Source organism: Ovis aries, chromosome 12, assembly GCF_016772045.2.
Source record: "Ovis aries strain OAR_USU_Benz2616 breed Rambouillet chromosome 12, ARS-UI_Ramb_v3.0, whole genome shotgun sequence".
NCBI lineage: Eukaryota > Metazoa > Chordata > Mammalia > Artiodactyla > Bovidae > Ovis > Ovis aries.
Window position 1 is genome coordinate 2194803 of NC_056065.1, and position 142983 is coordinate 2337785.

General features: G+C 50.8%; 1 protein-coding gene and 1 non-coding gene across 3 annotated transcripts; one reads left to right on the top strand and one right to left on the bottom strand.

The window, feature by feature from the left end:
- Positions 1–2797: 2797 nt before the first annotated feature.
- LRRN2 (leucine rich repeat neuronal 2) lies at positions 2798–73223 on the bottom strand. Of its 2 annotated transcripts, none has more exons than XM_015099126.4 (2): positions 73153–73223; positions 2798–12472 (listed from the first exon to the last, which is right to left on the bottom strand). In XM_015099126.4, exon 2 carries the CDS (start codon positions 12261–12263, stop codon positions 10125–10127), a length of 2139 nt encoding a protein of 712 aa, XP_014954612.2. In that variant the 5' UTR covers positions 12264–12472; positions 73153–73223; the 3' UTR covers positions 2798–10124. The 2 variants fall into 2 exon arrangements, with proteins under 2 accessions (XP_014954612.2, XP_060252254.1); XM_060396271.1 differs by lacking the exon at positions 73153–73223 and adding an exon at positions 21191–21238.
- Positions 73224–90321: 17098 nt separating this feature from the next.
- On the top strand, positions 90322–90426 carry LOC114117380 (small nucleolar RNA U13). The gene has a single exon (XR_003591083.2). It is a non-coding gene; the product is annotated as a small nucleolar RNA U13 (small nucleolar RNA).
- Positions 90427–142983: the final 52557 nt, after the last annotated feature.

Sequence of the window (142983 nt, forward strand, 5' to 3'; positions counted from 1 at the left end):
CGGCCCCCTGGACTGTTGCCCGCCAGGCTCCTCTGTCCATGGGATTCTCCAGGCAAGAACACTGGAGTGGGTTGCCATTTCATTTTCCAGGGGGTCTTCCCGACCCAGGAACCGACCTGGAGTCTCCTGCATCGCAGGCAGATGCTTTACCAACTGAGCTATGAGGGAAGCCTAGCAACTTGGTTGATGGTTAGTAAATGAATGACTGTCTGACCGGGTGCATTGAATGAATGAACCAGTTCTCATCTTCCAAATGGTCCTCAGCACCTGGCCCTTCCAGCAGTCAGTTCAAGGTTATGTTTCCCCACCGTCTTTCCCATGGACACCAGAGTGGGTGATGGGGCCCTGAGGAAAGACTAGAGGTCGTGAAACAGCGGCAGCTGGGCGGCTTGTACAGGGTGTTTTAAATGTGCTGAGCTCCTGCTACAGTGGCTCTCGACCTTGACTGTACATGTAAGTCACCCGGGAACTTTTTTGAAAAAGTAGTAACGTCTGTATCTCACCTCTAGAGACTCTGATTTAATTGGTCTGTGATGCTGGGCACCACTTTTCAAAGCTCCCTAGGTGGTTCTAATGCACAGTCAAGGTGGAGAACCACTACCATACTAAGTGCCGGGGGATTTACATCTATTTTCTCATTTAATCCTCACAAGAACTCGCAAGTTAGGTCACTGCTTCTCAGAGAGTGGTCCTGGAGCAGCAGCACCCTCCTGAGAGCTTGTGTTAGAAATGCAAACTCTCAAGCTTCACTCCAGATGTGAGGGTGTGCCGTGCAGTCTGTGCTTCAGGTGCCCTCCAGGTGACTGATGTGCGCTCAGGCTGAGGACCGTGGAGGTGCTCGCAGCCCTCCTTCTCAGATGAGCCAGACAGGTGGTCTCCCAGGGATGGCAGTGATCCCCACGAGGATCTATTTTTATTTATCTGGCTGCACCGGATCTTGGATGACGCACGTAGGCCGTCCCTTCAGTGCGCAGGCTTCTCTCTAATTGTGGCAAACGAGCTCAGTTGCCACATGGCACGTGGGATCTGAGTTCCTTGACTAGAGATACCACCTGCATCCCCTACATTGGAAGGTGGATTCTTAAGCATTGGACCACCAGGGAAGTCCTCACGGCAGAGATGTAAATCCAGGTGTATGGCTGTGTAGACACCACACTGCTGTGGGGAGGTGACTGGGTTCTCTTGCGGGCCCTGGGTTGATGATTCTTTCTCTTTCTCTTTGCTTGATGCCAACACATAGCTCCATCTGGAGCCCAACTGCTATTGTCCTGGGGAAGCAAAGGGCAGAACATCCCAGGATTCATTCTAAAACAGTTTTATTAGGTGCTTAAAATAGCTTCTGGCAGATGGTGTGTAGAATGGGGACTGGAACAGAGCTGCAAATGACATTTACAAAGTTGTGTGTGTTTGTGCAAACACATGGATGTGCACGTGTGCACACAGCTTGTGTGTGTGTGCACAGGGGGTCAGAGAAGTTGAGGCATTGGGGAAGGGGTCTAAAGGAGAAATAGGACAGAATGGATGACTCTCGTCTACTCAGGATTAAAGAGAGGGGCTTCAGCCTGGGTTTCCCAGGGAACTTAGGTGAATCCTGTGCCTTCCCTGGGCACATGCTTGTCAGATGGGTGCTGCTCAGTGGCTGAGTGAGCTCTCCTGGGGCTCTCAGGGCTGGGGGACCCATGGAGCTGAAGTAGGGGGTGCTGTGGTGTTCCAGGGAGCTTATAGGTTTTGATGAGTTGAAAGCTTGATGCTTTGATTGGTTAGGGGCAGACAATGTTTGCAAATGAAAATGCTGAGAATTCACTTCCTCTTCCTCATTTTAAAGGAAATGTCTATATGAGGAAATCTGAATCCATTTCATTTAAGAATCCACCTTCCAGTGCAGGGGATGCAGGTCCGATCTCCAGTCAAGGAACTAAGATCCCACACGGTACATGGCAACTGAGCTCGCTTGTTACAGCGAAAGAGAAGCCCGCACACCGAAGGGTGGGGGATGTCCATCAATCTAATCCTCCTGGACGGACCCACAAATTGTGGGTGGCCCTGTTTCCTGTGGCAACACCCAGCAAAGGGCCTACCGCTGTGAGTGGGACTCTGGGACCCTCTAATGCAGTAATCCTTGGTCTTTCTGGATTTGGGGCCCATTTCAGTCTTACTAAATCCAAGTTGCCCTTTCTCCAGAAAATGTCATATATGCATGTGCACAGAAAAATTTGCCAGCCTTTCACAGTGGCCCATGGACTCTCCAAGTCCATCTGTGAATGACTGACTCTGACGGAGGGCTCTGAGGAGAGTGCCCATCCGTCTCCCAATGACTAAGTCCAGCCCTGAGTGGAGAGATCCGGTCCCTCTCCTCCTCTCACTGTGAAACGCACAGAGATATAATGATATTGAGGCCATTAGAAGGCAGGGGTCTAGGCCAGGGGACTCTGGGAGGCTGGCTTCAGCTGAAGGAGGTGGACTTCGCCACGCCTTGGCCTCTGAGCCCCGTAGCTGGGCACTGCCCCCGTGTGGCCCTCTCGGCCGTGGCTCCGCTGCCTGGGTCAGCCCACCCCGTGGTCCTGGAGCCCGTCTGTGGGCTGTTGCTCCTGCGCACCCCTCACCAGCTCCTGTGAGCCGTCAGTACAAGGGACTCCACCTCCTCTCTCCTCTGCAGTCAGTACCTGGTGATGTCCACCCAGCTTCACCCCCCGCCCCCATCTGGAGAGGCACACACATCACTCACTCTGTATTTGGGGTGTAGAGCATGGTGTGGGTAGGTGAACAGAGCGTGGGGATTCAGAATTAGAAGACCGGGTTCAAATTTCCATTCTACCTTTATTGGCTGAGTGGCCTTGGGTAAGCTTAAATTGTCCAAGTCTCAGTCTCCTTACCTGCATACTGGGAATAATAGTCACCTCTGTACAGCACAGCTCACTGTGGCTAAGAGCACGAGAGAAAGCGCGCATCAGTGAGCTTAGCAACAGGCCACCACACGCTGCGCCTTGTTCTGGCCACACAGGAGAGCCTGGGCTCTTTCTTCCCTCAGAGGCTGACAGCCTGATGCTTTTTGAGTCCTGAGGGTGGCAATGAAGGAACGAGGGATCGCTCCTTCGTGTTTCCTCAGCCAACTGGTGTTTTCTTGTTGCCAAGGGAGCTGCCATTTCCAGCACTGGCTCTTCTGCTCTAAGACGTTCACAAGCAAGACAAGCGGGTCTCTTTCTGTGCACAGTAGTGGTGGGGCTACGGCAGAGGGGACTCTGGGTTCCCCGGCTGGGGACTGTAGGAAAGGAAACCGGAGGGGCACAGGGGCTTGGAGTGTGTGGTGGAGACGGGCGGTGGGGACACTGGTCGACGGCTGTGGCGGGCAATGCAAGGTCTCCAGGACAGAGCCAGCTTTTGGATGAAGGTGAAAGGAGAATGGCTCAAGAGGACACTGTGGTACGAGAATGACGTGGGCCACTGGGTCAGAAGAGGGCCACGGGGACCGTGTTTTCTAACGGATGCTATAAAACGGGCACAGAGGCCAGAGGAAGCAGTAAGAGGACTCTTGCCACCTAGGTATCTGCTTGGTGCGTTGCTTGGCTCCAAGGGGAGCCTGTGATGCATTCCTGACTTGGCCAGCCGATGTCTGAGCTCAGACGAAAAGGAAGCTCGTGGGCAAAGGCTGCTCTGGATGTGACTCTGATCAACAGAGGACTGACTGGTGAGAGACAACAGAACGTCCAGGGAAAGCCACGGTGGAATTTTAGAGTTCCCAGTGTCTAAGGACACAGAGGGAGAGGGGCAAGATCAGACACCCGGGCTTCTAAAAGGCACGCTCCAAAAATTTTCCAGAAAAGAGTTAGAAGCTGTGGCTGATTCTCAAGAGAATATAGTTCAAGAGGTTTTAAAACTGAAGGCCTGACAATAAAGCCACAAATTATCCTGAGTTAAAAAAAAAAAAAAAAGAGGGCAGCATCTAAAAATAGATGTGGCTGCACAGAGAGTTCTCTAAAATCTGCACACAGATTTGAGAAGTTTCCGTGTTCTGGAAATCTATTGACATACTTTAAAAGTACATATATTTGAATATAGTAGAGCAGTAGTTAAGACAGAGTTTTTTTGGAATTAGCATTTGAATTCTGACTTTGCCACCTACTAGCTGTGTGACCTTGGATAAGTCCTTTAGTTTTTCTGAGCTCTGGTTTCTAAATTTGTAAAATGGGGATAGTTGCACCCACTTTATTTACTTAACTGTTTACCTGTTCATCTTTGGCTGCTGGGTCTTGGCTGCTGCACGAGGGCCTTCTCTAGCTGTGGAGCGCGGGCTTCTCACGGCGGCGGCGTCTCTCGTTGAGGGGCATGGGCTCTACAGCGTGTAGGCTCTCTTGGTGTGGCTCACAGGCTCGGCAGCCTGGGCCTCAGTAGCTGTGGTGCAGGGTTAGTTGCCCCAAAGCATGTGGAATGTTCTTGGACCAGGGATTGAAACCATGTCCCCTGCATTGGCAGGCGGATTCCTAACCACTGGACTACCAGGGAAGCCCTGTGCCCACTTCATAAGGTAGCTGTGACTGAAATGAAGTGGTCCGTCGAAATCCCTACTAAAGTGGCTGCTGCTGCTGCTGCTGCTGCTGCTAAGTCGCTTCAGTCGTGTCCGACTCTGTGCGACCCCGTGGACTGCAGCCCACCAGGCTCCTCTGTCCATGGGGTTTTCCAGGCAAGAGTGCTGGAGTGGGGTGCCATTGCCTTCTCCACTAGAGTGGCTAGCATATGGTAAACGCTCAACGTTAGCCATGATTACCATTCTATAAAAAAATGCAAAACACTGTCAATCAAAGGGCATCTGTAAAAGGATGGCCCAAATGGGTAACAGTTGTACTAGGAGGCTAGGGATGTGTGTGGAACCTATGAGGAACACACAGGGTTCCTTTGGTAAAGCCATCCAGAAGGCAGGTGGACTTCAGGCCCGGAACAGCCAGTGGGTTGCCGTCGCATTGCTTCTGCTCGTGCAGCACCCCACGGCAATGCGCTGTCGGGGAGCGGGCAGGATAAGGCCTCCCGCCTCTGCTGTTTCTCCCTTGGAATGACTAACGTGCTTGAATGGTAAGCATAATTAAGACGGAATTAGGGGCCGGTGAAGATCATCCGTCACCGCCTTGTGTAAATTCCAGCCTCTGTTCTGAGGCAGGCACTGGCGGAACTAGCAGACGTGGTGGTGGAGTCCTGACCTAGGTGAGCTGCCGTGAAGAGTCGCAGGGAGAATGAGAGCGGTCAGCTCGGCTCAGTCGTGTCTGACTCTTTGCGACCCCATGAATCGCAGCACGCCAGGCCTCCCTGTCCATCACCAACTCCCGGAGTTCACCCAGACTCACGTCCATCGAGTCCGTGATGCCATCCAGCCCTCTCATCCTCTGTCATCCCCTCTCCTCCTGCCCCCAATCCCTCCCAGCATCAGAATCTTTTCCAATGAGAGGGGTCAGGAGCCTGCAAAAGCGTAAATGAGGCTTTGATTTTCAAAAATGAGGGAAAGGATAGACTTAGGAAATGGGCATATTAGTGTGCGTCTCTGCCAAAGTTCTAGAAGCGATGGTTAAGCTGAGGCCATCGCTGCTGTGGCCTCCCGAGTGGCCTCTCTGCGCTGCCCTTGGCCTCCCCACACGACTGTGATCTGAGGAATCCCATGAGTCAAATCCAGCCACTTCTGCTCAGCTCCCTCCTGTGTCTCCCCTCTCACTGGAAGGAAAACTTTGAGTCCTCACAGGAGCTTATGAGGCCTAGCCCCACCGCCAGGCTATTCCCTCCCCTCCGGGCTCAGTTCCTCTCCCTCCGCCCTCCTCCTTGCTCTGGGCTTCCTGCTTGCCTTCTCCGTTGGGACCACTCTTCCTCCAAGATAACTGGTTGGTTCCCTCCCCCAAGGCGTTGCTCAAATGTCAGCTTCTCAGCGAGGCCTTTCCTGAGCCCTCCAATGTAACCTCCCCACCCCAATTCATCCTCTTCCCTGACGCAAGCTTTTTTCCATGGCTATACATATTCTTATCTATCTTGTTCATTAACTTCCTTCACTCACTGAAATGCAAGGTTTATGGGCTCCGAGAGTTTATCTGCCTCCCCAGTTGCTCGAACCGTGTCAACTGCATAGTGATGTTCATTAAATGTTTGTTGATGGGAAGGCAGAGAGGAGAACAGCAGGAAAGAAGGTGGCTGGTACGCTGGGAAAGAGGTCACTAGACCAGCATGACCAACCATCCCAGTTTTCCCAGGACAGAGAGTTTCTGAAACAAGGGACTTTCAGTGCTGAGGCCAGGAAAGACCCAGTCAGCCATGCTACGCTAGATCAGCCCAGCTCACTGCCTCCTGAACATGGAGACTAGTCTGACAGCTCGCAGCCCTGCCTTACACTCACTCTCTCCTTGTGTTGGCAGAGCCTCCCATGAAGTTGGTCTCATGGGAGAATGCAGGGACATGGGCTGCAAAAGGGTGTGTTTAAGTGGTTTGTAGTTGGCTGAGCATCTCAGATGTGTTGGTGGATGGGTCCATGCTGTGGGAAGGCCGCTGTGGTGAGCCACAGAACCATATCCTGGCCTGCATCTTCACCATCTGGGCCGCGGGTGAGGACAGAAACAGGGTCGGATCCTGCAGAGGCGTGTCCTAGCCAGGGACAACCCACACGGTCAGCAAGTCTGAGCTGGCCTTGGAAATCATCTCAATAGATGGAAATGATAGGCCCAGTGTAACAGCCTGAAGTTCAAACAGCGACAAATACTGCTTTCTAGTTAGCATTTTTTAAAAAGCAGTCTTAAATACCCAGAAGAGACCAGGCTAAACAGCCGCTTTGTTTGTCTTAACCCAGCATGCTTAGTTGCCCACACACCCAGTCTACTGGGAAAGCTAAGACTTTGAACGGCACTCAGGTTGCATCAATTGACATACAGGGCGTGAGTCCCACTGTCCTCCCACTCGGTCGCAACACACCTGAGCCGTGTGCCCAGCTCTGTACCAGGGTAGAGGCTCTCATTTGACCAGTTTCTAGCTATTCCAGGACACGGCAACCCCAAAGTGTCTATCCCTCCCCTTCCCAGCTGGCTTCAGCCTGGCAGCATCAGCTCTCTTTCCAGGAGAAAAGAGGCCACTCATCCCCATCCTTCCCCAGCTCACCTAACTTCTCTGGGGGCAGCCACATGCTCAGGGCCAGGGAATTCAGTTGAGACTGGGGTTAAATCACCATAATGCCTTTCCCCCCAGGAGAAGGGAATCACTTTCAAGGACTCAGTGCAGGGAACTCCCGAGGGCATGGAGCCGGAGCAGCACCCCTTTCCCTCAGGGCTCCCTGCCTGTAACTCAGGAGTCTTTGGGAAAGGAAGGTAGCAAAGATATTTTTTATCTTCCAGCCTTTCCACCCTCCAACCCCAGGCATGTCTACAAGCATTTGCTCTTGCAGGATCTGAGGTATGCTGGGGTCACTTTTGGGGTTGCTATGACTGAGCCTGAGCTCTTGGAGGCATTCTGGGTGGGAGTTCTGAGGTGGCAAAGGAGGTGTTGCTGGGAAAGGGCTGCAGGGCTCACAGGGCTCTGGGTGCTTATATGAAGGACCAGCACCTGGATTCTCCTTGCCATATGGGCCCGTCTGGAAGGTAGCACCTGCCCTTCATCCTAGACAGAGGAGGTGTTGACTCCTGACTTCAGTTTTCCGAGATCAATGCAGGTCCTGCCCTGCCTCATCCCCACAGAGCTTCTGGATCATGGAAGATAAACCCTAACCAGCAATGAATAGCCTGCCCCGAACTTGGCTATGATGGTCCTAAAGCTTTTCCAGCTCCCTCTCCTAAAGAGGGCTTCCATTGTGGCTCAGCTGGTAAAGAATCTGCCTGCAAAACAGGAAACCTGGGTTCGATCCCTGGGTTGGGAAGATCTGCTGAAGAAGGGAAAGGCTACCCACTCCAGTATTCTGGCCTGGAGAAGTCCACAGACTGTATAGTCCATGGGGTCGCAAAGAGTCGGACACGACTGAGTGACTTTCCTTTTCACTTTCCCCTAAGAACACGTAAGTTGTGCATGGGTAAGAACACATGTGGGTGGAGCCTGCTGACTCAGGGCAATGGGCTGTCCTTTTGAAACCAGGCTGAGTAGCCCCGCAGTAGAGGGGAGAAGAGCCAATGGACCAGCACCCCGTACCCCTGCAACCCTCTCACAGGGCCATAACCTATACCACTGTCTAGGAAAACAACAAACAAACCGGGACCTAGAGGAAGCAAAACATTGCAGCCACGCCAGGTTGGAGCTCCGTGGTTCTCCAAGTGTGGTCCCTAGACCAGCAGTATCAGTATCGCCTGAAAGCCTGTTAAACACGCCCACTCTCAGGTCCCGCCCAGACCTGGATCAGAAACTCTGGGGGTGGGACCAGCCTCCGTGCTGACCCGGCCCTCAGGTGACTCTGATGCAGGCTGGTGTGTGAGAACCCTTCTGTCCAACAGGAAGAAGTCTTCTAAACTGGCTTTTTGCTGAAGGTCTTCAGAGAACCCTACTGTCTTTGTGTTCATTGGGAGAAGGGCATCACCCCCTGACTTGGGTGAGGGCTCTTTCTTGTGTCCATGGGGTCAGAAGCTCTGGCTACTGGTCTGCCTTCCACTTGCATCTACATTTGCAGCCTTGAAGGGGACTTAAAGCCCACTTCCTTCATGTCTGCTAACTGTGTCTGTAACATTGGAGTCCTCAGGTTCACATGTGGCTTCTCTTCCGCCTCAAGAGACCTGTCTCAGAAACAAGAGCTGTTGCCCGGCAGCCTCTTGCTCTGGAACCCCCACTGGCTGGCCACAGCAGCCCCCTCCCCTCGGCTCTTCTGCTTTTCCAACAGATGTTTCTCTTCACATTTGGTCCTAAGAAGTTGATCCATTAAAAAAAAATAATACTGCAAAAGCAAACCTGGCTCCTTGCAAATTATACTGAAATGGACTGGAAAGATAGATGCTGCCGTCTCCCACAGCCCTCTCCGCTCAGACCCTCCATCACCCCCACAGACCCCTCCTGCCCCAGTGAGCCAAAGTCCTTGCTGTCTTGACGATTTGAAATTCTCTGCGTGACTCTGCCTCTTGGGTTTGTTTAATTAGAAATAGGCTGGGAAGTGCTCCCTATGTACTGGCATGTTAATTGCTTATCACAGAAAAGGAAGGGGAGACAGGGTGTGGTGATGGAAATTTCCACTGTCGCCATCTCCAGACTCTTCTCCATTTTTCTCTCCCTCTCACTCCATGCCTCCTCTTCTTTCCTCTCCTGTCAGCCTCTCTTGCGCACCGTCCCCAGATCTCCTGCTCAGGTACAGGGCTCTCTGGGGAGCAGTCCGGAGGCGCCTGCAGGTCAGACTCCAAACCTGCGGGGCAAACCGCGCCCCTAGCTCCAAGCTCCCCGGACTCCCTCATCCCCCCCAGCCCTCCTGTCACCCTCAGGCTCCAAAGGGATTCAGAACTGAGAGTTCTGTAGTTACACTCAGTATTTGAATGATCGCTTCTCTTCTGTTCCCTCCCCCCCCCTTATTATTGTTATTCTTATTTATTTTTATTTTTTACAAAACAGGAGCAAAACTGAGTTGAGGGGAAGTGACACGTTTCTCCACGAAGATACAAAATTGCCTACAGAAAGTCACTGTCAGTGCAAGCCAGCTGCCGGGCAGAGCTGTTCCTGGGCATCCGTCTTCCACACGTCCTTTCAATCCAGAGAGGCCTGGGGGGCCCACGTGGCACGCAGCTCCCCCCCCACCCAGGTGGGGAGGAGAAGCCTTCAGCCTTTGCCCAGGGTGGGGGAAGGAGCAAGCAACTGAGACTGCACAGAGACAGGGAAGAGGAGGGGGTGCCTCCTGTGGGCCTGGGGCCTGGGGACGCAGGCAGGGGACAGAGCCGACTGGGGAGGTAGGCGGCTCCAGCCAGAGTCCTTCTTGCTCCTTGGAGCTGCTCCTCAGAACGGCAGCAGAGGTGCCCCCAGAAGGTAAGGGTGGTTTCTGGAGGCTGCAGGGGCAACCCCTGGGGCTCGAAGCTGGTTGTCTCGTTTCAGCTGCCAGGCCTCAAGCACGTGGGTCCAGGTCAATTTCCTGGCAGGGCGTCTGGCCCAGATTGCTTCCCTTTTGGTAAAAAGTAGTCCGAGTTATTTCTCTACTGCCGAGAACAGGCTGAGCTTCAGGAATTCTGTGACGATGGCGGGGACCAAGTCTCCCCTTCGGAGGACCTGGGCCACTCCCTCCCTGGATTCCAGCGCAGGACGAGGGGTGCCGACACCACCCGGGCGGAAGGGGTGCTCCAGCCCCAGAAAGCCCAGACTGGGAGCAGAGGCCGCCCACCCACGCCCTGCCTGGGCTGGCCGGCGCCAAGGTGGGCTGCCAGCCCAGCTGCCAGCAGGAGGACAGCGAGAGCCAGGATGGCTATGAGCCCGGGCCGGTCCCCTAAGCCTCTGCGGCAAGAGGCGGCCTCTGTAGTCCTGGCCCACACACAGGCCAACTGGGTGTGGGCGTCCGCGAAGGCCACCTGCAGACAGGCCCAGTACTCCGTGGCCTGAAGGAGGCGCGTGATATTGTAGCTGTGGGTGCCCCGTGGCAGGCGGGCCAGCGCGGTGGCCCTGCGGCCCTGGAGGGTGGAGGCGCTGGCCCAGGTGAGGTTGGTGGAGACTGTGTTGGGTGGGGAGACCCAAGACAGCAGGATGTGGTAGGGGTGGGTCTCCTGAACCCGGAGCTCCAGCCCCCACCCCTTGTCTCTGCCGTGTTGCAGGGGGGCCCGGCCGACCACCACACTGATCGTCTTCGTGTCGGCCCCGACCAGGTTCTGGGCCACGCAGGTGTACAGCCCTGCTTCTTGCGCTGTCACCCGCCGCAGCTCCAGCGTCCCCTCGGGGTACACCCGGTACTTGCGGCCCGCCCAGGCAGCCGTCAGCCTAACCCCCGCGGGAGTCACCCAGTAGATCTCGGGCTCAGGCTCGGCCAGCGCCCGGCAGTGCAGCAGCAGGCTGTCTCCGCTGGCCACCTGGAGGCGCGGGGGGAAGCTGCGGGGGGAGATGAGGGGCAGGCAGTGGTCCGTCATCTCCCGGAAGGCCACCTCCCGCACTGGGAGGCGCTGAAGGTCCGGGGGCTCGGCACACAGCGTGGACTGGGGCTCGATGAAGCGGACGCGGGTGCTGGTGGCGTTAGCCCAGCGGATGACACAGTCGCAGCGGATGGGGTTGCCATGGAGACCCACCTCCTGCAGGTTGGGCAGGGACTCCACGGTCTGCTGGTGCAAGGCACTGAGAGCATTGTTGTTGAGCATGAGGGTCTCCATCTGGGGCAGGTGGCGGAAGGCTCGGGGGTGGATGAAGGAGAGCCGAGGGTTGTTGGTGATGTCCAGCTTGGTCAGCTCGGGCAGGTTGACCAGGGCAAATTTGTCGATAGAGACTAGCTCCTCCATGTTGTTCAGCCCCAGCTCCTTGAGGTGCAGCATGTTGGCAAAGTCCCCGGGCCCCACCCGCTGGAGTGGGTTCTTGTTCAGGTCTAGGAACTTGAGCCCCGGCACCTGCTCCAGCGCCCGCCGGGGCACACGGGCCAGCCGGTTGTCATAGAAGGAGAGGCTCTCTAGGCTTTGCAGCCCCTCCAGGGCATAGTCAGAGATCTCCTGCAGGTTCATGCCCGCCAGCACCAGGCTGCGCAGGTTGGCCAGGGGCCGGAAGTTCATGTCCAAGATGGCATCCACCTTGTTGCCGCCGATCATGAGGATCTCTAGGCTGGGCAGCATCTCGAACCAACGGCTGTCCACGGCCCGCAGCAGGTTGGAGTTGAGGTGTAGCCGTAGGAGGTTGCTGAGCCCTGCGAAGGCCCTGGGGGCGATGCGGTAGAGCTGGTTGTGGTTGAGATAGAGTTCCTGCAGGCTGGCCAGCCCCGCGAAGCTGTGGTCCTCCAGCCGGGTCAGCTGGTTCTCCTCCAGGTGCAGGCTCAGCAGCTGGGGCAGGGCACGGAGATCACAGTCTCGGGGGTCTGAAAAGCTGTTCTGGGACAGGTCCAGCTCCGTGAGATTGGCCAGGTAGCCCAGTTCACCCTGGTCCACACGGACGATGCTGTTGCTCTGCAGAAGCAGGGTCTGCGTGCCTGCAGGCAGGGCTGGGGGGACAGCCGTCAGGAATAGGTCATTGCAGTCCACGGTGGTGGCCTCGCGGTAGGACGATCGGGGGGTATACCAGGGCCGGATCTGGCAGGCACACCCAGGGGGGCAGGGCACGTGCCAAGCTACCACGGGCACAGTGGCAGTGGCACCAGCCACCCATGCTAGCAAAAGGGGGGCCACGAGGAGCCTCATGGTGGAGCTGCAGGGCAGGGGACCATCCACAAGAAGAGTCTGGCGTCCCAGTGCTCTTGGCGGCTCAGCAGCCCGGCCAGGACCCAGGGAACCGCCCCCCCAGGGCAGTCATTCTATGCAGGGACCGGAGGGCACCATTTCCTGCCCTCCTGGGAACAGCGCTCCATCCTGGTCTGCAGGTGCCGGGTCTGCTCACTCTTCAGGGCAGCCTGGAAGGGGAGGACACAGAGTTAAGGAGGGTTCAAAGGATCCGAATCTACCCCCTCCTCCTGTGTCTCCCCGGCTAGACTCAAGAGGCCGAAGGACAAGACGAGCAGGGCTCCTGAGTTCCATCTTACAACACTTCAGCTTTGTTGTCCTTTTCTCCCATCTGCTGGGGGAGGGGCTGGGAGTCTTCAGGGAAGGAGCAAGAGATTGAGCCTTGGAAGCTTCCGGGATAACTTGGGGAAGGTGTGTGTGTGTGGAGGAGAGGGGGTGGCTGGAATTGCTGTCATCTTCAGAGTCCTTCTGAGCCCAGAGAGACGAGAAGTCGATTTTCCAGCCTGCCTCTCTTCTCTCCTCACTCCCTCCCCGGCTCACTGAGTAAATGGAAATAAGTGATAGTTTTCAGACATCTCTCTGAACAGTGTGGGTAGAGGGTCGCAGAGCCAATTCCAGGGTAAGCTCCTAAGATTTTGAAAGTTGAAAGGCAGTGGGCCCCAACCCTGTGCCCAGACCAGCTAGGGCAGTGGGGTGGTCGTCTGGGTTCTGCTTAGGCTGTCCTGGGATGGAGGCCGGCTTTGTTTTTCGCAACTTCCCTACCTGGAAGTAGAGGTTTTCCCTTCCCCAGCAGCCTGGCCAAGCTGCTAGGAGGAGGAGGTGGGTTTGAGCCTGGGTCTGAACTCTTCAGTCCTGCAGGTAAGGCCTTAGGTGATCTGGCCTCCGCACATTCTCCTAGCTATGGCCACCATACTGATTCACTGCAGCCAATATTCTGGGCCAAAGTCACCCTCGACATTCACCCGTCTCCTCCTCACGGTCTCCCAGACAACTTCCACTTGGTCTTGAAAACTCAACCTAAGGCCAGTCACCACCTACAGAAAGCTGCTTCTCAGCCTCTGCACACCTGGAAGGCTAAGGGCCTGGCTCCTGCCCTCCCAGTGCCCTCTGCTTTCTTCCGTCACAGCCCTGATCACACCGTGTGGAAATGTCTCTCCAGCTGGGGACCTGTCTCACTCATCATCATGCTTACGGCCCAGAGCAGGGGCCCAGGGAGGGTTTATTATATAAATCAGTCTCTGTAGCCCCAGGGCTCCTTTCCGCAGGAAGCTGGGTCCTTACCCCTACCCCCATCTAGAACCCCAGCCACTGCTGTTCCTCCTTTGCAGGTATGGACAATCCAGTGTAGATTCTCTGGAACCCAGGGCCCGGCTGCATCACCCTTGATGCAAGTCCAGCCTTGGCCTAGAACCAAGATGGGGAACTAGAGGACTCATCTAACTCCTGAGTGGAGGTCTGACTGGGTAGTTTTCTAGCTGCAGGGGTCAGGGGAGCACACGGTTACTAAACACCTGCAATTTGCCAGACCCCAAGACTGTGCATGCCTTATCTCACTTAACCATCATAAAGAGTCTATAAGATATGCATTAATACTTCCAGTTTCCAGATGAAAAAACTGAGGTTCAGAGATGGTTAAAGAGTTTGGCTCAAGCCACACAGCTGCCAAGTGGGAAGAGCCAGGAATCCAGAGGGTGTGCCTCTTACACTGTCCTTCGCTGCCCCACATCTGGCCCGACCCAATCCTGGACACCCTGAGCTGCCCTGGCCGCTGCAGCAGCAGGCTGGGTGCCCATTTGTGTCCCCCGAGGAGATGACTACTTGCCCGGGAGCTATGGGAAGCTGGGAGCTGTGTCTCCCATCACCTTCCAGGCAGGTGCCTCTCAGTTGGCCAGAGGCGCTCTTTGCCTTCCTCCTCCCACTTCCAGGATGCTGGGGCTGGGAGGGGAGCAGTTGGAGGCCTCCTCCGAGCAGGGGCGCGGCATGCCTGTTTACATCTGACTACTTCCCACCTTCCTCTGCAGCTATTTCTGAAGGTGGGAAAACAGCATGACTTAAAATGCACAGAGGTTTTGCGTGGGGGTGTGTGTGTACACTGACACGTAAAACTCAGGGCAAACAAACACACGTGCACAAAAGCATGCACCCCTCCATCCACGTGCAGAGGGGAGCCAGGGGAACTCAGCAGCCGAGGCCGGCGAGCGGAGGTCAGGAGGAGGGGTGAGGACTCTGCAGTGTGCTGCGTGGGTGCAGAGGAAGCGGGGCTGTTCCTGTCGTGGGGCTAGGACTGATCGTGCCGCACAGGCACACCAGAGGCCTCTGCTTCTTGCCCAGGCCTGACTTGAGAGAGCACTGCTGCTGCTGCTAAGTCGCTTCAGTCGTGTCCGACTCTGTGCGACCCCACAGACGGCAGCCCACCAGGCTTCCCCGTCCCTGGGATTCTCCAGGCAAGAACACTGGAGTGGGTTGCCATTTCCTTCTCCAATGCATGAAAGTGAAAAGTGAAAGGGAAGTTGCTCAGTCATGTCCAACTCTAGCGCCCCCATGGACTGCAGCCTACCAGGCTCCTCTGTCCATGGGATTTTTCCAGGCAAGAGTACTGGAGTGGGGTGCCATTGCCTTCTCCGAGAGAGCACTACCTACCAGCAAACAGATCTTACTGTTACTTACCACTTCCTACCAGAGCACTTTGGGAAAAGCTGTTGACTTCTCTGAGCATCTGTTCCTTAGTGTAGAATGAGCTCATCATTAGGATTGAAGGAGCTGGGTGCAGTGCACACAGAGCTCAGTAAGTCTTAGTTCTCTGCATCCCCCAGGATGGGGAGGCACCCCAGCTCCAGGACTTCTTAGAGGGGATAGAAGTTGGGTCTTAGGACTTAACCAGTCCCTATGAAGCTTGCCCATTGTGGGCCCGGTGTCATCCCCAGGTGGAATGGGGAGCTGGGGGCAGAACTAAATGCCACACCTTTAAGAGTGCCACTCTGGCAGGACCAAAAATGCAAAATGATTAGGAGAGCCCAAGACAGCTCTTGAGGGAAGAGAGGGCTGCAGTGGGTGGAGAGGGCCTGAGGCCCTGACCGAGTCCCAGGCTCCTCCTCCAGCACCCCTGTCCTGGCGCCTCTTTCTGCTGATGCACAATGGTGTGAAGCCACTTAAAAGCTCATTTAAAATGTTCAGAAACATGCCTTTCCCTCCACCCCAGGCTCACCCTCTTCCTTGCCCCTGTGGCTGGGCTGGGGGGTGAGCCGGCATCTAGAGAGGGGCAGCGGCCGGATGCCTCACGTTCACATGCACCTCTGGCCCCAGCGCTTGGCAAAGACAAGTCCTCCCCATCGCTGCTGAGCTCACAGCCCCTTCCAGGATAGAACTCAGAGCTGCCCACTCACCTGCCATCACCACTTAAGGCTGTCTTGCACATGGCCCACTCATGCGGGCTTGATTAGCAGTTTCTGCTGGGAGCTGCAGAGAAAGCTAATTGTCTTTTATCTATAATCTCCCCGGGTGAGCAAGAGTTCAGATTATCACGTGTATGCTTTCCCCAGGAGCTGGATTTCAAGCTCTCGGTGGCAGGGGCCGTGTCATGCATGTTTTTGTGTCCCCATGGTGCCAAGTGTAGGACTGAGTGTGCAGAGGGTACTGGTGAGTGGACACAAAGAGTGAAGTATGTAATTCTATCAATCCTGTGTGGAGGCAGAGAAGGAAGAGATTATTTAGTCTTTGCAGCAGAAGCAACTGAGGCACCTAGAGGTTAAGTGACATGTCGGAGGTTACATGGCTTCTGACGTGGTGGGGTCAGAATTTAAACCCAGGTGTCTGGCTCCATAACCTGCCTCCCTGGCCCACGGCTCACTGCCTGGCAGAACGATGCCAGCTGGACAGGAGCAGAACACAGCCCTGGTGGTCCAGCAAGCCTGCCTCAGTGGCCCACCCCTCAGGGATGACCTGACCCTCTGCCCATCCTCCCTGACGGTGACCTGAGGGGATCCTCGGGCACCATGCCTTGCTTCCTAGCTACAGGGACTCCCCTAGGGCCACACAGAGAAGCCCCTGCTCCTCTGTGTGGTGGCACAGACCTCAGGCTGCCTCTGGACCAGGGGCTGGGGGCTGCCGTGTGCAGACTGCTGCAGCCTGGGCCTTCAGTGAGGGGGGACATGGGGGGGTCAAGCCCAAGAGAAGAGAGGAGCAAAGCTTCTTTTGGAAAAGCTGGCTCTGTGAGCCCTGACGGACCCCCTCTTCCAGGCAGCTGCTCTGGACCTAGCAGAAAGTATGGAATGGACTCCACACACTTCCCACTGAACCCCGATCCTTGGCAAAGCACCGAATGAAGAATTCTGGAGAAGCTGGCGTCAGAGGCAGAGCGGACATTCTCCTGTTTCTCTGGCTCAGCACAGCCAGGGGCTCCTGCCAGCAGACAGCGCCGCTCCTCCAGATGGCCGTGGGTGCAGAGCGGCTCTGTCCCCCACTCCCCGCCCCTCTCCTTGCAGCCCAGCCCCCCTGGGCTGGGAGCTCTCAGGAGGGAGGAGCAGCAGGCAGTGATTGATGGCCTGGCCTTCACTGCAGCTTCAGTGCTGGGGGCTCCCTGAGCTGCGGAGACAGATGGGCAGCATAATTGAGTGTAGCGTTGATAAACTCCGGCCTCCTCACCAGCAGATAAGCTCTGGGTGGGGGGACATGAGGGGCGGGGGGGCAGCGCTCCATCTGTACACCTGGCCCCTGAGAGCTCCCCCTGGGAGGGGAGCATGGCCCTCGCTCCCGCCCCCCATTTAATCACAGACAACCAGGACCTCAGGGCTGCAGGAGGCCTCAGCATTTATCTAGTCTTCCAGAGTGTGAACTCCATAAATAACTTATGCAAAGGAGGAGCGGTGAAGCAGAAGGAAGCCGGCCTCTGCGCTCAGGTTTGAGTCTGGCTCTGTCACTCACTGTGCAACCTTGGGCAAAGTCAGTGACCCGAGCAGGGAGGTGAGGATGAGACCCTCTCACAGAGCTGCTGTGAGGAGCCCAGATCAAGGTCTGGGACATGCCTGTTCGCGGCCCTCACGGCCCCCTCCTCCCATCTTAGCTCCTACTTCTCAACTCTTACCTTTTGTAGTAAACTTTTCCTTTCTCTTATCCAGGTATAATAAGAGAGCACATAAATGGCACAATCCCAAGTGTGCAGCTTGATGAATTTCTACATTAGTAGATACCAATATAACCACCCCCGAACAAGAAACAAATACTTCCAAGCCCTCCTGAGGTTCCTGTGTGACGCTTCCCAGTCAATGTCCAGCTCCCACCTGGAATAGCCGTTGTCCCACCTGACTTTGTCACCATCAGTCAACTTCATCTTTTAAGCACAGAATTCCCCTTCCTTCCCCATCACAACTCAAAACCACGGCTCTGGAAATAGTTGACTCTGGCTCTAGGGAACTCCAGAACCTCAGACGTGAAATTCACTTAATTCACCCTCCTGCTTCACAGGGACTATAGCTTCTCAGGGTCTCATTCTTAATCAGTGATCTGAAGGGAGATTCCTCTATTTCTCTTTCTTGATCTACAGTTTACATCTTAGAGTCCCCTCTCGGGTTGGAACCCTATGGCCTGAACCCATGAGTGCTATGCTGCCTCGAGGCAAAGGCAAGATGAGCTCCTGGCCCCACACATCCCTGGCAGCCCTTCCCCAAAGCCCTGCTGGGTCTGGGCCTGCTCTTGGGGCAGCACTGCTAGCCCCCTTCTGCTGCCAGACCTATAGATATTCTGATGACAGAGTCTGCGGCACCAGGCAAGGGGACAAGCGGGGGAGCGGCCAGAGAGGAGAGACCCAGGCCAGACTCCCTGTCGCTGCCCCGGGCCCCTCCATCTACCCATTTCAGAGGCTGCCCACACTCAACGGGCCCCAAGCCCAACACCTCCCACCAAACCTGCTCAGGCACCCACCAGTCTCCGGGACTGGAAATCTCCGCCACCTCGACCCGCTCCCGCCTCACACGTGCCCGCCACAGTGGACATGCTCACATTCCCTTCTCATCACCTGTCTTGACTCTTTCGGCGTCTCCTTCTCAGCCCTGAGTGACCCTCTTGTTTCCAAACACCTCATGCTCCCCCCAAACTAGACCTGCTATTTCCTTCCCTTCCTCAGGCCTCGCACTCAACCGGCAAAACCTCTCCCCAGCTTCAACTGACAAACTCCTCTCCAGTCATAAAAACCCATCCCAAATGCCACTTCCTTGTGACATGTTCCCAGAGTCCCTCCGAGGAAGGTGGTCATGCCCACCGCAGCCCCTGGAGCCCGGAACAAACCTCCACTGTAACAGCATCTGTCTTACCGCCATTCAGTAGCCTGTTTTCTCAACCAGGATGCAAGTTCCTGGAGGAAGGAAGGGATGGTTTGGTACTGATTTTTGTCTTCTCAGAACCTAGGGCAGTGTAGAGGGTGGGAGGTGTTTACAGCCATCGACTATGAGCGGCAACCCATTAGTGGGTCCTGAAAACAGTCTAAAGTGGATAACAATGTGCATTAAAAAAATGAAGTAGCCAATAGAGTGCGTGGTACGCAGCTAGAGGAAGCAATGTTTTAAGAAACATTTTTCTTTCTGTTTCACACACACACACACACTTGCACACAGTCAGAAATCATACATTTGTATGCAAAATCATACATTTTTGCCCTTGAGTCGCAGCTATAAAAGCTTGGAAATGATGAGTCTGCAGGGCCTCTCTGACTGAGGTGAGCCCCTTCAACTCTCGTTGACACCACAGGAAGGATGATATAAATCAGTGTCAGAGGGAAGATACAACATTCCTGAGTGCTTTGTGTGTGCCGGATTGCTACTTGTTGGCCCATTAGATGCCTCATCCCACCCTTCCAACAGCCCTGTAAGCGGGTACTTCTTAGAAGAGAAACCTCAGCTCAGTGGAGCCCAGGGATCAGACCCAAGTCCCACAGCTCGGATGTGGAAGAGCCCGAGTGGAACCCGGTGGCACCTCACACACCAGCCCTTTCTGCTTCCATGATTCTGGTGCCAGAAGCTGTTCCAAGAGTGGAAGATGCTGGGGAGACTGGAGGAGAGCAGGGATGAAAACGGGGGGCATCTCTTGGGAAAAGGACGAGGTCCTCCTGTCCACCCTTGCCCTCTTTTCCACTTTGCAGTGAGAGGAGTCACTGTTCCAGTAAAAACCTTTTCCTGACTTGGGAGGGAAGGGATTTGTTTCCAGAAAGAAATATCTGCATCTCCAGGTCTCTGGACTGGCCTTGGACTCTCAGGGACCTTAGATTAGGTCAGCCATTCAAAAGAGGGCTTTGGAGTCAGTCAGCACCTGAATCCTGGTGACCTTAAGGATCCCTCCCCAGGCTCCTCCTCGTTAACTGGGGAGAGACCTCCCTCATGGGGGAAATTTGAAAGAGGTGATGCCTGCCAAGCGCCTGGCATTCAGTGGAGCCCTCTTCCACTTCCATCTCCCTGGCTTTGTCTGGGCCACAGTCTCCAGCTTCCAGGCCCCCCACGTACCAGGCCCGCCCCAGACGGCTTGCCCATGGTTGTGTGCTCCCTAGTGCAGGCAGCCCTTCCATCTCAGGCTGACACTCCTTCTTGGCGGAGCTGCCCTCTCCTTGGTCAACTCTAAGCACTCCCTGCGGCTTCCAATCAGGGTTCTATTTCTAGTCTTCAGGACTCTAGAAGGCTCTGGAACTCAGTCCACTTATAGATCACCAATGTCTGACACCCTCACCCAACAAACAGCTCACTCTTCTCGGCTGGGGTGAGCAGCTCCTCCATTGCCCAGGTGCTCCTTGGAAGGGTCGAGAGGCCCTTGCTAGCCGCGCTGCAGATGTCTCAGCGTGACTGCAGCTCACAGACATTCTGCACTGGCCCCCAGCCCAAGGGGCAGCCAAGGCCAAGCGCCGACCTTCAGCCTCTCCCGCTCCCTCCCTGTAATTGCCCCTGGGCAGCATTTCAGCAGTGGGTCCCTGGGAGCCAGGTGCAGGCGGAAGGAAGGGAGGCTTCACAGAGAGGCAAGCAATGCTCTTTCCTGCCCCCTGTTCTGCACATGCAGGGGCCTCGCCCAGAAGTCCCTCTCGCCGCTCGTGTGCCTTGGGAATTCTCTGGGGTCTCAGTTCACACTGTCCTTCTCTGAAGTCTTCCATTACCACCTCCACCCCCAGCTAATTAATCCCTTGCTCTTTTTTCTCGTCGAGGAACCCACATCCAGTACGGTGCTCAGCTCCTGTGTCAGACTGCGAGCCTCTCGAGGGCAACTCCGTGACTCGTGTGCCAAGAACTAAGGGGGAGAGAAGGTGGGCACAGTGGGGGTGCACCGTGAGGGGTGCCTGGGGGGCGGGCTCGGGGCTGCGGGGAAAGATGCAGAGCCAATGGGGAACGGACCAGCTACACAAGGAGAAAGGCCAAAGCTGTTCTAACGGAAAAAGAAAATGAAACCAGAATGGAAATTGATGAGGCGGAGAGAAAAGGAGACTCGTTCCATCAGCAGGTTTGCCAGATGAAGCTCCGAGATAAATGGCGTGTCGGAAGGAGCCTCGGCCCCGGTGGGGCTCACCGCCTCCCCTCCCTGTCAGCTGTCTCGGACAGGCCTGTGAGACAGATGGCTGCAGCTGAGCCCCACGGTGGGCCCCCTGCAACCGACTGCAGTGAGCGCAGCCTGTCCGCGTGGCCTCCTCCAGGCCTGCCCTGCCCAGCCTGGGCCTGCCCCCTCCCGGGGCCCTCCCCGTCCCCTGCTTCCCCGCTCAGTCAGCACCCCCTCGTCCAGCCCCGACTGGAGTCGGCCCGCAGAGAGCCTTTGTCAGAGGCCCCGTGTGACCTGTGCCTGCGTCCACTTCTCTGCAGTCAGGGCGGGAGCAGAGGTCAGAGCCCGGGGCGGGACAAGACTGGGTTCGCAGCCTGGCCTGGACTGACCTGGGGATGCGTCCTCTTACTGCTCCAGACCTCGGGCCCCTCACCTGTGAACTGGGGGCTGGGTTACAGAGTGCTTCTAAAGCTGGGGTCCCTGGACCGGCACCATCGGCATCACCTGGAAAGTTGTTAGCCGTGCAGATTCTCAAGCCCACCACAGACCTCCAGGATTGGAGGGTAGGGCCTAGTTTCACCTGGGTTTGAGCAAACCCTCCAGGTGCCTCCAATGGGCTCCATGTGGGAGAACTGCTGGGCTGGATAATCTCTAAGCCCCCGCCCCCAGCTGAGCCTAGAATTCTGTAAACAAGAACAGTGCCAGCTGGGAATGCTTAATTAAAACTCCGGGTATAATGAGCTGACGGGTATCATGCTGACAGGTAAGGGTTGAGTATTCCAGACCCCTTGCACCTCTGTTCTGGCCACAAGGAAACTCTCTACCCAATGGGCATTAATAGAGTCGCGACTGTATGATAGCACCATGGGCAGCTAGGGGTACAAGGTCATGGGGAGGGCAGGTGTGATCACAGATTAGAAAACGCCCCACTCTACTAAAGCATGATAAGAGTTGTCACAGAAGTACCTACCAAGGGCAACAGGGACATGGTCCAGAGGAGAAAACACAATTCTGCCTCATGGGGGACACGGGCAAAAATTCAGAGGAAATTTCCCAAAGTCATTCAATTATGCACAAAAAATGGGTAGATCTGAAGGTATGAAATGTATAAAGTTGTTTTTGTTTTTTTTTTTAAAAAACAAACCTCTCAAGGAAATGTCTAAATCAACAGGTTAACAGATGAACAGATGAGGAAAGATATTCTTTACATACTGGGGACACCAGGAACAAAGGTCCTGGGACAAAACTGATGAAGAGAACTTCAAGAACTGAGTGGTCCCCCTTAGTTTCCAAGAGCGCAGGTGGTGTGAAGAGACCGGAACAGCAGGCTGGAGCCAGAAGGGACACGGTTCGCAGACAGAGGGCATGGAAGGCCGTGCCTCCCGCAGCCATCAGCAACAATACTCCTTATGACACTCACACCTCGCAGTTTAAATTCTTCCACCTCCATGATCCTGTGAGTCTCACAATAGGCTGGCAAGGTCATAGATGTCATCACTCCCACTTTAATGGAAAGGATATTAAGTGACTTGCCCAAGATCATATTGCAAGCAAGTAAAAGGCACGGCTTTTAGCTAAAAGACACTGTGTGCTTCCAAATCCAGATTTATCATCCCAGAGGGACAGCAATGTTGATAATGGTAGCCATTGACGGAGGACTCTCTCAGCCATTGATGGAGGACTCTTGGGCTGGGCTCTGACATGAGTGCTCACACTCAATGCTCAAAACCACAGCAAGATAAGGGGATTACTAGCCCCATTTCATAGATGTGAGAGGATATGTCCCTCGCCCAAGAACATCCACCTGGTGAAGCTGGGAGTCAAACAAGGTCTGGCGGCTGCCAATGCCCTCGCTCTAAACCCTGATCCTACAGCACCCTCCTGCAGCTGCCCCTGCCCAGCCCTCTTTAGGCCCAGGAAAGAATGGGAGGTTTCCAGCCGATCCAATTCCCCCGAGTGTGGGCCAGCCCGAGAGAGAAACTGGCCCCTGATCTAAGCTGAATAGCCCTTCTGGGAGAGGGAGGCCCTATCCAACCTGGCAGGGCCTTCTTGCCTCCAAGCCCATCAGTGCCTTCTGAGCCCCATAGACCTGCTGGGGGACCACAGCCTTCTAGGGCCCAGGGCCTGGTGGAGGGAAACGCTTCCATCCCATGATCAATATCAGGCATAATTCAGTGACTGCAGCAAGTACCAAGGAGTGTAGGTTAAATCAATATTTAGAAGCTTCGAAATGAAACTAATTAAGAGCAAGCCTTAATGATTTTTACTGTCTGGGAGTAAAAAAGACAAAAAGCCTGCCTCTGTTTCATGATTCCACCTTAGTAGCCTGTAATCGTTTGGGAAGAGCGGAAGGTGAAAAGCGATCCGAGCCAGCCCCGCTTTCTGCATTGCAGGAGAGGGGAGCGACTCTTCCTTGGTGGAGGAAGCCACGGAGGAGAGTATGGGTGGGAAGCACAGGACACAAGCAGCATTGCAGAAGCCACTGGACCCTTATGGATTGAACTGTGCCCCCACAAAAGACACAACGCAGACCTACTCCTGGATCCCGGGGCTATGACCTTAATTTGGAAACAGGGTCTTTGCAGAGGTAAGCAAGTAAAGATGAGGTTATATTAGGTTAGGGTGGGCCCTACTCCAATACTGGTGTCCTTGTAAGAAGAGGTAAACTTGGACTCAGACACGGAGACACAGGGAGAATTCAATGAGGTGATGAAGAATGCAACTGAAGCTCTGCAGCTCTGAGCCGCCGAAGACAGCACCAGGGGCTGGAAGGAACCTCCCTCCAGGCTGCAGAAAGACTACGCCCTGCCGCCCTGCCAACCTACCGATTTCAGATTTCCAGCCTCCAGAACTCGAGGCGGTTAAGTTACTTTTGGTTAAGCTATCCAGAATACTTTGTAGTACTTTGATATGGCAGCCCCAGCAAACTGACGGAGAAGGCAATGGCACCCCACTCCAGTACTCTTGCCTGGAAAATCCCATGAACGGAGGAGCCTGGTGGGCTGCAGTCCATGAGGTCACTAAGAGTCGGACACGACTGAGTGACTTCACTTTCACTTTTCACTTTCATGCATTGGAGAAGGAAATGGCAACCCACTCCAGTGTTCTTGCCTGGAGAATCCCAGGGACGGGGGAGCCTGGTGGGCTACCGTCTATGGGGTCGCACAGAGTTGGACACGACTGAAGCGACTTAGCAGCAGCAGCAGCAGCAGCAAACTGATGCTGGGATCCTAGAATCTGGCTGTCACTCTACCACTTACTAACTGTACACGCTTGGCAAAATGCTTAATCTCCATGAGCCTCAGTTTTCACTTATCACAATGGGGATAAGACTAGTGCCTTCTGTCATTTGTCCAGAGATCTGGTTCAGATCTAATGAAGACACGAGTGTGAAATATGCCATGGGCTGTGCTATACCACCTAGGCTTAACTGCTAGTGGAAAAAATCTGGGAATGACTCAGGAGTCCTCTGTCAAATGGGCAGGAAGGCCCTTGCCAGCTCACAGGGCTGGTTTAAAAATCCAGTCGGATCACAGGTGTGAGGTGTCTTTGCCTCATTAGAAGTATTCTATACATGAAAGGGACTTTTATTGTTGTTCTCAACAGGGATTTTATTTGTTGCCCACTTGGCCCTAGCTTTCTTATCTGTAAAATGAAAGGGTTGGACAACATTAAGATATTTTTTCTAAATCAATTCCTTATACATATATATGTTGATATATATCTGACATATATGAATATATTTAAAGTACTACACCTTAGCATCCTAACTTCGTTCTTACCCCAGCAGCCCAGGACAATGCAGAGGGGGCCAGCTAAGTGCTGTGGTGAGAGACAGGAGTGCTGGGCTTTGCACCCTTTTGCCCCCTATTGCCTCAGGGAGGAACCCAAGCCCTTTTCCTCTGTCCTCACTCAAGCTTACCAGGCATCAAAGGAACAGGAAACCACGCAGGCAGCAAATAAAATCTCTATCGATCATGAGATGGCTGGCATCCCAAGCCCAGCTGGCTCAGAGCTGGTCAACTTAAATAAACGTTCCTAATGATCCGCTCGTACTTAACGCTAGAGCTGTGTCTTGTTAAAGCACAATGAAATGGGGGCTGACCTCAGGGCTGCTCTGTCGGGGCCTCGTCCAGGGCTCCAGAGGGTACAGCTCTCAGGTGACCTCTCAGCATTTTGGAAGGAGCTGCGATTTGCAGCGGTGGGGTTCTCAAATGGCGGGACCAACCTTCCTGCCATATGACGACCAATATTCTTCCCAGATGGGCATCAGTGTGGTGAGTGAGCATCTGTTTGCACGCTCTCACGGGAAGGGAAACATTAGCAGTGCCACATGAGAATCGCCACTAGGAGGCAGTCACCTGGGATTGACGCCACGCTGGCTGTCACCCCACCTGCAGCACACCGTCTCCATCAATATCGCCCCCTGTTGTCGTCCTTGTCCTCGGCTGTGATTCCAGGACCCCCTCACTCACTGTCATCACCACGCTTCACTGTGAGCACCTTTCACTAGCATCATCATCCCTGCATCCGCTGCCTCAGTTAAGCACCCTGATCAGCCTAAGATCTGTTCAGGTTCATCTCTGTGACTTGCACACCATCTTTCGCCATTGGAAAGTACAGATGAGAGCCTATAAGGCTAACGTGAGTGGATTCACATGCACACCCTAAAAGCAGCGTGACTGTGGACGTGTGACGCACACACAGAGTAGCGGGGGAAGGGAAGCGGGGCTGGGAGTACAAACAGGCGACAGGCAACCAGAGCTTCGCATTCTCCTTGGGGGAAATAAAAATGATAACTCTTTGCCTCCTGTTATCTCTGTTTTTCAACTCCGGCTGCACCAGAGATTCATATGAGGATCTTTTAAAATGTACTCATATCTGCATCTCACTCCAGACCAATTAAACCAATCTCTGGGGGTACAGTGCAGGCATGGAAGGAAAACTCCTCAGAATTTATCTGCATGTAAATTTTACATAAAAAACTAATCCGTAAAATAAAGTTGAACTCCATGGTTGTTGAAGCACTTAGGGAAAATGTACTAATACCAGCAATTTACTTAAAAATGCAGGAAAAATAAGATGGATTGATGGATGGGAGGAGATGATAAAGCAGTCTCGTCCAAGGGTAATGGTAGAATCTCGGTAGTGGGTGTACGACTGCTCACTGTTAAATTCCATCAACTTTGCTGTGATACAATATTTAAAATTTTTCATAATAAAGTAGAGGGGAAAAATACCCAACTGGTTTTACTGAGAAACACTGCATCTAAAGGAAAATTCCATAAGCAAGTGAGCGTCTCTTTCCTCCACCCTCCATGTGTGAAAAAACATCCTACCCTTTTCTCTTCAGACTCACGGACTCCCTACCAGCGTTTCCTGGCCCTCCCTGGGTCTCGGCACACACAGACAAGGGTATTTGGGTGGGCACCAGGGGAGATGGAGCGGCTGCCTGTAGGAGCGGCTGGCTGGGGAGATGCTGGGTGCCCAGGCCTCGAGGGCCGAGTGCCAGGGCGGGGCCCAGGACCACTGCCACGCTGGCAGGCCAGCTCTGTTCTGCTCAGTGTCCCCAGGTCTCCCCTTTCTAAAGCCTCGGCCAGCGTTCTTGGCAGGGATTAAACCCTTTCCCAGGGACACCAGGGTATACTGTAGTGTGTGTGTGTGTGAGTGTGGTGGGGCAGACACTGTGGGCAGGGGCCAGGCCTGTGGTGTGTGTGTGTGTATGTCGTGTGTGTATGTCGTGTGTGTATGTCGTGTGTGTGTGTGACTGTGTGTGTCTGGTGTGTGTGTGTGTCTGGTGTGTGTGTGTCTGGTGTGTGTGTGTGTCTGGTGTGTGTGTGTGTGGTGTGGTGGACGCTGCGGGCAAGGGCCAGGCCTCATCTGTATGCTCCTCCAGGCCGGCTGGCCCTGCCGGGGGAGCGCCATGGCAACACCACGCTCTTTAAACACAGGAGTCTGTGCTGCCATCGCAAAGCAGCATTAGGCAATTTAATTAAGGAGCTGGCGGCAGACAAACTTTGTGAGTTAAAGGCATTTTATTAAATCCCATTGTATTATGCAGCTCAGTTCCCCCAGGAGCTGCAGAGCTGGGGGAGGACAGAGGAGAATTTGCTGGCGTTTCTTTCCTCTTCTTTGCTTTTTTCTGGCCCCCCTTCTGCTTCATGAATGCATTCACCGAGCGTAGGGGCCCCTGGCCGTGACTGCCTGTTCCCCCGGGCCCCAGCACCAGGCCCCAGCAGAGAGCCTGCCAGCTGCAGTCTGGGTGGCGGTACCACAGGGCCGGGCCTCCAACCCCAGCCTCGGCACCTACATGGCACCCAGCGCAGGGCTCCCCACACAGGATCTCACAGAATCGCCCCAAACCCTCGGAGTAGGAACTGCTGGCATTCCCACGCTATAGATAAGGAAACCGGGGCTTTAAAAGGTTGCAGAGCTTGCTCAGGATCTGGTAAGTAGTATGCAGCAGAGAAGCAAGCCCAGACAGGCTGCCTGCAGAGGCTCCCGGTTAGCTCCTGAGGCTGGTGGTGAGTTCCTGTTTCAGCCTCCAGAACGGGTTCCAATGCCGGCGCCCAGCTAGGAAAGTAATTCCGGGCTGAAGCCGGGTGGGAACGGGGATCCTCCAGGAGCCTGGCCTTCTGCCCCGCCACGCCAGGAATACGCGGGTGTGCCTCACGCAAGGTCACACCCAGGCGCACACATTCGGGGGTTCAGCCTGCCTTCCTGGCTGCCTCCGGGAAGCTGGCCGGTGGCGCCCGAGGCCAAGCCCATCTCTGTTAGGAACCAAAAGTCAGGAAAGCAGGGGAAAGGCTACAGGATGCTGAGGCTGGATGCGGGGTTAGAACCTCCTGATGAGAGCGGTTGGGGTTAAAAAGGCATGACTTGCCAAGAAACTGCATCTCAGCTCATCTGCCCCAAGTGGGAGCCCACCCAGGCCCCTGGCCCCAGCTGGAGGAGGGTGCTTGGGGCTTGCATGCCCACCAAGGACCCCACCTTGTGGCCACCCTCCCCCCGCCGGCAGCTCCCTCAGCTCCTCACTTGTGAGGGTCCCTCCAGTGTGAGAAGCCGGGCCCCGGCAGCTCTGGGGGCGGGCCTCAGTCCACTGGGGGTCCAGTCGGCTCTGGGGCCACAGGGCTGCCCTCCTCGGCCTCCCAGAGCTGTGCCCCTCCCAGGAAGGGGCGAAACACCTGTCACTCTCTGCAATCAGCACTCCGCCGGCGCCTGCCCCCCAGGCCCGTAGACAGTCCTCTTGGGCTCACTTTCCTCAATCCTAAACGAGGGGCAGCGGCATACCCCTTGTTCAACTAAAGCAGATGCAAACCAATTTCACTGAGGACTTTTTCTCTGCCGGGCACTTGCCCCTCATTACCTCTTTAAGTCCTCAGAACAACCATTATATTATCCCCGTTGTGCAGATGAGAGAACTGAGGCTAAATGAACTTGAGCTTCTTGCCCGAGATCAGACAACTAGGAAGGGGCAAGGCTCAGTGGTCTCAACAGCCCCACTCTGTATATTTATAACCTGAGATATATGCACGTAGAGCTTCCCCAGTGGCTCAGTGGGCAAAGAATCCACCCGCGATGCAGGACACACAGGAGACGTGGGTTCGATTCCTGGGTTGGGAAGATCCCCTGGAGAAGTGCGTGGCAACCCACTCCAGTATTCTTGCCTGGAGAACCCCACGTACAAAGGAGCCTGGAGGGCTACAGTCCAAAGGGTTGCAAAGAGCTGGACATGACTGTGTGATTACAGACACACATGTATGCCAGGATATGCGTATGCCTGTGTATATATGTATATGCAGGATATGGAATTAGTACAGTTACATATACATAATGGTTTTCAGATATAATTCATGTGCCACAAATTCACAATCACATTATATCTGAGAGGTAAATTTAGTGGCCAGATTTGCCACCAAGTTCAAGGATGTTTTATTATTACCAACAGGAAGCTCCTCTTGGAAGGGGCATGCAGCTGTCTGAGCAAATGGAGCCGGAGCTGCAGGCCGGCCATGGGCTACCCTGGAGTCAGTGGGGCCCGCCTTCTCCCAGCCACCGCCTTTCCTCACCGCTGCCCTCTCTCCTTGCCCCCTCCCGCCTTGCAGGTCATCCATCACTCCTCTCCCTGCCCCCACCAGCTCCGGATGCTGCCCTCTGGCTGGGGGTCTCCTCTGTCTCCACACCCTTGCCCCCACCTGGCAGAGACTGGGTGCAGCTGCAGTCCAGGTCAGCCCTTGGAGAAGTTCCCAGAGGGGTGGCCGTGTGTGTGCAGTCCAGGGATGACGGAGCTGGCTGCAGTGGGAGGCCCAGGTCCACTCTGCCCCCACGGAAATCTCCCGAAGAAACAGCAGCCCCACCACTTACCAACTAGGGGAGCTCCTCCCTGAACCCCAGATCACTTGTAAAATGGGATAAGATCATCTGCTCTGAGTTTTAGCAGGTACAATCTATTGGACACTTACTCTGTCCTGGGCCTTTCCCAAGGTTTCTCTCTTCTCTGACCCACATGAATAGCCCTCTGAGAACGGCAGGTATAGGCACCGCAGGGGAAATGGGGGCTCAGAGAAGTGAGGCCACCGCCCAGGCCCCACAGCTGGCGCGCGCAGAAGCCACGACCGTGCCCAGCCCGTGTGATGCTGGGCCCTGACTCCTCACACCATGTGCCGGGCTGCAAGGGAGCCCACCTGTGGATGGCGGCTATGTCCAGTGCCCCTCGACCGAAACCTCCAGAATGACAGAAGCAGGGGTCTTCTCCCCAGCTCTCACACGGCTCTGCTCTGGCCTGGCCAGCTTTCTCCCACTGACGTAAGGACGAGCACTCCAGGGGCTATGCCCCCTCCCTTCTGCTGGAGGAGCTCGGCTGCACACGTGGGGGTGCGTGTGTGTGCATACGTGTGGGGGCGAGGTGCACAGCCGGCCAGGTGAGCCAGCTCGGAAGGGAGCACATACAGAGGCTATTTTGTGTTGTTTTTTTTTTTTTTTTACCACTGCTTGCTCTCCTGGGCTCAAGGCCTGAGTGGTGCCAGCTCATTTTCCCAGGGAATTAACAAGGGAACGTTCTTTTCTGTAATAATGATAAAAATAATAATAATTAACACAGCTGTGGCTTATATTTCTCCAGCGTCTCTCTCCCCAGATCTCAAAACTCTGGGCAAACAGCAAATCTGCTGGCTTTCCAGTCATACCCACTAGCCTGGGAAGCCTCGGGCCCTGCCAGATATCCTGTCTCCTCCAGCCAGGTGGCAAGGCAGGCGCACAGGAGACTGTCTGTTCCAGAAGCTGCCCCCTCAGGTCGCTAGCGGAGCTGGGAAATGACCCCCGGTGCCCTGCCTTCTCACTCCTTCCCATTCTGGGCTCACCCTGTGCCCAGGTGAGCAGGTGAGGAAGGAAGGGGGGTGTCAGCCGTCTTTGCCCAGCCTGGAAAGGGGACCCCCTCTCCGGGCTCCTAACACAGGGGCGCTGCCTTCGGGGGGATGGCCCCCACTCCTCCAGCCAATGGAGCCACGGCCGGCAGGTCTGATCCCTGCAGAGAAAGGCTGATGGCTTTTTCTGGTCCCAGCCAGGAGTCATTACACACCAAATGTCTAGTTTAAACAAGTGATTAGGCAGCTCTATTACAAGCGCACGTGCTTCCCGCCAGGGAGGGACAGGAACTTCCCGAGGTGGCCGAGGGGGAGGAGCAGGTCCTCAGAGCCTTGCGGCAATGGCTGTCTCCTCCAGAGCAGTCTTCAGGGAATTCAGGGCAAGGAGAGTTGCCGAGGTTCTGAGAGCTGGCATCCTGACAGACTTTTAGACACAGAGCCCACTCCCAACTGCCCAGGCAGCCCACCCAGCCCTCACAGACACGAAGGCCTCAGCAATTTAAATACAGAGAAGCCAGAACTCTCAAGCAGCCTGTGGCTTCACCTCCCCAAAGACACTCTTGAAAAGCAATGGCTGGATTTGAGCAACACTTCCTTTGCTTCCTCCAGGAGCCATAGGACGAGGAAAGGGTCAGAAGGGTAAACACAGTCAGCAACTGCGATTATCATGAACACGTCCCCCATCTCCAGAGAGAAAGCCTGCTTAATCTTGAGTCCACAGCTGGACTGAAGAGCCTGGCAAATACCTGAAATTGTGTGTGTGCGCGCGTGAGTGTGGGCATACCGGTATGTTTCTCTGGAGAGAAGGTCCAGAAATCCCTGAGTGGGGTCCATGGCCCCAAATGCTAAGGGCCACTGCTCTATTTCTGGTTGAGTTCTGAAGAGGATGGACTGGCCTCTGTCCATAAAATTCTCTTCATCCTTCAGAAACCAGCAGTGGATTTTGAGGCCTGGATTCCACCAGCTTGAAGAAAGGGCCTAGGACAACTCTGGGGACACAGAAGAACTGCCACGACAGGGACGCTTTGCCCAGGCAGCGCTGCGGCCGCCTCCAATCGAGCAGCGGGGATGGGGTGCCTTCCTCATCACCTTTTTCCTGCTGTGACAGCTCCGTATCTGCTGTTGTCTGTCACCCCAGTGACAGCCTTCTAATGACAAAGGCAGCATCAAAGTCACATAAATCCCTCCAGAACCCCAGGGGCCAGATGGAGAACAGGCTCAGGAAGCTGGGGACCAAACGCGTTACACAGCAGTGTAGAGAGAACACAGCCTTCAGAATAGGGGAGACTTGAGCTCAAATCCTACTTCTGCTTCTTCCTAGCTGCGTGACCTTGAACGAATTACTTATCCTCTCTGAGTGTCAATTCCTGTATCTGTAAAATGGGAATAATGTCTCACAGGGGTACTGAGGATTCGGAGAGATTGTTGTTCAGCCGCTTAGTCATGTCTGACTCTTTGCGACCCCGTGGACTGCAGCATGCCAGGCTTTCCTGTCCTTCACCACCTCCTAGAACTTGCTCAAACTCATGTCCATTGAGTCAGTGTTGCCCTCCAACCATCTAGTCAAAGTCATGGTTTCTCCAGTAGTCATGTATACATGTGAGTCGGACCATAAGGCTGAGTGCAAAAGAACTGATGCTTTTGAACTGCGGTTTGAGAAGCCTCTTGAGAGTCCCTTGGACTGCAAGGAGATCCTACCAGTCCATCCTAAAGGAAATCAAGCACATCCTGAATATCCATTGGAAGGACTGATGCTGAAGCTGAAGCTCCAATACTTTGGCCACCTGATGCGAAGAGCTGACTCCTTGGAAAAGACGCTGATGCTGGGAAAGATTGAAGGCGGGAGGAGCAGGGGACGACAGAGGATGAGATGGTTGGATGGCATCACTGACTTGATGGACATGTGTTTGAGTAAGCTCCAGCAGTTGGTGATGGACAGGGAGGCCTGGCATGCTGCAGTCCATGAGCTCATAAAGAGTCGGACACTACTGAGCAATCGAACTGAACTGAATGAAGTAATACTTACAAAAAATCTGGCACAGTGGGGGCGCACAGTGGGAGCTCAACAAACGAGCTCTACATCCCAGCAGACGTGGCCACGACATGCACACCTACACCCTCCTGCTTCACTAGCGCAGCAGCAGAGAGAAGGCGCCCCAGGGGAGAATGGCTTTTTGCTAACACGCGAATGGGCCAGAAGCTACTGCTGCCCACACTGCCGAAGCTCCCGATCCCTCATGCGTCCCTGGGGTCCCCTTCTCCTCTGGGCGCTCCATCTGTCACTCACTCCCTGCGCCTCAGCTCTCCCCTTGTGATGAGGGAGGCCACCAGCTCTCCTTGACCAAATGCAGACCCCCAGCTGCTTGAGCAGCAGCCCCAGCCCCATCCGTCCCTACCCCCTCTGCAGGGCCTCCCCTCCTCTCACTTCCTGAGCGGAATAGGAACTGGATGTTCCCTTCCGTGCCTGCAGGCCTTTTCACTTGCTCTGGAATGCCCTTCCAATTTCTGCTGGGAAACTCTTAATTACCGTCCACCGTCAGCTCAATCGTCACCTCCTTTGTGACATCCCTGCCCTCCATCCTCTCCCTCCCCCAGCACCAACCCCAGCTGAGCAGCAGCCATGGGGTGGCTGCCTCCTGGGCCTGAGTTTCTCCAGGGCAGGGGCTGGGCCTGCTCCTCCCGGCTTCCCCTTCACCTCACACGGGGGTTGGCACATGATTGGTGCTCAATAAATGTGGGCTGCAGAGAAGGCAATGGCAACCCACTCCAGTACTCTTGCCTGGAAAATCCCACGGACGGAGGAGCCTGGAAGGCTGCAGTCCATGGGGTCACTGAGGGTCGGACACGACTGAGCAACTTCACTTTCACGCACTGGAGAAGGCAATGGCAACCCACTCCAGTGTTCTCACCTGGAGAATCCCAGGGACGGGGGAGCCTGGTGGGCTGCCATCTATGGGACCACACAGAGTCAGACACGACTGAAGCGACTCAGCAGCAGCAGCAGCAAATGTGGGTTGGGGGTAAAAGAACAAGTGGTGTGACTGCCCATGCCTGGCAGTGGGGCTGCCCTTAACAGGAGGCTTCCTGAAAAGGCACAGCCCCCCCATTACAAGGTGACCTGACGGGCGAGGTCTAACCTTGTGTCTAGACTACTCAAGCAGTGGGTGACAATCAGAAGGCGGAGCTGCACGTGCCTATTTCAAGCCATGGGGCCAGGGCACAGGGTTTCTGCCAATCACTGCAGAGCCTTCTCTACCTTGCACCTGCATCAGGAGGAAGCGGATGTGAGGGGGAGGGGAGGGGCATTAACCATCAGGAACACTGGCAGTGTTAGGGCAAGCTCTGAGAGGCTGGCATCCTCTGCTCACTTCACAGCGAGGACAGAGGCTCAGAGGCGACTCCCTGGCCCAGAGCCAGGCAAGAAGCTGCACAGAGCTGAAACCAGAGCCAAGATGGTCCTGCTCTAGAGCCAGAGCTCTTTCCTTCCCAAGATGCTGTCTTCTGCAGAAATCATAACAGAACCAGAGGGAGAGGAATGGGGAAAGGCTCACACTGAAAGACTGTGCGTGCACGTGTGTGCCTGTGTGCTATTTCCCCTTCATCACCCATGAAGAGAGAACAGATGTAGGAAGGTCCGGACCACCTCTCCTCCCACGTCTGGATGCGGGTCAGGGGATTTCACACGGGGTTCGGGGTTACAAGGAGAGCCTCGGAGCAGCTGTCACCATCTCCAAGCACTGGTGGGGAATGGCTCTCTCAGCACAGCGACGAACAACCCAGAGGCTTCAGCCACGCTTGTTTCTATCTCATGTTTGGTTACTTGCACTACCTGGCCAAAGTCTCAGCCCCAAAAGGATGGGGAGGAAGTGTGGGGAGGGGGGAGGGATCCCTTCAGGGTGAGAGGAGAGGGGACTCCAGACACAGGAGTGAAATGAAGGAAGGAGCCGGGGGTCAGCTGCTTGGACGGAACCAGCCCACCTCAGATTTCAGAACCTTTATTTTCTATCAGAAACATGTGATCTGGAAAATCTTGAGACTCCTGTGCTTTTTTTTTTTTGGCATGTGCACTATCTTTTTTTTTTTAATGTTTAATGCTCCTTTTCAAAAATCTACTCTTGTTCCTGTTGAAATTACAGGAAATCAGGACTGTAAGCACCTCGTTAGTGCATGGTTGGGCGAGCAGTCCTGCGGGGACTCTGCAGGAGTTGAGGAAGGGTGGGACGTGGAGAGGGGGAGACGGAGGAGGACCAGCAACCGCACCAGAGTGAAGAGCGACTGGAGGATGCCAGCCTCCCTTGCACACGGGATCTGTTTCAGGCCCAGGCGAACTTCATAGGCAGCCCCGGCGCCTGGATTCAGAGCCAGGGCCCTGCAGCGGCTGGGCAGTTTTCACAGCTCCTGTTCGGGTGCCAGGAGGGCGGCTGGCCTGCCTCCCGCTCAAGTGGAGGTGCCACGGAGCCTGTGGTGACCTCAGGATCCTGACTCCAGGTGGAGAAGGCGCAAGGAGGCAAAAGCGAGGCTGGCAAGTTCAGGAGAAAAGAAGACCTTGAGGGGCCTGGTGTGGCAGGGTTAATCGCTTCTTTCCTTCAAGAGAGATTTCATGCCACGCTGAATAAATAAAATGCTACGCAACTGCAGAAGAGCGGCCCCACAGTGCCCTGGATGCCACCACACGCCTTCCCGTCTGTCGGTCGCCATCACGGTGACTGATGACTTATCAAACACCACACTGACATTTCCAAATGAGATGTTTTGATAGAAGTGCCATTCAACAGGCCCAAAAAAGCCAGATAGAACCTGAATGTAAATGAGGGACACTTGTCACCTCTGTCTCACCCATTTAAAGGTTTCTTGTCTGACAAGTCCTCCAGGAGAGAGCTCAGGAGAGGGCGGTATGAGAGAGGTGGACGGGAGATGGGCAGGTGAGAGGGAAGGAAGACCACAATCCTGTACAGAGCCCAAAGGAAGAGGAGGGCCGCCCCCAGGATCAGCAGGAAGTCAGGGCACAGAGGCCAGGAGACGGCTCTGACCTTCATGCTGAGTCACTGGGCGATGCAGCAGAAATGAGCAGCTGCGAAAACCTCGGCCTGCACCCAACATGGCAGCCCCCATGACCACCCAACACGTGAAATGTGGCCAGTCCAGACTGAGAAGTGCAGTACGCTACCGTCTAGCCAGCTTAGACAGGTTCACTGAGCAGAAAGAACCAAAGTGCTAGTGAATCTTATGCCCATTACATGCTGAAATGATAATCTGGGGGGATACACTGGGTTACACGGCATTAGCATCACCTGTTTCTTTCCACATTTTTAACGTGGCTGTTGCTGTTCAATCACTAAGTCGTGTCCAGCTCTTTTGCAACCCCATGGACTGGCCCTCCAGGCTCCTCTGTCCATGGGATTTCCCAGGCAAGAATACTGGAGTGGGCTGCCATTTGCTTCTCCAGGGGATCTTCCTGACCCAGGGATCAAACCTGTGTCTCCTGCATCGGCAGGCGGGTTCTTAACCACTGAGTCACCTGGGAAGCCCTTCCTGCTGCTGCTAAGTCACTTCAGTCGTGTCCGACTCTGTGTGACCCCAGAGGCGGCAGCCCACCAGGCTCCCTTGTCCCTGGGATTCTCCAGGCAAGAACACTGGAGTGGGTTGCCATTTCCTTCTCCAGGGCATGAAAGTGAAAAGTGAGAGTGAAGTCGCTCAGCCGTGTCCGACTCATGTGGCTACTCCATATATAAAACGTAGTTTGTATTATATTTCTATTGAGGAGCAATAGCACAGACTGCGGTTTAGAAAGATGCAGGTCCAAATCCTACCTCCACCACTCACTCAAGGCTTCCCCTTCCTAGTCCTAGGTAGGAGCCAAGACTGAACACTCCCCAAGTTTCATCACTAACTAGCTGCAGGCTTAACTTTTTCATTGGCCCTCTGTGAGAGTCTGGGAAACTGCTATCCCCTGGGACCTTGGTTTCCTCAGTGTAAAATGAAGGGTGGGGCGATGACTTCTGAGTGTGCCCCAAAGCTCTGTGACCTGTAATGTGAACAACCTAACTTCCGGGCGCCTGTTCCCTCACCTGTCTTTGAGAAGGGCAAGCAGCAGTAGCGGGAGGGAGGTGCAGTGGTGATGCTCCTGACCTCCTAGGGTGGCCTGATGTGCTTGCGCCTTGTGGCAGCTCTGGGCTGGGGTCCGGACGTGGGGCACGGTGCTGAAGCAAGCCCCCACATCACCAGCGTGCGAAGCCTGGGCTGTGACCAGCCTCGTGAGCCTAAGTGGGGAATTCAAAGTGCATCTAAAGAAGGTGGGGGAGCATCAGAGCGTCGCCTAGTCCCTTCCTACAGAGCTGGGCCAGCTCCCAGATGCTGCCCACAGCCAGCCCCTCTTCTCTGCTGAGGCGCCCACCTCCCAGGCCAGTGCAGGAATCAGGATGAAGACCAGGATTACCAGGGGCACCAAGGCAGGAGGAGGGCGCTGACAGCAACCTGAAGGCCTGGGTGAGCCAAAACTCCAGAGCCCTGGCCAAGTCTGTGCAGGGGTTGATGCTTTCTCTCTTTGACCCTGAATCCAAGGCCTTAAGGAGCAGGGGAGAGTTCTTCATGGAGGGTGGGCCACGGTCCTCTTACACCAGAATCAGGCTCAGGGTACTTACTACTCCTGCAGATTCCTATACACACCCAGACTTCACGAACCACATTCTCTGGAGGTGAGACCCAGGAACCTGCATGCTGAACCTACTCTGGAGGTGGTCTTTGACAAGCACTGATGGAGATCCCAGTCAGGGTCAGCCTAAGACTTTCGGGTTGGGCAGTGCCCTCCCTACCCCCAGCCTGGAGCAGGCTGCATCGACCCCATCAGCAGGCGAGTGGGGGAGGTTCAGGCATAGGTGAAGGACCAGGTGTGCATCGCAAGGGGAGGGTCGCTGCACCCTCTTGTCGCAGCCGTGCATGTCACCGGGGAGTGGGCCATGCCGCGGCAGCAGGGCCGCAGTGGGGACGTCCTCCTCAGGGACAACAAACAGGCCGATGGCGATGAGCTCTAAGCAGCCTCAGAGCAGAAGCGGTCCTGACCTTCCCATGCCTTTCCCTCAGGCACGGGTCGGGGCGGGAGGGGAGGGACCGGGCCGTGGCCCAGCCCAGCCAAGAGGGGCAGGAGCAGGAAGTGACCCAGGGCTGGGGCGGGCTGGTCCAAGTGTGGGCAGACCACGGGGAGCACGCAAAGAAGGCAGCAGAGGGGTGGTCGCCTGTGTCTCCCTCAGGAGGGGGCGACGGAGGGGCCAGGGCCTCCCTCAAGGCTGCCCTCACGGGGATATCACGGGGGATAAAGCTCAGCTGCCAATGTGCCTGGCACCATGGAAGCCTGGGAGAGGACGCTCTGAGAGATCCCTCTCTCTCCCGACTCCCAGTTTCCACCTCCCCACGAGTCAGTGCTCCCACCAAACTGAAGGATGGCACTCAGATGTGGGGCTCCCACCAGGGAACACCAGCAATGCCTCTTCCTCTCCTGTGGCGCCAGCAGTCAACTAAGGGGCTGCACGGCTGCCTGCTGCAGCACAGACCTTCACCTGCAGGCCTCCTGGGCTCAGGTCACCCAGGGCCCCCACCAGCCCCACCAGCCCCCATGGTGGCGGGGGGCCCTGCCGAGTCTCGAGAGGCCGCTGTACAGACACCAGAGCCCAGCACTCTTGCTTCAGGAGGGAGGAGAGGGTTTGCGGAAGGCCACAGAGAAAGCCAATGGCAAAGCCTGGATGAGGAATCCACACTCCTGGTTCCACACCTAACTCCCCAGGCAGCAGGGACAGGAGAGCTCAGGGTGGCTCCGCAGCAGAGGTGGGGCCAGGAACCAGGGTCCGCTCCCTCACCTGCGGCCGGTCAGGGTCAGAGTCGGTTCTCACTGAAGACTGACCCATCGGAGGCTGGGGACCCAGGGCCGAACTGCTCCACACACAAGAACCAGGAGGCTGGGAGGTCCGGGAGGGCAGGGAAGGGCCTTGCTGGTTTCTGTGCTCGCGCCTAGCGTGGCTCCCAGCACACACTGGGATGAACGGACGGGTGTGAGTGAATGAATCGACCCGGCCAAGAGGGGTGAGGGCTCGGCGGGCTCAGGACGGCGCACGTGCCTCGTTTCCTGCATCTGTGAGGGTGCCAGCCATCGGGCTGGGGGCAAGCCAGGGGCAAGAGGGCAAGGAAGCGCCCGAGGAGACGAGAGACGGGTAAGCAATAAGCAGCACGGCGGTGCGTGCTCCTTCTGAGGCTAGACCCCTGTGCGACCTTGAGCAAATCCCTGTCTGCTCCAGCCTTGGTGTGCGCAGCAGGAGCAGGGCTGAACTGAATGATGCCAAGTCGCTCACACCAACCCCGTGACTCTCCCGGCTGCGGAGAAGCACAGCTTCAGCACAGGAGAGTGGAGAGGGTGGGCAGGGGCACCTGGCCTGCGGGAGGGAGAGGCTCCCGGACGCTGGGTCCCCAGAGACCGGGCGCCAGAGGTAAGTGGCTGTGACAGAGGAGCGAGCTAGCAGTCAATTCTGTTCAATAAAAGTCTGTTCGTCTAGGAGCTGCGTAAACAGGCGGCTTCCCTGCGGGCCCGAGGCACCCTCTTCCTTGCTCCTTCAGCCAGCCTCTGCTCGGCCCAGCCCCGGCCTGGGCCAGTCACCAAACGGCCCTAAGTCTCTGGCGCAAGGCAGACAGCCAAGGGTTAACTGCCCACCCAGGTGAGGGCCCAGGTTCCGGACAGCGGGAGGAGGAGGGAGCGGGAATCACTTAGCCTCATTAGTCCAAATTAAAGTCAGGAGTGAGATGACAATTACAATTTGCAGTGGGCTAATTGTTTTCCCTCAGAAGCTGATCGTTGTGCAGATGGGGGAAATTAATTGTTGGGAGTCCCAGGTGGATTGGCTTTGAACCCAGCTACCGCAGCAGTCCCTGCCTCCTCCCAGGCCGGCCTGCAGTCTTCACCACCCCTCGGGCCGCCAGCTAGCTTGAGGATTCTGCCCTCTGGGGTCCTCGGGCAGGGAGACACTGAGCATCTGGGGGCTGCGGGAGGAGGAGGGGGACACTGGCAGAGAGGCTGGGCTGGTCAGAAGTCAGTGCCAAGGGCACTGGAGCCGCGGGCATCTCCCTGCCCGACCTCCTGCCATCTGCTCCGTGGCGGGGCAGGCTCTGAGAAGCCTGGCGCGAGGTGCAGAACTTGCCCTTTCCACCGGGCGGCCAGCAATCACTATAACACTCATCGAACAAACTGCGTGCCACGCCTACCGCATGCCGAGCACTGGAAGGGGCCGGGGGCACTGCAGGGCAGGCAATGCAGACGCCGTCTGCTCGTGTGGCACTTGCATGGGGAGGAGGGGACACACGATAAGCGGAGACTAAATGCCTACGCAAGTAAGACGCCTGCTAGTGGCAAGGGCTCTGAAGGAAGGTGGGGATCGGGATGCCCTCTAACACCCCGGAAATCTGCACAGCAAAAGGGACAGTGCGGATGTGACTACGGTTGTGAACTCTAAGGGGCAGTGCCCTGGATTACTACGTGAGGCTCACGTGATCACATGAATCCCTAAATGCAGGAGCTTCGAATAGCTGAAGCGGAGGGGGAGTCCAGGAACGCAGGGACTTAGGGTCCTGTTGCTAGTTCGGAGGCACAGGGGCTACACCCAGGGCTGAAGAGAGGCCTCTGGACGCTGACAGCCAGCACGGAAAAAGGGACGTCAGCCCCACGCCTGCAAGGAGCTGGGCTCCACCTGCCACCCGCCTAAATTCACAGGTGGGTTCTCCCAAGAGCCTCCAGATGAGGCATCCAGCCTGGCTGACAGCTTGATTTCAACCTTTTGAAGCCTGAAGCAGAGAAACCATGAGAACCAACCCAGACGGACTGCTGCCCTACACGCTGTGAGTCAACACATGCACGTTGCTTTAAGCTACTAAATTTGGGGTGGTTTGTTCCAGGAGCAATAGGAAACCAACCCAGGAACAAAACAGAGTGACAGGATCGTGACGTGGTGGTTCCGTATGCTGGGGTCGGGGAAGATCTCTCTGGGGAGGGACTAGTGGACCCAGACCCGAACGAGGAGGGGCAAGCAGAGCACGATGACCAACCTGTCCTCGGTTCCCAGCTTCAGAGTCCAGAATCCCCAAGGCTCCCAGTCCCGAGCAAACCAAACGGTTGGTCACTGGGAGGCAGAGGGGAGAGCAGGCGAAGGCTCTAGGGTGGAGCTTTCCGGTGACCCGGCCCTGAACGCGTCCCAGGGGTAGTCACGGCAAATACCAGAGCAGGTGACGGAGCTGCCGGGCCTCCCATTCAGGACGGGACCGCCCGGGGCGCTGGCGGGCTCCTCCCGGAACCCCGTCCTCCAGGCGGCGGGCCAGCCCAGTCCTCTCCTGGGCAGCTGCCCTCGCCCCTGCTCTGCCGCCTTCCCAGCTGGCCCCGGCCAGGGCCCAAGGGTCTTCTTGTACCAGGGGCCCAGGAGTCTACCGCTGCTTCCCCAGAGGGTGCGGCAGGCGGCCAGAGGCTCACAGCAGGGCAATTCTTTGAGGCATCTTTAATTAGCAAGACAATGAGAGGCTGGGAGAAGCGAAGACAGAGGTCTCGGATGGCTTCACGCCCTGTCAAAACGCGCCTGGGGGCCTGAAGGAAGCCTGAGAAGAGGGAAGAGGACTCGCGGAGGCGGCAGCCCCGCCTTTACACGACCCCATCCTCCGCCGGTGCAGCGGGTCCCCTCCAAACACTGGAGGCACGGGGAGAGCCAGAGCTGCGTAGTAGGACAGCCAAGGACCTCAGCTATAATTCCAGCTCTTTGTCGCATTAGCTGTGCGATGTCTGGCAAGTTAATTGTTCTGGGTCTCACTTTTCTCTTCTGTACAATTAAGAGTAATACCTACTTTGCCGGCTGGTGGTTGTAAAGATGAGAGATGTCAGAAAGTGCCCCACGTGGAGTAGGTACCGGCTAAATGGGAGCTATTTCGATTATGAGCACTGAACCTCCCAACCCTAATCCCAGCCCCCTGAATCCATTTCTCAAATCAGAGTGCACCCAGGAATCAGCTGGAGTGCTTGTTAACATGCAGCTGCTGCTGCTGCTAAGTGACTTCAGTCGTGTCCGACTCTGTGCGACCCCACAGACGGCAGCCCACCAGGCTCCCCCGTCCCTGGGAGTCTTCAGGCAAGAACACTGGAGTGGGTTGCCATTTCCTTCTCCAATGCATGAAAGTGAAAAGTGAGAGTGAAGTCGCTCAGTCGTGTCCGACTCTTAGCAAACTCATGGACTGCAGCCCACCGGGCTCCTCTGTCCACGGGATTTTCCAGGCAAGAGTACTGGAGTGGGGTGCCATTGCCTTCTCCGAACATGCGACTATTAAGTCCCTGATCGTGCAAGCCCGGGGGTGGAGCCCAGAAACCTGCAGACCGAACTCACTTCTAAGCAGGTGATTCTGGTGCAGGCAGCCGGGTGCACACTTGCTATCCCAGGCTAGCGTCTGCCTCCTGGGGAGAAGAGCTGGCCCACGTGGTCCAGCACCACACCTCTCTCAGAAGTTGCCTCCACAGAGGGAAGGAGCTGGCTGGGGGGCGGAGCCTTTACCCACCCCTACCCTCAGGCAGAGGCGTCTGCCTGGGCAGCCTCCACACCTAAGTAAGGTGAGTTGGTGCTCAGCCTCCTGGGACATGTGTGCTGAGAGCCTCGGGTGGTCAGAGTTCACCTCAGGCACCTCATTCTGCTTCCTGGCTTTTCAGTGGAAGAAACCGAGGCCCAGAGCAGGAGGAGACTGAGCAGGGCCCTCACCGGAGCCTGGCTTACTGAATCTGAGCTGTAAGATCAAAGCCAGGTGACCACCGGTCCCTCTCAGCGGTGCAGTTCTGTGTTTGGGGAATTACTACTCCAGGAGTCGCCTCCACTGGCCCCAGGTGGAGGAAGCCAGGGCCGACTACCTTCCTTGACCTCTAGCCCACTTCTCTCACTTCCAGGCCAGCAGATCTGTAAACTCTGACGGCGTCCCTACTCCCAGGTCTCACTCACTGTCCGGTCTACGTTTGGTAGGAATTCTGTTCTTTCCTATTTCTGTTTTCCTCCTCCCTTGCTCACTCCATAGATCCATCCAAGCTCTGGTTCTGCGCCTGCTCTCCGTGGGCACTAGGTGTATACACGATGGACAAGAGCCAGCCCTTCCCTGGGTAAGTTCTAGGCCTAGCAGAGCAGACAGATAGACAGACGCCGGTCTGATACAGCCCCAGAGGCTGCACCGTGTCACGGGGCACTGCGGTGGGAGTAATGGAGGGGAGAGCCACCAGAGGGACTCCTCTGCCCTCTGCGACTCGCTCCTGCCTTCATCTCTCAGCACGAGACGACACGTATGGAGGTGCACGTATGTAGGCACGTAGGTGCGATATAGCATTGTTATTGAAAAGTGAGGAAAACACATGGAGAAGGTTTGAATAATCTCCTTTTCCACCTCCCAATCCTTCTCACTGCCTGTCCCTCCGCCTGGGTTTCCCGTCATCTTTCTTGTTCTGGTGGAGCACACCGGCAAGTTACTTTTTTGAACAAGAAGTGAGTTTCTTGACAACTGGCATGCTTGAAAATGTCTTAATCTCCATAATTAATTGACGGATTGACTGAAAATGTAATTTCAGATTTTAAAAACCTTCCCTCCTGTGTTTGGAGGAATCTTTCCACTATCTGCTGGCTGCCAGGGTTCTGTTGAGAAGTCTGCTGGTATCCTAAAGCCCGTAGCATCTTCACTTCATCACCGATATTTTGAAATTTTAAAATGTGTTTTTGTGAGGGCCTTTTGTCACTAATTATGCTGGCCACCTAATGGATTCTTGTGATCTGGAAAGTAATCATTTTCCTTTAAGAAATATGAAATAAAAAAATAAAGAAATATGAAATATATTTTAAGTTTATGAGTTCATTCTTGTTCTTTACATTTTCACTGTCTGCAAATCACCCGCATGTCCATCAACCGATACATGGATAAATGAAATGTGAAATTTCCACGCATGCAATATTACCCAGCCATGAAAAGGAGTGACATTCTGATAATGCCCAATACGGATGAATCTTGAAAACATTACGCCAAGTGAAAGAAGCCAGACACAAAAGCTGCACGTTGCCTGATTCCACTTATGAAATGTCCAGAATAGGTAAATGGACAGAGTCGATTAGTGGTTGCCAGGGGCAGGGGGAAGAAAGACTGAGGAGTGATTGCTTTCGGATGTGGGGCTTCCTGGGGATGATGAAACATTCCATAATTACATAGTGGTGATCTGACCTTGCGGGTGCCACCAAGACGCATGAAACTTCATTTTTAAAGGACCAATTTTATGGTATGTGAATTCTCTCTCAATTTTTTTTTTTTTAAAGGATGCTTGTTCTTTGGGCACAAAAAATCCTCCCTTATTTCTCTGAGGCTTTCAGTCGTGATGGTGGTGGTGTTTACACTTTCTTTTGCTCCCTGCATATGTTTACTGTCTTCAATTTATGTTTATGTTGGCTAATGCTTTTTACTTTGGATGCCTTCCTTAAAAACCTAGTGGTGCTTGGCCGATGGCTCGTATCTACAAGTGAGGCATCTGGAAGCTGACTGGAAGCTCTGCGTGCATGTGTGGGTTTCACCAAGGGAGGTGTCAGTGGAGCCCCCCAGATGTCACTGTTGGCCCAGTCACTGGCATTCCTAGAGCCAACAGGGAGAACAGGGCAAGGGGGTCCTCCCGTTCAGCCTGCGAACATTCAGCAGATGCCCATTTTTCAATAAACTGCTTCATCTCCACCCATGCTTGTACCCACGTTCCCAAGCCAGCGCTTCTTGGGTTCAGGCTCTCTGCAGAACAGTGCTCTCCAGGATGCTACCTGGTGGTGAAAGGGTGAGGATCACTCTTCTGCTTCTGGCCCTACCCCTTACCCTATTGTCAGATGTCACTGATTTCTGAGCCTCTCTGTGGTCCAATGGCAGGAATCTGTCCATTTCTCACTGGCCTCTCCATCGGGGATCTTTAGCTTCTACTTGCTCCATCAAGCCAAGTCAGTTAGCTCTCGACTTCCAAAGCTGCACAGACATCACCAACTCACTTTGGTCTCCTGTCCCTCGCCCTGTGGGCTTGCACCCCTTCTCCACTCTTGTTTACATGCGGCAGCAGAGAGAAACATGGATGAGTTCAGTCTACCCCGTTCCGTCACAGCCCCTCTGTGCTATCTGCTGTTTGACGAGCAGCAGACACTTGGCATGCTCAAGTTTATCATAAAGTGGCTTACATTGCAACCAGCAGCTGACATCTGACATGAAATAGTGCATGGCGCTGACTTGCAGGCTGTCGAGTCTTGATTCAGGGAAACCTCCTGGCAAGCTGGGAGTTAGGTAACTTTGCCCTCACTAGCTATCCTCGTTACATTTCTCAGCCATACGTTACTATGTTTTACAGGGAAAATTATAGGGTAGTTTTTAATCCATTGGTTCATGATGGGCTATGATGTCTCCCTTGAGAATGTCAAGGGTCTAGTGTATCTCTGTCACTATAGAAACTTGTTCCCTGGGGACAGTCAGGCTTAAAGACATTCACAGTGGCGGGATGCATATTGATTCAGGCTCTGGTAACGGGCAGTCCCTGGAGAACCGGCCATACTCACCCTCATGGCCGGTTTCACCCTTCAGGGTGTCTCCTAGATCTCCCCTCTCCACGAGCACCTCGTCCCGCCCTAGCGAGGGGCCTGGCTTGAAGCACTTCAGCTCAGAGAATGCGGAGGCAGAGGGGGAGGCTGTCTGACCCACCAAGGTCGGACGATTCAAGGCCTCCTGGAACTGCTCCCAAATCCAGCCCCCCAGCGCTTCTGCTTCATGCTAACCCAAGCAAGGGAGAGTTGGCTCAGAGTTCTTCCTGTGGCCACCAGTTCTTAATCCACTTTCAGAGTGAGGAAGAGGGAAGGAAATGGATGGCTTTTAAGTTACATGTTGTTTGGCTTTGAACCGCAGACCCCAGCACATTTGCTATGTGAATGAACTAATAGGGTTAAGTGCTTACAACAGCCTGGCTCCTGGTAAGTGCTTCACAAGTGTCTGCTACTGTTATTCTTATGACAAAAGCTGTTTTTAGCTTGCATCCATAAGAAAACAAATCTGCATTACCCGCCTCTCTGCAACTCCCTCAGCTCTGAAAATGTGTAAGGTCCCTCGACCCAGGGATTGAGAACTCCTGGGTCTTTGACTCCTCTTCACAAACAGCAAGCAAACGATGCTTCACATTTTGCTTGCTGGCGCTCCTCCTCCACTAGATTGGTGCGCGGACTCCGCCACCCCTACTCCTTGACACCTCGCCTGGAACCAATCAGCTGCCGTCTGTAAAGCACCGGTGAGTTCTCCTGGCCGCCCCTTCCGGGGCCGGGGGACAGGCGGGCCGCCCCTCCCAGGCCTCGGCCTGCTTTGTACCTCAGGCTCCAGGACGTCCCGGGTGGCTGTGGCGCTCAGACTGCCCCGTCCCCGCTGTGCGAGCTGACCCCTGCTCCCCTGCCCATCCCGCTTCTTCCTCCCAGTGTCTCCTCGCTCTGCCAGGCATGTCCTCTTGCACTTGCTGTCTCTGACCCCATCATCTCGCTTTCTCTCTTCATGTCCCCTGGGCTGGGAGCCCCACAGGGCTCTCTACCTTCACGGTGTGAACACTTAGCACGGGGCTGGGCACACAGATGATCAAAAATTCTTTTCCCTTCCTTTTTGGAAGCATGAGCTCTTCTTTCTGCATGGTGCTATTCGGCATCTGCTGTGTGTCCCCTCCCTGTACCCCCGCCCCACCACCATCTCACACCCCGCCTGGCTTCCTCTCGAAACCTCTCAGAACGCCCCTCCGCTGGGCTGGGAGCGAAGGAGCCAGTCTTCTCAGCACGGGAGAGCCCTGCAGACCTCGGCGGGAGGGAAGGGCCAGGACAGGCTACACAGCTCTGTGTGTCAGGACTGATGCCTACTGATGAGGACCAGGCTTGTTCTGTGCAATTTCCATCTCATTTGTCTTTTCATTTGTAGCTAAAATTGGCCAATTTCATCTGGAGTGGGCCTGGATTCTGGCAATCTGCACACAGCAAATGCGTGTCCCTAGGAGCTGTGACAGCGAGACGGCAGGGGAACAGGCCTGGGTCCTCTGGCGGCACAGCGCTGGGTCCTGGGCCTCCAGAAACGCCAGAGCTTGAAGGATGGCGACCAAACATGACACCTCCAAGGCCTGGGGTGGGGGACAGGGAGGAAAGTGCAATGAGGCGGGGTTAGGGTTAAGCTCAGAAAAAACCCGGTGGTTTTTTTCCCCCTTTTTCTTTGTTCCTATCTCAAGGGAGAGAGTAAAGTGCAGGCATTCTCCCTGGTTAACCTGGCCTCTGGAGGTCAACACACAACACGTGTGGAGTACTGTGTCCCAGGGTGCTCTGAAGGATCTGGAGTGTTCTGATGGCCGGCTGGGAGGCGGCCTTCACGGACCCTCCATCCTGCTTCTGCGTGCACTTGGGGATTATTCACTGGATGGCTTCTCCCCAGCAATGCTTTGCTTGTTGCTGCCTCTCCTCTAGGCAACGCAACCAGTGCTCTCCAAATCAGAGCTAATTAGCCCAGCAAATCAGCGCACTCGAGTCATCACCGCACTCTCCGAGCACAAGTGGAAATGCTGTTTGGATTAGCCTGCAAGGTGCATGTTGTGTCTGTTGGTGTGTCCTTGGATTATCCACTCTCTGCTTCCCGCCTTCCATCGACTCCCTAATGGAGAGGCAGGATGCAGCCCCCGCAGGCCGGCATTCATCTTCCCCGCCTGACCCTCTCGCAGGCTATTTAGCTGTTGTTGCAAGACCAAGGAGGGGAGAAAAATGAAAGCAGGGCCCAGAGAGCAGTGAGGGCAAGTGGGGCTCTTTTAGAACCGGATCCACTGGTAAGTCAGGCCAAGAAGAAATGACCTCAGCCTTTGAGAGGTGGAAGACTCCTCAGATGGCAAGGCCAGATGGATGCACCACCTGGCTGGGCTGTTCGCAGGAGGAGGCCAGGCTGGGAAAGTCTCTGGAGAAGTCTAGGAGCCCAGGCCCCAGGAAGTAAGGCCAAGATTACTGGTGTCAATGCCACCCCGTCTTAATGAAAAGATTAGCGATTTTCCCTACCCTGCTTTGTTCCTTTCCTCCCAAAGCACTGAGGAAGAAGAGAAGCCAGCAGACCAGCCGTGTAGCAGCCTGCCCGGCCCGCTCCCGGCCGCCCTCTCAGCCCCCGCTCCCTGCCGCCTGGCACACTCTGAGCGCCCTTTCCCGGACCTGCTTCTCCCCGTCCGCTCCCTGTCCTCTGACGGGGCTGACGGGCTGGGCAGGCGCGACCTCCTGTGCCCCCGGGCGCTGGGCCTCCGTCTCCACCTTGCCCAGAGGCCCGTCTTCTCTTCCTTAGCTCCATCTTAAGGAGAGAGGGTTTCTCTCTTTAAACACCAACCTCATCCCTTCCCACCTCCGGCAAACTCAGTCCTTCACTAGCCCTCTCTCCACCTTTAAAACCAACAACAAAAATGCCGTTTTGGCCTGCTCTTCCTCCTAAATAGAGGCTTAGAAAAGTGCCCTGTGAGCTGCTTTCCAGTCTCACCATTCTTCTCAACCTGGCAGCATTTTCTTCGCTCTCAGCCTCCGGGAGCCCTTGACGGAATCAGCCACTCGGCAAGGAGCCCTTTCTCTGGGGACCCCTCTCCCCGTCTTCCGCGCTCCCAGTTCCCACCCCGTCTAGGACCGGCCTCCTGCAGGCTCTTCCCCGCCCTCCTGGGCCCCTCCCCGGTCTCCCCGCTTGTCACACTGGCAGCACCACCCCGATGACCACCAAGCGCTGTGATCTTTTCTCTCCACTCAGTCCCTAAGCTACCAAACTCCAACCTCAGTCCTTCGAACACTGGCCAAATCAGACACGCCACACCCTTTCCCTGGCGTCGGCCAAGCCCCCAGGGAGCCATCCTCCCAAGACCCACGCTGCCTCTCCACCCACCACTCCACGCTCTTGAGGGAGGCAAGCCAACTGCTCCTTCGAAGCGGCCCTGACCACAGAGAGTGGTCACGCTTTCCCAGGGGTCTGAGGACACCGTCCCAAGGGGCCTGCAGAAAGGTCCCAGTGGCTCTGCAGTCTTGGTCGGACTCTCTGTGAACTTCATGGCGGACCCACACTTGCTTTTCTCTAGCGTTTCCTCCCTGAGCCTCTGAGTCAAGGAGGAGCTACCCCCGAGAGGCACACCCACCGGGTTGACCTCTTCCAGGACACTGTCTCCAGTTAGCAGCCTCTCTTTTCCACCAACTGTCACTGGTGTGGGGGCCTGTACCATTTAGTTTGGTGTTTAAGTCATTGCTTTGAGGCTGGGTCAACACCATTAGCAGCTCCTTGAGGACAGGGCTCACCTTTTTTGTTGGACCCTTCAACACGCACCCTTGGTGAGGCCTTGACAGGACTCCTGGAGGAGGGATGGCACAGGGGCTCGAGCAAGCCCATCCCTTGGGTGCCGTGCCCAGCTGGAGACAAGTCCACTTTGCGGGGGCCCTGCCAGTCACTTAATCGCATTTGGCTCCACACCTGAGGTTTCCAACTGCTCCACAAATCCTCCTTAATTAAACCTCCAGATGCCCCTGCTGAGGGACAATAACTCCGGTCCTCTTCGATGGGCAAAAATGCCCTGGTGGCCTTCTTGGCTTCGGGTGCGTACTTTTAGGACCCAACCATGGTCTGTGCAGCCTGCACCAGCCAGCCTGCCTGGAGCAGCTGAGAGGGCGGGGGTGACAAGCAGGAGCTGGAAGGGCCTCTCTCCATTGTGCTAAAAGGAGCCACCTGCAAACTAGACGCAAAATACCACGCAAATATGGCATAAATTAATTTGGAACCAACAGCTTTGGGCATTTTAGGCAATAAAATGCCAGCCCTGTATGTGATCATATTTACTGCCCCAATTTTCCTTTTCTGATATTCCAAGTGAAACTGAAAGTGCAGTTATGTAAGATATCAAATGTCTCTCTTGCAAATGTCTAGGCACAGGGATAAGTTAGACATTACTGCTACCTATATACACACAGATGCAATTGCATCCACATCCTCACGGCAAACAGCACTGAACACCTACTGTGTGTGGGACACCAGGCTGGGAACTAACAGAAGAGCACGAAGCGCCCTCAGCTGAGCTTAGTACAAGAGACTTCTATTTGGTGCCTATTACTAAGCCCTTAGTAAATGCCGGCTACTAGTTATGCGACCCTAGGCAAGTGAGTTTTCTCACCCGAAAATGGAGTAACGCAAATGCACTTCAGAGGGTGAGGAGTTAAACTGTAGCACATCCCTCTCAGGGAACACCATTCAGCAACAAAGCGGAGCCAGCTGATACAGGGAACATCCTGACTGAACCTCAAGGAAACTGGGCTGATGGGAAAGAAGCTAATGGCAAAGGGTAGAGACTGTATGATCCCACTGATGTCACGTCTGTGAAATAACACCGCCATAGAGATGGGGGACATGTTAGAGGTTGGGGGACATGTTAGAGGTTGGGGGACATGTTAGAGGTTGCTGGACGTTAGGGATGGGGGTGTGTAGCTATGAAGGTAGCAGCAGGGAGCCCTGTGACCGTCCAGTTAAGGATCTTGATTGTGGTGGTGGTTACACAAAGCTACACGCACAAATGAAATTTGGATAAACGCTGTGAATTTCATCAGTGTCGGTCTCCTGGTTTTGATAATGGAACTAAAGCTACCTAAGATGTTAATGTTGGGGGAGGCTGGATGAAGCATACTCAGGAATTCCTGGTACACTTCTTTGCACTTCCAGTGAACCCTTACTTATTTCAAGACAAAATGTTTTTCTGAAAATAGGGTATATAGCACCTACAGGATAAGGTTATCTTAAAGTTCAATGAATTAATACAAAGCACTTCACCTAGCATCTAGAACATGGCAAGCCTTCATTACCTGTTGTGACTTCTTCCTGCCAGCTGCTGGGGGAACCACATCAATAAGTCACAGAGACCTCTGTTCTCAAGGAGCTTCCAATCCAACGAGAGAGGAAGACACGGGAAAGAGAGTTTTCATGCGGCATGCTGAGTGCGCTTGTACAAGGGAAGAGGTCTCCAGGCTTCGGGGAAGCTTTCCTGGGAAAGACACCAGAGCTGAGTGCTGAAGCACAGAGAGCGCCAACCAGGTGAGTGCGCATGAGAGGCACCCAGGCAGGAGCAAGAGCAGAGCAAAGCTTAAGGTGTGGAGCGGCAGAGAGCAGTAGGGAGAGACTGCAAAGCAGGCAGGAGCCAGGAAGGGAGGCACAGGCGCCCCGGGAGCCCGGAACCCTCCCTCTGGAGGTGGGCGTGGGAGCCGCTGTCCTGCACCCGCCTCAGCCACCTTGTCCTTTCCTCCAGATTCCCCAGGCACCCCGCTCCAGGGCCTGACCGGTCCCGCTGTCCTGTGCTGAACAAGGGACCCTAAGTGCCTGGGAAAGGTGAGAGGCCCGTGCAGGCTCCACAGAGCCCACTGGGATCGCCCTGAGCCGCTCAGCAGGTAAATCTACGCAAACCAGATTGCACGTCACATTCCAACCCACCTCCTCCTTCCCTACCCATGTAGGTCTGTCTGTTTTTCCTTGGTACCACTCCTTCCACGCCTATTGATAACCCAGAACTTGTCTCTTTTTAGAATACAAGCATGAATGAAGCAGGGCAGAGAGCATAGAAGTGGGGCCACACACACTAGGTTTGAACTTGACTCTTCTCTGACCAGCCCCATGGCTGCAAGTAAGCCCCTAAACCTTTCTGAGCAGTCGTTTCCTCTGCTGTGAAACATGTGATCATAACACACACCACAGCTTCCTCATGGGGTGGCTCAAAGGCCTTTAAAAAACACCATGACGACATATGTGAAAGAGCTTTGTAGGTTGCAAACAACTGTCCAGATGGGGAAGATTATTGCTATTGTTCCTGAAAGAACTATGGTGAAGAGGAGTCTAGCCCTCTGGCTGGAAAATCAGAGTAAATCTTCTCTGCAGCTAGGCAAGGTCTTTAGCTGGGGTAGGAGAGTGAAGGGAAAGGAGACAGGAACATCAACGCTGCTTCCTTTTGCAGTGGAACACAGGTAAGGCAGTGGTCATCTGGTCTACCAACGCTGCATTTGGGGTTGGCTTTTCCCATCATCTTTTCTCATGGGATCCTTTTTGTATTTCAAGATCTTTCACTAAACTCCCCAAATAATTTCTGTATACCTAATCTGTGTCACAAAAGTGAACTTAACGGCCAGTGTCTCTCACGGGGGTCACAGTCCAGTGGCAGAGACAGACATTTGTCCCACAAGCACCCAAGCATACAGGGCACTGTGTTCAACAGGCCTGATGAAATTCTAGAGGTACCCTGGGGAAGTTTTTTTTTAAAGAAGGGTTATTTGAGCTGAGATCTGGAGGCGAACTAGAATCGAGGGAGAAGTACGGAATGGGAAGAGTGACGCAAGGCCAGGGTACAGCATGCGTGAAAACCACGAGTCAAAGCATCTAGCAAGGAATGGAAAGAAGGCAGCGTGCAGCGTGGAGCCTGACACGGGCACCGGGAATCACCGAGGGGTTCCGAGAGTGGAGCCTGATACGGGCACCGGGAATCACTGAGGGGTTCCGAGAGTAGGGAGAGACTGGGATCACATCAGACGTTCGTCCATCAAAGACCATTCTAGCAGCTATTTGGAGACGGGACTGGCAAGGGCAGGTGTAGGCACTAGAATCAGAAGCGGATCCCAGCGTCCTAGGCGAGAGGTGAAGGCAGCATGAAGGAGAGTGTGAGGATGGGGAGTGGGGGGACATGGGCGCTGCTCCAGAGACTGGACAGGACCTGCGGGTGGACTTAGCAAGTCCATCCATAAAGGGGTAAAGGGAAGAGCTCCCAGTACAGAACTGGCTTGAGGTGGTGCCATTCAAAAACCAGGCCACATTGCAGGGGGACCAGGCAGGGGAGAGGAAAGGCAGTGGGGATTTAGGAGGACTGTGACGCTGTCTTTAGATATGCGGCGTCTGAGGGTTCTCGAGACATCCCGCTCAGTCAACCAGGCAGGTGGGCACAGATATGGAACTCAGAGGAAAACACGCAGGCGACACCCGCCTGCACAGGGCTGATCGCAGCAGCTTGTGCCGGGCAGAAAAGAATGCCTTGAGCCAGACTATAAGCAATGCCAACGTTGAGAGGCAGACAAGGGAAGGATGAGTCAGCAAAGAAGACCTGGAATAACCAGGAAAGCCAGGAACAGGGGGTAAGAGGAGCGGAGGGAAAAGAAGTGTCGGAAAGGAGTGAAAAACAGTTCTGTGAACTAAGAACTGTTGCCTGAGCTTAGTGCCATGGCGGCGGCCAGGCAGGGCAAGGGAGGGGCGGGAGGGCAGAAACGGAGAGCCAGCGCAGCCAGCCCTCTCAAGCCGCGCGGCCCCTAAGGAGCACGGGGGCTCGAGCTGGCCCCCAGCGACGCCGGGACGGGAGAGGCGTGAGGATGGCTGGGGGGACGTTCCGAGACCAGAGGACAGGGTGTGCCGCACAGTCGGAGCAGGAGCGGGGCCGCGGGGGCGACACGGCCTCCCGCCTCGGCTCAGACAGGCGGCAGGAGCAGGGCTGGGCCTCGGGGGCCACACCGCCCCCCACCCCTCGGCTCAGACAGGCGGGAGGAGCAAGGCTGGGCCTCGGGGGCGGCGACACGGCCTTGGCTCAGGCAGGAGGGAGGAGCAGGGCTGGGCAGAGGCAGGTGGGCTTCCGGGCTTGATCAAAGAGTTGAGGGTGTTCTCCTGACACTTGTGTGTCTCTAGGAAGCAGGAAGCGAGGTCTTGAGCTGAGAGTGAGGGCGTAGGTAGAGTTTGGGGAACGAAGGTGTGAACTAGTCATCATGGAGAGCTGAGAGGGAGATAACCAGAGGAATGTGGTAGGAACACCGGGCAGTTCTGCAGAGTAAGTTGGGTTGGCGATGGTGAATTTTCACAGGTCCCAATCTGCCTCGTTTTGAGTCTTTTTCTAGCAGGTTTGTTGACGGGATGCAGGCAGAAAGCAGCAGATAGAGTGGTTAATCCAGAACTGGGACTTTGCCAGACTGGGACAGTAAGAAGACAGACAGTCAGGAGGGTTCAGGATTTTGGCAGGAGAGTTCTCAAAGTGATGGAACATGCAATCTCTCTGGATTCGAAGAAGAGTAGGCAGATGAAGGTCACCGATGGCAAGACAGCAGAGGCGCCAGTGGCCCGAAGACTCCAGAACACAGGTCCCAAAGGACCTGCATCCATATGAACCAAAGGTCTTAACGAGGTTAAAAATGGCTGCGTGGGAGTCTGAGATAACAAGCTGGGGGGCTAGGAGGTGGTGGCCAGAAGGCAGGGGACTCCATCAGGTGACCTCCAGGCAAGGGCAAGATCCGGTGTGTGACCTTGGGAGTGGCTGGCTGAGGGGGAGGCCCGTAAAGAGGCTGACGGGCCTTGGGGTAGAACTCACTGCCCATCGAGTCACTGAGCTCACTCTGAACCACGGACAGCCTTGTTCCAGGGGAGGATGCCTAGGGGCAGATACCAAAGGCTTCTACGAACAAGAGGGCGCTTGGTGATGGCAGGGGGAGGTGGAGCTGAAGCCTAATTTTATGAGATTTGGGGAAGAATGGTCTCTTAGGGGAATTACATTCCCTTGCACCTTAAGTACTTTCTCCAGAGTGGAAGGTCAGAAAGGAAAGCAGAAAGAGTCTTGAGAAGAGGCAACGGAGAGCACAGGGCCAGAGGTCAAATGAACACCAGTCCTAATGGCGCTTACACGCTCTGTGGCCTTGGGCGGGTCCTCCCCCCTCCCCAGGCCTCAGATTCCACTTTAGTAAAAACAGGCTGGGGAACTGGCTAAGCTAGCGCTCCCCAGTCCACGGTAGGGAGCCCCAGATGGGCTGCAGGTGTGCTCAGACACGGATGCCCGCAGCCCCGAGCCAGAGCTCCTGAGCCGCCGTCATCACGCCTGTGTGCTGCTCCATGCACGAGAGGGTGGGGAGGCGTGGGCCAGACTCTCCAGGCCCCGCCGTCTCGGCGCTCTGTCTCGGAAGGGGCTGTGGGGAGGCCCACGGGAGAACAGACAGACTCTGGCTGCAGGCAGGAGCCCATCTGCTGGCAGAGACGGAAGCCAAGTCCCCAGCTCCCTCCTGCCCCCCTCGCCCCCCTCCCAGCAACAGCTGCAGGGCTGAGATCTACCCAGCTGCCCAGGTGAGCTGCAGCTGTCTGCTCCTCTTCCGTCCCAGGCCTGGGGGTCGTGGGTGGCCCCCTCAAGCCTCCGCAGCAGCTTCTGGAAGTGGAGGTGCCACCTCCTCCTGGCTCCTGCACAGACTTCCCAGTTCTAAAAACAGGCTCCCCATTTCCAAGGAGTCAGGCAGAATGTCTCAGGGCACCTGACCCAGAAAGAGCCTTCACAGTGCAGACTTGTTCTCCTGGGGCCAGCCTCTCCTCGGAGACCCACAGAAGAGCACTACAAGGCTGACCCTGGGCTCCCCTCTCTCTGCACCAGCCCTCCTCAGCAGCCCCCCACCTCCTGTCTGACACTAATGCTTAGGGACTGCACAGACAACCTACCTATGCCCTAATCATAATATTAGGGAAGACCGGCATCTGGCCCAGGTCTTTGTACACAGTAGGTACTCAGTAAATATTTACTGAATAAATGAAGACTCTTTTTCAAATACTTAAAAAAGAAAACTTTACCAAGCCCACCAGAATTGTTTTAATTATTGATCACATTGCTCCTATTTACTGGCATAGATCAAAGATTATTTCTTAAATTCTTTGATATTTATTGGTGCCAGGGGCTTCCCTGGTAGCTTAGCTGGTAAAGAATCTGCCTGCAATGCAGGAGACCCTGGTTCGATTCCTGGGTCAGGAAGATCCCCTGGAGAAGGGAGAGGCTACTCACTCCAGTATTCTTGGGCTTCCCTGGTGGCTCAGACAGTAAAGAACCTGCCTCCAGTGCGGGAGACCTGGGTTTGATCCCTGGGTTGGGAAGATCCTCTGGGGGAGGGCATGGCAATCCCCTCCAGTATTCTTGCCTGGAGAATCCCAATGGACAGAGGAGCCTGGCAGGCTACAGTCCATGGGGTCACAAAGTCCGACTTAGCACAGCACACTACTATATGCCAATTGTTGACGTGTGAGCTGGCTTCATTTCCAGAACCCTGTGAAATGGGTCTGTTAACCACATTTTATAGATAAGCAAACTGAGGCTCAAAGAGAGGTTATATGTCCAAAGTCATAGAAGTGGTAGACAGTGGCTCTGGGACACTAACCCAGATGCATCCAACTTTAAAGATGGTGTTCTTTTCAACACACCAAGCTACCTCTCACCTAAACAGACCAGAATGAAGACAGAAGCGAAGATGGTGGCAGAGAAGGGCGAAGACTGTGCGGCCCACAGGCGAGGCTCCCCGCTGCCTTGCCCGGGGGAGCGGTTTTGAGGCTGGGTAAGCTTTGCTGAAGAGAGGCGCAGAGGGTCAGGACTGCTCGGCTGCATCGCCCACTGCCTATGCGAGCTGGCATCCCACTTAGCACGGCCTGGCTTGGTTCTCTTGAGTGTGTGAGGCCAAGACGCAGCAAAGAGCTGTCCTGTGGATAAACCAACCCTGTCCTCTCCCCACAAGGTGGAGAGACTCTCTGTCCAAGATGGACCTTGTTCTCAGGGTCCAGGGAGCATGCCAGAGACGTCAGGAAACAGAAGTGGTCTGACCTGCATGGATGGACACGGCTGTCAGCCCAAGCCTGCCCGCCACTGCCTGACAGGTGAGCAGCTGTGCTCCACATCTGTCTGTCCATCTGCATCTCAGGGGCCTGCAGAGAGCTGATGCTCCTCAGAGAGGGGGGCCCTGGACCTGAAGGACCTCCTCTGCTGCAGGTGGTAATTAGCAGAGAACAGGAAGGGTGGGCTGGGAAGGAAAGCATGCCTCCATTACCATCCCAAACCTGAACCCGCTCCCCACTGCCAAACCCCCTTCCGCTCCCCCACAAACGCCCCTAGCTCTGCCTGCCAAGCTCTGCAAATTACCACACATGCCAATAAGTCATTAGGAACCAGAACAGCAAATGTGGGGTTGCCATGGAGACCGGCACCAGGAGCTGGCAGCCCCGGGGACCGGCCTGTGGCCCCGGTGTGTTGCGCGCAGGGCTGGCAAGGCCGAACCGCCCAGCAGAGGGGAGAGGCGGCCCCAGAGGGCGCAGGCTGCGGGGGCAGCAGGCCAAGCCCCCCGCCCTCCCCCAGGCCCTGCATGCTGCCAGAGGGCAGGAGCAGCCGGGCCATCAGGCAGCCCCTCCCTTCAGAGAGCTGCCGCTCTGCCCGGAGGAGGAGGTGACGAAGCTCGGGGACCAGCCCCAGGGAGGAAGGCTGACACCTGAGTCAGCGGCTGGCCTGAGTCTGGAGGAAGAAGCCCCTGAGGGCTGAGGGCAGGACTATGCTCAACCACCCTCTCCCACCTTCCTGAATAAGGAACTCATGCGCTTCGGCCCAGGGCTTAGCACACACACCCACTGGCCACAGACGGATGAGTAGATGGGAATGAACGTGGTCAGCACCCGAGATCTCTGGCAGGACAGGAGCAGGCTCTGGACTGAACACCAGTCTAGGGGACCTCTGACAAAGCCACTTCTCTCCGGGCCTCGATGTCATCATTGGGAAAATAACCAGACTGTGTTCCAGACACAGTATACCCCAAAAAGGCTGCTCTGCTGAGCCTCTAGTTCTAGAGTGACTCCTCCAGGTGTGGATCAGGAGGAGGCTGAACAGTGGGGCCGCGGTTCAGCATTGCTCTAGCTACAGCAGCCGGCATTAATTTCCTGTTGCTGCGGTAACATACTACCACACAGTTAGTGGTTTAAAGTAACATAATTGTCTACAATTCGAAATGCCAGAAGTCCAAAATGGGTCTCGTGCATGTGTGCCAAGTCGCTCTAGTCATGTCTGACTCTGCAACCCCACGGACTGTAGCCCATCAGGCTCCTCTGTCCATGGGATTCTCCAAGCAAGAATCCTGGAGTGGGTTGCCATGCCCTTGTCCAGGGGGTCTACCCAACCCAGGAATCAAACCCACGTCTCTTACTTCTCATTGGCAGGCAAGCTCTTTACCACTAGCACCATCTGGGAAGTCCAAATGGGTCTCACTGGGCAAAAATCAAGATGTCAGCAGGTCTCTTCCTGGAGTCTCAGGGAGAGCCTGTTTCCACACTTTCTCCAGCTTCTTGAGGCTGCAGCATTCCATGGCTGATGGCCCCTTCCACCTTCCAAGCCAGCAACGGCCAGTCTTCCTCACATCTCGTCACTCTGACACTGACTTCTGCCCACTCCTCCCCATTCAAGGGACTTGTGATAATAACACGGGGCCCACCTGGATAATCCTGGATAATCTTTTCATTTTAAGGTCAGCTGATTCACAGCCTTCATTCCCTTTGCCCCGTAACATAACAGATTTAGAGTTCTGCAGATCAGGAGGTGAGCATCTTTCAGTTCAGCTCAGTTCAGTAGCTCAGTCGTGTCCGACTCTTTGTGACCCCATGAATCGCAGCACGCCAGGCCTCCCTGTCCATCACCAACTCCCGGAGTTCACTCAGACTCACATCCACCGAGTCAGTGATGCCATCCAGCCATCTCATCCTCTGTCGTCCCCTTCTCCTCCTGCCCCCAATCCCTCCCAGCATCAGAGTCTTTTCCAATGAGTCAACTCTTCCCATGAGGTGGACAAAGTACTGGAGCTTCAGCTTTAGCATCATTCCTTCCAAAGAAATCCCAGGGTTGATCTCCTTGCAGTCCAAGGGACTCTCAAGAGTCTTCTCCAACACCACAGTTCAAAAGTATCAATTCTTCGGCGCTCAGCCTTCTTCACAGTCCAAGTCTCACATCCATACATGACCACAGGAAAAACCATAGCCTTGACTAGACGGACCTTAGTTGGCAAAGTAATGTCTCTGCTTTTGAATATGCAATCTAGGTTGGTCATAACTTTTCTTCCAAGGATTAAGCGTCTTTTAATTTCATGGCTGCAATCACCATCTGCAGTGATTTTGGAGCCCCCCAAAATAAAGTCTGACACTGTTTCCCCATCTATTTCCCATGAAGTGATGGGACCAGATGCCATGATCTTCGTTTTCTGAATGTTGAGCTTTAAGCCAACTTTTTCGCTCTCCTCTTTCACTCTCATCAAGAGGCTTTTTAGCTCCTCTTCACTTTCTGCCATAAGGGTGGTGTCATCTGCATATCTGAGGTTATTGATATTTCTCCCGGCAATCTTGATTCCAGCTTGTGCTTCTTCCAGTCCAGCGTTTCTCATGATGTACTCTGCATATAAGTTAAATAAGCAGGGCGACAATATATAGCCTTGACGTACTCCTTTTCCTATTTGGAACCAGTCTGTTGTTCCATGTCCAGTTCTAACTGTTGCTTCCTGACCTGCATACAGATTTCTCAAGAGGCAGGTTAAGTGGTCTGGTATTCCCATCTCCTTCAGAATTTTCCACAGTTTATTGTGATCCACACAGTCAAAGGCTTTGGCATAGTCAATAAAGCAGAAATAGATGTTTTCTGGAACTCTCTTGCTTTTTCCATGATCCAGCCTCTGCCTTTTCTAAAACCAGCTTGAACATCAGGGAGTTCACGGTTCACATATTGCTGAAGCCTGGCTTGGAGAATTTTGAGCATTACTTTACTAGCATGTGAGATGAGTGCAATTGTGCGGTAGTTTGAGCATTCTTTGGCATTGCCTTTCTTTGGAACTGGAATGAAAACTGACCTTTCAGTCCTGTGGCCACTGCTGAGTTTTCCAAATTTGCTGGCATATTGAGTGCAGCAGTTTCACAGCATCATCTTTCAGGATTTGAAATAGCTCTACTGGAATTCCATCACCTCCACTAGCTTTGTTCATAGTGATGCTTTCTAAGGCCCACTTGACTTCACGTTCCAAGATGTCTGGCTCTAGATTAGTGATCACATCATCATGATTATCTGGGTCATGAAGATCTTTTTTGTACAGTTCTTCCGTGTATTCTTGCTACCTCTTCTTAATATCTTCTGCTTCTGTTAGGTCCAGACCATTTCTGTCCTTTATCGAGCCCATCTTTGCATGAAATGTTCCCTTGGTATCTCTAATTTTCTTGAAGAGATCTCTAGTCTTTCCCATTCTGTTGTTTTCCTCTATTTCTTTGCATTGATCACTGAAGAAGCCTTTCTTATCTCTTCTTGCTATTCTTTGGAACTCCGCATTCAGATGCTTATATCTTTCCTTTTCTCCTTTGCTTTTCGCCTCTCTTCTTCTCACAGCTATTTGTAAGGCCTCCCCAGACAGCCATTTTGCTTTTTTGCATTTCTTTTCCATGGGGATGGTCTTGATCCCTGTCTCCTGTACAAAGTCACGAACCTCTGTCCATAGTTCATCAGGCACTCTATCAGATCTAGGCCCTTAAACCTATTTCTCATTTCCACATTATTCTACCTACCACACATATAGCTTTGTTTTGAAAAACGGATCAATTTCTAGCAATGTTTGAAAGCCACATGACCAGAAGACTCTCAGTTGCCATCAGTTTTAAATGCCATGACCTGGACACCTCTTTTTCTCCCTGGGGGAGAAATTCAGAGGAACTCTAGGGCCTGCCCATTGAGAGCGAATGTTGGCAGCTTAGGCTGTCCCAGCAGGGCATGCAGAGAGGTAGGTCTCTGTGTCCACCAAAAGAGCCCTGTTTTGGGGAATCCACCAGTCTCAGCTCTTTCCTCTCCCACCCCTCTGTATCCACATATTACCACATTACCCCGCAGTCATCTGTTGTTTTTTCTCCCGGTCAGGTTGGATGGACTTGTGTGTGCCGTGTATCCAGGCATGCAAGTGAATGACCTCCCCCATCAGACCGGGTGACCCCAGAGGCCATGTCCTTGCTCCTTTGCACCCCATTACCCATTCCTATCCCTCGGCACTGCATACTGAGCAAAAGGTGTCCTGATCTGATCGTCAAAATGAAGAGATAACACCCCTTCTTCCCTCACTGTGACCTCAACACTGTCCCCCTCCTAAATCCATCCAGAGGAGCCCCCAAATGATTTGTAATAAACTCAAGAAACAGCACCCAAGTTCAGAAAGCAAAGGTCTTAGAATCTCCCGGCTAGCGCGTCTCTAGGCCCCTTTGGATCAACACTTGCCCTGGGGGAGACGGTGGCCCTCCCATACAGCATAACCTCTGTTCTCACCTCTGCAAGACAGTCTCTGCCAAACTGCCTGGGACCCAGTGGAGCTGAGTCAAATTCTTCTGAGAAAGGTACTCTGGGTATTAGTCACAGCCCAGGTGTTCTTTTATTTTATGAAACTTATTCACCCTCTCTCAGCTTTTCTTCCCCCTTGTATCAGCCGACGGCTCATCCCCATTCCTGCTTTCATCATGCGCCCCAGGGACCCCTGGAGCAGAAACGTGACACAGGAGGGGGAAGTTGCTCTTCGGAGGCGCGGCCCTGCAGAGACTGAGAAGAGGAACTGGCATTTATTGAGCTTCTGCCACGCAGGCACTCGACACAGATGAGCTCATCAGCTCACTTGGTTGAGACCAGGGCTCTGGAGTCAGAGACTGGGGGCTGAATTCCGGTGCTGCCATATGCTGGCTGCGTGTGGCCTCAGGCAAGTTCCTTCATGTTTCCCAGCTTTAGTTTCCTCAACAGCAAAATGGGAGAAAATAACATCTACGTCACAGCATTATGGGGATTAAGTGAGACGAATGCAGCAAAGCTTCTGGCACATCACAAGCACTCAACAGTTCAGCTGTGATCGTTAACAAGCCTATGGAGTGGGTGCTATTAATCCAGATGGAGAGATGAGGAGACTGAGGCTCAGAGAGGTGAAACGCCCAAGGGCATGCGGTCAGGGAAGGGAAGCAGCTCTGGTTACAGCTCCTCTGGACAGCAGGCGGGCCCCAGGCTCAGGCCTGCATCCTGGAGGTGACGGTGCTAGGTCCTTCTTGCTCAGGCTGCCGGGGGCCCCAAGGAGGGAGAGCGGACCACTGGGCAGAAGGCTTCGCCCAAGTGACGCTTGGCTCCTTGGCTCCTGGGCTCCTCGGCCGGCATCCTGGGCAGGGGAGGGCACCACCCATGATCCCACCCCACCCCAGGGCTGTCTCTCTTCATACTCCAGAAGGAAGCCCGACCCCCAGGACCCAGGCAGCCTCTCTCCAGGACAAAGAGAAGGATGAGGGCACATCTGGGCAGAATTTCATTTCCATTTCACGCTCTCTCTAATCGCTCAGTCATGTCCCATTCTTTGTGACCCCATGGACTGTAGCCCACCAGGATCCTCTGTCCATGGGATCCTCCAGGCAATACTGGAATGGGTAGCCACTCTCTTCTCCAGGGGATCTTCCCGACCCAGGGATCGAACCCGGGTTTCCTGCACTGCAGGCGGATTCTTCACTGTCTGAGACACCAGGGAAGACCCCATTTCACTGCACATCAAACTACTGTAATGTTCTAGGAGTAACCCACCAAAGAGAGCCTAGGCAGTGAGAAATGAAGAAGAGAAGTTGGCTGCAGACGGGGCAGAAAAACGGAGCTCAAGGGAATTGCAGAGAACCGAGTCCCGAATGCGAGGAGGCCAGGGGCTCATGGATGGCCCCAGACTGCGAGACGGCGGGTCCATGAAAATGACCAGAGAGCTGGGGCTAGGGCTGAGAAGAGCAAGAGGTTCCAAGGGACAGAGAGCAACTGGCTCTGCAAAGGAGAGGCCAAGAACACTAAATGGCTGCGCTCCTGTTCCCCGAGAGCATAAAGGGGACCCAGAAACCCAGGTGATTGGGAAGGGCCACTCCAGAGACAAACGCCTGCCCTTGCAGCTTCTATACCCGCCACCTTACCCACAGCCATGCACCCTCCCCTGGCCCGGCCACCGTCCCCCCTCCCACCCTACAAGCTCCCCTCCAGAGAGTCCTCCTCTCTGCAGATCCAAACCCTACCCTGTTTTCCAGGCCCAAATCAGCTGTACCTCCTCAGGGAAGTATATACTCCCACACAGAGCTCACAGTTCTTGTAACATTTATAGTCTAAATCACACTGTTTGGCACTTGCTTTTAAATACGGTCTGGTATTATTCCCTCTTTATTTCTTGTGACTGTAAGTTTGCCTTTCCAATGACCGGGAGGTTTCCTTACCAGTAAAGGCCGTGTCTACTGTTTCCTTATCTTCTCTCCTCTCCACCTGCTCTTGCCTGGGAGGCCGTGCCCTTCATGAGACAACTTTTTGGGACAGTGCAGATCGACTAGACCAGCTTCAAGGCCTGGAGAACTTCCTTCCCACCTAGTAAAACACTGAAATGGATGGCCCCAACCTTGGGGTTTCAAAGGATCAGACCATACCACCTCCTGCCCTAAATGCTGCAAAAGCTCCCCTCGCTCTGAGAAAAAAACAAACTTCCCAGCCCAGCTCCACAGCTCGCCAAGATCTGGCCTCCTCAGTCCTGCTAGGCACAGCCCTGCCTCCAAGACCCGGTACCTGCACCTTCCTCTTTCCTAGTGTCACCTTCTCAGCAAGGTCAGCCTGTACAGAGCTACAGCCTCCTCCTCCAAGACTCTTCTATCCCCCTCCCTGGCTTTATTTTTCTTTTTAGCACTTGCCAACTTTCTATTAGGTTGGTGCAAACATAATTGCAGTTTTGGACTGACTTTTAAATCACTATAACTAAGCTCAAATACTCTCTGGGATTGGAATGAAACTGACTTTTTCCACTCTTGTGGCCACTGCTGAGTTTTCCAAATTTGCTGGCATATTGAGTGCAGCACTTTAACAGCATCATTGTTTGTGTGTTAGTCGGTCACTCGTGTCCGACTCTTTGCAATCCCACAAACTGTAGCCTGCCAGGCTTCTCTGTCCATGGAATTCTCCAGGAAAGAATACTGGAGTGGATTGCCATTCCCTTCCCCAGAGGATCTTCCTGACCCAGGGATCTAACCCTGGTCTCCTGCATCGCAGACAGATTCTTTACCATTTGAGCTACAGGAAAGTCAATCATCATTGTTTAGGATTTTAAATAGCTCAGCTGGCATGTCATCACCTCCACTAGCTTTGTTCGTAGTGATGTTTCCTAAGGCCCACGTGATTTCACACTCCAGGATGTCTGGCTCTAGGTGATGATCACACCATCGTGGTTATCTGGGTCATTAAGATCTTTTTTGTACAGTTCTTCTGTGTATTCTTGCCACCTCTTCTCAGTATCTTCTGCTTCTGTTAGGTCCTTGCTGTTTCTGTCCTTTACTGAGCCCATCTTTGCATGAAATGTTCCCTTGGTACCCCCGATCTTCTTGAAGAGATCTCTAGTCTTTTCCATTCTATTGTTTTCCTCTATTTCTTTGCATTGTTCACTTCAGGCTTTCTTATCTCTGCTGTTCTCAGGTACTCTGCATTCAGTTGGGTATATCTTTCCCTTTCTCATTTGCCTTTCACTTCTCTTCTTTTCTCAGCTATTTGTAAGACCTCCTCAGACAACCACTTTGCCTCCTTGCATTTCTTTTTCTTGGGGATGGTTTTGGCCACCGCCTCTTGTACAGTGTTACAAACCTCTGTCCATAGTTCTTCAGGCACTCTGCCTACTAGATCTAATCCCTTGATTATATTTCTCACCTCCACTGCAAAATCATAAAGGGATTTGATTTAGGTCATACCTGAATGGTCTAGTGGTTTTCTCTACTTTCTTCAATTTAAGTCTGAATTTTGCAATAAGGAGTTCATGGTCTGAGACACAGTCAGCTCCAGGTCTTGTTGCTGGCTCAGAGAAAAAGCAAGGGAATTCCAGAAATACATCTACTTCTGCTTCATTGACTATCCTAAAGCCTTGGACTGTGTAGATCACAACAAACTGTGGAAAATTCTAAGAGATGGGAATACCAGACTACCTCCTGCGAAACCTGTATGTAGGTCAAGAAGCAACAGTTAGAACTGGACATGGAACAACAGACTGGTTCCAAATTAGAAAGGAGTATGTCAAGGCTGTACTCTGCTTATTTAACTTATATGCAGAGTACATCATGTGAAATGCTGGGCTGGATGAATCACAAGCTGGAATAAAGATTGCCGGGAGAAATATCAACAACCTCAGACATGCAGATGATACCACTCTAATGGCAGAAAGGAAAGAGGAACTAAAGAACCTCTTGATGAAGGTGAGAGAAGAGAGTAAAAAAGCTGGTTTAAAACTCAACATTCAGAAAACTACGATCATGGCATCTGGTCCCATCACTTCATGACAAATAGGTGAGGAATAAGTGGGAACAGTGACAGATTTTATTTTCTTGGGCTCCAAAATCACTGTGACCAATGCCTGCAGCCATGGAATTAAAAGACGCTTGCTCCTTGGAAGAGAAGCTATGAGAAACCTAGACAGCGTATTGAGAAGCAGAGCAGCACTTTGCTGACAAACGTCCATCTGGTCAAAGCTGGTTTTTCCAGTTGTCGTGTATGGATGTGAGAGCTGGACCATAAAGAAGGCTGGGAGCAAAGAACCGATGCTTTCAAATTGTGGTTTTGGAGAAGACTCTTGAGAGTCCCTTGGACTGCAAGGAGATCCAACCAGTCAATTGTAAAGGAAATCAAACCTGAATATTCATTGGAAGGACTGATGCTAAAGCTGAAGCTCCAATCCTTTGGCCACCTGATGTGGAGAGCTGACTCACTGGAAAAGGCCCTGATGCTGGGAGAGACTGAAGGTAAGAGGAGAAAAGCGTGACAGAGGATGGGGTGGTTGGATGGCATCACCAGCTCAATGGACTTGAGTTTGAGCAAACTCTGGGAGGTAGTGAAGGACAGGGAAGCCTGGCGTGCTGCAGTCCCTGGGGCTGCAAAGAGTCGGACACAACTTAGCGACTGAACAACAACAGGGTCAGACATATCTTTATTAATCAATGTAGGAACCATTATAGTCAACACAGTTTTGCCAGTGAGAGATGTTTGCTTATTCCTATGGCATAAAAATTCATGCTTTGGGATTCAACCAACTCTTGGAAAGCTTTTTCTGCCTCCTGCTGGTCGTGTAAGTGTTTTCCCTGCCAAAAGTTGTCAAGGTGCTTGAAGAAGTGGGCTGGGGAAAGGTCAGGTGAATATGGCAGATGAGGCAGAACTTCGTACCCCAATTCGTTCAACTTTTGAAGCGCTGATTTTGCGACGTGCGATCGGGAGTTGTGGAGACAAACTGGGCCCTTTCTGGTGACCAGTGCCAGCTGTAGGCGTTGCAGTTTACGGAGAATCCCATGGATTAGCAGAGCATACTTCTCAGATGCCCACTGGGATTCAGAAAGCTGCACTGGCCTGGCAGCTGACTACCAAACGATGACTAGGACCTTTGTGGGGGGCAAGTTTGGCTTTGGGAAGTGCTTTGGAGCTTCTTATTCCAACCACTGAGCTGGTTGTTGCCGGTTGTCATATAAAATCCACTTTTTGTCATATGTCACAATACAATTGAGAACTCGTTTGCTGTTATTGTGTAGAATAAGATGACACTTCAAAATGACAATTTTTTTGATTCGAGGTCAGCTCATGAGGCACCCACTTATGGACTGTTTTCACCTTTCCAATTTGATTCAGACGTCGAATAGCCACAGACTGGTCGACACTGAATTCTTCGGCAACTTCTCGTGCAGTTTTAAGAGGACCAGCTTTGATGATCCTCTCAGTTGGTTCTTGCCAACTTCCAACGGCCGGCCACTGTGCTCCTCATCTTCAAGGACCCATCTCCTTTGTAAATCTTTCTGAACCACCACTGCACTGTAGGTCCATTCGCAGTTCCTGGGCCAAACGCACTGTTAATACTGTGAGTTGTCTCCACTGCTTTATGACCCATTTTGAACTCAAGAAAATCACTCATATTTGCTTTGTGTCTAACATCATTTCCCTAGTCTAAAATAAATATAAAACAAACAGCAAGTAATAAGTCATTAGCAAAAGACCATAAAGTGAGAAATGCACGTTAAAATGAAGTATAACATAACCACATTTATTTAAGAATATATTCCAATATCAATAGGCAAAGTTTGACAATGTAAAGTTGCAATTACTTTTGCACCAACCTAATAATACACAGCTGACTACTGAACGATGTGGTGTTGGGGCACTGACCCTCTCTCTGCACAGTTGAAAATCTGAGTTTAATTTATAATCAGCCCTCTATTTTACAGTTCTGTATCCACAGATTCAGCCAAGCATGTTAGGAGTAATGTAGTGCTTCAGTATTTACTATTGGGGAAAAAAAAATGCAGTTGTAACCTGTGTGGTTCAGGGTCAATGTACTATTTATTTACTGTATCCTCAGACAATAAGGGCTTCCCTGGTGGCTTAGAGGTTAAAGCATCCACCTGGAATGCGGGAGACCTGGGTTCGATCCCTGGGTCGGGAAGATCCCCTGGAGAGGGTAATGGCACCCCACTCCAGTACTCTTGCCTGGAGAATCCCACGGAGGGAGGAGCCTGGTGGGCTACAGTCCATGGGGTCGCAAAGAGTCGGACACGACTGAGCGACTTCACTTTATTTCCACTTCAGACAATAAAGTACAAACTCTGTAAGGGTGACGATCTCCGGTTGCTCAGTTATTGTACCCAGTGTCTGACACGGGTGCTTCATAAATGCCGAATGAAGACACCCAGCGCCACCCTGGTCTGAGATGGCCGAGGCACAGCTGTGCTCAGAGCAGGACAATGGACGGGAAATCCTGTGGGTCCCCGTAGATGAAAGTGAAGTGAAAGGCGCTCAGTCGTGTCTGACTCTTTGCGACCCCATGGACTGTACAGTCCATGGAATTCTCCAGGCCAGAATACTGGAGTGGGTAGCCTTTCCCTTCTCCAGGGGATCTTCCCAACCCAGGGATCAAACCCAGGTCTCCCTGGGTTTGCTACCAGCTGAGCCACAAGGGAAGCCGAAGAACACTGGAATGGGTAGCCTATCCCTTCTCCAGCAGATCTTCCCGACCCAGGAATCAAACAAGGGTCTCCTGCATTGCAGGCAGATTCTTTACCAACTATCAGGGAAGCCCATGGGTTCCACAGTTCCAACCCCAGGCCAACTCTGGGCAAGCACCTTCTGTTTGGAGGCCTGGAGCTGTGTGAGCCCCAGTGACCTTCATCTCATTGGGAGGGCTGTCCAAGGAGAAGGAGAAGGTGAAGGGTGAGGACCAGGCAGAGTCAAGCGTCAAGCCCCTCCCGTCTGCACACACAGTGCTTACACTTGCAGCCTGCCCATCAGCTGCCCCTGTGGTCGCTCCATCTCTTGGGCATCACCACCCCTGTCCTCCCAGGCCAGACATTTTCGTCACCTGCCTCCGATGCTCATTCTGAGAATACTGTGTAAAGGAACATGGCCTTCCCTACCTTTCCTCTCTCCTCACCCCTTTTCTTCCCGCTCTGGTAGGGATGAGGGAAGACAGACCTACTTTTCCTGGGGGACCCATGCTGGCTGCCTAACAACCCACTGCCCCTTCTTCCGCACGTTTGCTCCTGGAGGCTCTGCCTTGCAAGATGTTTGCAAAAAGGATGTTTGCTTGTTCTTTTTCTTCCCAACACACAGGAGTCTCCCTTGTAGAGACACCCCACGGGCAACACTAATCACACGCTCTCCCCCTCCCACCGCCGTGTCTGGCCTCTGCACTCTGGTTCCCCAGAGCCACTGGGAGCAGACCTCTCCCAGAAGTCACCTCTGTGCCAGCCCCACTACTGTGTCGGTCCCCAGGGACTGACTCTTAAGGTGCAGCTCCTCTGAGGTCACTGGCTCCATGTGGCCCCTGAGGCACTTAGCTGAAGCAGAAGGAAAAAATGTTGGTTCTCCAGGAGCTGTCATCTGAGGAAAAAAAAGGGAGACCCCCTCCTTAAGGGTCCCCAAAGCGGGGCAGGCAGCCCCTGGCCTGGACAGGACTTGGGGGGCATCTTTTTTTTTTTTTTTAATTTTTTTAAATTGAAGGCTAATTGCTTTGCATAATTTTGTGGTTTTCTGTCATACATCAGTAAGAATCAGCCATAGGTACACCCAGATCCCCTCCCTCCCATCTCCCTCTTCTGGGGAGCAGCTTACTGTCGGAAGGAGTGGGGAGAACGGGCAGGATGCCACCAGGGCACCTCTAGGCCCGGGGAGCACTGGGTTCTGGGGGCGTAAGGAGCAGGAGCCCTGCAGTCAGAAAGAATGTTGAGGCCTCCCTCAGTTTTTTCTAGCGACAAGCAAGTTACTGAACCTGAGTCTCAGTTTCCTGGTGTTTAAACTAGGGATAATAGGATAATGGGGTTATCCTTTTTGAGGGCTTAATGGAAAAATGTAGGTAAAGCACGCGGCACAGTACCTGGCACATAGTTAGTGCTCAATAAATGCCAGCTGCTATAATTAATGCCATCACAACGTGTGAGGTGGAGGCTGAATACCAGTCAGCGCCCCACAAACCCTCTGCCTGCTCTTCATCCGGGAACTTCAAGCCCATCAAACGCTGAGCAGCAGGGAAGGTGTGGGTGGAAGAAATGTACAGACAGAAACTGAAGTCTAAGCCAAGCCTGGTTCAACTCACCTTCTAAGACAGGCCCTCAGGCCAAGGCATCTCTTGGGTCCCCAGGAAGAGCAAGAAGCCAGAGAACAAGGACTGTTCGGGTTTGGAGCAGAGACTGCTTGACGAAGGCTTAGAACAGTTAAGATGCCATGGTGACGAGACCAATCCTAGCAATCCTAGGGGTGCATCAGGCTCCCGGCCCAAAGCCCAACGAGGCTGGCGCATGTCGGGGTGCTCCGGGTGACCTGGCAGCCCCACTGGAAGCCCAGCTCTGAGCACTGGAAGCAGAGGCTGCAGCGCGATGTGTCCAAGGGGCTCCTGCCCTCCATAGCCCTCCTGCACGCACGCAACACGGCCCCCTCCACACACAGTCCCGAGCGCCTGGGCCTTGAGGCCCACAGCCTCTGCCTGGCTGACTCCTTTGCAAACCATGCCCCAGTATCATGGCCTCCAAGGTCCATCGCATAAACTGGAGACAGACACAGTCACCTCTTTATCTGTGATCCCTGTATTACAGCACTGGTTTCCCTACGTAAGACTAGCTGTCGTATGTGCTCAATTGCGCAGTCGTATCCGACTCTCTGTGACTCTATGGACTGTACCCACCAGGCTCCTCTGCCCATGGGATTCCCCAGGCCAGAATACTGGTGTGGGTAGCCATTCCCTTCTCCAGGGCATCTTCCCCACCCAGGGATCGAACCCAGATCACCTACATTTTAGGTGGATTCTTTACCCTGGGTTGGGAAGATCCCCTGGAAAAGGGAATGGCTACCTACTCCAGTATTCTGGTGTGGAGAATTCCATGGACTGTATAGTCCATGGGGTCACAAAGAGTTGGACACTGCTTGAGCAACTTTCACTTTTACCATCTGGACCACCAGGAGAGCCCTGTATTATACACTTGTTTCATTACTGTAAGTACATAACTACTCCACTTAATAATACTAAGAATAATATTTATCTGGTGCTTACTATGCCAGGCACTGTTCTAAACTCAGGACAAGTATTAACTCATTCAATCATCACAATTCTATGAAGTAGGTCCTGTTATTATCCCATTCATACACGAGGAAACCGAGGCACAGAGACGTTAGATAACCTGCCCAAAGTCACTCAGCCAGAAGTGACGGGGCTGGATCAAGCCCCAGTGATGTGGCTTTAGAACTCTGAGAAGGCAGGGGCAACACCTGATGTGCTTCTATCCCTCGCACCTAGCACTGGGCTGAACGCACAGCAGGCACTTAGAAAAGATGGGCTAAGCATGTGCCTGCACATGGCTAACGTGGCAAATGTTCCAGCCTCTGAGCTGCAGGACAGAGAGACCGAGGCCCTCTGGAAAGTATCAGATAAAGGCATCCTTCTTACTCGCCCTCTCTTAGCAAGTGCACCATATACTGCAGTCTGTCCTGCCCGCTGTGTCTTTTCCTGCACGTCGCCTGCCTTTGTCTGTTCCTTGGTCACCCTTCCCCTTTCCTGTCCCATTCAGCCTCCACCCATCGGCCCTGTCCTTCCGTAAAGTTCTTGCAGGCTTGAAAGCCTTCCACCCTCTTTCTCTGCCTTAGAGCTTTTCTAGAATCCAGACTTCCCCGAGGAAACTGAGAACACCAGCGGCACAGATTCATTAGACTGGCCATGGACCAAGCTCCTACACATGGACCCTGAATGAAAACAGCGGTCTCTGCGTACGTGCTGTGTGTGTGTGTGCGCGCCTGCCTGTAGCTTGTCACAGACCTGTGTTGGATCAGGAAGATCCACTGCCCTCCCTGTGTCTTCTCCCAGAGTCCCAGCTCCTCCAGGAAGCCTTCCCTGATCCCTTGAGAAAGCTTATTCATGCAACCATTCAGCAAATCTTTATATATCTTAGTATTCTGAGGAGACAAGGCATGCTTCTGAAAAGTTTGGTTAAAATGTGACCTTCAGAGAACTGCATAAGTTACCAGATGTCACACACACAGGTGCCAAATGAACTGCAAAGATGCAGTGATTTCAAAATGGAGACCTTTGTGACCTGGGACAAGTGCCTTATCCTCTACAGTCCTCAACATCCTCAGTTATAAAGCAGATGATAATCCAAAATTTAGAAGGTTATTAGGAGGATCGAATCAGATAATTTTTGTAAAGTTCCTGACAGATTGATGCTTAGTAGGTACTCAATAATAAATGCTTCTTTCTCCCTTCTCCATCTAAGGCACTGGCTTTCTATTCAGCCATCCCAGATAAACGATGAGACATAACTGATCCATCCTTGAAGGTCAAAAATGTCTTAAGGACAGGATGACCTCGGGTCTGTAAGCTTTGCAGTACCTGGTTTATAGTAAGGAGATGCGCCTGTCACATTGGAGGTAACAGTATGATAAAGGTGACAATTTACTAGGACTGTTCACACCCCTCCCCCAGCAACACAAGTAATGGGTAAAAAGCCCGGTGGGCAGAGACCTGGGAGGTCCAGATACAAATTCAGCCTTGAGATATAAAGGTTTAAAGGCTGTATCCTCAGCTCGTAAGATAGTGCTGAGCACAGTAGGTACTCAATAAATTGCTGAATGAATGCTTTTTTTTTTTTTAAACAATGGATTTTCCTTCCCATTTCAAATTACACAGAGAGAGAGGGTAGGAGGGGCAAATGCCCTGGTACAGGAGTGATACCAGGGGAAGGCAGCTGCCAGGCCGGCCACCCAGGCTCCACCCCTGCAAAGGGGACGCAACAAAGCTACCAGCGCAGGTGTTCCCATTAGAAGGCTCAGAAGCCAGGAGCCCACGCACGGCCAGGCTTGTGGCTGAAGCTGCAGGTTACAGAAGAGAAGGGGAAAAGGTGCAGACAGGCCTGGGAGGGAGGGAGAAATCTGGGGAGAGGAGGAGGGTGAGAGAGGAAGGGGAGCACTGTTGGGGGGGAGGGGGGTGGGAGGAAGAGACTCCTGAAGAAGACAGGAGGAGAGGCACCGGAAATAAGGATGGGGAGTGGGTAGGAACTGTGCAGAGTTCCAGAGGAAATCTGCTGTCTCAGCCTGGGCGGAATTCATCTTAGCGAGACTTCTGAGTTCCCCCTGCCACTCAGCGTCTCCTCTGGGTTGGGCTGTGCAGGGGGGAGGCTGTAGATTTGGGGGTGCCCCTAGATGCCAGGTATCTGCCAGACCCTGGGCAGGTCCCAATCCTGAAGCCTGAGGCGTTTTGCTCCATCCTTTCCAAACAATGAGGTTTCACCGTGGGTCTAGAGGGTGGCCCCTCCCCAGCCACCGCGGGAAGGAGACTCAGTGTGAGCCAGCCCAGGGGAAGGAAAGGCATCCAGAAGGCTCAGACCCCCCGCTGGTCTCTTTCCATCTCCTCCCCACAAGGGCACCTGGCCAGCCAGGAAAGTGGGTCAGGCCGCTCACAGGTGACTTTCTTCTAACAACAACAGGCAAGGGGGCCTCGGCGCCCTGTACACGGCCCTGCCCACCCCATGCCCAGTGCTCTTGCTGGAGAGAGCTTTAATGAGCAGTGGGCAGTGGGGGGGGATCCGTGCCTTCTCATTCAGGAAGAGGACATGGGCCAGAGCCCATCCCAAGCTGTCAGGAAAGGGGGAGCCTGCGGCTATCAGGGCGCATGGAAAGACCCAGCTCGCCCCATGATGATGGCCAAGCTGGCGGGGAGCCACCGCTACCCCCCGACCTGGGGGAGGGGGGTTTGTTTTCTCTACCACCCACCTTCTGGGGTCTTCAAGAAGAGGGCCCAATCGGCCCATCTCTATCAACCGAGCGCTGCGCCCAGCTCACCCCCTCCCGACCCTGCCGGCTGCCCAATTAGAAGCTGCGTTGGCTCCAACAGATGGGAGCTGCGGCAGGCTGAAGAACAGGGCACAAAGCCCAGCTGACATTTTCCTTCCTGTTCCTTTGGTGGGGGAGGAAGGGCAGGGCCAGAAGGGGGCACAGCGACACCGCCGGGCCCCCCCTCCAGGTCCCAGTCTCCCGCACCTCCGGGGATTCTCGGAGCTCAGTTTCCCCCCGCCCGGCGGCGCCCCGCTGGCGGGGCAGCAGGAGCCCGCGCCGCCCTCCGCCCGCAGGACGGACGCGCCACCTGTGGCTGGCCCACCCTCGGTCGGCCGGCGGCCGCGGCGGCCCGGGCCGGCCCCTCCTCCACGCCGCAGGTCCCCGCGCAGAGGCCGCGCACAGACTCCGGCCGCCCGGGAGGAGCCGGGCTCCAGAGACTTCGGACCCACACGAAGGCCACCCTGGACGCCCAAGCTCCAGGGGAGGGCAAGTCCGCAGGCTCCGGAGCCCGCCCTGGCGAGTCGGCCCCCCGTCACGCCCCCCCAACCTCGCGGCCCCAAGACATCTCGGGGCCCCCGCTCTGCCAGCCACAGTTTGGGGATGCTCAGACCTCTCCGGGTGCGTTCAGGCTCGGACGCCCCTTCCTCGGGTCCAGCCCGCGCGACCCGCAACCTTGCCGGTCTCCGGTCCTCCTTCCCTGCCCCCGCGCGGCCGCCCCCCGCCCGAGCCCCCCGCTCCCCAGCGGGCCCCCCGGCCCCCGGGGTCCGCCCGCGAGCCGCACACTCACCCCGGGCGCCGTCTGCTGCCCGCGCGCCGCTCGGCTGCCGCCCGGGCCGGGCTCAGGGAGGCCGCGCGCACAGGCCGGGGCGGGGTCGCGGGCGCCTCCCCGCCGCGGAGTTTTCCTGGGAGTGGTCCCGGGGCAGCGCGGGGGGACGGCGCCGGTGGACGCACGCGCTCCCCGCCCGCGCCGGGCCCGCGCGCCCCGCTGGAGGGCGGCGGCCGAGAGCGGCGCTTCCTCCGCCCGCCGCGCGCTCGCGGGTGCGGCCGGCAGGCCCCCGCGGCGCCCGCGCCCCTCCGCGCGCCCTCCGCCCGGCCTCTCCTCGCCGCCGCGCCGCGCCCCGGCCTCCCCAGCCCGCGCCGGGCGCCTCCTCGCCGTCTGCCTGCCGCGCCGCCCCCTCCCTCCAGGCCCGCGGCCGGTTTAACTCCTGAGTGGCCGGCGGCCCGCTCCCGACACAGCCCGCGGGAGGCGGGGCCGGGGCCGGATGCTACGGCTGGGCCTCCGGGGCCGCGGCGCCCTTGCGCCTTCAGACGCGGCGCTGGTCCGAAGGAAGAAAGGAGACCGGAGAGGGGAAAGGGGCCGTGCTCATATTGCCTCTTACTCCCCCGCAAAGAAAGACTGAGGAGAAATTCAGCAGCTTTTAGAGGACAGGTGCAGCTCACAGGCACAGTATTTTTGCCTTGCGCGGTGCTGTTCCCCCATTTTTCCCCAAGTTAACAGCGGACTAAGGAACGCAAAGAGTGGGTTAGAATTTGTCCACGGGCACAGGCGTCTCTTATCCTAAAGAACAGTGTGGAATACACGCTGCACCCCCGCCAGTTCCATACCCTTCTAGCATGGCCCCTGAGCTCGGCAGCTCTGACCTTCTGGAAGTTTCCATCCTGGCCTTTAGCAAAGTGTCCATCTCCATAGGTGTTAGGAACTGGCAAGCCCACTTAGGGGCTTGGCTTGGGCGGATGCCCCCCTGCGGGCCGAGCGTTGTGAACACTAGGAAAGGAGAGCAGGGCGCTGAAGGTGGTGCTCGGCTGCTATGTGGTGACTTACAAAGGCTGGGTCACCACCCTGTCAGAGCTTAGGAGCGCGTCTCCTGCTGGGGCCAACTGCTTGAGTCCCATGACCAGAGCCTGCAGAAGCAACCACAGAGAAGCAGGTGGGCTGGAGCCCAAGGGATGGGGAGTCCTGCCAGGACTGGCAGCCGGTCTCCCTTCCTCCATCCAGGGCTTGCGCTCAGTGCCTCTTGTGAGCTTCGGAGAGCTTTTCCCCGCTCTGTCTCCTCCAAGGGCACAGCCAGTGCTAACTCCATGCCTGGAGGCTTTTATCAAATCAGCCTGAAGGTCTGTGTGTCCTGTACGCACAGAGGGGTTCTCACCTTCTTGTATTCAGTAAGCACGTAATAAGTTCCCATTGTACCTCCTAAACCACTCCCGTGCCGGGCTCTCCACCCCTGCTGTGGGGCATGATGGCCTCTAGGAGCTTAGAGGGACAAGTTGGAACTACAAGAAACAATTTTAAACATTTCAAGGCAAAGGAAGTGCCACAGAAATACAGAAAGAAAAGGCTGTTGTAGGTTAAGTTTATTCAGGAAAGCTTTTATGGAGGCGGTGAGCTTCAGGCTGAGCCCAGGTGGGGGAACTGACAGAAGACAGGGGCCAGCACATGCAGGCAAGTGGAGGCGTCAGAACAGAGCGGGCTGCTTGCAGGGCGGGGCAAGGGAGGGAGTTAGCGTTTTCACACACCCCTCTCGTTTTATCCTCTGAGTTGACTCTTACACCTCCCTTTAACAGACAGCAGAATAGAGGCTCAGAGAGCTTAAGTTCTATGGGCAGAGTTTGAACCTCTTCTTGGAACCGCAGTGCCCTTGCGGTAACACCATACTGGGTCTGCAGAGCAAAGAGCATGAATTTCTAGGCTGAACAGTTTAGCCTTGGCCCAGTACACAAGTGATTTGGGACAAAAGAAGCTGGAAGATGGGAGGCCAGAGAGATGGCTATTGGTGGAACAAAAGGGAGGGGAGCAGTGAGACTGGAGAGTAAATGCAAGAGGCCTCTGTAAGAAGATTTGCTAGAAGTTTGACACTGACTGATTGAGTGAAAGGGGTCGCAACTTGACTCTAAGCTTTTGAGCAGGAGTGTTGGAGTCCCTTGTCAGTTCACCATCCTGAGGGACAATGTCAGTGTATTCAGGCTACTCCTAAATAGGAGGGAATGTCACCAGCCCTTTACCAGCTGAGCGACGCTCCAGGGCCCCAGCCCCTCAACACCTATCCATGCTGCATGGTGTCTCAGCTCCCAGCCCCGCTGGGGAACTTCTGGAGGCTGAGACTTCCCACGCAGCACTGGGTCAGGACTAGTGCCTTATCGCTGTTTAGTCGCTAAGTCAAGTCCGACTCTTTTGCGACCCCATGTGTTGTAGCCACGCGTTCCGGGAAACAAACTCACTCGGAAGGACAATGCAGATAGTGGAGTGCAGTTTATTACACCGGCGGGCCCAAGGCAGAGTCTCCTCTTAGCCAAGGACCCCGACTAGCATTTGTGAAAATCTTTTATACCCCATGTGTACGTGTCTGAACCCACCACTCCAAATTCCTTGAGACTTACATAGAGCAAGGAAAATACAATCCCAATAACCGCATCATTCACGTGCTCTGTGCTCATGTGCTCAAACAGTCAAACAATTAGCCAATAATCAATAAACCTGAGGTTACACTCCGATAGATACAGAAAAATTTATGGCCTGTCTGGAGGAAGGGGTGATTAGTGTATGTTTTCTCTTAGGCAGTGAGTAACCTAGATACGATCTTCAAGGTTCCCCGGTCTGGAGGGGGTCTTATCCTTCTGTTGTTGTTTCCATAGGCACTAAACACAGAGTTCAGAGCCCATTGGGAAGGTGGCCGAGCATGATCAGCATGAACAGGCCTAAGATGGAGTCCAGGCCCTATGAATCCCTTCTTCACTTGGACTATAGCCCGCCAGGCTCCTCTGTCCATGGGATTTCCTAGGCGAGAATATTGGAGTGGGTTGCCGTTTCATTGGGGAGCGAACCTGAGTCGCCTGCATTAGCAGGCAGATTCTTTAGTTCTGAGCTACCAGGGAAGCAGTGCCTTATAGCAGATGCTCAATAACTGATAATTAAAGAGTAAGTGGAGTGAAAGCAAGCAACATTGCCAATGGGCTGTTTCTAAGTGGCAGACCTGTAAGACGTGTGCTGGGTAAGGGATAGGGAATTATATTGTCTCTGGGCAGAGAATAGGGGAGACTTCTTGAGCTGACTCCAGATTCCTTACAATCCAATGAAGCTGAGCATTGGTTTCAGAGCCTGAGGTTTGAAACTCTTCTCATCACTTTCTCTTTCTTCAGGAAAAGTGCTTTAACTTCTCTGGGTTCCAGTTCTTTTCTATGTAAAAAAAATTCAAGTAATAGCAGTTAATACTTCTTGAACACCTAGTACATGTAAGGCATATTTATGCCTCAGCTCGTTGAAAATTCCATCAACCCTAGGACTCTGGAGATAGGAAGACAAAAGAGGTTTAAAGTTATGTAACCAGTACATAATAGAGCTGAGATCTGAACTCAGGGTATCTGATGATAGAGTTCCAACACTGAACCACTAGCCTGTACCACCTCTTGAAGACGAGGGTAGGACATTCACTCAGACTCATAGGACTGCAGGGAGATGTAACGGGGTACGTGTGTCTGGCAGTGAGCATGGTACCCGGCATATAGCGCATCTCAGTAAATGGTTGTCTCTCTCTCTCAACTCGTCTTCCATGGTTTCCATTCCGACCCAGACACTTTCCTGGGGAAAGATGGGCACTCAGCTCAGTCCTTTGGAAGCTCTTAGGTAATTTCGCAGGAGATTTAATGGCCTGGTTAGTGGCCTTTTGCCCTCCAGATTTAATCTCTAGGCTTAGCTGTGCATCACTACTGCCAGAAGCCTGGAACTCTGTGACCCCAGAGTGTCTTGGGAGAAGGATGCTGGGATTACACACCACTACAAATGATTCTCAGCTCAACTCCACTTGGCTCTTTAATGTAGGGGTCACAGACTGAGCTGGAAGCATGCTATTTGTGTGGTGGGGGGCAGTGAGGAGAGGCGGGGTCCTCCTGGAGCCTGGCGGTGAGCCAAGCTAGAGAAAGGAGGCTGGAGGGTGGTGCCACCTCTTTCAATGGAACCCCCACTGTTGGCTGTAGCCTCTGCTCGGCCCACATCTCAGGAAGCCCTGAACGAGGCCCTTGGAGTTGCTGAGGACTGTTGTCCCACCAGTGACTCGACTCAGTAGAGACTGTGGCCCCAGAGCGGTGGTCCTCAGGCTTGAGCATCAGCTAGAGCGTGTGTACAAATGCAGCCTCACAGGTCCTCCCCCAGAGTTAGATCGTCTAGTTCTTGGAATCTACAGTTTGGCAAACGCTCTAGGTGATTCTGATTCAAGTGGCGGATGAACTCTGCTTTGAGACGCTGGCCTGGAGCGTCCATCACTCTCTGGCCTCTCTCTGCCTGGGCACGTCAAGTACAGAGCCCTGTGTTCCGGCTGTTGGGGAACAACAGTGAAAGGAGAACACAGGGTCCCTGCCAGAGGCAGATTCATGATGAAGCTGATGAAGTTTAAGCTTTATGGTTGTTCACTTGAGGGGATGAGGGGAGGGGAGGTCGGTTTACAAACAGCAGGCATTTTTATGCAAGCATTTCCGGTGAACTTCAGTTCATGAAGAGGTATCAGAAGAAAGGGATCTGAATTTCCAAGGTTTACATAAATTGTTGTGATCATTCTAGTTCTAAAGAAATAAAACCATTGGGCCTAATTTTGTATTTGTTCTTTTTCTTAAGAGGGCTCCACAAAAACTGGATCTTCCCCTGGCCCCTGCCTTCAGGGAGCTCCCAAGATCCATAGACCCCCTTGGAGCACAGAGCACCAGAAATGCAAGAGGGCACTGCAGATGGCCGAGCTGAGTGGAACTGCGGGGAGTCCGCAAATTTATCTTGGGTTATATTCCTGGAAAAGACATTGCAGGTAGAGTGATGTAGGTTGAATCTGGTTTTGCCCAGAAACAATGTGATGTTGGAAATTACAATCCTCACCGAAATCCTGGTGCCCAGCTTTTTAAAGAAATAAGTATAAACACCATAAGCATCATATTTAATGAACTCTAAATGATATGCCTGCACTCTATTTGTTAAATTGACTTTGAGTATATATTATAATATAAAACATCTAAACTGGGCAATATGATAACCAAATCCCATTCAGTTTAATTTAATGTAGTCAGAAGATTCCTGGGAGAAAGGCTCTTTTGGGAGAAAGGAGGGAGCCACAGAGCGGGCTGCAGAGTCTACTCCTTCCCTGCATTGTTGTTCAGTTGCTCACTCATTTCCAACCATTTGAGACCCCACGGGCTGCAGCATGCCAGGCTTTTCTGTCCTCCACCATCTCCCAGAGCTTGCTCGAACTCATGTCCATTGAGTCAGTGATGCCATCCAACCATCTCATCCTCTGTCGTCCCCTTCTCCTCCTGCCTTCAATCTTTCCCAGCATCAGGGTTTTTTCCAATGAGTCAGCTCTTCGCATCAGGTGGCCAAAGTATTGGAGCTTCATCACCAGTCCTTCCAATGAATATTCAGGACTGATTTCCTTTAGGATTGACTGGTTTGATCTCCTTGCAGTCCAAGGGACTCTCAAGAGTCTTCTCCAACACCACAGTTCAGTTCAGTTCAGTTGCTCAGTCACGTCCGATTCTTTGCAACTCCATGGACTGCAGCATGCCAGGCCTCCCTGTTTGTCACCAACTCCCGGGGTTTACTCAGACTCATGTCAGTTGAGTCGGTGATGCCATCCAACCATCTCATCCTCGGTCATCCCCTTCTCCTCCTGCCTTCCATCTTTCCCAGCATCAGGGTCTTTTCCAATGAGTCATCAGGTGGCCAGAGTATTGGAGTTTCAGCTTCAGCATCAGTCCTTCCAATGAATATTTAGGACTGATTTCCTTTAGGATGGACTGGTTGAATCGCCTTGCAATCCAAGGGACTCTCAAGAGTCTTCTCCAACACCACAGTTCAAAAGCATCAATTCTTCGGGGCTCAGTTTTCTTTATGGTCCAACTTTATGGTCCATCCATACATGACTACTGGAAAAACCATAGCTTTGACTAAGCAGACCTTTGTTGGCAACGTAATGTCTCTGCTTTTTTAATATGCTCTTTAGGCTGGTCATAACTTTTCTTCCAACGAACAAGCATCTTTTAATTTCATGACTGCAGTCACCATCTGCAGTGATTTTGGAGCCCCCCAAAATAAAGTCTGTCACTGTTTCCACTGTTTCCCCATCTATTTGCCATGAAGTGATGGGACCAAATGCCATCTTCATTTTTTGAATGTTGAGTTTTAAGCCAGCTTTTTCCCTCTCCTCTTTCACTTTCATCGAGAGGCTCTTTAGTTCTTCTTTGCTCTGTCCCATAAGGGTGGTGTCATCTGCATATCTGAGGCTATTGATATTTCTCCTGGCAATCTTGATTCCAGCTTGTGCTTCCTCCAGCCCAGCTGGATGTTTCTCATGATGTACTCTGCGTATAAGTTAAATAAGCAAATAAGTTCTAACAAGATTAGAACTTAACAATAGAAAGATTTTACCAGATCCATTCCCATAATATACAGTCTAAGATATCAGGATTAGTCAGAAAGTTTTCAGGAAGGAAAAACTGTCCTCAAGCAAGGTGTATTGTTGTTATATAATCCTGAGTAAAGAGTTTAAACTGAGTTGTTTGCTGTGTAATCATCAGTTCTGAGCTTAACACCTTTCACCTTAAGCTATCAAAGTGAAAGTGAAAGTGAAGTCGCTCAGTCCTGTCTGACTCTTTGCGAACCCTGGACTGTAGCCCACCAGGCTCCTCCATCCATGGGATTCTCCAGGCAAGAATACTGGAGTGGGTTGCCATTTCCTTCTCCAAGGAAGCTATCAAGATCCTCATAAGTATCTTATTTGCAGACTGTTTGGAATAAATAACCGTAGTTTGGTAGAGACCCATGGTAAGATATTCATTGAACACCACGACATAGTACACACATAAGATTTCATGAAACTGGAGCAAAAGTATTAATAAAAAATTAATAAAAATTAATTATTTTTATGTAACTAAGACTAAGGAATGTAGAGGAAAAAAAGATGTTTGTCCTTTCCTCCTCGAGAATTCCAGACCCCTATCTCCTCCTTGAGAGCCCCAGACCCCTATCTCCTCTTTGGGGACCCCAGACTTCTTATCAACCTGCCTAGGAGTTGACTCAATCTCACATTTTAAAAATAAAGTGTTTACCCAAATCCAGCTTTTTTCCATGGCATGACTTCTCTGATTTTTTTTCTTTTCCAATCAGACTCTGTTCATTTCTGAGCATTTTATTTCAGAACTGGTTGGCAGGGCAAAAAAACCAGGACTCCCTGGATCCTACATCCTGTCCTTGGCTCTCCGCACTGTCTTTAACCCGGATATTTTCTTTCTTTTTTTTTTGATTAATTAATTTTTTTTACTGAAGGATACTTGCTTTACAGAATTTTGCTGTTTTCTGTCAAACCTCAACATGAATCAGCCATAGGTATACATATACCCTCTCCCTTTTGAACCTCCCTCCCATCTCCCTTCCCATCCCACCCCTCCAGGTTGATACGGAGCCCCTGTTTGAGTTTCCTGAGCCATACAGCAAATTCCCGTTGGCTATCTATTTTACATATGGTGATGTAAGTTTCCGTGTTACTCTCTCCATACATCTCACCCTCTCCTCCCCTCTCCTCATGTCTCTGTCTGTTTCTCCATTGCTGCCCTGTAAATAAATTCTTCAGTACCATTTTTCTAGGTTCCATATATATGGGTTAGTATACGATATTTATCTTTCTCTTTCTGACTTATTCACTGTGTATAATAGGTTCCAGGTTCATCCACCTCATCAGAACTGACTCATATGCGTTCCTTTTTACGGCTGAGGAATATTCCATTGCGTATATGTACCACAACTTCTTTATCCATTCATGGACATCTAGCTATTGTAAATAGTGCTGCAATGAACAATGGGATACATGTGTCTTTTTCAATTTTGGTTTCCTCAGGGTATATGCCTAGAACTGAGATTGCTGGGTCATATGGTGGTTTTATTCCTAGTTTTTTAAGGAATCTTCCATAGAGGCCGTATCAATTTACATTCCCACCAACAGTGCGAGAGCATTCCCTTTTCTCCACACCCTCTCCAGCAGTTACTGTTTGTAGACTTTTTGATGATGGCCATTCTGACTGGTGTGCGGTGATATCTCATTGTAATTTTGATTTGCATTTCTCTAATAATGAGCAATGTTTAGCATCTTTTCATGTGTTTGTTAGCCATCTGTACATCTTTGGAGAAATGTCTGTTTAGGTCTTTTTCCCACTTTTTGATTAGGTTGGTTGTTTTTCTTTTATTGAGTTGTACGAGCTGCTTGTATATTTTGGAAATTAATCCTTTGTCAGTTGTTTCATTTGCTATTATTTCCTCCCATTCTGAAGGTTGTCTTTTCACCTTGCTTGTAGTTTCCTTTGCTGTGCGAAAGCTTTTAAGTTTAATCAGGGCCCACTTGTTTACTTTTGTTTTTATTTCCATTACTCTGGGTGGTGGATCACAGAGGATCTTGCTGTAATTTATGTCAAAGAGTATTCTGCCTATGTTTTCCTTTAAGAGCTTTATAGTTTCTGGTCTTATGTTTAGGTCTTTAATCCATTCTAAGTTTATCTTTGTGTATGATGTTAGGAAGTGTTCTAATTTCATTCTTTTACATGTAGCTGTCCAGTGTTCCCAGCACCATTTATTGAAGAGGCTGTCTTTGCTCCATTGTATATTCTTGCCTCCTTTGTCAAAAATAAGATGCCCATAGGTGCATGGGTTTATTACTGGGGTTTCTATCTTGTCCCATTGGTCTATATTTCTGTTTTCGTGCCAGTACCATACTGTCTTGATGACTGTAGCTTTGTAGTCATCTGAAGTCAGGAAGGTTGATTCCTCCAGCTCCATACTTCTTTCTCAAGACTGCTTTGGCTATTCATAACACCTATATTTTCTTTATTATTTTCTTTCAGAAAAGGAAATCTTTATGGCCTTACTTCCAATATTTGAACTAATTCCAACAGAGATCTTAGAGCTCACAGGGCTCTCCAGCGATCACTCCTAAGGTCTGTCCCAGCAGCCGGTGCCTGGGTCTAATTTTGCTTTCTAAACTCACGCTTCTGAAACTGTGCATACAGAAGAACCCCTGGGCAACTGATTAAAACGCACTTTCCTGGATTCCACATCGATCTGAAGTGGGGCTCCTGAACTGCAATTCTGAGCAGTTCTTTGAGTGATTCTGAGGACCACACTTTGAGAAACACTGTGTATTTATGAACCGTGGAGAAATGCACCTCCCTGCAGGAAGCTTTCCGATTCCCTTCTGATTCTGATCACTCCTGTTTCTCTTCTGCAGGAATAGTCTTGCTTTTGCCACTTTATTTTTATTTGCAATCATTTGCACTTTGAAAACTTATTTTATCTGGGTATCCCACCTTCCTACTTTAATTATTAGCTCCCTCAAGGAAATGTATCATTCATTACTATTTCCCCAGAGTGCCCAGCAAAGGACCTTGCTCATGGCAGACTTCTCATATGCTCTCTGTGCATAATACAGAATCCTCCCGTATATCCCCCCCGCCCCTTGCAGCCCCTGTCTGCTTAGGTGGTAGTCTGTACCCCGAGTGCTCAGGGCAGGGGTGTTTGCGCTGTTCCCTGGGTCCAACAGCCTTATTGATGGGGTGATTTCAGCTGTGTCTGACTTTGTCCTTTCCATCTCACCTGCATAGCATCAGGGAGAAGTGAATCGGTAAAAACTGATGAGTCTAGACGACCCTGCTGGGACTGTAGCTTCGTCAAAGGCTATTATGTGCTCCCCATTCAGAAACACGTTGAAGAGCGAAGGCAGGGGTCTGAGCAGCAAGGCTAGTTCTAGAATGAGGCAAGCTAGCTGCCTACGGAGCAAAATTTAAGGCAGTGTCCACTCTCAGATGTCTTCCCTGGTGGCTCAGTTGGTAAAGAATCTGCCTTCAATGCCGGAGACCTGGGTTTGACCCCTGGGCCGGGAAGATCCCCTGGAGACGGAAATGGCAACTCACTGCAGTATTCTTGCCTGGAAAGTCCTATGGGCTACAGTCCATGGGGTTGGAGAGGCAGACACGACTTAGTGACTAAACCAGCAGCAGCACCACCACTCTCAGATGCTGACCCTGCACTTGCAGGTCCTTGAGAGGGGGCACCTCCTTAACTTTCGGCTCTAGGCAGCTTTCCTCACCCTACTCCCAGCGCTGCTGAGCAGCCTAAAGCAAGCATCCTGGGCCCTAAGTTTCGACACTTAAAATGGACAGACAGAGGAAGGCATGAACACTGTCCTGTTCCTGGGTTAAATGCTTCTTCAGGCAGAGGTCAGCTTGGTCCATTCTCCTGTCCCAAGGCATTGTCTTGCATGATAAGCAACTTGGATAAGACTGACTCTAAGCTCCTGGTTCTGTGCAGGGAGTGGCCTCCCTTGGTCCTTATGGGTTCCACCAACTCAGGCCCAGGTCCTCTGGTCAAAGTCTGCTGTGTCTTTTTGTTGTTTTCCTCCCCCGGTGCGATTCCCCTGCCTCCCCATCCCACTATTCCTGAGAGCCACGTGTCAAAGGGATTAAAATCTTCACTGTCAGAAAACGCGTCCTTAGGTTTTATCCTTATTGCTTCTCCTGCCACAAACCACATTTCTTCCTGCTTTAACCTCGGGGGGGGGGGGGGGGGGGAATGAAGAACGGCCTGTCACCGGTCACCAGTTTCTGTATGTGGGAACCCCTTAGCCTTTGGCTTTGTGAAGTCTTTTCTGCAGGCACTGTAAACTCATCTCCTTTGCTGGTGGTCGGGGTGGGGGGCTTCCTTTTCTTTTCTGGGAGAAGAAAAAGTTTGAGAGGAGAGAGGAGAAAAGCAGGAGAAAGAAGAGAGCTGCATCTGTAAAGTAGTCCACCTCTTCCCGAGCTGAGGGAGGCTGGTCTTCCTGAAGGCAGGACCTGAGCAGGTGATCCCCGCTACAAGTGCCGTGCTCCTTGCAGACAAGGACCCTGGCAGAGAGCTGGGCATCTTGGGTCACTTCTGTCTGCTTCTGCACGACTGGCTAGTGGGGCACATCCATTCACAGACACCAGGCCCCTGTTTCTGCTAGATGGGTCCCACCCTGGAAGCGAAGATGGGTGAAACAGCCTCTGGAACAAGTTGCCCCTTGCTCACTAGGACACTCCCATCCCAGAGGAGTGGGACTTTCAGACTCCAGACGGGAGAACGGGAAGCTGAGGCCCCAGGTCCGGCACCCAGCCCCTCGCCTTCCCTACCCCCACGCCCCCCATGCACAGAGTCGGAGATGACCTCCCCACACGGAGGAGGGTGGCTGGAGGGGATGACTAATGCATGTCATTTTCAAGATGCTCTCTCTGCAAAGCAAAGCACACGCAGATCCAGGTTTTAATTGTGTGTGGTTTTAGCTGAGATGGCGTTAATTTGTTTCCTTTGCTACTTCAGCGGTTCTTCCTCTTTCATCACAGTGAAATTATCTGGAATGTATCTTTTTTTCCTTAAGGACAAAGAGAAGCTGATCTGCTCCTTTTCCTCTGATTGAGGTTTAGAACATTCTAGGGGCTGCCAGATGCCTTTAGTGGGTGCGACAGGATGGAGGCCCGACAGCCTCCCACTGCCCAACCTTCCTGTCCTATTGCTACCAGATTTGCCGAAGGGATTGCGTGATGTGGCAGGACCCTCACTGCCAGACCGACCTTCTGACAAGGTCACCAAAAGAAGGGCGTTTTCAGCCAGGGCCAGCTCCAGATAGTTTCCCCAATACATGGTGCATTTTTCTTGCAGAACCTTCGGAGAAAAGGGAAACACGTGGACATCCACAAAGGGCTTATTGGAGGAGGGGACAGTGTCAGAAAGAAAGATGGGATGGGCGGCCTCGAAGGGCCCCTGACTGGTGCTCCAGAACTTGTGCTTTCGACCTGTGGTTGGAAGAGTCTATTTGAGAAAGTGGGCAGGGCAGGGTGATTATAGTAACCCTATAATATAATGTGGTTTTTTTTTTCTTTTCATTCAGATTTTCTTTGTGATGACCATAAAAATAGTACACACCCTTTCAGAGATTCAGCAGCATCTCACCCCAGAACTTTACCGTCTTTGAGAATGATTGTTCTGCGTATCTGTACTAGCTGAGAACATTTCATCAAGCCCAACTTAATGTAATTTTTATTATAAAAATAAAAATTTTAATTTTCCAAACAGAATTATAATATCATTTGAATATGCTCTTTCAATCTCTCTATAAGCCCCATATTGGAGATCAAATTTCCCCACCCCTCTCCATGGAGAATCACTGAATCACTGCCATAATATCCAGCACAGGATGAGCAGAAAAGCACCAGCCGTGCCAGGTTGGGACTATCCAGGGACACTTTAGTCTCTTGTCCAAGTTGCTCCCCTCATCTTGAGAAATCAGTGTCTTCTTCAGCCATCCAGGCACACAGGAGGAAACTCATTAAGTATATACTGCATGAAACTTACATTATTAAATTTCAAGTCTTCATCAATTTACAATGGGCTCACATCCCAATAAAACCCATCATAAGCTGAAAATATCTGAAGTCAAAAATGCATTTAACATAACCTACTGAATAACATCGCTTAGCCCAGCCTATCTTAAATGTGCTCAGAACACTGAACATCTGCCTTTGTTGGGAAAAATCATATAACACAGAGCCCGTTTTATAATAAAGTGTTGAATATCTCATGTAGTTGATTGTAACTGTACTGAAAGTGACATATAAAATGATTGCATGTTAAGAAGTGAGACGGTATCAGACTGCATGTCACCAGCCAGGGAAAAGATCAAAATCTGAATCTGAAGAAGGGTGTCTACCGAAGGGTTTCTTTTGCACCATCATAAAGTCAAAAAATCATTGTTAAACCATCATGAAGTCAGGGACCATTTGTCTTGTCAAATGCTCGGCATGCTGCTGGTGTCGGTGGTGACAAAGTGCTCAGTAAGAGGTGGCCACTCTCTCTAAAGCCCCCGACACCTTGCCTTCGCACATGGCCTGCTGGCTGCCCTCTCTTAAGAAATGCTCTCTGGTGAAGACGCTAACTTTCTTAAGGTACCTCGGACAGCCCTCAACATTCTCGTGTTTCCCCCCCGGATGTTGACCATCTACTGGTTCCTTTTGGTTGAATCAGACGCCTGGCACATTGCTGTGCGTGTGAGCCTCCACTGATGCCTGCTGAGAGAGTGACCGAGTGATCTGGTGCCTTCCGCTTGGCTGCCCCTCTGGTCCAGGGAGGCTGAGCCAGGGCAGGTTGGGGCTGGATCGTGATGAAGCTCTTTAGTGAAGAAGTGAGTTCCTCTGATTGTGTTCCTTATGCGCAGGGCTCTGATTTATCATAACGTGGTTAAGTTTTGAAAATCATCTGGGCAACCCATCTTTCTAGCATGTTTAGGGGTTTATTGGAGGCTAGTATTACTTTGCTGTTTAAAATTTGTTTCTAAGTTCTCTCTAGATTGCTTGAAATAGCTCTGCAGTTCAGATAGCTCTTCCGTCCAGTTGTTTTTGCCCGTTTCCCGCTGTGTCAGCTGACATCTCGGTCTCTGTAGCGTGATAAGTATCAGTTGCTTTCCCAGTTGGACCCAACCAGACTTAGTGGCCGCCTCTGATCATGCGCTGGAGGTGCCTGCACTCCCCAGATGTGCCTATTTATTTATCCCAGTTGCTGTTTCTTAAAAAATAAACGTGTACTTACCATATGATCCTGCAGTCATCTTTCTAGACATGTACCCTGAAGAAATGAGAACTGATGTTCACATAAAATCCTGTACATGAATGACCAATTTTCTTTGTAATAGCCCCAGAGTGGAAACAACCAAAACGTCATTCAGAGGGTAGATGGTTGGACAATCTGGTCCCTCCACACCACAGCATACAATTCAACAACAAAAAGGAGTGAGCTAGCAATGCACGCGACAACTTGGATGGCTCTCAGAGCATGGTGTTGAGTGAAAAAAGCCAATTTCAAAAGTCACTTCTGCATGATTTTGTTTATATGACGTTCTCAAAATGACAAAATTGTACACATGGTACAGAGAACTGGTTAGAGGTTACCAGGCTATGAGGAGGAGGGGTGGTTTAAGAGAAGAGATGTGATGTGATCATAAAAAGGTAGTAATGAGGAGGTGTGACGGGAGCAATTCTTCCTCTTGACTGTGGCACGAGATACATGACTCTACACACGTGATGCTGGGCTTCCCAGGTGGCTAGTGATCAAGAACCCACCTGCCAATGCAGGAGGCATAAGAGACACGGGTTCAATCCCTGGGTCGGCAAGATCCCCTGGGGGAGGACATGGCAACCTACTCCAGTGTTCTTGCCTGGAGAATGCCATGGACAGAGGAGCCTGGTGGGCTACAGTCCATAGGGTCGCAAAGAGTCAGACACGACTGAAGCAACTTAGCGTGCACACTCACGTGTGATACAACTGCGCAGAAGTATACACACCACACACGTGAGTGCGTGAAAAACTGGTGAAATCTCAGTGAGGCCTGTGTGTTGCACCAGCATTCGATTCCTATTCGTTTTTAACAAGGAACCTCTCCACCCTTCGTTACTACTGTTTGTCCGTCCCTGGGCTGCCTTTGACTGTGGCTTGATGTTCAAGATAGGTTTGGAAGGACCAGATTCTGCTGGCACTCTTAAATATTAGGACAATAGCTAAAATACTTCAGTTCTTCTTCTAACCTACAATGAATCCATTTCCCCCAGAATCATTAGAATCTGGTTTGGGAGCTCTGCATACTTCCATCCTGGGCCTCCTCTTGGGGTATTGTTTTCTAAGTGGATTATCTACCCCGTGAAGTAGGAGTATAAACTTTTTTTTTTTTTTTGGATTATTCTAAGTCTAATCAGCTTCACCTTCAAGTTTAAGGAAGATCCTGAGTTCAATTACCAGAAGACTTGCTTCTGTTGCTGCTTTATTTTGGGGGCCATGTCTGCATTCTCTGAACCCGTGGTGTGTACCTGGAGATCCGAGGCCCCACCCTGCTGTTGGCATGGGTTACAGAGAGCAGCTTGCCCTAGGGGAGTCCAGGGTAGGGGCCTGAAAGAGTCATCCTAAGACTTGCTTTAACCACACGCACCCCTTCCCCTTGTGAACGGCCCCAGGAGCTCTGCTCTCTCCCTGCCTGAAGGCTCTGGGAGGGAAAGCCAGGCCTGTCCTGCTTTGATCCCATGCCGTCTCCTTACTGCTCCTCTAGGCCCACCCTCATCTTTCCCATCCTGATCCTGTGGGGCTCCCAGGAAGGTAGGCAATCATCCAGGAGCGCATGTCCCCCTTTTCTTGTCTTGTGTCCAGGCTCGCGTGGACAAGACTATCTTCATTCTGTGGATGAAGACCCTGAGACCTTGCAGCAGTTAATGGCAGAGCTGGTCTGCAGCCCACCATGGGACTCCATGCTGCCTCTTTTGCAGAGTGAGTTACATACATTTATTTCTGGCTAACTGTTCTGGTCTGTTAACTGGGAGGCTTGGTGATGGCAGATGTGGGACTCCACCTGAACTACCCTGGCAAACAGCTCAGAGTCAGCTGTGTGGGTCTGTGCCACGCCCCTACTTTCCTGCAGCAGGTGCCTCAGAAGGGGCTGGAGGCGCAGGGCAAGCTTAGGAAAAGGGAGACGGTGCCCCTGGCTCTTCTGGAGGTTCCTTTGCTTTCCGGTGCTCTGGCTCTCCGGAGCAGCGGTTTCACACTGAAGGATCGGCCCAGGCCAGGGCCAGGAGGGCCGAGCTTGAGGGTGCGGGCAGTCGTGGTGATGCTGGGGGTGCTGTGGGCAGACTGGCTAAACAAGTGTCCTCCCGAACCAACACCCGCCCACACACGCACGTGTGCGCAAACATGAATGTCTTGGGGTTCAAGCGTGCTTCTTCCTGACCTCTAGTGTGGCACAGAGGGACAGGAAGGTTAAGCTCCATCCGGCCTAGTTTGAATCTTGACGCTGTCCCTTCCTGGCCATGTCACTTTGCACAAGTCTTGTGAACACTCTTAGCCTGTGTTTCTTCATCCCTAAATAGGGCTAATGAATAGCATCTGTCTTACAGGGATAGCATGAGTATTGGAAGAGAAGATACGTGAAGTGCTCAGATTAGTCTCTGGCACTCGGTGAAGGCTCAATAAATGTCAGTTATTTTGACGACGCTGATTATGATGATAGTGGCTGTGGATGTTTTTAAAATCGTTCTATATTTGTGCCCTTCATGTTTCAGCTTAAAAACTACTTCCTCGAGAAATCTCGCCCAAGTCTACAAGCAGGGATGGAGGGCCCCTCCTCTGGGTCCCTTAGCACGCAAACTTGTGTGCCTTACTATCTTCACATGTATCACTGATCTTGCCAACTAGACTGAGTTATTTGAGAACAGCATCCGTAGTTCATTTCTCTATCCTCAAGGTTTAGCACAATGCCTGACAAAGAGCAGGTGCTCAAGAAATATTAGTTGTGGTGGAGATGGTGTGCAGAAAAGGGAACACTTCTATGCTGTTTGTGGGAATGGAAGCTGGTGCAGTCACTATGCAAAACAGTATGGAAGTTCCTCAAAAAACTATCCCACCCCGGGCGTATATCTGGACAAAACTGCAATCCAAAACAAACATGTCATAACAGCACTATTTACAACAGTCAAGACGTGGAAACCACCGAAATGTCCGTCAACAGATGAATTGGATAAAGAAGATGGGGTTCGTATATTGTTGTTCAGGCACTAAGTCGTGTCCGACTCTTTCACCCTCATGGACTGCAGCACTCCAGGCTCCTCTGTCCTCCACTATCTCTCAGAATTTGCTCAAATTCATGTCCATTGAGTTGGTGATGCTATCTAACTATCTCATCCCTTGCATCTCCTTTCTCCTTTTGCCTTCAGTCTTTCCCAGTATCAGAGTCTATTCCAGTGAGTTGGCTCTTTGCATCAGGTGGCCAAAGTATCCGTCCTCCCAGTGAATATTCAGGGTTGACTTCCTTTAGGACTTTGACTGGTTGGATCTCCTTGCAGTCCAAGGAACTCTCAATAGTCTTCTCCAGCAGCACAGTTCGAAAGCATGAATTCGATCCTTTTGTAGTTCATGAGCATGATGATTGGGTGTTCACGCTGCTGCGTGACATGTGCCTCCCCGCAAACCTTGTTACGACACCGGGACATTACCCGTCTGACTTAAAAAAAAAAAAAAAGAAAGCATGAATTCTCTGGTGCTCAACTTTATGGTCCAGCTCTCACATCCAGACGTGACTACTGGAGAAACCAGAGCTTTGGTTATACAGTCCTATGTCTGCAACGTGATGTCTCTGCTTTTAATATGCTGTCTAGGTTTGTCATAACTTTGCTTCCAAGGACCAGACATCTTTTAATTTCATGGCTGCAGTCACCATCCACAGTGATTCTGGAACCCAAGAAAAGAAAATTTGTCACTACTTCCACTTTTCCCCTTCTGTCTGCCATGAAGCGAAGGGACCGGATGCCATGATCTTAGTTTTTTGCATGTTGAGTTTCAACAGAATATGACTCGGCCGTTGAAACAATGAAACAGAGGCTGCCCCAGCAGTCCAGGGGTAAAGAGTCTGTGCTGTCACTGCAGGGGAAGCTCATTCACTGGTGTGATCCCTGGTCAGGGAGTCAAGATCCTGCATGCCTCACAGTGCAACCAAAAAAAAACCAGAATTCAACAATGCCATTTGCAGCAACATGGATGGAACTAGAGACAGTAAGTCAGAGAGAGGAAGACAAATACCGCATGTATCACTTACATGCAACATCTCACCCATGAACACACAACACAAATGAGCTTGTCTATGAAACAGAAAAAGACTCACAGACATCGGAAACAGACTTGTGGTTACCAGTGGAGAAGGCAGGGAGCGAGAGAAGGATTGGGAGTTCAGGATTAACAGATGCAAACTGGTATAAATAGAATGGATGAACAAGGTCCTACTGTATATAGCACAGGCTTCCCAGGTGGCTCGGTGGTGAAGAAGCCACCTGCCAGTGCGGGAGACACAGGAGGAGACGTGGGTTCGATCCCACTCCATTATTCTTGCCTGGAAAATCCCACGCACAGGGGAGGCTCGCAGGCTACAGTTCAAGGGGTCACAAAGAGTTGGACACAACTGAGTGAGCACAGACACACTGTATATATTGAACTATATTCGATATCCTCTGATAGGTCACAATGAAACGAATATAAAAAAGAATCTGTGTGTATGTACTCAATCACTTTGCTGTAGAGAAGAAATTAACACAGCTGTGGAAATAAATTATAGTTCAGTAAAAAATATTTATTGAGTAAGGGATGAATGAGTGGATGAAAAGAGAATATGTAAACTCGGGACTCAATATCCCCTCTCCAAACTGAGTCAAATCCGCCCTCTGGGCCTTTGCTCATTCCGTTTCCACCTTCTGCAACGTCTGTTCCTCCCTTTCCATTTTTCTTGAAGATTCCCCTCCTTCTGGCGTGCCCGCCTCCTCTGTGAAGCCTGCCACGATTATTAGGAGGATCACCCACTCTGATCCCTCCTGGGTTAGAGTGCGCATGGGAATTATTTGGAAATGACTTGACTGGCAGTTATCCCACCATCATGCCAGGGTTTTCTGCTCCACCGTGGGCCCCTCAAGGGCGAGGACGAGGTATCCCTCAGGGTTCCTTCCTCAGCATGTCGCATTCTCCTCTTTGAGGGGAGGCCCACGCAGGCTGCTGAATGGAAATGAGACTGACTGGAGCTGTGGTGGGTGGGTGGGAGGGTAGGTGAGTGGTGCTGGTCGTGTGAAGGATTGGAAAGGGCGGCCAGTCGCAGTCAGCAGAGGGAGCCTGCCTGGGCAGGAGGGAACAGCGGAGGGGCTCCCATTGGATGTTAGCCAGGGTCTGGATTAAAGGATGCGCAGGGGAGTCACCTAGGCTCGCAGTTATAAGCACAGGGATTTCTGAGTGGTAGAGGTGAGCATGTGGTCTGGGTGGCTGCAGAGCTCAGAGCTATGGTTGGGCTTGGGTGTCTGTGCTGAGCCACGGCAAACAGACTTCATCAATGGAGTAACCATGACCTGGCCAGCTTTCTGTGGCTCAAATGGCTGTCTCCCCTGCTTTAGCCGGGAACCTCAGTTTTCAATACTTATCTGAGTGACACCCTCCTGGAGGCTCCGGGAAACACCGTCCTTCTCTGCTCTTCCAGAGTGATTAAGGAGGGGAGCCAGGCCTTGACACTTCCCTCTGCAGGGGAGACTGGTCGGGGCCTCAGCATCTGACCAATCATGTCCTGTGTTTGCCCCCAACAGAAGAGTGGCTGTGAGACGTGGCCGGCACCCTGGACCCCTCCCCAGGTCCAGCAGGCATACCCAGATGGCACGTGCCCCTCCCCGGACGGGCCTGCACACTTGGCCCCCTCCCATCTGCCTGCTGCCTCCTTCATGTGCTCTCAGGCCTGCCCTCCCAGAACCACATTTAATCCCTGTAGGTGCTGCTCAGCTGCCCTCTGCAGGCCCACGTGTGACGGGAAGGGGGCCCAAAGCCGTGTAAGGTGTCATTTTGTAGAAGACAGCCTTCCCCAGGGCACAGTGCCCATCAAGTGCCGTTGCTCATGGCCCTGCGGTCTGCGGGTGAGCGGAGCCACAGCTGGCCCGTCCCAGGCATGGTGCACCCTGGCGGGGGGGTGGGGGTGGGGGGCGGGGGGGGATGTCATCACACCTTCCTTCTGCTGCACGTCCTTTCTGGCGGCTCCAGGGAGAAAGGACCACAGGGCGGACCAGGCATCCTCAGCCGGGAGGCGGGAAGGTCTGGGCTCGTCCTCGTTTGTCTGGAGGGCCAGGAGCTTTCTCCTCGGGCGTCCAGCGCAGGGGCCAGCCTTGAATGTTTCCCACCAGCCCCCTGAACGTCTCTCCCTTCTCACAGGCGCCTGGGGGAGTCACTTTGGAGGAGCTGTCACAGAGCACCTCAACTCCCCGGCCCTTCAGACAGACGCCCTGAGACAGCAGACAGGCTGGGAGGGCCCAGGCCCAGGGCAGACATTGTTCCTCTGGCTGCTTATTTCTTTGGTTTGTGGCTGTTTGACAACAGCAGTAAAAACAGCTTATAAATTAGGTGCCCGGCTGTAAACTGCACAACAGCCATGGTGCGAGGAGCTATCCTCTCCGTGTCTCCTGGCTTCCTAGGCAGGGCAGGACCCCGTGTCTCCCAGCCCTGGGCCAGGCTCTGGGGGAGGGCTGGGGCCGTCACCCCCTGATCACTGGGTCCCAGGAGCTGCTTCAAATGTACAGATGTTTATGTCTTTTCCTTGAGGTCCAAATTACAAGCAGGAAACTGGAGCCTGGGGAGTGTGAACCAAGAGATACAAGGGAGGAAGTTTTTGGTCAAGCTTGATTTAAATCAGCCTTCAGAAGATCTCGGATGAGGCCCATGGTGAAGAAGAGCTGCAGGAAGAAGGCAGGAGGCCTGGCATCCAGGAGTTCAGAGTGCCCGCCTCTGCCCTGACGTGTCCTCCTTTGCAAGCTGGTCCCTCTCTCAGCTTGTTCACGGGGCCAGTTACTGTAGTGGGAGGGACCCCCTGCTACCCCCCAATGGAACTGAGGACAGGCTTTCTGCACTCAGACAGCAGACTGTTTCTCTGGCCACAGAAAGTCACTAGCCCAGCCCTCTAAGGAAGTGCCTTCTCTCTACCCCTTGGCAGAGGCAATATCTATCTCTTGCAGCTTTATCTTCCTGCCCCAGCTCCAACAGGAGCCTCAGGCCTGGGTCAGAGCCCAAGGAGCTGTCTAAGCTTCCACCCAGTCGTGCTCACCGCAGACTGTCTGCGGAGGGGCCCTGGGACTTCTGTATGAATTAGAGCTCACCCTTAGTTTCTGAACCGCAGACACGGCCGCCTGGACCCAGCACCCCCGGGTCCGCACTCTGCCCCTGCCCTGCGCCCCCAGCATAGCTGTGCAGAGCTGCCGCAGCTGGGCTGTTCCTCTGCATTTGGTTCTGTCTTCTTTGCCAGGGTCGCATCGCTGTGTTTACAGGCAGCACACGTGAGGAGAGCCTCAGGCGTGGGAACAGGGCTGCTCCCTTTCCTAGATCCAGGATTCTGCTCTCAAGTAGGCCTGGCCACAGGGCAACAGTAGCAAGGACAGGACACGCAGGAGACCCAGGGAGAGGGCGCCCAGGTGACTTGTGTGCGTGTGTGTGTGTGTGCCTTCACACAGAAAGCAACTAGCACTGCGGGGCAGTTCACAGGTCTTACAGGGGCTGCTTTTCCTCAGGCATCCTAGATTTTTTATTTATTCCTGGTCTTTCAGGGCACTTGCCCACACATTCCACCCTGGTCCAAGCTCAGGAGGTCTGAGGGGCAAATTCCTGGGCTGTATTAGGCCAATGTTAGACTTGACACGTTTTAGACCAGTGAGCTACCAAATAATATGCCATATCTTTTTGAGAAATAACACATTTCTAACCCAGTGGAAACATCTGGGGGGTTATCAAATCCAATAAGCTGTGTGACTTTAGGCAATTCAGTTAACCTCTCTGAATTCAACCTTTGTCTTGGAATTTGGGAAAGTGATCCCCGTGAAACTGCTTTGAGGATCAAATGAGATAATGGATGAGAAAGAGCTCTGAAAAGTCAGAGTGCTCTGGAATGTCTAGATTCTAGAGCAGTCACAGCAAGTGTTATGATCCGCAGGTGGAGACTGTGGTGAGTACCAGAAGGAAGCTGAGTGCTCCGGGAGACCCTGCTGAGCCCCCGCTCTTACCCCCTGTGCTGGCTAACCTGATCTCTCTCTCCCCCTGTGGCGCATGTGATCTAGCCATTTTATGCACACACACACCTTAGATGCTGCTGATCGATGCCTGACCAGCTGTGCTGCCCGCAGTGCCCAGGATCCCAGATGTCTGCACAGGGTGGGCCGGTGGACCAGGGCCGAAGGTGCTTTGCGTGCAGCCTTGCCCCTCACCACCCTTAGCCGTACTCTAGGACCCTGGAGACTTAGAGGTGACTCTGCTATAGGGCCAACAGTTTCTATGGGGGCAGGGTGACATCCTCAGACACCCCTTGGCTCTCCAATATCTAGTGTAGCCTTCCAGAATTGAGGGTGGGCTCCGAGATGGGCAGATTCACCCCCAAAAAACTAGGACGTGTAAGATCCAGGAAATGTGTTTACAGGCCACTAGGAATAGCCGCAGTCTCAACGGTGGGTTTACAACTTAAGAAGTATCACTGTTTTAGCAGAATGGGACTCAAAGGGCCTTTCTCATTAATGAACTTTTAGTTTTGATTCTGGAGAAAGTCTTCCCCACCAACCAGTCCGCATCAGGCGTTCAGGCCAACCAGCCCTCTCTCTCGGCCTCAGCTGGGGGTTTTCCAGCACAGACGACTGGCCGGGGGTTCCTGCAGAGCCCCAGCTCTCCTCCCGTGGTCCACACACGACTCTGCGCACAGGGCTCTCTGTCAGCTTCCGCCAGCCACAGTGCAGAACAGCTAGGATTTCTCTGGGGCTGGTCCCGAGGTGAACAACCCTCAGGAATGGTCCAGTTTTCCTGAGTCTGAGATCGCAGGTAGCTGCAGGGTGTCCACACAGAAGAGGGGGCTGGGTGCGACCGCCCTCTCCTCCCCTGAGTTTTGGGCTCCCACCGCCCAGCCTCCCAAGGGCGGTGTGGGGTGGGGTGCGTGGTGACCCGCGTGCCCGGGATAGTGCCCCCTGGGCTCTCTGCCACTTCCACTGTGGCAGGAAGGAAAAGGCCTGACTCTAAAGCATTCCTCCCTGCTGTCCCCAGCGCCGTATTTTCCCACCCACTCCTCTGGCTTAGTATCGATTTAAACAGAGAGAAGGCAGGTGGGGCGGGCGAAGAGTGCGACCAAGGGAACACGAAGGGGAGGAAAGCAGCGAGGGGAAGAGGAAGGGGAACAGCGGGCGGTGGGCGGGGAGACGGGCCGGCGGGGGGCAGGAAAGCTGAGAGCTGGGAGAGGCAGGGGACCGAGCGGAGAATAAAGGAGGAGGCAGACGACCGGGGTGGCAGGGATTCCCGCGGCCACCCATCTCCAGCCAGCCGAAGGGATCTGTCTCCTGCCACCCCCTGCCCCCTCCCAGGGAGGATGGAGCAGGGCCGTGCCTCGCCAGACCACCGGTGCTGGTGATGAGTCCCGGCTTCCCTGGGACTATGCGTGGGCAAGGCATCTCTTCTGCCCCCCACAGCTCCAGCACTCCCGGTGCCCAAGCTGCACCCCTCAGCTCCTGTCTGTCGCGGGAGGCGCCCTGCATGAGCGGCTGCCCTCTGTCTGCTCCGAGGGGAGAGGCGGCCTCCTCCGAAAGGAGGGCCCAGTCCAGCCCTGCCCTGGCCCCGGGAGCGTTCAGCACCCCGGGGGCAGGCTCTTCGGGGGGATCGCACACCCCGGGCTCTGCTGTCCTCATTCCTGTCTGTCCAGGGAGGGCCTCGGGGCTCCGGGTTTAGGAAGAGACTCGAAGACCGCGGTGTTTACAGCACGGTTGGGTTTGCCTGTGTTGCCATGACAACAGTGTGGCTTGCCTCGGTTCGCTCCCACCCCATACTCGGCTCCTTGCACAAGCTAAAAACCTCTCTCCGTCTCAGTTTCTCCAACTCAGCACCCCCTCCCCCACCGCCATTCCTAACTTCCGTGGGACTCAAATCCCTGCCTGCCCCGTCTCTCCCTCTGGAAGGAGTAGAGCTACACGCTTTCCTCTGAGTCCTCCTAAGAGCTGTAGATTTCCAGGAGCTGGTGCCAAGCCCTGAGGGGCACGTGTCCTGTGCTAGAGCCGGGAGCAAGGGGCAGAGGACCCGAGTGAGGTTTGTGGGAATGTGGGCCGCAGGCCTCCAGCACGCTCTGAGAAACTGTCTTCTCCGTCCTCAGAGTGCCCCCGACCCCTTCCCAGCACCCCGGCATCTGACAGGACCCCCTCCGCGCCCTTTGACCCAAACACCTGTGGGCCTCTCCCAGTTCTCGGTCAAGGTTTGCCTCCCCGTCAGCATCTGCTGTTTAACCCCGCTGACCCGGACCACCAGGCTCCCTCAGCGCTCAAGCGCCCTCGGAGTAAACCTGCGCTTGCGCCTGCCGTCTGCGCCCACGCCTGCATCCCCGGCGGGGTGTGGGGGGCTGCCTCCTGCAGCCGGAGCGGCCTTTCTTCTGTCCACCCTCTCAGCCCTGCACCAGAGCCCTCTCCTACGGCAGAGCCATCTGTGTGCCTGGGCAGCGTGAGCAGTCCCCTACCCTCTTCACCCTGCCTCCCCTGCCAGGCCGCACAGGGCCTTCTCTGACATCAGGACATGATATCAGGACCTGGGTCTCTTCCTCTGGACTGTGAGCTGTAGGGCAATTTAACTTTGGGCTTCTAGGGGCCACCTTCCCCATCAATGGCAGGTAACACTGTCTTGATGAATATATTTACCCATCATGCTGGAACCTTCTTGAGGACCGGAGATGTATCACCCGTACCAGACTGGTGTTCCCCGGGCAGGGGCTGGGTTCCCCAATCAAATGGGAGCTCCCCAGGTAGGCCTGTTTCTTAAGCAGATTAGGTCTTGGTAGTTTACTTGGTAAAATATCAGGCATTTAAGGCTCCTCATTCAAGGTTGAATTCTTTATCTGGATCACTTTGTAATAATCACACCTGATTATATACTCCACCTGAGTAGTAACTATCTTGCTTGCCCAGCAAGAAGCTGAGCCTAAAGAGAAAGGCAGGTAATCTTTGCCCTTTGGGGATTTACAGTCCGGCAAAAAGCCTTGTCTGTGCTCTGACAGATAGTGTCCAGTGGGGGCAAAGCAATGGCCATACCATCAGAGAGCAGGTCTGGAAAATCTGAGAGAAGGTCCTCAAACCAAGTCCTGAAGGAGGCATAGACACTTGTCATCTGGGTACGGTGGAGCATGACCTTCCAGCAGGAGGGAGCGTCCTTAGCAGAGGTGGAAAGTCACCCGGGGATTAGAAGGCATAGGTGACTGTGAGAAATGAGGGTGAGGCCAGGGCACCCTAGTGCTCAGGGGCCTCGTTCCTTCTCCTGGCCGGAACCCTCTCTTGCAGCAAACCTTCATGGAATCATCTGCAGTTGTGTGAACTCTGCAGTCTTTGAGGGCAGGGTGAGGACGCTGGGCCACACCTTACCTCACCTTCAGGTTACCATTAGGCAGAACCCTCAGTGGCAAGTACCAGTAACCTGTCTCTGTTAGAGACACAAATAAATTCTGAAATGTATCAAAAGATAACCAATGTGATCTGCTTCATTGGCTTAGGACACAAGTCAGGTCACAGATGTTTTTTAGTATTTAAGTTAAATCCTCTGAGCATCCACTTGCCCAGTTTAGCAGGAAGTCCCATACCTCTTTCTTGATGCCCCTCTCTTCTGCCAGAACTCCTGGCCTTTGTAATTGTAAGGACAGTCCTAGGCCTTGTGAAGTGGGAAGAGATGGGTGAGCAGACAACTGGAAGGCCTCACCAGTCCACGTTGCTTCACTCCTCCTGAAGTGAGGCTCTGACAGCAGTCTCTCAGGTCCAGCGACGCTTTTCCACGGCTGCCTTGACATCCTTGCTGCTCAGGTTCTCACACAGACCAGCGCAGGGATGCTCCACTCCCGGGCCTCAGACTCACTGCGCATGAATGCGTGCTTGTGTGCTCAGCCACGGTCCCCAAAGGCCGCCTTCGCAGCCCGACTGGGGAGCATTGCTGGCTACGGCCATCCTCTGTGCCGGAACCAGCCGCTCTGCTACCAAGATAACCTGGGCTCCGGCGTTACAGCCAGACGGCCAGTCTAGACTAGGGCTTCCCCAGGTGTATTGTGCATTGTATTAGAATTCCTGCAGAGCCTGTTCAAACACAGACCTCAGAGATTCTGACCGAGTGGGCCTTGGATGGGGCGTAACTGTTTCATCTCATCCCACACGATGCCGGGGCCAGTACTGGGCCCCCTGCAGAGCCTGGTCTAGAGGCTTCTTTCCTCAGGATGAGTTCTCCCTCGGAGACCTTGGTGTCCATTCTCCCCAGTGGTGTCTACAGTCACCACTGCTTACTGAACTTAAGATCAGTGACTTGGTCGTGTTCTTTTCACGAAACTTCTTGAGCCCTATGCAAGTTTGTCTAGTCCTTCCGCAGTTATCTTTGAGTCCAGCTTCCCAAGGTGGGGTCCCTGGATGAGCAGCATCAGCTGGGAACTTGTTGGAAATTCGAATTCTCAGGGCTCACCCTAGAGCTCTTGTGCTGTGCTCTTTTATGTGGTTGTCAGTCAGGTGTGGCCATAGGAAGAGGCACCGGAGACAGGGAAACACGCTTATTATACTCGCAGCTTCTAGAAACCGGAAGCTTGCCTCACAGGGAGGGTCACAGAGAAAGCGCAGTCAGGAGGTAGGAGGCGCAGGAGGGAGGGGGCAGCACAGCCTTTACTGGGGCTTCTGTGGGGAAAGCTGCTAGCTATGGTGTTCTCACTGCTCATGTGTGGGTATGAGAGTTGGACCGTAAAGAAGGCTGAGCGCTGGAGTGATGCTTTTGAACTGTGGTGTTGGAGAAGACTCTTGAGAGTCCCTTGGACTGCAAGGAGATCCAACCAGTCCATCCTAAAAGAGATCAGTCCTGAACATTTATTGGAAGGACTGATGCTGAAGCTGAAGCTCCAATACTTTGGCCACCTGATGCGAAGAACTGACTCCTGGGAAAAGACCTTGCTGCTGGGAAAAATTGAAGTCGGGAGAATGGGACGACAGAGGACGAGATGGCTGGATGGCATCACCGACTCAATGGCCATGAGTTTGGGCAAACTCCAGGAGTTGGTGACAGACAGGGACGCCTGGCATGCTGCAGTCCATGGGGTCACAAAGAGTCAGACACGACTGAGTGACTGAACTGAACCGAATTGGCAGGTTTGCACAATTCTGGAGTGCTCTGAGCGATTAGGTGTCGCTAGTTGCCTGGTACCCAGCCTTGGGATGATTAAGGCAGAAGCATTGCCTCCTGGGGTGTCCTGGCCAAATATTAGAAGAGGTTTGGCTCCAGATTGGTTAGTTTACATATCAAAGAAAGATGTGCTCCCAGCTGGACACTTCGCTACCTGATTAGCCCAAGAAGCAGTCCTTCTTCCCAGCCAGAAAGGTTTTCAAGATTACAAAGTGCCTGACAATACAAAAAATAAAAAGTATAAACATACCCTGACTGATCTAGAAACTCAGGGGGTGGGGCTCAGCCCCTGAGTTCAACCCCTGCAGGTGATGCACGGTGAGGTGTGAGACCGTCCTACTCCTACATCGAGAGATCCTAGAGGGGCCGCCTTTGTCAAGGCACTAAGCAGTCCTGGTCACCATCTCCTCTTGGGGTGCGCCTTCCCTGGCTTCACCTGAGCTCCTGCGACCCCACAGCTGCACCATGCGGCTGGGAGGCGGCGCAGGGTGAGGGGCTGTGGAGCTCTTTCCAGTGAGCCCCTGCCTGGCTCTGTGTCTCTGGGCTTGTCACCAGCCTCCTCGTGTCTCCTCGGCAGAGGTGACGACTGCGCCCCTGATCTCCCAGGCCTGAGTCTCCTTGCTTCTCCTTATTGCCCTCCAGTGTCCTTATCTGTAAAACGGAGATAAAGCCCACCCCCGGGATTATAGAGACGATGCAGTGAGGTGATGTGTGCGGAAGCACCCAGCATATGGTAGAGGCTTGATAGATGTTCGCTGAATTTTAAATTACTTCCTTCTCCTTCCAAGTTTGCCACAATCTCCCTTTAATTCTTATTTCTGCCCTTACTCTGGGCATTCTGCAGGCCGCAGGAGCCCTCTCCCCTCTAGAAGTGTCTTTATAGAACCAGCATCCTCACACCCCACAGATGTGGTGGGGAGAGGAGCTCCCCTTGCACGTCCTCAAGAATCAGGTGGTAGAGGGAGGAGCTGGGGCATGCAGGTTGCTCCGGCACCCAGGGATATGTGACTGAGCTGGCCTGCTCCAGGCGTCTGCCTGGTCGCTTCCTGCTAAACCCCGGTTCCGCTCCTCTGCCAGGCCTCTGCCAGCCCCGCTCTAGAGCGAGAGCCCAAAGGAGACCCCCGGGTTTCTTTCCTGCCTGTCACCACCCCAACTCCATCTCCTCCCCCTCCCGCCCCTCTCTGCCAGGGTGCTCCTGCCAACCGGTGGCTATTTATATCCCAGCAGCTGCTGACAGACAGCTGGGAGCTGGGAGGCGGCTGACGGGATGAGGCAGAGATGACAGGGTGGTGGGCGGCGCTGTCACTCAGCGGCACTGCCAGGCAGAGCCTGGTCCCCTTCACCCAGGGGCTGAGACCCCAGGCACTTCAAAGGGGAGGGAGCCAGGACTCCAAACCTCAGGATGGCAGGCGACTGGCGTGGAGCTGGGGGACATCTTTACCCCAGCTGAGCTTTTTCAGAAGGGAGAGTGCAGTTAGAGCTTAATCATCCAAGCGCTTGCCCTTGGTGTTTGCTGCTCAGGGGCTGTATGACCTTGGTTAGGTCACTTCCTTGTACCAGGTAAAGTGAGAGGGTTGAAAACAATGAGTGTTCTCTAAATTCTTTTCTAGCCACATTAGTAGAGAGATTATAAACACAGATTCTGGATTCTGAACTCTGGCTCTGTCACTTGTTGGCTGTGTGACCTTGGACAATTTACTTAACGTCTCTGCGCCTCCCTTTCCCTCTCTGTAGAATGAGGGCTCTTAATAGCATGTGTATCAAAGGCTTTTTGCAGGGATGAAATGAGCTGATTAATATCTTGTGAGGGCATGAGAGTGGTGCCTGGTGCGTGGTCATCTAGTCTAAATAAAACCTCAAGTCTAGATTATTTGAATGTGTCTCCTTGCTCTAAGAAGTTAACTGCATCAGAAAATATCAGAAAAGGGTGATCCCCTCTTTATACGCATTTGGCAGGGGGAGGGGAAGGTTTCATGGTTCATGCATCTTGTATTATAAAATAAGTAGCCTGCAAGTTGGAAAATGTGTGGGCTCAGGCTGTGTTTGTTCTGAGCCCGAGACCTCGTCTTCTAACTATTCCTTCACCAGTAATCTCTGAGGACTCTTTTTATTCAGAATAGCAAAAGGTCAAAAGGTTACTGTGCTCTTCTTTCTGACCCTGTCCGTCTATCATTTTCCCTCCAAATCCTTTGCTGTCCTTTTATTTTATAAATGAATACCTGCTCTGGGAGAGAACAGAATCTCAAGCATGTAATTAAGTCCCTGGGCATGGCTGTGTCTGCACTACCAGCCTAGCTGTCAGGGTGAGGTGAGGCTGGAGCAGGAATCTGGGGGGCAGTGGCCTTGGAACAGGGAGTCTGTCTGTCCCTCCACCAGCCCTGAGCCCCGTTGGGGGAGCAGACCCCTCAGATTTCCAGCAACACCTCCTTAGCTGTGGTGTCAGTGGGCAGTTGAGGCATTGGATGAGGGTCCCTTCTCTCTTTCACTAATCTAGGCCCTCCTGTTTAGAAAAGAAATATCCCTATAATAGAGGAGAAGAAGAGAGGGAAGCAAAGGAAGCTGATGGGTTACCACGGAAACCAGCTCAGCACAAACTCAGCTTCAGCTAGTAGCTGACTTGCAGAAATACTTCCACAACCATTACTTACATGAACACACACACACACAATGTACGCATGCGCACGCACACATATGCACACACACACTCACACACACCTGTAAAAGAGTAACAGTTGACTCACTCTCCTCTAATCTCAGGAATTAGGCTCCAATGTCCGAGTCCAGATAAGAGGTGAGGATGAGATGAGTCCCTTCTCTTTTAGGTAAGCTCCTTGCCATCCACTCTTTTCTTGGAAACTTGGGACATAGGCTCCAAAATCCTAGCATTGCCCAGAAGTCACATATGGGAGACAGCATCCCCAAAGTCCCTAAATCCTTTGCTGAGTCATGCTGGTTATAGTCCTAAGCCGCCTGGTTTCAAGGAGTCCTCTTCCCTTGGCCGACGCCTCAGTAGTGGAGAAGAAGGGAGTGTCCAAACTGGTTAGTCGTTTATTAAACATTTCCTGATAACTTACAATGCACCAACATGCCAGAAATTAAAAGTGATAATACAATTAGTAAATAAAACCTGGCCCCTGTCCTCAAGGAGCATCACAGTCCGGGCAGCATGTGGTATAACAGAAATTATCTGTTACTAATAACAAAGGATCACATTTGCTAATGACTTTTATACATGCACGAATACTGCATTCAAGGTGACGCTGCTGTCATTGTGCTTCCCTGGGGCGAGAAAGAGAGCTGGGGCTTGGGAGAGGAAGGGCGAGATGGCATTCGCTACCACCCTCAGCCCCTCCAGTCACTCTGCTTCTGCAGTCGCCTGCCCCGCTGCACGGCTCCAACCCCCTCCCTCCCCGGGGTAGCTGCCTTCTCAACTCAAAGCTACCTCCTCCTGAAGGGGGTCCAAACAGTTTCTGCAAGACTCACACTGAGAAGGTGCTTTTAAATTAGCACACTGCCCACAGGTTTAAAGTCCACACACACGTACACAGAATATCATTTAATCACCAAACAACAACCCTTTAGGTCCCATTTAACAGGTGGGTTACTGGGAGCCAGTCAAGCACGAGGTCGCACAAATGTTGGGATCCAGCTCAGGCTCCCCCAGGCAGGTCTGCGGATCTTGAACACGTTCATCCGAGTCCAGACAAGAGATCTGAGTGGCCAGCGGAGTCAGGCCTGGATTTCCAGCCCCACAGTTTGCAAAACGCTCTGTTCAAATGTCTCTTTATCAGAGTTCTTCCCTGACCGCCTTTTCCAAGTTGTGTTGCTCCTCACATGGGCTTCCCAGGCGGCACAGTGGTAAAGAATCCACCTGCAATGTGGGAGACCTAGGTTAGATCCCCAGGTCAGGAAGATCCCCTGGAGAAGGAAATGGCATCCACTCCAGGATTCTTGCCTGGAGAATCCCATAGACAGAGGAGTCTGGTGGGCTACTCTCCTCTCTCCAGCCTGCATTTTCTTCTTCATACTCATTGCTATTTGCTATAATATATATTCACCCATTTCTGTATTGTCTGTCTCCCTTCATTAGGTTGGAAACTCATTCCCTGCACCTGGGATATTGCCTGGCACGTAGTGGGCACTCACTGTGTTTGTGGATGAGTGAATGAACGGATAAACGGAACCTCAAACAATCTCCCTGCCTTCTGCTCTGCCCACTTTGAGGAAGCCAAAGGTCAACAGAATGTGGCAGCTGAGGAAGTGGTCCCAGACCGTCCCAGGGACAGAACTCACTCTTCCTAGGGACCCCAGAAGCCCAGCCAGGGCTGCCAATGGACAATTTCAAGGCTGAAATGGGCCAGAGCTTCCCAAGAGCCTCTGCTCAGAGAGGGCTCAGAAACATTTAATAAGACAAAATAGCAAATGTAACAGTTTGGACTTTGGCGTTGTTTCCCACTTCTACACACACACACACACACACACACACACACACACACACACACACCCCTCTTCCCTCACTGCTTAGCATCATTAGAATCAGCACAGCCCCAGCGGCTGCAGAGAGGCCAGTTTTCCCAGTCTGCTCCCCATTGCACAGCCGACTTCCTCCCGCCCCTCACTGAGGCTTCCAGAGCTCCTCTGGAACCTTCTGATTTGCATCTCCAAAGAAATAAAATAAATTCCACTAAACGCTGTTTATTTTTCCTTCTGTTTGCCCTGAGGCAGACCTGTTATGGCTCCTGGGATCCAGAGTGGGTAATCAAGATGATTTCTGTGGTTGGGGAGCTGGGGACCTCAGGGGTCTTCACAGTAAAAAGTAAATGGAACCACAACTCCACTTTGAAAGGGGTAGGGGGTGGGGGTGGGGAGACACAGTGGAGGAAAGATAAAATGGCAACAAAACCTGCCTGACACAATTACAACCACATTTGCATAACAGAGACAGAGAACTCACTTAGAAGGAGTGGTAATTAGATTCTCCAGTGATTAGGGACACATTCCAACCCAGGGAAGAGGAGATGAAACCCAGCCTTGAAGTGGAAAAAGCTGTAAAGAACTGAGAATCGCTAGTGGGTGGTGGGAGAGGAGGAGGGTGACCTGCCAGCAAGGGAAGGTTTGCAACCCAGATCTGCTTGTCCAGATCCAATAGGATGGTGTTGAAGGTCTGCAAACCTGCGCTCTGGGGCAATTTCCTGGTGAAGGGCACAGGCCCGCTGAAACACACCTGGGCACTCGTGAGCAGCAGGGGCCTAGCGGCAAGAGCCAGGCTGAGCCCTGTAGAGGGTAGAGAGGAAGTGGAGCTCAACCAGGCCCTGGACATCCACTGTGGGCCCTGGCTTTTACTCTGAGCAAAGGAGGGGCCACTGGAGGGCCTGGGGGAACAGCAATGATGTGACAAGGTTTTCCACAAAGAGCATTCCAGTTGCTGTTTGACAGACTGTATACGCCAGGCTAGAAGCAGGGCACCCAGGTCAGGAGGTGAATGCGGCAGTCTGAGGGCCGTGCCCATGGCTAGAAAGTGCTAGGAACCCACAGAATCGGCTGCTGGATGGAATGTAGAATGAGAAAAAGGATTTAAGGATGATGCCCAAGATCTTAGCCTGGGCAACTGGGGCTGCGGTTTATTGGGTTGGGAAAGATTAGGGAGGGAATAAAAGTTCTGTTTTGTAGATACTACTTTTGATATGCCTGTTAAATATCCAGGTGGAGATGTGGTGAAGGCAGTCGGAAATTGGAGTCTGGAGTTCAGGGAAAGAGGTCCGGGCTGGAGGTATAAACCTGCATATAGATAGAGAGATGGTACCATATAGATGATGAGAGATGGTACCGTATAGATCGTAATGAGAGTGGATGAGATCACCTAGGGAGTTAGGAGGGAAGGGAGGGAGGTCCAAGGCTGAACCCAGGGCTCTAGCTATTGAGAAGTTCTTTCTGGCATTTTGGTCATATCAGTCTGAGTAAACTGAGGCCTAGATCTCAAGCAACAGGAGAGGGCAAAAGTGAACATCAACATTCTAGGAATCAGTGAACTAAAATGGACTGGAATGGGCGAATTTAATTCAGATGACCATTATGTCTACTACTATGGGCAAGAATCCCTTAGAAGAAATGGAGTAGCCATCATAGTCAACAAAAGAGTCTGAAATGCAGTAGCTGGGTGCAGTCTCAAAAATGACAGAATGATCTCTGTTCGTTTCCAAGGCAAACCATTCAATATCACAGTAATCCAAGTCTATGCCCCAACCACAAATGCCAAAGAAGCTGAAATTGAACAGTTCTGTGAAGACCTATAAGACTTTCTAGAACTAACACCAAAAAAAGATGTCCTTTTCATCATAGGGGACTGGAATGCAAAAGCAAGAAGTCAAGAGATACCTGGAGTAACAGGCAAGTTTGGCCTTGGAGTACAGAATGAAGCAGGGCAAAGGCTAACAAAGTTTTGCCAAGAAAACACACTAGTCACAGCAAAAGCACCCTCTTTCAACAACACAAGAGACGACTCTACACATGGACATCACCAGATGGTCAATACCGAAATCAAATTGATTATATTCTTTGCAGCCAAAGATGGAGAAGCTCTATACAGGCAGCAAAAACAAGACACAGGAAAACAATACAATGGGGAAGACTAGAAATCTCTTCAAGAAAATTAGAGATACCAAGGGAACATTTCATGCAAAAATGGGCACAATAAAATACAGAAACAGTATGGACCTAACAAGGAGAAGGCAATGGCACTCCATTCCAGTACTCTTGCCTGGAAAATCCCATGGATGGAGGAGCCTGGTGGGCTGCAGTCCATGGGGTCGCTAAGAGTCGGACACGACTGAGCGACTTCACTTTCACTTTTCACTTTCATGCATTGGAGAAGGAAATGGCAACCCACTCCAGTGTTCTTGCCTGGAGAATCCCAAGGACGGGGGAGCCTGGTGGGCTGCCATCTATGGGGTCGCACAGAGTCGGACACGACTGAAGCAACTTAGCAGCAGCAGCAGCATGGACCTAACAGAAGCAGAAGATATTAAGAAAAGGTGGCAAGAATGCACTGAAGAACTATACAAAAAACATCTTCATGACCCAGATAACTATGATGGTGTGATCTCTCACCTAGAGCCAGACAACCTAGAATGCAAAGTCAAGTGGGCCTTAGGAAGCATCACCACGAACAAAGCTAATGGAGGTGATGGAAGTTCAGTTGAGCTATTTCAAGTCCTAAAAGATAATGCTGTGAAAGTGCTGTACTCAATAGGCCAGCAAGTTTGGGATACTCAGCAGTGGCCGCAGGACTAGAAAAAGTCAATTTTCATACCAATCCCAAAAGAAAAGCAATGCCAGAGAATGTTCAAACTACTGTTAGGGGAAGCATACTGATTGAAACTGCCCACGCTGGCCGGGCACCATAGTAACCATTTGCATGAGTTGTTTTATGACAGGAGATCCTGATAAGGAATATGGAACTAATAAGCCACCAAAGCCACCACCAACAGGAGGAGTCCGGGAAAGGTCGAAAGGAGACACCGTGTGTCCGTCCGCTTCCCAGAATCCCTCTCGTTAGCATCCATCTTGGCTGAGCGATGCATGCGCCACCAGGAAAGACTCTGAATTAGAATGATTGGCCAAAGACCACCCGGAAACTAACCCCATCACCATAAAACCCGACATTGCGAGCCACACGGCAGAGCAGTTCTCCTGGGTTCCCTTACCCTACTGCTCTCCACCCAGGTGCCCTTTCCCAATAAAATCTCTAGCTTTGTCAGCACGTGTGTCTTCTCAGACAATTCATTTCCGAGTGTTAGACAAGAGCCCAGTTTCGGGCCCTGGAAGGTGTCCTCCTTCCTGCAACACTATCGCACAATTGCACTCATCTCACATGCTAGCCAAAGTAATGCTCAAAATTCTCCAAGCCAGGCTTCAACAGTACGTGAACCGAGAACTTGCAGATGTTCAAGTTGGGTTTAGAAAAGGCAGAGGAATCAGAGATCAAATTGCCAACATCTGTTGGATCATAGAAAAAGCAAGAGAATTCCAGAAAAACATCTGTTTCATTGACTATGCCAAAGCCTTTGACTGTGTGGATCACAACAAACCGTGGAAAATTCTTCAAGAGATGGGAATACCAGACCACCTTATCAGTCTCCAGAGAAATCTGTATGCAGGTCACAAGGCAACAGTAAGAACTAGACATGGAACAATGGACTGGTTCCCAATTGAGAAAGGAGTACATCAAGGCTGTATATTGTCACCTTGCTTACTTAACTTCTATGCAGAGTACATCAGGTGAAATGCTGGGCTGGATGAAGCTCAAGCTGGAATCAAGATTGCTGGGGAAAATATCAATAACCTCAGATACGCAGACGACACCTCCCTTATGGCAGAAAGTGAAAAAGAACTGAAGAGTCTCTTGATGAAAGTGAAAGAGGAGAGTGAAAAACCCGACTTAAAACTCAGCATTTGAAAAATGAAAATCATGGCATCCGGTCCCATCACTTCATGGTGAATAGATTGGAAAACAATGGAAACAGTGACAGACTTTCTTTTCTTGGGCTCCAAAATCACTGCAGGAAATGACTGTAGCCATGAAATTGAAAGATGCTTACTCATTGGAAGGAAAGTTATAACCAACCTAGACAGTATATTATAAAGCAGAGACATTACTTGGTGGACAAATGTCCATCCAGTCAAACTATGATTTTCCCAGTGGTCACGTATGGATATGAGAGTTGGACCATAAAGAAAGCTGAGCCCCGAAGAATTGATGCTTTTGAACTGTGGTGTTGGAGAAGACTCTTGAGAGTCCCTTGGACTGCAAGGAGATCCAACCAGTCCATCTTAAAGGAGATCAGTCCTGGGTGTTCAATGGAAGGACTGATGCTGAAGCTGAAACTCCAGTACTTTGGCCACCTGATGTGAAGAGCAGACTCATTGGAAAAGACCCTGGTGCTGGGAAAGACTGAAAGCAGGAGAAGGGGATGACAGAGGATGAGATGGTTGGATGATCTCATCGACTCAATGGACACGAGTTTGAACAAACTCCGGGATATGGTGAAGGACAGGGAAGCCTGGTGTGCTGCAGTCCATGGCGTCACAGAGTCAGACACGACCGAGCAACTGAACAAGGACAGCAACACCTGTGGATTCTATATTGCAAATTCTCTTTCTCACTAAAATTTATTCCTCACCCTCAAATCAATGCCCGGGGTGCTTTGTCAATTGTGCGCAGAGTGGGGAACAAGTTGAGTTGCCAGAGGCGTGTGTTCTGAGGTGGAATGAGGCGCCCCTCCGCCTGGTTATGTCTGCTCTTCTCCTGTAAACAAGGGCCCTTTTCATGGTCCATTTAGTGCTGCACGCTCCTCGTCTTTGCGCCCTTCGTCGATGGTATTGCTGTTTACCGTGGTCCCCAGGCACAGTGCTGAGGTGCCGTCTGGAGCTGATGAGCAGGCGAAGCCGTGCCGTGCCTTATGCGGAAAACATGGGTGTTAGATGAGCTTCCCTCAGGCACGAGTTGTGGCGTTGTTGATCATGAGCTCATTGGTATTGAATCAACGATGTAATTTAATAAGGTTTCTTTAATCAAAAATGCGTATGAAACAAAGTCACGTGTTGACTGGTTGACGAAGATGTGGTGACTAGGTCCTCTCAGGAAGCTAACCCTGTATTTCTGGAGGCGCAGCGGCTCAGGGTTTGCTAAGGCCGTGTCCTCAGTCACTTGCAGATCCTGACTGCTGTGGATAACGAGTGTTAGACTCCAGGGCGAGCCACCCCCGAGGCAGCTGCAGAAGCGCTAAGGCATAGCCCTGTGAGAAGCAGATTTCCTGACTAGAGCACAACGCCTGTATGGTCTTTTTTGTCCGTTCTCTTGTTGTATCCAGTCAAAATTGCTTTCTAACATTACTTAACTTTGGTTCTTTTCTTTCCCATCCCCTTTAGCATAGGTGTATGGTACATTTACATACAATTTTATATATTAGAGTATTCCGTTTTGAGTTCCTCCAATACTCTGGCTATTTTTTTTTTAATGTGCATACAGTAACATTCACTTTTCTTGGTGTGCACTGCAATAGGTCTCAACAAAGGCACAGAGTTGTGTATCCATCACCGCAGACATGATACAGAATAACTGCATTACTCCAAAATCTCCTTTGTCCTGCTCCCTTCACTGTCAGTCTCTCTCACCAGCACTAACCTTGGCAATCACTGATCTGTTTTTTGTCCCTAAAGTTATAAACTTTTTCCAGAACGTCATTTAATGGAATCATGTAGTATGTAACCTTTTGAATCTGACTTCTTGCACTTAGCAAAATTCAGTTAAGACTGATCCACATTGTACGGCAACGAGGACTTTGTTCCTTTCTGTTGTCAACTAGTACTCCACTCCGCAGAGGTACTGTGCGTGCGCGCATGCTCAGCTGCGTCCCACTCTGCGACCCCGTAGACTGCAGCCATCCCGGCTTCTCCTTCCAAGGGATTTTCCTGGCAAGAATACTGCAGTGGGTTGCCATTTCCTTCTCCAGGGGACCTTCCCAACAGAGGGATTGAACCCCACTTTCCTGCGTCTCCTGCACTGGCAGGTGGAGTCTTTACCATTGAGCCACCTGGGACCCCCTCATGGAGATACCAGAGTTTGTTTATCCATTTACCGGTTAAAGAACATTTGGGTTGTTCCAGTTTTTGGTGATTTTGAATAAAGTTGCTGTAAACACTCGTGTACAGATTTTAGCATGAATATGTTTCCATTTTTCTTAAGCCAAGGAAAGTGGGATTGTTGGGTTGTATGGTAGGTATATGTTTACCTTTATATGCAATCGCCCAACTGTTTTCCAAAGTGGCTGTATTGCCGGCAATATTTCTGTTGTTCTACAAGCTCATCACCACTTGATAATATTGTCATATATAAAAATATTTTTCTATCCATTCTAACAAGTTTGTAGTAGTATTCCACTGTGGTTTTAACATTTCCCTAAAGAGTAATGATAGTGAACACATTTTCATATGCTTATTTGCCATCCCTATATCTCCTTTGGAGAAATGTCTATTGTAATCTTATGTCCATATTTTAGTTGGTGTTTGTTGCCTTATTGTTGAGTTTTAAGGGTTCTCTATATATTCTGGATAGATATTCCTTTGTAAAAAATGTGATTTGCAAATATTTTTCCCCAATCTGTGGCTTGTATTCTACTAACAGTGTAATTTGTAGAAGAAAAGTTTTAAATTTTGATAATATCTAATTTATCATTTTTTCTTTTATGAATCATGCTCTGGTATTATATCTGAAAAACTCCTTACCTAATTAAGGTCACAGATTTTTCTTATGCTTTCTTCTAGAAGTTTTATCATTTTATGTGTTACGTATGATCCATACGTAAAGTGGTCCACATGATCCATTTTTAACTAATTTTGAGTTAGTTTATATAAAGTGTGAGATATAGATTGAGACTCCTTTTTGTGCATATGTGTATCCAGTTGTTTCAACAGCATTGTTGAAAAGACTAAGACTCGAGCAGTCTTTTTAAGTCAGTTGAGGAAAACTGGATTGAGATGGTAGTCCAATTATGGCACTGATTCCAATATGTTTTTTTTCCAACGCTACCAAGAAATTAATTCAATTCTGACAGTATCTACCTAGGGCCAGTATCATATCCCACAATTCCAGGGCTCGGTCTCATAAGAGTGCACCTCCCCACCCCAGATGCCAATCAGAAGTCCAGTTTCCTCTGTTTCTGATTTGCTGTGTTCAGTGGCTTGGTTGTATCCAACTCTTTGCAGCCCCATGGGCTGCAGCACACCAGACTTCCCTGTCCTTTGCCATCTCCTGGAACATGCTCAAACTCATGTCCATAGTGTGGGTGATACCATCCGGTCATCTCATCCTCTGTCATCCCCTTCTCCTCCTGCCCTCAATCTTTCCCAGCATCAAGATCTTTTCTAATCAGGTGGCTAAAGTATTGGAGCTTCAGCTTTAGCATCAGTCCCTCTGATGAATATTCAGGGTTGATTTCTTTTAGGATTGACTGGTTTAATCTCCCTGCAATCCAAGGGACTCTCAAGGGTTTTCTCCAACACCACAGTTCAAAAGCATCAGTTCTTTGGCGCTGAGCCTTCTTTACAGTCCGACTCTCATATCCATACATAACTACTGGAAAAACCTTAGCTTTGACTAGACGAACATTTCTCGGTAAAGTAATGTCTGCTTTTTAATATGCTGTCTAGGTTTGTCATAGTTTTCTCCCAAGGAACAAGCATCTCTTAATTTCATGGCTACAGTCACTGTCTGCAGTGATTTTTGAGCCCAAGAAAATGAATTCTGTCACTGTTTCCCCATCTATTCGCCATGATGTGATGGGACCGGATGCCATGATCTTAGCTTTTTGAATGTTGAGTTTTAAGCCAGCCTTGTCACTCTCTTTCACCTTCATCAAGAGGCTTCTGATACACTGGCTATAAATCACCACCACCCCCTACTCAGTTCAAATAATTTGCTAAAGAGGCTCGCAGAACTCTGAGAAACAGTTTACATATTGTTATTCAGTTTATCATAAACGGATGTGATAAAGGATCCAGCTGAACACCCAGAGGGAAGAGATGAGCAGGGCAAGTGTGCGGGATGGACACGGGGTTTCCATGGCTCACACTGTCCCAGTACCTCCACATTTTTACCAACCTCAAAGTTCTCTGAACCCCATTCTCTTGGGTTTTCGACTGAGGCTTTATTACATAAACATGATTGATTAGATCACTGCTATTAACAGCTGGTTCAGTCTCCAGTCTCACTCCCCTCAAGGTCAGGAGTGCAGGACTGAAAGTTCCAGCCCTCCAATCACATGGTTAGTTTCCCCTGCAACCAGCCTCCATCTTTGGTTGCTTTCCAAAAGTCACCTCATTAACATTAACTCAAGTGTGACTGAAAGGAACTTGTTGTAACTATCAAGACATTATTGCTCTTACTGCTTAGAAAACTCCAAAGGTTTTAGGAGCTCTGTGCCAGAAATAAAGATCAAATATATATATATATATATACATATACACATCTATATATATATATAGTTTTTTCTTATTAGCAAACGTTCTGGACCATGCAGAAGCGTGGCCAAGAGGAGCTATCCCTTGCCCAAGGTCAAGAGCGGCGACTGAGAGGAGCTACACCACGTCCAAGAAGCGGTGGCTGCGAGAGGGCCGAGAGGAGCTACTCCACATTCAAGGTCAGGAGGGGCAGCCCTGAGGAGATACCCCTCCTCCAAGGTAAGGAGCAGTGGCTGCGCTAGGCTGGAGCAGCCATGAAGAGATACCCCACGTCCAAGGTAAGAGAAACCCAAATAAGACGGTGGGTGTTGCAAGAGGGCATCAGAGGGCAGACACACTGAAACCATAATCACAGAAAACTAGTCAATCTGATCACACTAGGACTACAGCCTTGTCTAACTCGATGAAACTAAGCCATGCTGTGTGGGGCCACCCAAAACGGGCAGGTCATGGTGGAGAGGTCTGACAGAAATGTGGTCCACTGGAGAAGGGAATGGCAAACAACTTCAGTATTCTTGCCTTGAGAACCCCATGAACAGTATGAAAAGGCCAAATGATAGGATACTGAAAGAGGAGCTCCCCAGGTCAGTAGGTGCCAAAAATGTTACTGGAGATCAGTAGAGAAGTAACTCCAGAAAGAATGAAGGGATGGAGCCAAAGCAAAAACAATACCCAGTTGTGGATGTGACTGGTGATAGAAGCAAGGTCCGATGCTGTAAAGAGCAATATTGCATAGGAACCTGGAATGTTAAGTCCATGAATCAAGGCAAATTAGAAGTGGTCAAATAGGAGATGGCAAGAGTGATCATCAACATTCTAGGAATCAGCAAACTAAAATGGACTGGAATGGGTGAATTTAACTCAGATGACCATTAAATCTACTACTGCGGGCAGGAATCCCTTAGAAGAAATGGAGTAGCCATCATGGTCAACAAAAGAGTCCGAAATGCAAAACTTGGATGCAATCTCAAAAACGACAGAATGATCTCTGTTTGTTTCCAAGGCAAATCATTTAATATCACGGTAATCCAAGTCTATGCCCCAACCAGTAATGCTAAAGAAGCTGAAGTTGAATGGTTCTATGAAGACCTACAAGACCTTTTAGAACTAACACCCAGAAAAGATGTCCTTTTCATTATAGGGGACTGGAATGCAAAAGTAGGATGTCAAGAAACACCTGGAGTAACAGGCAAATTTGGCCTTGGAGTATGGAATGAAGCAGGGCAAAGGCTAAAAGAGTTTTGCCAAGAGAACACACGGGTCATAGCAAACACCCTCTTCCAACAACACAAGAGAAGGCTCTACACATGGACATCACCAGATGGTCAACACCGAAATCAGATTGATTATATTCTTTTCAGCCAAAGATGGAAAAACTCTATGCAGTCAACAAAAACAAGACCAGGAGCTGCCTGTGGCTCAGATCATGAACTCCTTATTACCAAATTTAGACTGAAATTGAAGGAAGTAGGGAAAACCACTAGGCCATTCAGGTATGACCTAAATCAAATCTGTTATGATTATACAGTGGAAGTGAGAAATAGATTTAAGGGACTAGATCTGATAGACAGAGTGCCTGATGAACTATGGACTGAGGTTCGTGACATTGTACAGGAGACAGGGATCAAGACCTGTCAATTCCCAAGAAAAAGAAATGCAAAAAAGCAAAATGGCTGTCTGGGGAGGGCTTACAAGTAGCTGTGAAAAGAAGAGAAGAAAAAGCAAAGGAGAAAAGGAAAGATATAAGCATCTGAATGCAGAGTTCCAAAGAATAGAAGGAGAGATAAGAAAGCCTTCCTCAGTGATCAATGCAAAGAAATAGAGGAAAACAACAGAATGGGAAAGACTAGAGATCTCTTCAAGAAAATTAGAGATACCAAGGGAACATTTCATGCAAAGATGGCACAATAAAGGACAGAAATGGTCTGGACCTAACAGAAGCAGAAGATATTAAGAAGAGGTGGCAGGAATACACAGAAGAACTGTACAAAAAAGATCTTCATGACCCAGATAATCACGATGGTGTGATCACTCACCTAGAGCCAGACATCCTGGAATGTGAAGTCAAGTGGGCCTTAGAAAACGTCACTACGAACAAAGCTAGTGGAGGTGATAGAATTCCAGTTGAGCTATTTCAAATCCTGAAAGATGATGCTGTGAAAGTGCTGCACTCAATATGCCAGCAAATTTGGAAAACTCAGCAGTGGCCACAGGACTGGAAAGGTCAGTTGTCATTCCAATCCCAAAGAAAGGCAATGCCAAGGAATGCTCAAACTACCGCACAATTGCACTCATCTCACATGCTAGTAAAGTAATGCTCAAAATTCTCCAAGCCAGGCTTCAGCAATACGTGAACCGTGAACTCCCTGATGTTCAAGCTGGTTTTAGAAAAGGAAGAGGAATCAGAGATCAAATTGCCAACATCCAATGGGTCATCAAAAAAGCAAGAGAGTTCCAGAAGAACATCTATTTCTGCTTTATTGACTATGCCAAAGCCTTTGACTGTGTAGATCACAAAAAACTGGAAAATTCTGAAAGAGATGGGAATACCAGACCACCTAACCTGTCTCTTGAGAAACCTATATGCAGGTCAGGAAGCAACAGTTAGAACTGGACATGGAACAACAGACTGGTTCCAAATAGGAAAAGGAGTACGTCAAGGCTGTATATTGTCACCCTGCTTATTTAAATTATATGCAGAGTACATCATGAGAAACGCTGGGCTGGAGGAAGCACAAGCTGGAATCAGGATTGCCCGGAGAAATATCAATAACCTCAGACATGCAGATGACACCATCCTTATGGCAGAAAGTGAAGAGGAACTAAAGAACCACTTGATGAAAGTGAAAGAGGAAAAAGTTGGCTTAAAGCTCAACATTCAGAAAACTAAGATCATGGCATCCAGTCCCATCACTTCATGGGAAATAGATGGGGAAACAGTGGAAACAGTGTCAGACTTTATTTTTTGAGCTCCAAAATCACTGCAGATGGTGACTGCAGCCATGAAATTAAAAGACGCTTACTCCTTGCAAGGAAAGTTATGACCAACCTAGATAGCATATTCAAAAGCACAGACATTACTTTGCCAACTAAGGTCCATCTAGTCAAGGCTATGGTTTTTTCTGTGGTCATGTATGGATGTGAGAGTTGTACTGTGAAGAAAGCTGAGCACCGAAAAATTGATACTTTTGAACTGTGGTGTTGGAGAAGACTCTTGAGAGTCCCTTGGACTGCAAGGAGGTCCAACCAGTCCATTCTGAAGGAGATCAGCCCTGGGATTTCTTTGGAAGGACTGATGCTAAAGCTGAAACTCCAATACTTTGGCCACCTCATGCGAAGAGTTGACTCATTGGAAAAGACCCTGATGCTGGGAGGGATTGGGGGCAAGAGGAGAAGGGGACGACAGAGGATGAGATGGCTGGATGGCATCACGGACTCGATGGACATGAGTTTGAGTAAACTCCGGGAGTTGGTGATGGACATGGAGGCCCTGCTTGCTGCAATTCATGGGGTTGCAAAGAGTCAGATACGACTGAGTGACTGAACTGAACTGAACTGAACTGAACTGCTAAGTCACAATCACACATGAGAACTAGGAGAGGATGGAGGAGGGATCAGAGAGATGGTTCTTATATCAAACAATCTATCAGCAGCTCAAAACCAGAGGTGATTAAAAGAAAATGAGTCACCCAGGAAATTGTACCAAGGTTTCATATTTTGCATAAGTCATTAGTGGGGAAAGTTTGCTGAGTCAACCTCAGGCAGATCTTCTGGGGAGAACGAACCTAGCTGACATCTTAGTACCTTCAGCAGTGAGGTACATTTCTTTCTGGCTCTTGGCAAGGCTGGTGAGGGGGGTGCTACACTCTGGCTGGAGTCAGGCTGACTCCTGGGGCTAGGGCAAAGGTTGTTTTGCTTGCTCTCACAGAGAGCCCGTTGCAATAACAGCACCAGTGTGTCTCGGTGCTTTGACTGCTCTCTCCCTGGGCTCCTAATGGAGATTGACGGGATCTAGCATCCCAGGTAATTCTATGTCAGTTTCAGCAGCCTCCTGTACCTCATTAGACAAAAGAAGAGAGAAATGGTCAAAGAAGGAATGTCAGCCCCAGAGCAGAGGGGGCCTGTTAGATTGAGCAGCTTTCAGAGATGACAGGTAGTGAAGAAATTATCTGGGCCTTCCAACTGGCCCCTCCAGGTCCTGGGTAGGGCACTGGGACACTTTCAATGAGGCACTGCTGCGGGGTGCCAGGGTGGACTGTTCTGGGTTTTGCCACAGGCCCTGCTCACTGTGGGATGCAAAGAGGGGAGGCTAAGAGAAGCTGTGTTGTCCAGCCATTGGGTCTGAGGCTCCTCCTGGTGGTAGGACCTATCTGGGAGATGTCTCTGGGTGCCTAGTTGTGAGCGGTAGGTAGGTAGAGTTTGGGGGGTCCAAACCTCAACTGATTTATCCAAACCTTTAGGATTTTACTCCGGATGGATAAATTGTAACAGGCTATGGGAGAGAGAGACCTGGACCTACAGGAAAATAGGAATCTGTCGTTGTCCCACGCTAGTATTCTGTCCCCACCTTCCCCCGGCCAGAAGCACGCACCGACTACACATAACACACCCAGCACACACATATCGAGCCTCTTGTACAAATGCACACAGCACTCACTCATCTACTTGTACACAATTTTGAACACACTAGACCAGATATTCATGCCCAAGCCACACGACACATACAGGTTTATGCTTGAAACTTTCATCTGCAAAGTTTCTGTCTGTGGCTTATGGCATCAGCCTTTTTGCCATCTATTTACATCTTGCATACAGCTCACATGCATGTTAACACCCACCCACCATTCTCACAACACACAGCACACACTCGAACACCCAAGTCACAAACATATTCATGCACCCATAAACACGTGCGCCTCTCCCATCGTCTCTGTGCGGGAAAGCTCCCCACCACGCCCAGCCACTCATACGCCTCCACGTGTGAACACATGTGTCTTCCTTCTCCCCTCAGGCTCTCGCAGTTGGGCCAGCGTTCACACAGACCAGCAGAGCAGGGGTGGTCTCCACCTCCCTCCTGTCATTGACATGCAGCACCTGTCCTCTCTCTCCGGCTTTGGCTGGGTTGAATGCCAGAGTCTGCCTGGCACAGAGCCCAGAGCCGCAGTCCAGAAGCAGCTGTCTGGTGAGAGTGAGGCTCCCTGAGCCTGGGAGGGGTGTGTGCCATCAGGAAAGCAGCCCCCAAGGTGACCCCCCACACACAGTGCTCAGGAGCACCACGGAGTGAGTCAGCACGCGGCTGGCTCTTCCCAGCCCCCTTTTCTCCTCCTCAGAATCCTGGACATTTGTGGGATTCCAGGCCTTTCCCAAACTGGAAGAATGAGTGGGGCTAAAAGAGATAGCAGCTTAGGGAACCCAAGGGAGTCTGGGCAGCTACCTTGTCCATTAGCCTCTGCTTCTGCATCAAAAAGCCCCACAACCCAGAACATGCCTGCGACAATGGATTTCAACTGAAGAACATGAACGTATGTCACCCTGGGAAACAGGACCAACACTGCTTTGTCTCTCTGGGGAGCCTGCAAGTTAAAAAGAGACGTGCAAATATGGGTTTTTTTTTGCCATTATCTTGACCAGCACCAGGTAAGTAAGTCATTTTCTTCTCCAGTTCACCTGTTTCTGGTCCAACCCACTCCCTGCACCTGCCACTATCAGTTCAGTTCAGTGGCTCAGTCATGTCTGACTCTTTGCGACCCTATGAACTGCAGCATACCGGCCCTCCCTGTCCATCACCAACTCCTGGAGTCCTCCCAAACCCATGTCCATTGAGTCGGTGATGCCATTCAACCATCTCATCCTCTGTCGTCCCCTTCTCTTTCTGCCCTCAATCTTTCCCAGCATCAGGGTCTTTTCAAATGAGTCAGCTCTTCACATCAGGTGGCCAAAGTATTGGAGTTTCAGCTTCAACATCAGTCCTTCCAATGAACACCCAGGACTGGTCTCCTTTAGGATGCCGCTATCTGTCACCATTATTTGAACATCTAAGCTCCAGGTACTATACTACCTTACAAACATCTCATTTAAGCCTCACAACATCCTTGTTAAATAAATATCACTATCGCCATTTTATAGTGAGGAATCAGAGGTTTTGAGAAGCTGAGTAGCTTGTCCAAGATCACACAGATAATAAACGGCAGAGAGAGGATTTGAACTCAGACGGTTGTTTCTCTAACCCATGCCTTCCCATCTGCACCAAGCTTACATCTATAATCAGCTGTAGAATGTAAATTTTGCTCATACATCTATTGTCTAAGTCTAAACCTCCATTTCCATCTATGTTCATTTCTCAGTCGTAAACTATAAGCCTAATCGAAAATGGCAGAAATGGTGTTTATTGAATTCATTTCACAGTGCTCAGCATACTTCCAGACATATATATTAGATTACACTTTTAAAAAGTTATGGTCTGTGAATTTCAAATTGTTTCTGGAGTGAAGAGATCAGATTCTAGCTGATTTTAGAAAAGAACAAACTTCAGGGAGACCTAGGTTTGACTGCAACACCGTCCCTTCCTAGGAATGTCTTTCCTCTTATCATTTCCTCTCTCTGACCTCAGGTTCCTCCTCTGTAAAATGAGGTACTAGATGTGGTGATCTCCTGGGTTCTTTCCAAACATGATTTTCCAAGGGCCTATTGTGTCACACAATGCAGAGTGCAAGTGACAATCAAGCTCATTTTATGCGCTTGGAGAGCAGATCCCTTCCTGAACACCATCTTCTGACCCATCCAGTGTACCCTCTCGGTTGGTCGGCTCCTGCTGGAGTCCAGATCAAACATGCCCTTCGACATTCTGCCTACATGACAGCTTCCAGGAGCTTCCCAAAGCCGCAGTTAATTACTCTGCCCGTGAGCGTAGCACTGCATTTGCTGACCACCCCCAGTGCCCTTATGAGCCTGTGTTAAGAGAATGGTCCAGAGAGATGACTTAAGAGCTGTGAGAGAGAGGGCAGCAGAGGGACACATGAGCTGAAGACACGGTTGATCAGACTCTGCTGTGTGAAAAGGCCCCAGACACCTACCTGTTGGCACACGTAATAATCAGATTAAGGAATCTGAGTCTTTCAGGCCTCACCACTCTGGAGCTGTAACCAAAGAACGTGAGCCACAGTAATGGCTGCAGACAATAAGGCTCTAGGGTTCCCTGGGAAAAGTCCCCAGATATTCCTCTTCTAGTTCAAAGACATCTTGGGCCAGAAAAAAGTGGCTGTGACCCTCTTCCTCTTCTGTTTCCATGACATCCATTCTCTGTTCTCCGTTATTCTTCATGCTTCATTCTCTTGCCCACTCTCTCTCTTAAACCTTCTGTCACTGGAAGCTCTGGTCCCAGCATTGTACAGGTTTCAGCTCAGCTCTGAGGTGAGGAGAATGCCTGATTTGTAGGGTTTACTAATTATCAAGGTGTAAACACACCCACCAAAGCTAATTTCAAGATATCAAAAGTGACATCATTGAATGTAAAATCAGGAAGAGCTGTGCAGAAGTACACCATTCAGTATTTTCAGAGGCAAAAATAACCTCAAAAGCAGAGATAGTAATAAAATGTAGGAAAATAATTGGGAAGTGATGAATTTTGAGTATTTATTATCTTTTCTTTTATAATTTATTTGATTGTAACTTTATGTAATTTGCTTTTAATGGTGTGCTTTAACAACTTTCTCATAAAATTTCTGAAAAATGCATAGTCCTCCCCATTCTGTCCTTCTCAGAAGTACTTGGAGATTTGCAGAAGTACAGAGTGGAGGTCCTTGCTGCGGGAGCCTTGTGAGTGAAATAGGGGCATTGATTTCTGCATGCCCATTTTGTCTCCCTTCTTCAACTTCAGTTTCCCTTATCTGGCCTGTAAAATCTTCCTCCCATGTGATACACCACATTAACAAATTGGAAGACCAAAAGCCACATGATTATTTCAATAGAGACAGAGAAAGCCTTTGACAAAATCAATACCCACTTATGATAAAAATTCTCCAGAAAGTAGGCATAGAAGGAATGTACCTCAACATAATAAAAGCCATAAATGAAAAACCCACAGCAAATATTGTCTTCAATGGCAAAACACTAAAAGCATTTCCTCTAAAATCAGGAACAAGACAAGAGTGCCCACTCTCACCACTACTATTCAACATAGTTTTGGAAATCCTAGCCACAGCAATTGGAGAAGAAAAAGAAATAAAAGGAATCCAGATTGGAAAAGAAGTAAAACTCTCATGTTTGCAGATGACATGATTCTCCACATAGAAAACCCTAAAGACTCCACCAGAAAATTACTAGAGCTAATCAATGAATGTAGTAAAGTTGCAGGATATAAAATCAACACACAGAATCCCTTGCATTCCTATACAGTAACAATGAAAAGTCAAAAAGAGAAATTAAAGAAACAATCCCATTCATGATCGCAACGACAACAAAAAATACTTTTAGGATCAAATTTACCTAAAGAGACAAAAGACCTGTATACAGAAAACTATAAGACACTGATGAAAGAAATCAAAGACGACAAAAATAGATGGAGAGTTATACCATATTCTTGGATTGGAAGAATCAATATAGTAAAAATGACTATACTACCCAAAGCAATCTATAGATTGAATGCAATTCCTATCAAACTACCAACAGTATTTTTCACAGAACTAGAACAAATAATTTCACATTTGTATGGAAATACAAAAGACCCAGCTAAACTAGGCATTCTAGAGAAAAAAGAATGGAACTGGATGAATCAACCTTCCCAACCTCAGACTATACTACAGATCTACAGGCATCAAGATAGTATGGTACTGTAAAACCAGAAATATAGATCAATGGAACAAAATAGAAAGCTTGGAGGTAAATCCACGCACTTATGGACACCTTATTTTTGACCAAGGACACAAAAATGTACAATGGAAAAAAGACAGTCTCTTCAACAAATGGTGCTGGAAAAACTGGTCAACTACATGTAAAGGAATGAAATTAGAACATTTTCTAATATCATACACAAAAATAAACTCAAAATCGATCAAATATTTAAATGTAAAACCAGAAACTATAAAACTCTTAGAGGAAAGCATAGGCAGAACACTCTCGGACATAAATCACAGCAGGATCCTCTATGACCCGCCTCCCAGAGTAACGGAAATAAAAACAAAAATAAACAAATGGAACCTAATTAAACTTAAAGGCTTTTGCACAATGAAGGAAACTCTAAGCAAGGTGAAAAGACAGCCTTCAGAATGGGAAAAATAATAGCAAATGAAACAACTGACAAAGAATTAATCTCCAAAATATACACACAGCTCATCAAGCTCAATACCAGAAAAATGAACAACCCAATCAAAAAGTGGGCAAAAGACCTAAACAGATATTTCTCCAAAGAAGACATGCAGAAGGCTAACAAACACATGAAAAGATGCTCAACATCACTTATTAGCAGAGAAATGCAAACCAAAACTACAGTGAGGTATCATCATTCACATGAGTCAGAATGGCCATCAAAAAGTCTACAGACAAAAAAATGTGGAGAAAAGGGAACCCTCTTATACTGTTGCTGGGGATGTAAACTGATACAACCACTATGGAGAATAGTATGGATATTCCTTTAAAAAGTAGGAATAAAATTACCATATGACCCAGGAGGCCTGCTATTGGGCATGTACCCTGAGGAAATCAAAATTGAAAAAGACACATGTACCCCAATGTTCATCGCAGCACTATTTACAGTAGCTAGGACATGGGAGCAACCTAGATGTCTGTCAGCAGATGAATGGATAAGAAGCTGTGATACAATAAGAAAGCTGTGGTACATATACACAATGGAATATTACTCAGCCATTAAAAAGAATGCATTCGCATCAGTTCTAATGAGGTGGATGAAGCTGTAGCCTACTAAACAGAGTGAAGTAAGCCGGAAAGAAAAACACCAATACAGTATCCTAACATATATATATGGAATTTAGAAAGATGGTAATGATGACCCTACATGCCAGACAGCAAAAGAGACACAGATGTAAAGAACAGTCTTTTGGACTCTATGGGAGAAGGCGAGGGTGGGATGATTTGAGAGGGTAGCATTGAAATGTGTATATTATCATATGTGAAGTGGATCACCAGTCCAGGTTCGATGCATGAGACAGGGTGCTCAGGGCTGGTGCACTGGGATGACCCTGCGTGATGGGATGGGGAAGGAGGTGGGAGGGGGATTCTGGATGGGGAACACATGTGCACTGATGATGTTGCTGATTCATGTCGATGTTTGGCAAAAACCACTACAATATTGTAAAGTAATTAGCTTCCAATTAAAATAAATTAATTAATTAAAAATAAAAGAAGTTGTGATATATATACATAAAGGAATTTTACTCCACTATAAACAGGAAAACATTTGAGTCAGTTCTGGTGAGGTATATGACCTTAGAGTCTATTATACAGAGTGAAGTAAGTCAGAAAGAGACAGACAAATACCATATATTAATGCACGTATGTGGAATCTAGAAAGCTAGTACCGATGATCTTATGTGTAGGGCGGCAAAGAAGACACAGACATAAAGAACAGACTTTTGGACTCAGTGGGAGAAGGAGAGGATGGGATGATTTGAGAGAATAGCATTGAAACATATACATTACCATACGTGAAATAGATGAGCAGTGCAAGCTTGATGTCTGACACGGGGAACCCAAAGCCTGCGCTCTGTAACAACCTGGAAGGACAGGGTGGGTAGGGAGGTGGGACGAGGGTGCAAGATGGAGGTGACACATGGATGCCTGTGGCCGACTCAGACTGATGTATGGCAAAAACCATCACAAAATTGTAAAGTAATTATCCTCCAGTTAAAATGAATAAATAAATAACCTTCCTCTCAGATTCTCCTCCCTTTGTTAGGATGGTATTGAGGAAAATGAGTTCCAGCAGCTGTAATACCGTGTATCTGATGGAACCTTGTGGTTGGCCCAAAGCTTGTGCTGGTTCTCGTACCAGTTCTGTGAAGCGAGGCAGGTGGAGAAGTGAAGCTAGTAGATGGCCCATTTCACACCAGATCAGCAAACGTTTTCTGCAGAGAGCTAGAGAGTAAATAGCTTCGGCAACATAAGCCATACGGCATCTACCGCAACTGACCTTGTTGCTGTAGGTTGGAAGCGGCCGTAGACAACGTGTCAGAAAGCAAGAGGAGTTCTGTTCCAATAAACGTCGACTTACAACAGTGAAACCTGAATCTCATATAATTTCCACCTGTCACAAACTATTCTTTTGATTTTATTAGCCATTTAAAAATATAAAGATCATTCTTAACTCCCAGGCCATATAAAAACAAGTCACAGGCAGAATTTGACCTGCAGGCAATATTTTAGCATCCTTAAAGAAGAGGAAATTAAGCTTTGAAGAGAACATGACTCATTCAAGTTGATATAAATGGTCAGAGCTGGGACTGGCTGAACTTTCCACTAAACCCATCTGCCACCCAAAGAAGCCACTCATGTTCTTGAATACATCTTCAGGACCTGCAGGTAAATTTTCCACTGTGGGATGCTCTGGAATCCCCTGGAGAACGTGAGTCATCTTCCCTTACTGCCCATTTACCTGTAGTGAGCTGTCCTATGCATCAGAGTCAATCAGAAGGGGTCTTAGGGACAGTGTAGAGTCACAAGCAATTTGTAACCTTGCAAAAATAAAGAGCTACTATTGTTCCAACTGCTGATTTTATGACTGTCCTATTTTCTCCCAGGTATCTTAAATTTTCACAAAGCAGGCACTACCTTTCCGTTCATTATTCTGTAGTCTCAAGTGTATAGTCTAGGACTCTTCTTGTAGGAAGAGCTCAGTCACTAACGACCAAGCTCCCTCAAGCCAAGGTGTTGTGACAAAAGGTGGGTGTGACTCAGCTGTATGATTTATTCTCCCTCAAATATATTATTATAAAATTTTAAACACCCGTAAGAGTTTAAAGAATTGCATGATGAACTCCCACCACTTAGATGGGATAACGAGCATTTTGGGGTATTTGTTTTATCACACATCTGTCCATCTATCCATCCATCAGTCCATTCTTATGCTTGACACATTTCAGTGTAAGTGGCAGACGTCAGCACATTTAAATTCTAAACATTTTAGCATCTTATTAAATGCTTATTTATTCATGTATCTATTTATGTTTGGTCTGGTATACATTGGAGAGGCTCTGGAAACAGTCTCCAGAAACTAACTCCCCACTACACTACATTTACTCCTAAAGACTTTACTTGGGCATTTCTTTTTTTTGGCTTTTCCAGGGCTTTGATAATGCAAATGCCTTTGGTGAAGAGAACTCAGCTCTACCCAGCCAGGGCTGGGGTAGTGGAAACAGCCTTTGGCCAGCTTGGGTTTTGAATCCCCACTCCATCACTTAATAGGTGAGTGTTCTTGTACGGGGAGAAAAAAAAAATTAATCTCTCCAAATCTCTTCCCATGTAAAATGTAGTTAATAATAACTACCTTGAGATAATAATAGTGAGGCCCATAAATTGTGCTTATGAATTACCTGGTAAATGGTAGTGTGGTAAGACAGCCAGGTTGAGAAATTATTGTCTTTATTTTCCTGCCTATAGGCATGTCACAAAACAGTGAGAGCAATTTCCAGCTTCACCCAAATTCTACTCCAGGAAGATCATCCATGCTTTGAATACTAATATTTAGGCTCTTTTGATCACTTTGGGTGGAGCTGACAGCTTCCTGTGTCTCCACTCTAAAAGATAAAACAAAAGAAAATCCACCTTACCAAAGGCCTGGCTGGAAAGAGTTGGCTCCGTGGGAGGAGAGGGTGGCTGTTGCTTGAAGTGGAGCTGGGGGGCGTGGTTTGGACCCCAGGGGAGAATGAGGAGTGAGGCAGGAGCAGGTTCAGTGAGCGGAGGAGGCCTGCCCATCACACCCACACAGCGACCCAGGACACAGCCTGGGGCACTATGGCCAAGTAGACATAGAGGGACTAGACCCTAGTCTCCAAATTGAAAACACACTGAACACTCAGACAACCTTAGAAAGAGGAAGGGGTTACCCAAGCAGAGTGGAATCCGCCAACTAGCCAAGCAGCATCTCAGAGTCATGCTTCAGAAAATGAACAATCCACCCTTGCAGTGTTCCTTGCTTCTCTCTTCCCCCAACAGTCAGTACCTTGAGAAAGTGCCAATGGGAAATGGTTGCATGGCAGAAAGTGGGAGGAACGCTGGCGACTCTCTTGCCCCCTGGCAGAGACTTGTCCAGAGAGACACTGAGGAGAGAGAGCTGGCTCAGGAGGCCCGCCCCCCATCTGTGGAGAGAGCCTGAGGAGGGGCAGGGGAGCCAAGGGGAGCCAGGCAGAGACTGGCCTCTGGGCTCCCGGAACTTCTATCCCAGGTCCCAGGGCCAGACAGGCTCTCTCCGCCCACTTCTCTCTCAAGCTGCTCTTTCCTGTAGCTTGTCTGCCGGAGAGTAAAAAACAAACAGAGCTTGAAAAACTTCAGCAAAAATAATTGCCAGTTACCACAAATCAGTTGGAACTGTGTAAATAGCCACAGGCAGGTAGCCGAGTCAGGGTTCTTGAGCTTAGCACCCAGTCTTCCCAAGGCAACTCTAGTGTGAGTTCCAGGACATGAGACCAGAATGAGGACTGGATGTCTGAGGGTCTGGATGTGAGTCCCAAGGCCATCCGGACCAGCTGTGTGAACCTGGACAACCCACTCCACCCCCCTCGCCTCGGTTTCATCACCTACACGGAGAACCGAATTCCGCGCACTACGCGGTCTCTGCCATGGCTTGTCGGGAGAGATGCATCTGGAAGGATGAGCAGATGCAGAAGTGCCTCAGATGATTTCTTGAATCCGTCCACTTGTCTCCACTAGGTGACAGTGGCTCCTTGGACGGACTCCCACCATCTCTCCTCTGATGTGCTGCGGTTCCCACCAACTGGCCCGTAATCCGTTCTAGCTCCATATCTGATCTCTTCAGTAGGCTTGTAGCCAGCTTGATTCACTACAATCCAAAGTCTGACCGCATAGCTGGGGCTGCCTAGTCCCCAAGGACTGAAGGGAAAGGGGGACTGAGGTCTCGGGGCTACGGGTAGTTTCAGTGAAGAGAGAGGGGGCGCACTGGAGAGGAGGGTGGAAGCAAAGAGGTGCTGTTCAGCAGCATCCATTGTGCGTTCTGTGCTGGGTGTGATGCATGGATGTCCGGGGTCTGTTAGAGTCCAGCCCTTGTGTTAAGTTTGCAACTGTGAAATGGATGGAGTGCAAGTCAAGGCAAAGTTGTGTGCTTCTGATTGTAAAATACTTCGGTCTGCAGCAGAAACCCTGGGAGGCTCACGGTGAAGGCTAGAATTTAAGACGAGACCTTGACAAGCAAGCTGGATTACAATGAAGAGGGAGGATGGGCTTCTGGCCAGGGGACCAGACTGGGCTATTCTCGGGCAGCGGGGGACTGTGGTGGGGGGACCGCGTGGTGGGGAGAAGAGATCCAGCACCGCAAGCTGGCTGGACTCTGTGGGGTGGCTGGCTGGGTAGTGGAGTCAGGTGAAGCGAGACTTCAAAGTCTAGCCGGAGGTGAGGAGATCTAATTTAGACTAAATGGGGATAATCTGATGCATTATTGATTTGCTCAATAGATAATTTCATAGCTCAGAAGTAGAGGAAGCAAGGAAGAAATTCACTGCTCTGGACTGAACTCTGAGCAGCCCCAGGGAACGCTTGTTGGCCATTAAGAGACTGTGAGGCTGGGGAACCTGTCAGCCTGGAGTGGTCACAGCAGGGAGAGCATCCTGGCACAGCGGGCATCAGTGCTGAGTTTGAGGAAAAGGCATCTGAACATCCCTGCTTGGGAAGGCAGAGAGGTCAGTGCCCTGGCCAGAAACTCAGGAACAGTGATAGCAGGGATGGGGTGAGGAGGGGTGGCTGAGTTCATGGCAGACATCGGCTCTGAAGATGGAAATCTGAAATTCAGTCACAAGCAACTGTGACAAGAGAAGGCACTGCCTCTTCCCCACCGTCACTCACTCATACACGCACGCACACACGCGTGCACACTCCTGTGCTCTGCTCGCACGTCTGTCATCAGGCATTCAGGCACTTAATTCTCCCAGATACCCCGCTGGCAGAGCCAGAAGCCTTGCACAGTGGAAGTGGGGTGGTGTCCAGGGGCTCGTTACTGAGTCCCTGTGGGGGTCCATGGGGACAGGGGTTCCCCCTCCGTCAGCTTCTCCAGGAGGCCCTGTGCCTCTCACCTCAACCCTGACCCACCCTGGCACACCGGGCACACCCCGGCTCCCAGCCCTCCTCAACTCAGCCCCGGGGCTCTGGCCATGCCCACTCTCTGTAGGCCCCCTCCAGCTTGCTGATCTAAGAAATGTCCTGGCCTTGTGCTCTTTGGAGCTGAGGGGGCCTGGAAGGGGAGCCCAGGGGCTCCCAAGCCAAGCATACCACCTTCCCCCAGCGTTGGCCCAGTACAGCTTACAGGGAGGCAGGGGTGGCATTCCACGGCCCCTCTCCCAACACGGAGGGGCTTCTTGCCACCCCAGGGCAGCGCCTGGTGCAGGGCAGACATGTCAAATGAACAGTGGGTGTTTGAAGCACTTATGGGCACTTGCTCTGTGCATTTCTCCAGGCACTTGGGTTGGGTGAGTGAGCGGAAGCGAGAGAACTCCCACACCGGTCAGGCTTCCATGCTAGGGAGGGGAGAAGGGCAACAGCAGAAAGTCTACCTTAGAAGGTGACACGCGTTACGGTGAACGCAGAGCTCTGTTCAAGGGGCTGAGGAGAGGAAAGGCACTGACCTTTCAAACTGGGTAGTCAAGCCAGGGCTCACCGGGAAGGTGACACTGAGGCAAAGACTTGAAGAGGTGAAGGAGAATCACAGGCAGTGGAAACAGGGGGAGCAAAGGCCCTGAGGCGGGAGGGCTTGACCTGCTGCAGAAAGTGGGGAGGTGCGGGGGGAAGACACGTGGACTTCTACTGGGGTGGACCACTGAATTCAGGCCCCAGATCGAATAGTGCCTTCCTCCCGGTCCTCCTTGACCTCTACGCAAAGCAGCACCCAGGCCCAGCGCTCTCCCTTTCCCCCGCTTTGTGATCTTTGTTACCCCCACCATCGGGACAGCTTATGCATTTGTTTGCACTGCCAGCCTCCCTGAGAGAGGATACGAGTTCCATGAAGGCAGAAACTGTACCTGTGTGTTCTGCTCTGTCCCCAGGGTTTGGTTCCCAGTAGGGGCTTCATCAGCATGAGCCAAATGTCAGAAGTGCTCCTGAGTGTGATGAAGACAGGATGCCTTCCGCCCTGCAGGCTGCCGACGAGCCTTGGGGAAGCAGTTCTTCATTCCCTGGACTGCAGGGAACTTTCTGAGCCGTGTTGACTCTCATCATCCCGAGGGGAAGCCCACAGCAGTGCCCCACTGGGCTCTTTCACTGGCCTCGGTCGGGTGAGGACAGGTTAGAGCAGGGCAGGCAGAGTCCCCTGTGAACGTTGTCCTGAGACCTTCCTTGCAGGCAGGCAAATATTTTGCTTTCATTTATTCACCAAATATTTGTTGGGCAGCTACTCTACACCAAACACAGAGCTTACTGACTGGTTTGGGGGAGAAGAAGGGAGGAGCAAGTGGAATGGTGCCACCCTAGCCCTTAGCAGGACCCCTAGGGCAGCCTTCACTGTGCAGATGGGCGGGGTATGCCCGGTGCATGCCAGGCCCTGGGGATGCAGAGATGGGCACAGTCTCTACATTAACCAAGCTGCTGACAGCCTAGCAGATGGAGAGACATGCCAACAGGTCTCCCATAGGAGTCAGCACCGTGACCACGTATACGGAGAAGGAAGTGAAGGTGAGTGTGGCGTCACCTTGAGATCTGGCTTGAAAGCAACCCCCACCCCTGGCCCAGTCCTTTTCCTGCCGAGCCCGGGCGAAGGGATTTACTCGTATGGGTTAAGTATTGTGCTCCGCTGTTGGACGGGACATGATGACTTATCCTGAGGGTAACGAACACAGGACATGTGAGGACACCAGGTGCCAGGCGAGCGGGTCGATGGAGAGGAAGGAGGGGGTGAGGGGCGCTTCTCCTCCCGTTCTCTGTCCTCTTGCCACTTCCAGTGGTCTCTGTTTTTAGGTGCCACGTCTTTCAGGCTGTCTGGGTTTTTCTTTTCCAATCCTGCTGCTGCTGCTGCTAAGTCGCTTCAGTCGTGTCCGACTCTGTGCGACCCCATAGACGTCAGCCCACTAGGCCCCTCTGTCCCTGGGATTCTCCAGGCAAGAATACTGGAGTGGGTTGCCATTTCCTTCTCCTAGAGGGAAAGATTTGATAAACACATTAATTACTACACTTACTTTAATAGGCTCATGATCCAGGGTCTCCTCACAGCTATGCTTTCTTCTCTCCCTTGCTGCAACGTCTGGGGCAATTAAAAGTTGCATCTCCATAGAGCCAGATAAGGCCTCCTGCACCCCTTCCCTCCTGTTTCTGAGGCCAGTCCTTACTGTCCATGTTGTGGACAGGGCCTGACGAACATGGGGTTTCTTAATTTTAGCTAGTTGGACAAAAGGCTCCTCTAACTATTCTTTGTGGACAAACTAGAGGAATTAAGTTGGATGATAGTATATTAGATAGAGATCTTTTTGGTTTAATAGGCAATGGCACCCCACTCCAGTACTCTTGCCTGGAAAATCCAATGGACGGAGGGGCCTGGTGGGCTGCAGTCCATGGGGTCACGAAGAGTTGGACGCGACTGAGCGACTTCACTTTCACTTTTCACTTGCATGCGTTGGAGAAGGAAATGGCAACCCACTCCAGTGTTCTTGCCTGGAGAATCCCAGGGACAGGGGAGACCGATGGGCTGCCGTCTCTGGGGTTGCACAGAGTTGGACACGACTGAAGCGACTTAGCAGCAGCAGCAGCCAAAAAGTGTTGATTGTTACTGCCAAAGATGTAAACAACAAGGCTTTTTCACTGGTTTTCACTTCTTCAATATTTTAATCAGTGGCTTGGATGAAGATTACATAGCGTAAAGTTTAGAGGAACAGATAATAGAAAAGTCAGCAAGCTCAGAAATGTAAAGAGCAAGATGGGCTCTTGAGAGACAAACCAGATGAGAGACAAACCAGACTGTCGGCTGGATGACTCTGGAGACTCATAGCAGTCTCCAGACTACTTGGGCAGCCTAGCAGAATGCAGGCTCTGCGGTAGGGCTTCAGGAACTCAGGTCGGAACCAATGCTGAAAGGTGACCTTCTCACACAAGTCATTGGGGATAGGCTATTCCTCTTGCCAACAAGGTTGTAACCCAGGTTGCGAAGCTCCGGCTCTATCCCCTCCCACCTTCATCATCACTGCGGAAGTCAATGGGGCACCAGGTTCCCCCTCTTGGATCACACATGTGCATGCACATGTGCTTGCACACACACACACACACACACACACACACACACACACGGCCCTCCAAGACATGGTCAGCCTTAGCATGCCTCTCTTTGGGATGGCCAGGGTCTCAGGGGACTGTGTCCATTCTGCCAGCCATATGCCTGAGAAACTCTGCTTTGAGTCTATATTGTAGGTCATTTATACAGTGTTTATCCTTGCCTCCTACTCCACAAATGAGTTGAAACAAGATTTTTTTAAAAAGGTAAAATGTTATATAGATAAATATGCTCCCTGTAGGCTAAAAAAATCAATTACATAAATCCATGAATGTGGTGGAAAGTTGGCATCATACCTTGAGAGAAATCAATGAGTTTAGTGGACTCAGAATGAATAAGTGAAGTGTCCATGTGGTCTGTGGCTTGATCCAGATTGCGGAAGGGGACCTTGTGCCCGTCTTGCCAGCCCACTCCCGGACAACTGTGATTTGCACTGCCCACTCTGGTCTCAGGGAGAGGCCAGGCTCACCGCTGCTGCTGCTGCACAGGCGGAGCACCTCCAAGGCTAGCGGAGCAGCCGGAAGAATTAGGCTGGAGCAGACTGATCGCTGAGGCTGACAAGTTTAGAGTAAACGGAGCTCATAGCCCGTATGCCAAAGCAGAACAGAAAGTCGAGGGAGACAGAGAACGGACCTGGCTGACTGTGGGAGGACTGGGAGAAGCGTGAGCGAACTGTACAAAAGTAAAAAGGAGCAGCTGGTTAGGGGCTGTCGGTCACTGAGGAGGGAAGCTGATGTGGGCTGCGGCCCTTCAGAAAAGGAAGAGCCTGGTGGAGTGCTGCAGCCCAGCAGCTCCTCTGGAAAAGGTGATTGCTTTGAGGAAACTCCAGTACCACTATCTTCCTTATTTTAAAAACCACTTATCCTTTTTTTTTTTTTCTTTTTAAGTCAAAGTAATGTATTGGTACAGTTTTCCTTTTTTAAAAAAATAGTACCACGAAGCCTACAATGAGAAAACTGCAACCCTTTCCCTCTACTTTTTTGCATTCCTGCTTCCTAGAAAAGATTGCTTTCAATTCTCTTCTCTATTTCTTCTGTTTCCCTTCAGCCCCTTATTTCTAAATGGCAGGATTATACGACTATCGCTTGGTATTTCAGTTTTAGGTTTTTGGCTCCTGTGCCAACCTCTCCTGCACTCTGGCCACTCACACAATCACTTCCTCCCATCCTCCCATTACAGTACTGTCTCCTTATGGGTGAAATCAGTGTTCAGTGTTGTTGATGTCATGGTTCAGCTCAGTTCAGCTGCTCAGTCATGTCCGACTCTTTGTAAACCCATGGATTGCAGCACACCAGGCCTCCCTGTTCATCACCAACTCCCAGAGTTTACTCAAACTCATGTCTATCCAGCTGGTGATGCCATCCAACCATCTCATCCTCTGTCATCCCCTTCTCCTCCTGCCTTCAATTTTTCCCAGCATCAGGGTCTTTTCCAATGAGTCAGTTCTTCGCGTCAGATGGCCAAATTATTGGAGCTTCAGCTTCAGCGTCAGTCCTTCCAATGAATATTCAGCACTGATTTCCTTTAGGATGGACTGGTTGGATCTTCTTGCAGTCCAAGGGACTCTCAAGAGTCTTTTCCAACACCACAGCTCAAAAACATCAGTTCTTTGATGCTCAACTTTCTTTATGGTCCAACTCTCACATCCATACATGTAATGGTTATGGAAATGTAATTCACTGCTTATCTGGACAATATGGTAATACTATTTTACTTTCTGGACAACTTTATATTTTGCTGGCATTAATAATCACTGTTTGCTTGCTTACTCAGTTTTCCATGTACTTATCACAGATTCTTTTCAAATTATCTGACTGAACAATAAAAATTATTTTAATATGTACAAACTTATTAATAGTCTCTTTATTTTCTTTTTTCCCCCTCAAAGATTTCTCTCCCCTACGCTTCTTCTTTCTGTCATACCTGACTTGCAGTTGTCTAAGGTTGCTGCACAGCTGTCGTCATGAGAATCCCTCCATCATTAACAGGAGAATATCTTTTGCCTCTCTTGTGTTAAATCTCTTGCTTTCTGAATTCCATATTTTCCTCTTTCTTAGTTTGTTTACTCTTTTTGGCAGAATACATCTGCAAGTAGCTTTTTGTGAAAGATAAGTGGGAGGTTAATTTTTGAAGACTTGCATATCTGAAAATGTCTTTATGTATTTTTTACAGCTTTATTGAGATATATTTCACATACTATAAAACTCACCCACTTAAAGTGTACAGTTCAATGATTTGTAGTATATTCACACTTGTACAAACCTCACAACTTGATGGTAGAATATTTTTAACACCTCCCAAAAGAAACTTAATCTACATTAACAACCATTCGCTGTTTCTGCTCACCACACTTCCCTAAACTTCCTGCCTCAACCATTGGTAGCCACTAATTTATGTTTTCTTTATGAATTTGCTAGCTCTTGACATTCCACCGTGTAATATGTGGTCTTGTGTGTCTAACTGCTTTCCTTTAACTTACTTTTTCAAGACGCACCCATATTATGGCATGGACTGCATTCTTTCTCATTGCTACAAAATAATTCTGGTATGTGACTACTCCATGTTTTGATTGTTCATTCATCAGTTGCTTGTAGGTTGCTAAAAAATGTAGCAATTTTTGGCTATTTTGAATAACGCTACTGTGAACATTAATGTGTAAGTTTTTTCGTGTGTGTGGACATATTTAATTTCTGGGTATATACCTAGGCGTGAAAAGCTAGGTTCTGTGATGACTCTATATTTAGCATTGTGAGCAACTGTCAAACAGTTTTCCAAAGTCACTGAACCATTTTACACTCCCTCCAGCAGTGTATGAATGTTCCAGTTTCTCCATATCCTCACCAATACTTGTTAAATTATCTTTTTTATTTTAGCCATCTAAGTGCATTCGAAGTGGTATCTCATTATGATTGGCTTTACATTTTTCTACTAATGATGCTGAGTTTCGTTCCATGTATTTTATTTACTACTGGTATATCTTCTGTGGAGAAATGTCTGTTCAAATCCTTTGCGAAATTTTAAAACATTTTATTTGTGTTTTTATTGACATAGGAGATCAGTCCTGGGATTTCTTTGGAAGGAATGATGCTAAAGCTGAAACTCCAGTACTTTGGCCACCTCATGCAAAGAACTGACTCATTGGAAAAGACTCTGATGCTGGGAGGGATTGGGGGCAGGAGGAGAAGGGGACGACCGAGGACAAGATGGCTGGATGGCATCACCGACTCGATGGACGTGAGTTTGAGTGAACTTCGGGAGTGATGGACAGGGAGGCCTGGCGTGCTGCGATTCATGGGGTCACAAAGAGTCGGACACGACTGAGCGACTGAACTGAACTGAACTGAACTGAAGAGTTCTTTATATATCCTGTATATATGTGACTTGCAAATATGCGTTGCTCTGTGGGTTATCTTTTCACTCTCTTGCTACTGTCCTTTGATATACAGAGGGTTTACATTTGATGAAATCTAACCGTCTATTCTTCCTTTTGTCATTCATTTCAGTGTTGCATCTAAGAAACCACTGCATGATCAGAGGCCACAAAATTCACTCCCGTGTTTTCTTCTAGGAGATTTACAGCTGTAGCTCTTACATTTGGGCTTGGGATTCATGTTGAGTTAGTTTTGCACATGGTACAAAGCAGGGTGTCCAACTTTGGTTTTTTGCATATGGATATCTAGTTTCCTCTGATCATTTGTTGAAAAAAGCTTTTCTTTTCCTTGTTGAGTTGTCTTGACACCCTTGTTGAAAATAAGTTGGCTATATATGTGAGGGTTTGTTACTGGATTCTCAATTCTATTCTATTGATCTATGTGTCAATTCTTATGCTAGTACTGCTGCTAAGTCGCTTCAGTGGTGTCCGACTCTGTGCGACCCTATAGATGGCAGCCCACCAGGCTCCGCCGTCCCTGGGATTCTCCAGACAAGAACACTGGAGTGGGTTGCCATTTCCTTCTCCAATGCATGAAAGTGAAGAGTGAAAGGGAAGTCACTCGGTCGTGTCTGACCCTTAGCAGGGACTGCAGCCCACCAGGCTCCTCCATCCATGGGATTCTCCAGGCAGGAGTCCTGGATGGGGTGCCACTGCCTTCTCCGTATGCTACTACGACATTGTCTTAATTACTTTAACGTCGTTGTAGCGTATTTTAAATTGGGAAGCACAGTCCTCCAAATTGCTATTTTTCAGTGTTGTTTTGGGTATTCTGGATCTCTTGCATTTCCATATGAATTTACAACCAGCTTATTAATTTTTGCAAAAGAGAATCTAAAATTTTGATAGTTATTGCACTGAATCTGTAGATCAATTTGGGGACTGCTGCCATCACCACACTATTAACTCTTCCAATCTATAAACATTTTCCTTTTCCGTTTATTTGGCTCTTTAACTTACGTTTAAATGTCTTGTAGTTTTTGGTATACAAGCAGTGCATTTCTTTCGTTAAATTTATTCCTAGGCGTTTTCTTATTTTTACTGTGATAATTAATGGGATTGTTTCCTTAATGCCTTAATTAATTTTTAGATTGTCCGCTGTTAGTGTCTGGAAATGTAATTAACTTTTTAATACATTGATTTTGCATCTTCCCACATTGATGATTTCATTTATTGTATCTACTTGTTGTTAGTGGATTCCTTAGGATTTTTTATAAACAGTGTGATGTCATCTGCTAGTCATTTTATTTCTTCCTAACCTGCCTCTTGAGAAACCTGTATGCAGGTCAGGAAGCAAGAGTTAGAACTGGACATGGAACAACAGACTGGTTCCAAATAGGAAAAGGAGTACATCAAGGCTGTATATTGTCACCCTACTTACTTAACTTATATGCAGAGTACGTCATGAGAAATGCTGGGCTGGAAGAAGCACAAGCTGGAATTAAGATTGCCGGGAGAAATATCAATAACCTCAGATATGCAGATGACACCCCCCTTGTGGCAGAAAGTGAAGAAGAGCTAAAGAGCCTCTCGGTGAAAGTGGAAGAGGAGAGTGAAAAAGTTGGCTTAAAGCTCAACATTTAGAAAATGAAGATCATGGCATCCGGTCCCATCACTTCATGGCAAATAGCTGGGGAAATAGTGGAAACAGTGTCAGACTTTATTTTTGGGGGCTCCAAAATCAGTGCAGATGGTGATTGCAGCCATGAAATTAAAAGATGCTTACTCCTTAGAAGGAAAGTTATGACCAACCTAGACAGCATATTAAAAAGCAGAGACATTACTTTGCCAACAAAGGTCCGTCTAGTCAAGGCTATGGTTTTTCCAGTGGTCAAATATGGATGTGAGAGATGGACTATGTAAAAAGCTGAGCACCAAAGAATTGATGCTTTTGAACTGTGGTGTTGGAGAAGACTCTTGAGAGTCCCTTGGACTGCAAGGAGATCCAACCAGTCCATCCTACAGGAGATCAGTCCTGGGTGTTCATCGGAAGGACTATGTTGAAGCTGAAACTCCAATACTCTGGCCACCTGATGCAAAGTATCGACTCATTGGAAAAGACCCTGATGCTGGGAAAGACTGAGGGCAGGAGAAGGGGACAACAGAGGATGAGATGGTTGGATGGCATCACTGACTCAATGGACATGGGTTTGGGTGGATTCCAGGAGTTGGTGATGGACAGGGAGGCCTGGCGTGTTACAGGTCATGGTGCAAAGAGTCGGACATGACTGAGCGACTGAACTGAACTGAACTGATTGGGGTATAGCCAATTAACAATATTTTGATAAGTTTCAGGTGAACAATGAAGGGACTCAGCCATACATAGAAGGTAAGTGTTTATATCCTGAAAGAATGTTTAATTTGTCAAATGCTTTTATCATTGTCTAGTGACATGATCATGTGATTTTTATCCTTTAATTTATTCATAATATGTATTGCACTAATTAATTTTAGTAGGTTAAATCAGCCTTGCATTCCGGGGACAAATTTCATTTGGTCACAGTGCACGTATCCTTTTTTATGTTGCCAAATTTTGTTTGCTAATTTTTGCTGAGTATTTTCCCACTTCTGTTCATAACAGATATTGGTCTGCAGTATTCCTGTGATGATTTTAGTTTTGGTATCAGAATAATACTTATCTCATAGAATAAGCTGGGAAGTGAGTTTTATATATTCTTAAACATTTTAAATTATTTAATTGGATTGAAAAAAATTTCTTTAGAACAAGTTTCATAGAACTTCTCTAGAGAAGCAGATAGTAAATATTTAGCTTTTAGGGGCCACACTTGGTCTCTGTCACATATTCTTCTTTGCTTTTCTTTCTAAAACCCTAAAAATTTAAATATCATTCTTAGTTCAGGGGCCATAGAAAAGTAGGCTAGCTTTGGTGACCTAGATTTGGTCCACAGGCCATAGCTGGCCAATCCCTGCTTTAAAATTTCAAAGGCATTGATCCATTCTCTTTTGGATTCTTTACTCAAACTTTCTACGTAATCTTTGTTGTTTCGCTTTGTTTTTTCTCTGAAAGCATATATATTCTTCTATTTATCTCTGGCGTCTGGAAATTTCTCAAGAGTATATTCTGGTGTAGGTCTTTTTTATTCTTCTCACTAGGAAATGTATCAATATGGAAACTGTCGACTTGGAAATAAATACGCCTTTAGTTCTGGGAAAGTTTATTTTTAAACATTATTTATTTGTTAATTCCTCCCTTATTTTGCTCTCTCCTTCCCAAACTCCTATTATTCATAAATTAATCATTTCGTTTTCTTCACTCTTCTCTATTTTTTACCTCCTAGTCTTTTTGTTCCAGCTCCTGGGAGATTTACTTCACATAATTTTTCAAACTGTTTTGACCTTTGGAATTTCATATGTAATTTATATAAACCCAATATAATCTATTGTGTATATCGCATGTATATCACGCAATATACAATTTCTGAGAACTTTCTCTTACTCTCTGACTGTTCTTTTCGTAGAATCCTGTTTTTGTTTCATGGGTGCTGTTTATTCTCCGATAGCTCTAAAGATACTTAAACGTTTTCAAGTTTTCTCTTTTTTTCATTACGTGCTTCCTCATTATTCTTTCTTCCCTGCTGTTTTCCTTTGGGGAAGACTTGTCTAGATGTTTTCCTCCTGTTTGGGGTTACTTGATTACCCCTTCAAGTTTAAGAGTGAGGACTTAAAACCTGACTAGAAGTTCAGCTAGGCTTGAACTAATGATCGAGCTTCACTAATGATCGAGCAAGGATCCTGCCTTTGGAGGAGAAGTGGAACAAGTATACTTTTCTTTATTTTTCCCTCTTTTCCTCCAAGAGTTTTATAATCTCCTGCCTCGAGGTGGGAGGCGGTTGTAGGACAGGCTGTCAATGATCTGGGAGGCAACAGCAGAAAAGGAAGATGAGGGTAGCAGGGCACTCATATTTCAGGATATAGGCTCTGATTTAATCCCCTTTAACTCACTCTTGTGTTGGTATTCCCAGGTACATGCTCAGTTGCTCAGTCATGTCTGACATTTTGCAGCTGCATGGAGTGTAGCCTGTCAGGCTCTTCTGTCCTTGGGGTTTTCCAGGCAAGAATACGGGACTGGGTTGCCATTTCCTCCTCCAGGGGATCTTCTCAACCCAGGGGTTGACCTGCGTCTCCTGTGTCTCCTGCGTTGACCAGCAGGTTCTTTACCACTGAGCCGCCTGGGAAGCCCATTTCCAGGTACCAAGCCCCTCTAGTTCAGTCTCTTAAGAGAATAAGCCTCTACTCTTTTGTTAGAGTGGGACTGAGACAGGTGCATAGTTCCAGATCGGATCTATGGAGTCTAAATGCTTCTTTTAAAGATTTTCAGCCAATCATCTCATTTTAGCACCACCTGATAACTCCCACATCAGGGATACCAGGTGCCTCCAATTCCTAAACCTTTACAAAGCTTTGGGGGGTAACGACTGGCTTCTTTTTATTAGCTTTCCTAGGGTTCCATTTTCCTGATCTGCTAAGTCAGTTGAAACCAACATTTCAGGTTCTAAGTTTTAAAAAACATTTCTTTTCTATCTTTGCCTCTTAATCCTGTTTGAACTTGAGGGTTTATGGACTTTATTTTACTCTAACTTTAGTGAGATATTGTAAAGAAGTTCAGATAAGTATGTGAGATTAATCTGTCATGTTTTTAAGGAAATTATTACTTCCTTTTAAAAGAAGATGATTCTATAACTTTTGGCTGTATTCTTACTGAGGTGTAGTCAGTCCCTGCTGTCACATCTTGTGGAGAGTTGGGACCCCTCTCTGCTGGTCCTTATAGGTTCTCAACTACCTGCAGAAGAATTCTCAAGTCAATAAACCTAGAAAAATGAACCAAATAAACACAAAGCAAGCAGAAAGAAGAAAATAATAGAGACACCGGTAGAAATCATTGAAATTGAAAACAGTAAACCAGTAGAGAAAATCAACAAGCCGGTTCCTTTGAAAAGATCAATAAAATTGGCAAACCCCCTAGCAAGAAAAAAAAGAGAGAGGATATAAATTATCAATACAGAATTAGGAATGAAGCAGGGAATAACACTGAAAACTCTGCAGATATCAAAGGATAAAAAGGAAATACTACAAATGACTCCATACAAATGTATTTGACAACTTCAATTGAATGGACCTACCATGACTGACCCAATATGAAATAGATCATTTGAGTAGCTCTATAGCTAGTGAAAAAATTGAATTAATAAATTAATAGTTGAAACATTTCCCCCCATATCTACACCCTTGCTGATTTTTCGGTCTATTTGCTCTATCAGTTGTTGAGAGAGCAATACTGACATTTCCCACGGCAGCTATGGCTAGTCTATCTTTACCAGGCTTGCTTTGCATATTACGCAGTAGTGTTCTTTGGTATGTACACATTTAGACTTGCTAGTCATCTTGATAGCAAACCTTTTTATCATTGCATATCATTACATTACATCCCTCTTTTTCTCTGGTAATTTATTTGATATTAATATAGCCACATCGGCTTTCTTTTGAGTAATTTCTGCATGATATATCATTTCCCATCTTTTTACCTTCAACCTGACTATACTGTTATAGTTGAAATGAGTTTCTTATGGACAGCACATAGCTGGTCATGTTTTTTAACCCATGCTGCAAACTGTCTTTTAAATGGTATCAGTTCAGTTCAGTTCAGTTCAGTTGCTCAGTTCTGTCTGACTCTTTGCGACCCCATGAATTGCAGCATGCCAGGCCTCCCTGTCCATCACCATCTCCTGGAGTTCACTCAGACTCACGTCCATCGAGTCCATGATGCCATCCAGCCATCTCATCCTCGGTCGTCCCCTTCTCCTCCTGCCCCCAATCCCTCCCAGCATCAGAGTCTTTTCCAGTGAGTCAACTCTTCGCATGAGGTGGCCAAAGGACTGGAGTTTCAGCTTTAGCATCATTCCTTCCAAAGAAATCCCAGGGCTGATCTCCTTCAGAATGGGCTGGTTGGATCTCCTTGCAGTCCAAGGGACTCTCAGAGTCTATTTAGACTCTACTAACATGTTAGGGCTAGAGCCTGCCATTTGTTTTCTGCTTGGTCCCTCTGTAATTCATTTCTCTATTTTCTTTTTTACTTCAGGTGGACTACTCAACCACTTTTTAGAGTGTCATTTTAATTTATCAGTAGTGTTCTTAAGTGTATCCCTTTGAGTAACATTTACAGTGGTTGGTCTAGGCATTACATTATATATAGTGACTTTTCATCATCTCCTGATGTCATCATGTTATCAGTTTGAATGTAGTTAGAGGAAAGAATATTCTTCATGTCCCTTTATCCTCCTTATTTGCAACATAATTTTCTGCTGTATTTCCTCTATGAACATTTAGAACCACGTTAGACTATGTCATAATTTTTCCTTCAGCTGTCAAATATTTAAAAATTCAAGAAGTACGGTTTATTACATTTACCCATACTTGTACTCTTTCTATTATTCTTTTTCCTTTCTGCTATTCCAAGATTTCTTCCTTTATCATTTCCTTTCTGTTTCAAAATGTTCCTTCAGCCATTTTTTTAGGATAGATTGGCTAGGGACAATTTCTTTTCCTTTGTTGTTTTAACTTCTTTTCATTTTTGATGGATATTTTCAGAAGGTATAGCATTCTAGGTTCACAATTCTTTTAGTACTTAAAAAAAATATTTTGCCACTTCTCTCTGGCCTCCATAGCTTCTGATGAGAAATTGCTGTCATTCAGATTATTTTTTCCTCTAGGTAGTGCCATTTTTCTTGAATTGTATCAAAATTGCTTGTCTTTAGATTTCAGAAGCTTAAATATGATGCATTTTGGTATGATTTTCTTTTGACTTATCTTGTTTGAGGTTCACTTTGATTCTTGAATCTATACATTTCAGTTCAGATCAGTCCAACTCTTTGCGACCCCATGGACAGTAGCAGGCCAGGCCTCCCTGTCCATCACCAACTCCCGGAGCTTACCCAAACTCATGTCCATTGAGTCAGTAATGCCATTCAGCCATCTAATCCTCTGTTATCTCCTTCTCCTCCCACCTTCAATCTTTCCCAGCATCAGGGTCTTTTCAGATGAGTCAGCTCTTCGCATCAGGTGGCCAGAGTATTGGAGTTTCAGTTCCAGCATCAGTCCTTTCGATGAATATTCAGGACTGATTTCCTTTAGGATGGACTGGTTGGATCTCCTTGCAATCCAAGGGACTCTCAAGAGTCTTCTCCATCACCATAATTCAAAAGCATCAGTTCTTTGGTGCTCAGCTTTCTTTATAGTCCAACTTTCACATCCATACATGACTACAGAAAAACCTTAGCTTTGACTAGATGGACCTTTGTTGGCAAAGTAATGTCTCTGCTTTTTACTATGCTGTTCAGGTTGGTCATAACTTTTCTTCCAAGGAGCAACTGTCTTAATTTCATGGTTGCAGCTGCCACCTGCAGTGATTTTGGAGGCTGAAAAGATAAAGTCTGTCTCTCTTTCCACTGTTTCCCCATCTATTTGCCAGGAAGTGATGGGACCAGATGCCATGATCTTAGTTTTCTGAATGTTGAGTTTTGAGCCAACTTTTTCACTCTCCTCTTTCACTTTCATCAAGAGGCTCTTTAGTTCTTCACTTTCTGCCATAAAGGTGGTGTCAGAAGGAAATGGCAACCCAGTATTCTTGCCTAGAGAATCCTGTGGACAGAGGAGCCTGGTGGGCTGCTGTCCATAGCATTGCACAGAGTCGGACATGACTGAAGTGATTTAGCAGCAGCAGCATAGCAATCTATAAATTTATGTCTCATCAAATTAGGGGAATTTTTTTTTTTTTTACTTTTTATTTTATATTGGAGTATAGTTGATTTAAAATGTGGTGATAGTTTCAGGTGCACGGCAGAGTGACTCAGTGTTTGGGGAGTTTCTAGCCATTATTTCTTTGAGTACCTTTTCATCCCCACCCTTTTTCTCTTCTCCTCCTGGGACTCTGATCACCTGGATATTAAATCCTTGCTATAATCCC

Excerpts from the sequence above, each read along its gene's own strand:
- LRRN2 (XM_015099126.4), bottom strand. The coding sequence starts at position 12,263 with ATGAGGCTCCTCGTGGCCCCCCTTTTGCTAGCATGGGTGGCTGGTGCC.